This window comes from Mchenga conophoros, linkage group LG6 (assembly GCF_057382185.1).
Source record: "Mchenga conophoros isolate Kocher_MC1m ecotype Shallow Benthic linkage group LG6, M_conophoros_male_GT1.1, whole genome shotgun sequence".
In the NCBI taxonomy this organism is placed as follows: Eukaryota; Metazoa; Chordata; class Actinopteri; order Cichliformes; family Cichlidae; genus Mchenga; species Mchenga conophoros.
The window spans coordinates 20459008-20602356 of NC_140531.1; the positions used below are offsets into that span (position 1 = coordinate 20459008).

General features: G+C 41.1%; 8 protein-coding genes across 12 annotated transcripts in view; 4 read left to right on the forward strand and 4 right to left on the reverse strand.

The window, feature by feature from the left end:
• The first annotated feature begins 19872 nt into the window (after nt 1-19872).
• Nucleotides 19873-23875, forward strand: cdkn2a/b (cyclin-dependent kinase inhibitor 2A/B (p15, inhibits CDK4)). The gene is made up of 3 exons (XM_085276706.1): nt 19873-20121; nt 20217-20357; nt 21285-23875. Exons 2-3 carry the CDS (start codon nt 20223-20225, stop codon nt 21543-21545), a joined length of 396 nt encoding a protein of 131 aa, XP_085132832.1. The 5' UTR covers nt 19873-20121; nt 20217-20222; the 3' UTR covers nt 21546-23875.
• On the reverse strand, nt 23012-45458 carry mtap (methylthioadenosine phosphorylase). Its single transcript, XM_085276705.1, has 8 exons — nt 45342-45458; nt 42783-42869; nt 42570-42628; nt 42207-42374; nt 30774-30876; nt 28928-29167; nt 24575-24697; nt 23012-24053 (listed from the first exon to the last, which is right to left on the reverse strand). Exons 1-8 carry the CDS (start codon nt 45420-45422, stop codon nt 24015-24017), a joined length of 900 nt encoding a protein of 299 aa, XP_085132831.1. The 5' UTR covers nt 45423-45458; the 3' UTR covers nt 23012-24014.
• Nucleotides 45459-47552: 2094 nt separating this feature from the next.
• On the reverse strand, nt 47553-53617 carry toporsa (topoisomerase I binding, arginine/serine-rich a). Its single transcript, XM_085276704.1, has 2 exons — nt 52762-53617; nt 47553-50747 (listed from the first exon to the last, which is right to left on the reverse strand). Exon 2 carries the CDS (start codon nt 50742-50744, stop codon nt 48345-48347), a length of 2400 nt encoding a protein of 799 aa, XP_085132830.1. The 5' UTR covers nt 50745-50747; nt 52762-53617; the 3' UTR covers nt 47553-48344.
• Nucleotides 53618-53756: 139 nt separating this feature from the next.
• ndufb6 (NADH:ubiquinone oxidoreductase subunit B) lies at nt 53757-56821 on the reverse strand. The gene is made up of 4 exons (XM_085276707.1): nt 56550-56821; nt 54816-54908; nt 54050-54094; nt 53757-53900 (listed from the first exon to the last, which is right to left on the reverse strand). The coding sequence occupies exons 1-4, from the start codon at nt 56727-56729 to the stop codon at nt 53835-53837; spliced, it is 384 nt and encodes a 127-aa protein (XP_085132833.1). The 5' UTR covers nt 56730-56821; the 3' UTR covers nt 53757-53834.
• A 1284-nt stretch (nt 56822-58105) lies between these two features.
• On the forward strand, nt 58106-72782 carry LOC146572491 (PRELI domain-containing protein 1, mitochondrial-like). Of its 3 annotated transcripts, XM_085276710.1 has the most exons (7): nt 58240-58486; nt 59763-59969; nt 60669-60894; nt 61718-61831; nt 62688-62766; nt 63553-63578; nt 71241-72782. In XM_085276710.1, the coding sequence occupies exons 2-7, from the start codon at nt 59878-59880 to the stop codon at nt 71274-71276; spliced, it is 573 nt and encodes a 190-aa protein (XP_085132836.1). In that variant the 5' UTR covers nt 58240-58486; nt 59763-59877; the 3' UTR covers nt 71277-72782. The 3 variants fall into 3 exon arrangements, with proteins under 3 accessions (XP_085132835.1, XP_085132836.1, XP_085132834.1); XM_085276709.1 differs by lacking the exons at nt 58240-58486; nt 63553-63578 and adding an exon at nt 58106-58182; XM_085276708.1 differs by lacking the exon at nt 63553-63578 and having other exon boundaries at nt 58249-58486.
• Nucleotides 72783-73039: 257 nt separating this feature from the next.
• mxd4 (MAX dimerization protein 4) lies at nt 73040-97518 on the reverse strand. Its single transcript, XM_085276711.1, has 6 exons — nt 97281-97518; nt 96531-96630; nt 93168-93197; nt 80201-80315; nt 77933-78095; nt 73040-77515 (listed from the first exon to the last, which is right to left on the reverse strand). Exons 1-6 carry the CDS (start codon nt 97342-97344, stop codon nt 77355-77357), a joined length of 633 nt encoding a protein of 210 aa, XP_085132837.1. The 5' UTR covers nt 97345-97518; the 3' UTR covers nt 73040-77354.
• Nucleotides 97519-114807: 17289 nt separating this feature from the next.
• LOC146572493 (uncharacterized) lies at nt 114808-134905 on the forward strand. 2 transcript variants are annotated; one of them, XM_085276713.1, is made up of 8 exons: nt 114808-114914; nt 115114-115197; nt 115336-115535; nt 123483-123527; nt 123847-123885; nt 124565-124679; nt 126562-126723; nt 128966-134905. In XM_085276713.1, the coding sequence occupies exons 3-8, from the start codon at nt 115425-115427 to the stop codon at nt 130081-130083; spliced, it is 1590 nt and encodes a 529-aa protein (XP_085132839.1). In that variant the 5' UTR covers nt 114808-114914; nt 115114-115197; nt 115336-115424; the 3' UTR covers nt 130084-134905. The 2 variants fall into 2 exon arrangements, with proteins under 2 accessions (XP_085132839.1, XP_085132838.1); XM_085276712.1 differs by lacking the exons at nt 114808-114914; nt 115114-115197 and having other exon boundaries at nt 115208-115535.
• A 2548-nt stretch (nt 134906-137453) lies between these two features.
• Nucleotides 137454-143349, forward strand: part of pdcd4a (programmed cell death 4a) — a 17431-nt gene continuing 11535 nt past the window's right edge. The window contains exons 1-2 of one of the 2 annotated variants that reach the window (XM_085276715.1): nt 137454-137932; nt 142895-143197. In XM_085276715.1, coding sequence (XP_085132841.1) covers nt 137896-137932; nt 142895-143197 — 340 coding nt within the window. In that variant the 5' untranslated portion in view covers nt 137454-137895. Of the gene's footprint in view, nt 137933-141694; nt 141858-142894; nt 143198-143349 lie in introns of those variants that run through there. The other variant, XM_085276716.1, reaches the window with a different exon arrangement.

The following is a 143349-nucleotide window of genomic DNA, read 5'->3' on the forward strand; positions in this document are numbered from 1 at the left end:
CCCAGAACTCCAGGCTAGATGGTCTCATTGTCATGCACCTGGTGGATAGAGGGTTTTGACACAGGATGGGAGCACAGTATCTCTATTTTCGGTAAGAGTACTTGGTTTTTAGATTTTACCTTTAAAAGGCTCATCTGAATCGCAATTAGCCTGACCCTCACCCAGAACCAGTTGGGAGCCTTGGGAGTTCCTACAAGAGCTAGCTACCCTGGGCAGTATAGTACCAGGGCTCACTGGAAGAAAACTGCTTGACCAAGATAATGTGGCGGGAACTCCTTCAAAGGTAAATATAATCTCAGCGGATTATGGTTTCAAGATGTTTCTACACATAATCTTCAGACTGGCCTGGATAATCAGCTCTTAGTGTGAAGTTGGCCTCTCTGCCATGTCAGATGATTTCAGGGAATTTTTCTGAGGTCAGCAAATCTGTTTGAGTTAGACAAATTTAACAAATGGGAATGTAGTCTGTATTTACTGGAGGATGCTAAAGACATGTTAACTTTTCTACATTAGCAGGCTGACAAGTTCAGACCCTGTGAGGGTGATGACACTAGAAAACATTTTGCTTACACTTTGTGTATGCCACTAGAGGTTGCTAAACTTTAAAATACCAGCATGTTGTTACTTGGAGAGGACAGTACAGATATCACATGGGTGAGTTAGCGGGGCGAGGTCCCTCTAATATTTGATTGAAAGTATTTAGGCATTTTGTAAATACAGCTCAAATCAGTAAAGTCGAACATCTAGAGCTGCGTAAATTCATAAAGTGGCGAGTGTTACGCTAAGCGTTACTTAATATTAAAGTTACGCTTTCTAATTCCTATTTTTCTTTCTCTTTGACTAAAAGCACGTTCCTCAGCCTGAGAGATTTTTTAAAAACAGCTTCAGAACCAAGGACATAAAAGGACACTCTACCAGTAGACTTAAGACAATCTTTTATTACCAGGCTTTACCTCAAGTTGTTTATTGTAAATGCAAATATAATCAAATACACAGCTGAGCTCCTTTAACACAAAAAAAAGAAGAGTTTATCACATCTGATATCAATGTGATTTTTTTCATGCTACACTTTTAAGCAATAAAAATGCAGGAATGTAACACAAACACGAACACAAATTAAAACGTATATATGCAAACTGACATTTAACTTTCTTTAAATTTGTCAGGTTTGATAAAGGTGCAGCCCATGCAGAGCAGACAGGTCTCAGGGCAAGAAAAGGACACATGACACCAGCTGGTTGACTCATTCAACAGACAGTTACCTGCTTTGTTCTCACCTGAACCCAAATGGAAATGACTCAGACTTTGCACTAGAGAGGGGCAGGGTAAAATCAGTTCAAATGCTGATTTACCTCAGTTGAATATTTCCATTCTTACAAACAGGTCTTTCTGAGCAATGTCTAGAAAAGTTTAGGGTTGCAGTGCAGGTACATCAACGCTGTGTTTTCAACTGTTCTACTCTGATTTTCAGGTGTAAATCACACCTGCTGCAGAAGTAGGATTTATATGCTGCTGACATTAAGTAATACACCAAACCCCAATCACCAGTTTAATATTTCTGAGTAAAATATTCTCTGAAAATGTCTGGTAGAATTGAAAAGAATCGAAATGAGCCTTTCTAAATCAATTAATGTAACAGAACTAGTACGTAACTGTCATTCAGCACTCTCTTAATGATTTTTTGATGGTCCATCATGAAGACGTACTAAGACGTTGCTAAGCTGAAATATGGTGCAAAGACACCCACTAGTCAACAAAATGCTCACATGAAAACATTTATTTCATGTTGCACGTGCTGCAAAACCTACACAAACAATCCACACCGCCACAGTCTGACGCTTCTTAGTAAGATGTTTATTTTCTTTCTTTTTTCTTTTTTTTTTCAGCTCTAACGTCATTCTCCCATTCCCCACCCCACCCCCAACCACAAATGATGCACTCCCCCGTCTCTCACTCTCTTATTGTGACATCAGTCAATGAGCTGGAAGAAGGAAGCGATGCAAAGAGGCTGCTGGAGCGCCATCTCGCTTCCATCCCCTACTCTACCTCTCTTTCATTTGTATCTGTGTGTGTGTGTGTGTGTGTGTTCTGGTGTGTGTGTGTGTGTGTGTGTGTCTGCTTGTTCACACGTGTGCGTGCACTCTTGTACACTCGCACAATAGTCTCTTAAGGCTTTTGGAGGATGCTGTATGAGAGCGTGAGGTGCTTTCCCGTGGCTGTCCTTCAATTCCCCACTTACCTCTCAGAAGAGCTCTCTGCTTCTGCACTGCCCATGTCACAGCCATTGTCCCTAATTAGGGATTCAGGACCCAAGCCCATTCAATTAATGTGCAGCAACAAAGCGCCACAGACTCACCCCACTCTTCACCCTTTCACCCCCTCCCCGTAGCCCTGAAAAGCCCTTTCTAACCTCCTCTGCAGTAGCGCCATTAGATGGACTGAGGTAAGAGGAATTAGTTAGGAAAGGAATTAGTGTTGAGAGCAAGGGAATTATTTTTAGTAAATTTTAGTTATCAAGCTGGAGCTAATTTGGCAAAAAGACCTTAGTTGCAAGATGCTGAAAATAAACAGCCCGACACACGTGTATTTAAACCTGAAGAGAACACTGAAGTCAATACTGCGACTTCATAATGCAGCCAGTTCTGAGTGAGACAACCCAAAGCAACCATGTTAAAAATGCTTAAAGACAAATGGTCTCAGGCTCATTCAGTTCAAGTGCATGGACTGATAGTGAAAATGCGGACAGGGTGATGAAAATGACAAACTATCTGCAACTACAGTTTCATCATCATTCACCTTCCAGCAAAGTACTTAACCCCCATCTGCTTTGACGGAGCAGCTCATTGACAGACTGTCGTCCTGTTTACGGGGCCGTCGCACTGTGGCTAGCTTTAAAATTTAAAATTACTAAACCGACAAAGGAGCACAAGAAAAGTTTTCCTGGAGCCTATTTAGGAAAGTATTATTGTTATATTGTTACTAGTGTTTGTAGCAGCAAGAGGTCCAAAAATGTAGTAAACTATTAATTTAACATTATCCCGCCCATCTTAGTGAAATAAGTCCATGTATCAGGTGAGTTTTTACCAAATCACTGTTTTTTTACACTCTAATAATCTTTCTATGGCTGAATACTAGCACTAGCTATTCTAGTGCCTCTGTGGGGCTGTACTTTGGCACAATGGTACTAAACATCAACTTTTATAATTAGCTCAAAGATTGATGAAAATGTTATTGGTTTTGCAAACATCTGCTCACAAAAAAGATTTGTGATTAAAACCCAACACACGTAATTAAAAATGTACAGACAGCCTGCCCAGTGTGTGTATGTACATTGTGTTACTGCTGGACTCTGGATGTTTGTTGTGGTTGGTCAGCTATGCCTTCACTTGCGCATCTTCACTGTTGTGCGTGTTTCCAAACTGAAAACACACAAAAAAAAAGACTGTTGTCATTTTTCCCTGGTACAGTGAATAAAAAGGCCACATACAGTAAGAAACAAGACAGCTTATGAAACTACTTGCTGTCGCTTTGAAAGAAAAACACTGTCCCGTTGTTTTTTGATGTATGATTTTAGCAGCAAATATGACATTACAAATTGTCATATTTTCCAATTTGTAATGCCCCAATTGGGTTTTGGACCACAGACAGGACTTAACAGTAGCTGAGCTCTTTGACTAGAGAGCAGTGTTGTTGTAATACATGCTGAATGTGCAATTTACCCCTACCATGGCTTTTGAACCATATGCTAACCAAACCAACCTTCATCCCTTTGTGGTGATGCCATTGCCCACATTTATATTTGTGCAGGCTATGTCGACGGGACATGTAGTTACATTCTTAGAGAGGTGCATGTCGGGTTACAGCGTAGACTACGGTGTAGGATTTCAGATGTGTTTTCAGTTAAAATGTGCCTACAGGGTAGATGTAGCACAGATCTAAATCCCCAGTGTGCCAGAGGACAAAGTATCCATGATTTCCCAAAAAACTTTGTCTCATCAGTTCACAGGAGCTGTCCAAACCTTTATCCCATGTTTGTTTTTGTAACGTATGGATGCATTGACAAATTGCATTAACAGACAGGGGTTCTGTTCCTGAGTCTTTGCAGGAATTTTCATTATTAGTGAAAGTGGTTTAAGAGGATGAGGTTCTTTCTTCTGGGAGGAGTTGCTGGTTTTTTATTGTTTGTTTGTTTTTATGCTACACTACACATAGAAAAAAGGCTAAAGGGGTATTGAGTGCATTAAAATGTGTTGCCAATGAGTTCTTACCAACCTTCAGTATGCAACTAATGGGGAGTGCAAGTGTGTTGTCTTTGGACAATTTTGCACCAAATCTTATGGTCATCCATCCATCAGTTTCTTCTAAACATAAAATTGTTAAGCACTTGATCGTATGAGAGGAAAAGCTGGGGCGATTACCATATTTATTAAACTCTCGCAATTCATCCAAGAGTACTCAGCGATCTCCCAAAAAGAAAGGAAATCCCCCACCAGGATAAAAAAGATGTAACGGGTATAACAGTACATGTAGTAAACCAAGGCCCTAAAAACTCTATGCTTGATCTAACCAAACATGTATACATCTGTGGCCACAGTGTCCCTGAGTCTGTGTGGACACCTCCAGCAGTGTGATACTGATCTTTCTTCTGTGTGAAATGATTCAATTACTTACACTCACCCAGACAGGAAATTAGGGATTTTATGTATGAAGTGTTTTGCAGGGGTAGAGGTGTGAAAAGGCTTCTTAATGAAGCGGATTTGCCTGGGTTCATAAAGAAGATATCTAAGGAATGGGAGAAATACTGCTTCCTGAACCATAGACCCTCAGGCAACATGTAAAAACACATACAAATAATTGCACCGAAAACAGGCAGACGAATATCTCAGGCATATAAACACGAATGCATTATGCTCTGGTTTGCAGTGGAGCTGAGCAGAAACCTAGAGAATGGCTTTGTGTTTGACACCATTTTTTCCAGGGTTTGCCAGATATTGGAAGTGTGTGGAGAGCAAGACGGAGGAACACTGGAAATCTGATTGTTAACACATACATCATCATCTGCACTCTGGGCCAACCCATTCTCATCCAAGCACATTAAACGCTGCCTTTATGTCAGCTGCAAATGGCATCGCAGCTCATCGTGCCCTTCTGGAGTCTCAAGTCTGCAGCCTATGTTTTTAGGTGCTATTGTGACCAAACGGTGGAGAAACAGGCAAGCTGGGATAAACAATGGTTAACCTCAGAGTTAGCCTTATGATCTATGGGTCACCTGATCTACCCAGCAAGCTAAACCAGCAGCCACTATGATGTAAATTTAAGAAAGAACCATAGGTCCGCTGTTATATGTATTCAGGCTGAACTTTGATGGGAAAAATGTATAATATTCCTTTGTTTGACAATTTTATCTCTCATGAAAAAAAATGTGAAAATTCCCAGCATTTTTAGATGACACAAATTTTAAATCGCTCCAGCTAAGCCACTGGGAGGGGTTTGTATGTAACAGCAGTAACGCTGAAAGAAAATAAAGAATATAAAGATCCATTAAAGTCAGAACGGCTGCTTCAAGGCTTTTCTGTAAGTTTCAACATCACATATGTATCTAAAACATATTTTGCCTGATCCACACCTAAGACGCACATCTTTTGACAGAGTTTTGTTAGCTTCTAAGCAACTCATTTTGAAACGAAATAATAATTCAAACCTTCGTTGTTAGGTTATTTTTAGTTCCACTGGCACAAACAACAATGTCTGTCCTCCTCTGGTGTAGATCTTCATCGACTATTCAGCAACAGATTGCAAAACGTAGCTATTCTTTAAGGGCTAATAAGTGCTTTTCAGATTTCTCGTCCATAACATTTGAACAGTTCCAGCAGAAAATGAAATTATTTTATACTGTATGTCTGTAGTGGGGACAAAAATGGTGTACATAAAGATTTTGCAGTCATAAACTAGGGGATTGACTCAAACATAAAAATCACAGAGGAAAGTTCAAAATCAATATATTTACAGTGCTGCGAAAAACTATTTCTTGCGTTTTTTCACATTTGTCACACCTACACGTTTCATGGCTTCTGGGTGTGAACCACAACCATGTTTGATTTTATTCTAAATGCAACCGGATTTAAGCCTTTGAAATCTTACGTTTTTGTCTTCTTAATCTACAGAATATCTTCCCAAAAGTCATCAGTGTTTTGTGGGGAATGTGAGACGAGCTTTTGTTCTTTTTGGTCAGCAGTGGTTTTCTCCTTGAACTCTCCCATGGATGCCTTTTTGCTAGGTCTCTTTCTTTGTGTTGAATCATGAACTGTAAACTTAAATGAGATAAGTGACACATGCAGTTCTTTAGATGTTTTTCTGGGGTCTTTTGTGACCTCCTGGATGAGTGATTGAGTAATTCTAGTACGTCGGCCAGTCCTGGGAAGGTTCCCCACTGCTCCAAGTTTTCTCCATTTGTGGATAATGACCCTTACTGTGGTTCATTGAAGTCTCAGAGCCTTAGAAGTGGTTTTGTAACCTTTTACAGACAGATAGATGTCATTGACTTTGTTTCTCAGCTGTTTCTTCGAATTGCAGCCTGATATATTGCTTTTGAGATATTTTAGTCTGCTTCTCTTTGTCAAACAGCTTCTATTTAAGTGATTTCTTGAATCAACAGGTCTGGCAGTAATCAGACCTGGGCGGGGTTAGTGAAAATGGTAAATCACAGTTAATTCATGATTTAACAAGGGGGAGCAGTTACTTTTTCACACCGGATATGGTCGATTAGGATAATGTTTTCCCTAAACAATTGAAATAATTTAAAAACTACATGTTATATTTACTCGGGTTACCATCTTTTAATAATTTGTTTGATGATCTGAAATATGTAAGCGACAAATATGGAAAAAACTAAGAAATCAGGAAGGGTGCAAATATTTTTTCACGGCACTGTACCTGCACGTGATAACTAATTTACAACATCGGGCTTGTGGGTGTAACTCACATTCATGCTTTGGAGGCACACTTCATGCATGAGATGTCGGTTAGTGCACTAAACACTGCAGGCCAGGAGCATTAAATACTTACTGACGAGTATTTAATATTTAAAGGCAAACAGAAACACAAAAGTTATGTAAAAAAAAAAAAAAAAGCTGAAAAATAATGTTAGATGCTTAGATTTGATACTAGGTTCAAATTGTCAAAAAAATGTTTACTTTGAATACCAGATCTGAAATGTCCATTGGTGTACTGCAAGGTATAAAATATGAGAAAAACAACCTTTAACAAAAAGCGGTCTGCCTAATTTTGACAGTGAAATGCTGCAAATGAAACATGGCTGAACAATCACTGCAGCTGCTCAGCTTTTTTTTTTGTATTTCCACCACAACTAGTGGAGGGTAATAGCTCTCGTCTAAGTGGAATATATTTATCCTTCACAAATGTCAAACCGTTGTTGCCACAGCATCGTTGCTACAACAGCAACGGCGTGTGGCAAGCGATTGCCACATGGGCATATCACACAAACACACAGCTGCACAGGCACACACACATACGCACACACGCACACGTATAACACACCTGTAAACATATACCGTGTGCTGGTATGTCAGCAACTGTCTCCTCCTCTCATCACATCCATAATACACATTTTCCTTCTGCTCCCTCCTCTTCCACACCCCACCCTCCCATCCATCCACACAGCCTCCCCTGATGTTGTGGCCTGCCCGTGACAGTAATTGAGGGAAGCTGGCTGGAACAGAGTGGGGAGGGTGGGGGGCGAAAGGGGAAGGATGGGAGGAGAGAGAGATGAAAAGAGGAAGGGAGGGGGAAACCATTCATCTGAGACCCATGGATGTGGAATGGCATATTACCGGTCTAATGTGTAATTAGATAGATAGGGAATAAGGTCAGTGTGCTCTGAGAGGGGGTAATAGTCATTGGCACAGTGCCATCTAGTGGTGCAATAATAAATGGGAAGCCTAATCCTCAGGTGGACAGTTGTGGAATAAATAGGGATCAAATTAGAAGTTAACGATGATTTATGGGATATTCTTCACCGCCTGCGAGTGGAATTTCTCATGTGATTGTTTGCCATTGGCACTTCCTGCGGTATAGCTGTCACATTTACCGCCAGACAACCGGGCATTTGTTCATTGTCATCGCGTGGTTTCTGAGCTGATATGGCCACCTGATTTTAATGATTTTCCTGCTGACTGCTTATAATTTACAACATTTCAATTAGGAAATTAGATACTTCCGTTTACCACAGACGGCAGGAGACACAGATAGATGCCACACACACATACATAGTGTCTCTTAAAGCTCGTTTTCACGTGTTTGCTGTATTGTGATCGTACCTCCTGAACAGAGATACCGGCCTTCACTCTTTGCATCCATATGACAGGTGGTTTGTCCAGACCTCTTGGAGCCAGGCAGATCACATGACAGGAAGCTGTTAAAGCTGTTGGGCCTGTGATAAACAGAATTACTCCCACCCTGCGGGCAGGCAAATAATCTCTCAGGGCATTTACTGTAAATCTACAGGTATGTGTTAATGTATAAACAAAGCTTGTGTTTTGCTAACGTCATGGTGTGTACCCATGGAAATTATTTATTGGTGCATATGAAGGAAGTACACGTTAGTGTGGACAGTGTTTGTTCACATTTCATCAGACACCACAGCTAAATAAAAAACATATTTTACATTTAATTGTCACAGACTGGCAACTTATCCAAGTCATCCAGTGACAGATGGAATAAGCTCAACAAGTGGTTAAGAAACTGGATGGATGACTATGAGCACATATTACAAATTTCAATCAATAGTCCATAAAGGCCCTAATTCTATTAAGCTATAATTCTGCAAAGCCTGTCTGACAGACTTTGTTCTGTGCACATTTGCACTTTCCAAATCCAGCTCTAGCACACATAAAGCCTGCCTAACTTGCACAAAAACAGCTTTTATCATTACTTTTAATGAGTTTAAGCAAGCTCCTGTACTGTGGTGCCTGCTTCATACAAGTGAGAGAGAGAATAGAGACATTGTCATTTCTCATTAAATGGTTTAGCTTCTCTTGTGATACACATTTTCAGCAGGGATAATGTGTAATGCGTGTGTGCATTGTTAGACTATTGATGGGCATTTTTCACTGTGTTTTCGACCTTTTCATAGAATATATGTACAACTGGAAAGAATAACAATATCTGAATAGAAAAAAAAAACAATTATTAGCCTCTCCCCAATCCACCACCCCTGAGTGTCTGCAGTTTTTTGTTCTTACCAACACTAAAAGAAGGAAAACAAGAGGTACCAAAACTGGACTGCTGGTTAGCCTGCTGTCTAAACACAACCAAATCAAAATGCTCAGGATATTCACTATAACATACAAAAGTGTGTGTGTGTGTGTGTGTGTGTGTGTGTGTGTGTGTGTGTGTGTGTGTGTGTGTGTGTGTGTGTGTGTCCACACCCTCCTCTATCGTTCTATTACATGGGCCAGTGACTGCGGCATCTCTCCAGTTTCACCCCTCTGCTCTCCCAGACGTCTCATATTGCCCGGAGGGATGGTGATGATGTGGGAGGCGGGGGAGGGAGAAAGGGTGGGTGACTACACACATTATCTGTCTGAGAAGAGCTCAAACCGCACTGCCGTAGCCTCTATCTCCTCTCTGCTGACTTCAACATCTAACATTTGGGCCCAGTAATCTCGCGTTGCTTTTGTTCACGCCGCAGCGTGAATTGTTCGTTTTGGTGGCCGATAAATCGATTATTCGCCGAGACAAGATGAGTGAGGAGGCACCTCTGAGCAACATGACAGATTTAGAAAATAGGCTTTCATAGCCACATGAGACTGGTTTCATTAGTACATTTTACTTTTCCTAGACACCACTTGCCATTTTATTAGGTACACACGTTTGATTCATTTTTATATACGTAGCGCCAAATCACCACAGCAGCAGTCTCATCAACACAATTATCTAAGCAGCCAATCATACTGAAGCAACTCGTTGCATTTAGACATGCAGACACGGTCAAGGCAACTTGATGAAGAACTTGGAAAGAAAAGCGATTTAAGTGACTCTCAATGTGATGTGGTTGTTGGTGCTAGACATGCCAGAAAACAGCACAATCATCTCTAGAGTTTACAGCAAATGGTCTGAAAACTGAAAAAAATCTCCAGCGAGCAGCAGTTTTCTTGTTGATGCCGGAGGTTAGAGGAGAATGGCCAGACTGCTTCAACCTGATAAGAGGCCAACAACTTCTCTCAGTACTTGGTACAACTGAGGTATGCAGAAGAGCATCTCTGAATGCAGATGAGCAGCAAAGAACCACACTGGCTTCCACTCCAAACTTCACTTCCTTGCATTATTGACTGAGGATGTGGTGGTGCAATGGTGTGCAGGACATTTTCTTGGCAGACTTCGGGTGCCATATAATCGCATGTGCATTGCTTAAACACCCAAGTATTGTTGCTGACCATATCCATCCAAGGGCGCCCATCTTCTGATGCCTGCTTCCAGCATGACAAAACACCACATCACAAAGTTCAAATTATCTCAAACTGGTTTTCCGAACACGGCACTGAGTTGACTGTACTCAGAGACAATAGTGAAGTGATTTATCTTCCAGAAAGATCAATTAGATAATCAGCAGCCTAGAAGCATGGCTGGTCCTCGAGGCAGACTGTGCACAGCAAAAACCAGTGCACTTTTCACCATCCAATGACCTTTTCAGAGCTCAACTGAGCACCTTCACTGTAAATGAGTGTCACTATTCTGCCCCCTAGTGACAAAATGTTTTAAAAAATCCTCAGTCAACTATAATAGTGAAAGGGTAATCTAAGGTTGGCTGATTGTAAAATAATGACCATAAAAGATAATTGGCATTTAAAATGCAATAACTGTTACTAAGGACACTACATACTCATCTAAATAGTTATCTCTTATCGTAAAGCAAAGGTCATGAAAAGTACGAGTGATTGCACCTTTGAATCCTAGGACTGGTTTATCATGTGACGCTACTTTTTTTTAGAGCGATAGGTTTCTCTTTCGGTTCATCTTACAAGTCACCCTTGCACAAAAAAGCAGGAGACTATTTTTTTTTAACTGTGTGTTTATTGAGTTTTAAACTTTACACTGACACCAAAATTAAACAAACAAACAAATAACCAAAACAACAACAGTGGATTGCATTCAGTTTCAGTGGTGAAGATCTTATCCAGTTCACACTTTATGAGGAACCAGAATTGTTGTATTTTGCGGCAGGACCATAGACAGTGCGTGAGGTTGCCCACCTCTATTTTACATTTAGGGCACAGCAGAGAAAGGTCTGAATTGTATTTATGGCGTTGAGAAGGTGATATGTGAGCTCTGTGTAGGATTTTAATTTGGATTGCCTTAACTTTATTACAGACGCTCAGAGATTTAGCATTCTCCCAAACTTTGTCCCATACCTCGTCACTGATCTCTATATTTAATTCCTTTTCCCAAGTCCTCTTCAAATTGGTTGTGTCAGTGACCCCAAATTCTGTTAACAGGCCATAACAAATTTTTATAGAAGTTGAAATATCTGCTTTTCACATTTAGAGACAGTTTGATTAGTGAGTATTGTTGTGAGTGGTCCCTCACTTGTAAATATCTAAAGAAGTCATGCCTATGAATGTTGTATTTATAGATTAGCTAAGCAGGAGACTATTAATACTCCCCACCATCACTGCTCATTTATTCAGCTGTTTAATTATGAGGTAAATCAATACCTACACTATTCATGTCTGGCATATTTATTTTAAATCGTGTTTATTCATGGTGTCTGTAAACCGAATATATTCACTTCCTCCGTGTCTGATATCATTTTTAGGTAATGGTTCAGCCTTAATCAAACCACGCTCTATCTCCACTGACTAAACGCCTCCGCAAACACACAGGAAGTGAGCACAGGGAACTAGATTTCTTGGAGAAAGCGTGGACAAAAATCTGAGACAGAGATATGTTTACTTCACACTCATTGCTTATGGACGAATGAAGAGTACAGTAGAAATCCTGATGGAGGGTTAAACAACTGGGTGGAGACAGCTGCCTAACACACCCTTGCCACAGAGCAAACACCTTTACTGGACCCCACCTTTTAACAAAGCTATTATCTCATTACGCTTTAATCTGGGAATGCAGAAATAAGCAAGGGTGTTCCTAGAGGGAGTTTGGGAAGTGCAAATAATAATTACCTGAAAACCACATAATTTCCACATAATTATTGTCACATATTTTCCTCCCCCAAACTTCCCTCTTCATAAAATTTCTCGCAGCTTTCCCTGAATCTTCGTGGATCTCCATTTTATATAAATATGACACATTTCCATAAAGCTGCCTCTGAGCCAAACATGCAGTCACTCAGGCCACCCACACAACTCTGAGAGCGGACATGACTATCTTTGGCAGGAACTCATTGAGGGGAAGGGTTGATGTAACGGTATACAAAAAACCTCAAGATGCTTTTACTTCTGTGGGACTGTGGTAGAAAATCCAAATTCTGAGTTTGGAAAAACCTCTGACAAAAATTAGGAAAACCTTTTTTTGTCTTTTTCTTCTTTTTTTAATTTTTACCATGTTGTATACTAGTTATAAGACTAACAAAACTTGCTGGGAACATTTGAGTAGATTTTTTTAAAAGGTCACATCAAGCCTGTATCCTTTTCTGTTTACATAATTACATTGCGCAGGAGTGTGTCCTAAAATTAACTTTAGAAAAGCCTGCAAAGATGCCACAACTAAGTGTGTGGCATTTTTCGGCATTATTGAAAAAAAACACACACAAAAAAAATTAAAGAGCTACAACCTTAGCCTCACAAAAACAACACTTTTATTATTATTATATTGATGAAACATTAGAAAGAGCTCGTCGACGTGCTTCCACCAGGTTATAAAGAGTTCATAAAGTCATTGGTTTCGTTTGTGTAAGCATATCTTCAGGTGCTGCCAGTAATCACTGTCATAATAAGGGGGAATGATGTCACCTTTCTTGTTAATCACTAACCAACAATGGAAGCAATGCTGCCTTTATTACTCCCTCAAGTCCAAATCTGGAGAAACACACATCTATGAGCAGACTATGCAGAACATTTCAATATCTCCAGTATCAGTGCACAATTGACTCCTTGTTAGAGTAGTCGACTGTTTAAACATTGTAAAAGAACCACATGTTAGCCTTCTGAGAGTCAATATGGCTTCTCACACTTACCATGTCTCTATCTATTTCAGCATTATTATTAGGGTGGCCCAGCGGCTCGGTGCAGTCGTACATATGTGGGCGGGTGGCTGCTCAGTATGTGTGTGACTGGCACAATGAGAAAATGTCAGTGGAAGGAAATCCTTCCCTCTCTTCACGCTCTACTCTCAATCTGGAGTCCCTGAAAACTGGCGACCTTACATGCCTCTAACAAACAGTCCACTGATACCGTGTGTGTGTGTGTGTGTGTGTGTGTGTGTGTGTGTGTGACGAAATAAGATCAAGGGTGGAGTGCTCTACCCACACTATTTGTTAAAACCATGAATTAATACCCACGTAAGACTTCAGGAGAATTTTGGATTAAAAAGATGCATTTAGAAGATTTTTAAACAAATTAACATCGGGAATAAATATATTGTGACACAGAAATGTAAGGCAACCAAGTCACTACGAGTGTATTATCTAGTATTTACAGAGAAGACGGATAACCTTTTCTTTGTGCTTGACATTTGGAGCCTAACAATACTCATCTTGAGTAGTATAGAGAGCATCTCAATAAACTCCTATAAGCAAGAATGTCTGCAACTGTGTAGCGAACATAAACTCCCCTTTAAACAGCAAGAAACCTCCAGCAGATCCAGGCTCAGGCAGGGTGCAGCTATGTGCTGGGACCGGTCTCAGAGGGGAAAGACAAAAGAGCTACGAAGGACACAAACAACATGAAGGTAATGGCGTGCAATAGTAGCATATAAGCTCATTAAAGAGTGAAAGAGTGGGTAGCATTAGCCCTTAGCAGCATAACTAAGGGATGGTTTAGGGTCACATGATCCACTTTTAACTATAAGCTTTATTAAAAGGGAAACTTTTGAGGGGACTAGCTCAGGAGAGTGAGATACCAAACTCCAAGTTGTGTGCGAATGTTGGATAGAAAGCACTTATAGGTGCTTTCTATATAAGAGTTTATGTGATTGGGTGAATGAGGCATGTCATATAAAGTGCTTTTACTGCTCATGCAGAGTAGAAAAGTGCTATATAAGAACAAGCCCATTTTCAGTCTAATCTGAAAAATAAAGAGGGCGTCGGTCCCTTCAGCCTGAACCGAGAGCTGCTTCCATTGGCTCTGCCTCCAGTTCTCGTTTCGAAAACTATGGGAAGCATTTCTGGATTTTACTGGGAGTCAATCGGTGTAAGCTAGAACAACAAACACTGTATTATTTATTGTCCACAGTAGATGGTGAGTGTATCAGTGTCATTTTTAACCAACATAAACTAACTTTTCAAGCTGATTTACAAAAAGCTATTAAAGCATCACTCTAAACTGCCAAGTGTCCAACAATATATAGTAGAGGATAATTGTGTTATTTAGACCTGAACAGTTCACACTATGTATCAGAAATACAAAATAGTACTCCACAGGCAGATAACCGTGAGTATTTTCCACTCTTTATATATTAATCCATAAAATATATACTGGAGGCCTTTAAGTTTAGTAAGCATTAATATAATTAACTGTGCTCAACTAAATATATATCTAAATATATAAATGTACTGTATAATACAATATATGTATGAATTAAAACAAATCCTTGCAGATACAGCCGACTGAAAAAAAAGATCTAAAAGGAGTTTAATGTCTAGAATAGTGTTATTAGCTCACTGATGATGAATGAAGATGGTGATTAGTCAGCAAAAAAGAATGAAAGACTAACCAAATACGTATCTAATGAATGGATGACTTATAGAGTTGTTAAAAAAGTAACCTAAATACACAACAAAGCCTCCCTCTGTCTGGTTATTACTCCTCAGCTCGTGCACAGACTTCAAAGCAAAAACACAGACATAACAAGGACTTTATCAGCAATACAGTTTACTGAATTATGTGTGCTTAACCTTAGTCTCGGTTTTTGATGTGTCTTTGATGTCATGTGCGGTCTGCAAATATTGGGAGAAAGGCTGGATCAGCCGGTATGTCCTCTCTAGGTACACAAGTCACCGAGAAGTCACCGATCCAATGAAAGCCTGACAACAGTTTACATAAGAAATTAATTTTCAGGGACGTGCGAGAAAGAATTAAGTTACCAGTAACATCGAGATGATGCAATAAAGGGTAATAATTAGAAAGCCTGGTGGGTGGGCAGGGCAGGGATTCATCACAGCATGGCGAAATACCACAGATTGTGCAGAACTGCTTAGCAGCTATCAATAGAAGTGTGGTTTTAGGAAGAAAACACAGCTCCACGGTGTGCTGATGCCACTGGGTGGAGGCAAAATGAAGGTGGAATATAACTTTGTAAACATGCCTATGTGTGTTTGAAGAGGTTGACATAAAAGCATACTTTTTAAGTTGAACTGCTGAACTTGCTTTTTTTGCTTTGAGGAAGAATATAAACAGACCTAGATAAACAAGACAGGCCTGCCTCTGCAAACTAACGACGAGCAGCATCAGAATATTTATATTAAATTAATTAGCAGGCAGCCGAGACTCAGGTCAAAACAGACAATAGAAAAAAAAGGGGGATTTCAAACGAAGAGTCAGCAGGAGGTGATTTCATTCGCCGGGAATCAGAGCGAAGGTATTCCCCTTCTCGAGGACTGTGGTTAGGACGGCGGCAGGCACAGAGCAAAGTGCGAATGGTGAGAGATAAAAAACAAAAACTGAAGATCCGAATCGTTAAAAGGTTTTGTTCACATTCAGAAGCCATCGAGAGCAAACATCAAACGGAGCACAAAATTCCTAAACCGAGGAATATAACTTGGAAGAGGCTCTGTGGGAAACACCATATAGTTCTATGTATAATTAGCAGATTACAATGATGCCCACATCACTATTGACTGGTTTTCCCCCAAACTAAGTTGCTAAATTTACCTCTGAAAAGGAGGCCTTTCTTCTCAGAGCATTTTTCTGACCAGAAGGACATTCCAACTGCAGTGATGTCACAAAGTTAATCCCTACAAAGAAAAACCGCTGAACAAGACGTGTTTTGATGAATCGGTTTGTTATTATTATAAAGCTAACTTTAAATGCCCTTTTTCTTCCTTTTTTTTAAATAGTGACCTGTTTATTTTTTCATACTTTAAACTGGTGCATAAGCTGTTCAGTCACTGTGCCCTTTTCTTAAACCAAACACAGACACATATACACGAGTGCGTGCATACAGGGGACTTCCAGGCCAACACACCTACACCCACACTCAACGGTATTTAAACTAAGCAGTGACACACTGCATCCGTATGTCCTTGCTTTTACACTACATTATGTGCACCATAATTATTACTGTTTTTTAAAAAGAGAGAAGAAAATGCCCTACATACCAAACAGCTGCACAGTCATCCTCGGCAAACTACTACTTTTGAAAAGGAGAAAAAAAACCTGCAGCCAAAAATTAAAAAAGAAGCTTTTATTCAAGTGTTTATGCAAGTTTTTTGTTTTTACTATTTAAACTAACATGGTAACTGCTAACATGTGCAAAGGTTACAGCTTGGAAAAATCCTTGCACATTATTGGAACCTAAGTTAACTCCTTACGCCACTATTGACCTTTCAGGTCTTGTGCAACAGGTCAGCCGGACGTGGTCAGTCGGTTACACTTCACAGGTTACTGTAATGTGTAAAGTACAGTTAAGAAAGATTTGCTGTCATTGGTTGGCTGTATTGCACTAACTAAAAATAATTTAAGTCCAATGTGAAGTCAGGCAGACTCAAAAAATGTCAAAACACCCCCAAATTAAAGTTTATGACTTCAGGGCTATTATAACGGAATGGTCAATAGTAACCACGACCATAAAAAAACATGAAACAATTGATTTGACTTTGTCCTTGAGCACAGTTTGGGTAAAGACCCATCAGTTGACTGCGTGTTTGTGTGAGCTTGATTGAATTCCGTCCAATCCTGAAGCGGAAGCCATTGTTGTAAAACGTGGAGGCACGTACAAAGGATGACCTCAGTTCAGCTGACTGAGCTAAAAATTGTCTTTAGGAATTTTTTCATCTATTAGCAGTCTAGTGTTGCCAAAGAAAGAAAGCAAAACACAACAGCCATGATATCAACAAATATAATAATACTAAAAAGAGGCCAGTGTACTACATAATGAAATCACTTCAATAACTTAATGTAAAAAAAAAAAGATTTAAAACAGACTCTTGTGGTCAAAAGGTAGGATACTTTCTTCTCCTGGTCTTGAGAGTGATCCCAGTCTTAGCTGAGAAATTCAAAATTTGGTATTCAATTTACATGCATTTTATTGCCCTGAGCTCTGCTTTGAAAGGCGTCTGGTTTCCTACATGACCACTTCAACTTTCTGTCTTAATTTGAGTGTGATAAATCAGCCTGAATGAAGCATTGCTCAACACACTTCATTCAAAGATTGAAACCAGGATTGAGCTGAAACAACTGTGACACACAATTTGGCAATTCAGTTGTTCTGCACACGACAAAGACGCCCACACCTCTTCTGAGCTCTGTTTTCAGGCAAAAGAAAAAATATAAACCCGGAAGGGAGACTCTTCAGTTGCGATTATGTGAGTATAAAGTGTACACAGCGACAAGGAAGTAAGACACTGGAGCTTAATGGGTTAAGCAGAGGTTTTTCACTGGAAAAGCGAAGTTTAAAACCCAAAGAAAGCTAAAATACTTTTCTTTACAGATGCCTGAATACTTACACACGTTAAATAAAGTGCCTTAAAGTAAGTCTGTCTTGTTGTTTTATTTCAATCTGAATGCAGCATCGCTCAAAACGATTCATCCAAAGAATGAAATCAGGAACTGCTTACTGCCCACATGTATGCTGACTAGCCATCATCCTAAAACTATTACTAATCATATTACTAACCATACGTCAAATCACAAGACTTGCTATGCGTGGCATGCTGCGAAAGCCAGTTTCAAAACTGTTTATTCCTAAGAAACTCAAAATAAGATGGTGAATGGCGTGACAACAGGCAGCAACACAGACCACACCTTCCTAGTTCAGGCTTCAAAAATCCTGGACATATGCTGTAGGTGTAGAAACTATATTTCAAGTTTAAACCCAGAATTATTTCAGCAAATAATGTGGTGTATTTTTTTTTTTTTTTTTTTTACAGAGAGGTGACGCTAACAATTAACATCATTTACAGAGGTTGTTTGTTTGTTTGTCTGTGTTTGCGTCTCCTCCATTATGGCCGTTCATATGCTGATCACAAGGTCAAGATTAAAAGTAAACCTGACCTTGAGGAGCATTGTCGTCTAAGGAAACACCTGCACATTGAGGTTCTCCCCTTTTAAGGAGAAATTTAAGATTATGCAGGTGAGGTGTGTGACACAGTACCCAGATCTGATTAGAGCAGGGGTGTCGAACTCCAGGCCTCGAGGGCCGGTGTCCTGCAGGTTTTAGATCTCACCCTGAACTGAATCAAATGATTCGTTTATTACCAAGCCTCTGGAGAACTTCAAGACATGTTGAGGAGGCAATTTAGCCATTTAAATCAGCTGTGTTGGATCAAGGACACATCTAAAACCTGCAGGACACCGGCCCTCGAGGCCTGGAGTTCGACACCTGTGGATTAGAGGTTATAAAAACATGGTTAGGTACAACGGACAGTGGCCAGGGGAAGATGGTGGCTGAGGAATGCATAATAAAGGATTATAGATTTTGTATTTCTAAAGGGTTAGAGGTTAGACGCCAGAAGGAAGTGGGGAGCAGTGAACAGCAGAGCAGCTTGGTTGAGTGAATGAACATGACGGGAAAGAGGTTATGAAAAAGATTTTGTCATCTGACAGGTAGAACAAGCCCAGATGTGGTAAAACTGGTTTAAAAATGAAGAAACACAGCATTGCAGTTTCACTATGACACCAGTTACCATTATGAAAAAAGCAAAGTTTAAACAATTACTTTTATCTGTTTTGGCTTAGATAATCAAATATATCAGACATAAGGAAACCATTAATTATACAGTTACTGCTGCTAGTCAATTACCATTGAGCTGTGGAACCTCAAGTCTCCTTTTCTCGGAGTATTGTCATCTATTTAATGTTATCTGAACACAGATTTCTACCCTAATGAAGATAATGTGATACTGAAAACTCTGGCACAGTGATAATATATAGATGGGTGAGACTGCTTAGTCATATTCTGTTTTTAATGCTCAAATGTGAACTGCACAAAGTAAGTCACAATATTGATTGGATATATTCACAGCCAGCTAGATTGATTTGCTTCTTAACATTACCATATTATAAATGGTCACCCTGAAAAAGCAGTAATTATGCAAAATGTCATTACTGCTTTATGTTGTAACTTTACATATAACTAGCAGCATAGTAGCAGTAATAAATTAACCTGCCCACTTTGTCACTAAATAGAAAATAGAAGTTTAAAAACTGCACTGGAGTAAAAACAGTAAAAAGTACAATATTTTTACACTGAAATGCTGTGAAAATATAAAGCAGCAGAACACTTACATTTAGCTAACTCGTAGACAAAATTATAAATAGGCCTTCCTCAAAGAGGATTCTACAGCACTACTTGATAAAAATGCAGCCTACCTAGTTACTTTAATCCGCTGCGTTTTTTAATTAAATCACGAAAAACTCCCAAACAATTCTGTTTAGTCGAGGTTTGTCACATTTGTCCGTAAAAGCTCATTTCCAGCATCCCCTCACAGTAAAAACCCGGTTAAGCACCGGGAGCAGGACGTGTTCTTTCAAACGAATTTTCTGAGGCGCATGCGCACAGTCGCACCACTGCAACGGCTCTGCAGTCACAGCTAGACGGTGACGTCACTCAATTCAAGCGATAGGCAAGCCCGGACACACACCGGTAGGCGATGAGCGGCGTTGCTGATTCGACCCAGGCAACCGGGGGATCCAAAAAAACTGTTGAGCCGGGGACGGTTGAAGACCACACCGTAGACCACACCAGCGAGGAGCCGGGACTATTCGACGGGTACCGTGTTGCGTTTAAGTGCCGTTTTTTGTTCCTCGTATAAGCATCACCGGGCTACCTGTCAGAGCAGCCTGACACGGAGCTTATCGCAGCAGGTTTTTATGGACGTGACAATGACTCTCCAGGATGAACTGACCACAGCCGCGGCGAAGGGAAACACGGCAGCGGTGGAGGCTCTTCTGGAGAGAGGGGCTCAAGTTAACGGGACGAACAGTTTTGGACGAACAGCTCTGCAGGTCAGTGCCGTCAGTAACAGCCCACTTTCTCCCACTTTCACGGGTCTCATCAGGCGGGGTAACTCAAAGTTTCCAAATGGCAAACGCAGGCATAAATCCTTATTATTTCTATTATTTTTTACAACTATTAGCTATTAGAGATTTATACATGTCAGTAATAATAATAATAATCATTAAGAAAGAAAGAAACGACGGGTCTGAAAGTGACGCGCTTTGTTGTGTTTATGGAAGTCGCGTATTTTTATTGAGGAAAAGCAACAATCCCGGATCCCTTTGGTTTATTGTAAAAGCTGCAACGGCATCAATAGTGAAATGAAACTATAATATTGTTTCTTGCCTTTGGATTGGCCTAAAAAACTAGGCTGCATTGCAATATATGTGGCACAAAAATACTTTAACAATATAAAGCATCATAATATATTTTTACGCATTCTTTATATATACACACACACACACACATATATATATATATATATATATATATATATATATATATATATATTTGAATTCATGGCCCACATGTTGCGCTGATCGGTAGTGAAATGCCTCTTCAGTTGTTGCACTACAACAACTACAATAATCCATCTTATCTACATTCTTTGGAGCTTTTTAAAAAACCTGTCACGTCAGTCACAGCAGGCCTGTTTTGGTTGGGTGTAGAAGACTCGGGTTCAAGTAAAATGAAAGTCAACACTAAAGTCAGCCGCATGATAATAAATACATGAATAAATAAACGCACAGGGTTAAGTGTCTGTGCAAATAGTGCAAAAATAATTAACTGGCGCTGTACTTGTGCTTAATGTGCGCCTATATTAGTGAGTGACGGTGGGCTTACATGAAATAGTTTTTGTGCTTCAGAGTAAAATAATCGGATTCAGTTAAATCGGTTAATATGATTCCCGGTCATGTTTTTTTGTGTGTGTGTAGGTAATGATGATGGGGAGCACGTCGGTGGCTCAGCTGTTACTCGAGCATGGAGCGAATTCCAACGTGGGGGACTCAAGCACCGGGGCAAGCCCGCTGCACGACGCTGCTCGGGCGGGCTTTCTGGACACTGTGCACCTTTTAGTGCAGCACCACGCAGACCCACAGGCCAGGGACAAGTTAAACCGTCTGCCTGTCGATTTAGCCAGACAGCACGGCCATAGAGATGTTGTTGATTTCCTGGAGAGTCTGCAAAATCCCTAACGCTGTGATGTCTTATTTTTATTTTTTTAACTCCTTGCAGCCGGTTCTGAAGGTGGACTTTGCAGAGCAGGGGCCTAAAAAGGCCTTCAGCCGAAATTACACACTTGAAGTTTTGCTGTAAAATGCAGTATTGCTCTTTATTTATTCACTTTCGGTGTGTATCATTATTTTATTTCTAACGAAATCAGGGTTGTCGATGGGTCTGTGTAAAAATGTAGGCCACATTTTCACACAACAACATCGCAACTTTTGTTAATTTAAGAATACGTTTTATGTTTTGTTTTATTTTTTGGGGGGGTTTTTCCAAGTGTTTATTTTCACTTTTTAAACATTTTTCCTTGTAAATATAATGTACAGTTTTACCCAATTATATTGTTTGCATATCAGATATTTAACTAAATAATACAAGAGATATTTTAGAAAGAAATTGGAAAGTTTGCGAAGTTTGTGAACTTTTTTTTTTTTTTTTTTTTTTTTTAAATCCAGGATGCACACTACTGAGGTCTAATCTCATTATTACCTAATACTGATATTCTGCACCTTGATGTAAACTGTAACACTGGTTTGAGGGCTGGACTGCTGTAGGATGCGTACTGGAGAATTAAAAACAAATGGAAAATACATGAAATACGTAACTCTGAACTCAGTAGTTTAATTATCCCAAAGGAGCTTTTGAATAAATTAAACTTTTCTTAAATTGGGGTAGGATTACCGTAGACAAGTTTGTAACTGCTCCGTCCCGCTTCCTTTTCCAGCGTGTAAATTGACGGGTACGGAGTTGGAGGCAACCCGCTGCGCCTGTTCTTTGTTCACCTGCTTTACTTGTGTTGCTTATTTTAATTGCTCTATTTCAAACATGAAAATAAAAATACAACCAAGCGGTTTTGAGCCGATACAGACTGCATACAGCGCATGGTAAGGATTATTATCATGCCAGTATTTGTGCAAATGTTTATTTATTCAGTGAAGAACTGACGTTTACTGAGCTTGCCTAACGGTGCTTTAGTAGCGTTTTGGGTCAGAATTACTTTTATAGTGGTACATTACTGACTCCTCATTAAAAAATAAAAATCTGAAAAGATATTAAAGAAAATAATAAATTGTATAAAGCTATGTTAAACATGAGGATGGCTTAAGTTCACCAATAACCAAAGGTGTATTCTACAACATACAGAAATCCACTCCATAGTTCTAGTGTTTGCTGCTTTTAAATTGTCATAAACTGTAACAATAGTAAACCCTTTCAAATAAGATTTAATTCATCCTGTGTCAGACAAAAGTATCTTTAAGATTAAATCAGTGATTTCCAGCACACTCCTGTTTCAAGAGCAGCAAAAAAACAAAAACAAAAACAAAAAAAAAAAACAACCCTAAATTGTTCCCCTTAGGATATGAACACATGCCGCAAACCAACTGAGAAAATATTCACTGCAAGTCCAAGTAACTCAATTAACCACAAACTCAACTTGGATTAGTCAAAGTCTAACTTTTATTGAGACAAATTATTCATACTACAGAAAAACAGGCTGCTGAAGAGGCTACTAAATATGCTGTGCAATGTACAGAGTAAGTTCAAGTTAAGAAAATCTAAACAAGAAAAATCTCAAATGACTACAATATGATGCAACATGACAAAATTCCCATTTCAATCCATGCTTTGGGGGGAGAGAAAAAAAAAAAACTGTCAGTATAGCAAATAATTTGGGTGTTTCCCCGCCACTACCACTGTTGGTACAGGTTTACTGCCGATTTGACAGCTTTTCACTGACTTTGTTACGGTATTTGCAGGTACAGAGCAGCATGCCATTCAAAATGAGATGTTTCTCTAGTCATTAAACAGTCATAAAGAGCAAATAAAAATGAAATGATTCCGTAAAGACCACAAGAGTGGCCAGATTGAAGTAACATGTAGACGTTCAGTCATTCTCATGCTGACAATAGATTCAAGCTCGAAGAGTAGAAGCTTAAATGCAACTAAGGCAGTAATATAGTCTTTGTGTGCTAAACTTGCAAAGCTTTAAAAATCATCTTCATATAACCAGAAACTAAGACACCAGTGGCTTACAACCAGCAAACACATACACAAATGTGTCCACAAAATACTGAATACTTAAAACCTTAGAATGTTTAGACCCAAATGTGGTAACTGTAACAAACATCCATTTCCTCAACTACAGCTAGAGTGGAAGGGCCCTCCCACCTAACACTGTGTGAGAGGAAAACATGCTCCAGACATAAATGAGTGATCTCTGAATCAGAGTCAAGAGTAAACACAAAACACTGAACATCCAACTAAATAAAGACCCCCCCCCAAAAAAAAAAAAAAAAAAGTGGATTATTTAATGTGAGGCACTTTGTTGTGATTCACTGATGATGATTGGACGGGCAGGGTTGAGTTTGCAGTCGGTGTTTGACTCCGTGTGGGTGGTTGTCTGGTCTCTTTATCCTTTCTAGTAGTTTCCTCTGCGTTTAGTGCTTCGGTATCATTACTGAAGACTGAGCCATCGACTGGAAGAAAGAAAATATGTTATTACCAAAGTGTGTCACTGACACAGAGTGAAGGAGCCTTTTCTATATTTAGGAAAAGTCGTTGTCAACATTGTCTTTAAGAAAGTACTCATTTTTCATCAAAAGTTAGCACTGTCATTAAAGAAAGTTTTGAAGAGAAAACTAAGGAAATTCAGGCAGTCTGTGCAAAAACACTGGGATACAGAGTGTTTTTCAAAATTTTAATTAATACATGTTTATCATGGTGCAAGTACTGCAAGAGATCCAACATAGCACAATGTGTCCTACTGTCTGAGTGAGCCCCCCCTTTTAGAAAATCATCTTGTTAATAGGCTCCCCCCCCAAAAAAAAAAAAAAAAAAAAAAAAAAAAAAAGCCATGCACCATCAGGTTTTGTTATTCTTTAGAAATGCTGAGAGAAATAAGTGAGATCAAAGTTCACGATAACCAGATAGAAAGCAAACAGACCCTCTTTCACAACTTGCAGAATGGAAATGAATCATCATAAAGCTGACGGCTTACTTTCAATGTATTTATTGTCTGAGCCCAGTCCATCTGACTAATCTGGGGTATTGCTGTTAACAGGATACTGCTAGCTTTGTTTGCATTCTCCTTCATCGTCTTCAGTACATTGTCAACACAGACCTAGGACGAGAAGAAGAAAAGAGAAAAAAAAATGTATAGCAGCCATTTAAGAGGAATCACTTGCAATGGTGCAAATTTCACTTCCTTTAAAATGTCACAGCCACGCATTTCGAAAATAACCATCTTGGTGTGTATTTTTATTTTGTCTACTTTGAGTGAAGTAAACACTCCTCTGTGAACAATTCTTGAAAGCAGAGCATGATGTAAAGACAGGCACCATCTTGTAAAATCAGAGCTATTATGAATAGATTATGTATACACTTTAAAAGAACGACGGTGTGAACTCACAGTCGCTAAGATGTAACACACATAATGTGGCCTCCTCTTTACTCAAGTCACAATTGCACAAAAACGCCAATAACCAGTTCAACATAATGGTGAATAAAATCCACTCAGCTGAAAAATGACACCACCCACTCCTCCCGTAAAAGGCCAGTGCGGTTAATGTAGATGTCCGCTTTCTCAAGAAAGATACACTTTCATATTCTACATGCAACAACACATAATTTCTTTTGCAGCTATGCATTACAGGTGTAATTTTTACCAATTTGAAAACAAAAACCGATGATCTTTAGTGTGAAAATACTTTCTGCATTACTAAGGTGGTGTGTGGCTATAATTTACAAGATTATTGTGAACAGTACTCAGTCCCCCAATGTGGAACCACTTTAGTGCATTTCCACAAATGACTGGAAGTGATGCTAAAAAGCCGGCATCAGTAGGGCAACACAAAATTGCTGAGCTAAGAACCACCAAAACCAGAGTCGTGTGTGTGAGAAATTCACAAATGTCTGGCAAATGGAACACATGCTTGTCTTCCCTGTAATGTTATCCTTTAAAAATAAATTGATAAAACCTTCAATCTGGCACCAAGGCACAACTGACTGCACCTTCACTGTGCTGGTGGAAAAAAGGTATGTGAATATGATCTTAATAGCACTGGTTTAGTAAAACCATATTTAAAAAAAAAAAAAAAAAAAAAAAAGAATTAAAACATTCATGTACGAGTGCAGCAGAAACAAAGCTACTGGACAACACTGAGAGCAGTTGATTGTGAAAGTACCGGCTTAACCAAATCAGTCACGTCAGGACCTGTGAGTGAGTCACAGCAGTAGGTGGAAAAACAATATTTTGCTCTTTGCACCTGTACTGGGATTGCTGCGTACATTTTACAACCATCACCTGTGCTCTGAAATTTAGTGACTCATTACATGGTTCAGTTTCGAGCCTACTGAACCATGTATACGACACTAGCAATCACTTTACTCACGTGGCTAATGCAATACAATGGAGGAACTAAAAATCAAAACGGTGAAATAAGCAGTTATACCGCACAAACGTGGAGTTCTCATTCCCATATTCTTGTATAAATGCAGTGAAGTATTAGTTCATAATCCATTCTGAAATTCATTCAGCCACAACTACAGTGTACATTACAGTAAGTTGCACAACATTACTTCCATCCTGTGTACCTCCTGTAACCTTCATTAACCCTTCCCTTGAGTGCTTGTTTTTATGTCACACTCAATGATTAGGTTCATGTTTTTGTGGTATTTGTCAGGATGAAGACAGTGTAGCTGATGACTCAGTGTGACTCAACCTCCTCTGGCAGGGCTTCCACCGGAGACTGGCAAACAAGCCGACTGGTTGGAGAGGGACAAGGAGGGGGGGGGGGGGGGGGGGGGGGGGGGGGGGGGGAGGCCAGGAGGTAGTATCAAGCTGCGAGGGAGTGAGGGGGGGCGGAAGGATGTGGCGAGCATTCTCTAACAGGAGGGGGAAGAGGTCAGCTGCAGGAACTCGGAAGTGGAGTTGTGAGTTGGGCTGGATCAGTTCTACATAAGCCGGCGCTCGCCCACACGCAGTAGATCAACTGCATAATCCAGAGCGCCTGACAGAGGCCAGGTCACTCGGAAGCCATAAGAAGCCACAGATACTTTTATCTACTTATGGAGCACAGATGTTAAAAACCTCTAACCCATCATTTATAGTGAGAGTGAACGATCTGGTTTAGAAACTCGTTGTGATACAGTAAACTTTAAAACTACAGCCACTACTTAAAATACACTGCTCAAAAAAATGAAAGCAAATTTATTAGATTTCAGTGTGGGGGAAAAAAATAATACTGGACATCTATACTGATACGGACTGGGTAGTGTGTGAGGAATGAAAGGATGCCACATAATTTGGAAATGATCAATTTGAAAAGTATCAACCTACAGAGAGCTGAATTCAAAGGCATCCTGAAGATCAAAAGCAGCGGACTAGTCCATTTTGCTGACATTTCATTACTGTAATTCACACTGGTACTCAGTTTGGCCCCCACATGCTTGCCCAGCGATGTTGGACCATGCTCCTAATGGGACAATGGATGGTGTCTTGGGGGATCTCCCAGATCACTTGGCTCATGAACAGCCTGAAATGAAACACAACTGATGCCTAATGACAGCTAGGGTGACGCTCTCTAGCTAATCAGAGGCATTCACACCAGTATCCTGCTGGAGGTCACTTTGGAGCTCTGGCAGTTCTTGTCCTGTTCTTCCCTGCACAAATGAGCAGATACTGGTCCTTCTGATGGATTTGACTTTCTACAGCCCTGTTCAGCTCTCCTTGAGCAAACCTTCTGGCAATAGCACGCATCAATGTGCCATCCTGGAGTTGGCCCACCTGTGCAACCTCTTTAGGATCCAGATATCCAGGCCTCATGCTAGCCAAATGCAAAACTAGTGCAAAAACAATCAGAAAAGATGAGGTTAAAAAAAAAAAATCAAAAAAATCAAAAAAAATCAGTGGCCTTCACCTGTAAAACCATTCCCCTTTTAAGAGTTGTCTCACTGTTGTCCCTCTAGTGCACCTGTTAATTTCATTAATGCCAAAGCAGCTGAGACTGATAAACAGTGCCCTCTGCTACTTAACTGGCCATATCTTTTTTTTTTTTTTTTTTTTTAACTTTAATTGAATCGAATGACTAAAATTAAATGGCTTAAAACTAACCCATTAACTCTAATTACAAAAAGGCAAGACTAATTTTGTTCCCAGAGCTGAACACTGCAGACGTGACAACATGTTTCTGTACGAAACGAGTGTTTATTGCTTTGGCATCATAAACATATCAGACTTTGTTATCTCAGAGGTAATCTGGGAGGACTGGATATAATTGCACTGAAATTATTTTAGTGCGCTATTTGACGCAAGAAGTGGACGTGCGTTTAAATTGTGTTGCACAAAAGCAACTGAGGGAACTCGTGACCTGGCCAAGGCTGACCTCGCACAGCTTGCCAAGATGGCCTTTGAATGAGCTTCTGAAGAGCACCATGGAGTTAAAAGGTTGTCATTGATTCTACCTGGTCGGCCAGCCAGCAGGAAAGTTCCCAGAGCTGATGTTGTGGTATAAGGCAGTTTTCTATTTGTTGGTAAATTTTGTTTTCCATTGTAAAGAAACAAAACCATGTCTGCAATGCGTAAAAAGATGTTATGATAAGCAATACTTAGCTTGCTAGTGTCGTCTTTGTTTTGTTTTTTAAATGTATCCAACACAAGTCATCAGGGCATGTGCTGGATCAGGCTGAACAGGGTGACTGTCGTTTAGGAGGGTTTGAAAGGTAAACTCCAAAACAGTCTGCTGCGCTTGTTGACATTTAGTCACAGTATTATGAATCTACATACTTTGAGGTGCGATTTGTGTCTTTAAGCTTTGGCATAGGAGAATGATATGCATATTCCTTAATCTCCCAAAAATAAGTGTATTGTTAAGAAATTAATGTTAAAAAGTGATTTATTTTTTCAAAGCCAAAAAACAGAGAACTTCACCTGCAAACTCTGCTGATCACAGCTTAGCAAAGATAAAGTAAGGGAGCCAGTTTGAGGATCGCAGAACAAACATGATGATTAGGCTGCAAATAAATGATATAAATGCAACCTAATGCCATTAGCTTTATGCTACCCTTTTCTTAAAGTTGTGCAATTATCTTCAGGCCTAATATCAAAAAGCTTACACTTAAAATCAGTCATATTCATTCAGCTCTTAAATAATGCTCTTTAATTTCGTCGTGTAAAATTAAAATGTTTAGGTTGGCGTTTGTTGTGCAGTGGGCCAGGGAAGAGGCACGATGCACCGTTAACTGACCCACTTTAACAGGGCATCATCCACTGCCACTGACTCACAAGACAAATAAAAGCTTGAAACATCAAAGTAATAAAAACGACAGTTAGGACCTCTGGCCCGCCACTCACTGCTTCCTCGTGCTCCTTCCAACAGTCATAGTCTGTTGCCATGGCAATGCTGGCATAGCACAAGCCAGCCTCCTTGGCGAGGACCGCCTCTGGCACGGTGGTCATATTGATGACGTCAGCACCCCACTGGCGGAACATCAGGCTCTCTGCCCGCGAAGAAAACCGAGGCCCCTCGATAGTCAGCATGGTCCCTCGCACATGACATTTGACCCCCAGACTCCGCGCCACCTCCACCAAAACCTGCAGGGAATATCACCATCATTCTGGAATAAATCACTAACCCCCAAGGTGGGGTGGCAACTGCTTATCTGTATGCCGTTTCAGTCTACTGCAGATAAGCAGACATTCATTCTAAACACAGACGCTACCCCCATGAAAACACTGTCTCTGAAGGTCCATTATTTTTCTTGACCAGGAGAAGTTTTTCATGTCAATATTGGAAACTTAAAGACAATTATGGTTTTATTCAACCTGGTGCATTCTGTGGCCCGAAAACAAAACAACAAACAGTAGGTAACCAGCAATCAGACAGTAAAGCCTTTCCATCAGCACACAGCAGCAGATATCCCACGTTAGTCGAGGTTCCCATTTCTGGAAATGATGCGGGGTTAATATTTGTTAGAATGGTACGTTGGTTCAGTCGAGGGTGCTGCCACAGCAGAGCCCGCAGAGGACAGGACACACAACTCACCACCAAATTACCTGTATTACTTTCCCATCCAACTGGACATCGCTTAGACTTGGTGCTAGAGAGCTGGCAGGTTAAAGACCATTTAATGTCCAGTTTGACTGCATCGGATATTTGTGCTCTCATATGCACCTCAGTCATGTAACGTCTAGAAAAGCATCCCAAAAAACCTCCTTTACGTTGTCAGACAAAAAGACCCACAGTGATGTGCACTTTATGCTATCAATACTTACACTGAATAAAAATAATCACTTTAGGAGAATTTAGTATACAGTGGTCCCTCGTTTATCGCGAGAGTTGCGTTCTAAAAATAACCTGCGATAGGTGAAATCCGCAAAGTAGTCAACTTTATTTTTTTTACAATTATTATAGATTTTAAGGCCGTAAAACCCCTCACTACACACTTTATACACTTTTCTCAGACAGGCATGAACACTCACATTTTCTCTTGTTTAAACACTCAAAGTTCAAACCTTCGTAGAAAAATAAGTCCAGCATTATAGAATGAAACCAAAGATCAGACACTATTCTCAGGTCCAGAACATTGGAATAGAGCAGCCGCCAGAGAATTCAACATTAATGAATCAATGGTACGGAAGTAGAGGAAGCAATAACAATGAGATGAGTAAAGTTTGACTTATCTGACTGTTTTGTTTCGCTTAATGCGCCCTATAGTCCGGTGTACCTTATGGTCCGGAAAATATGGTAACTTCTACCTTCCTTTAGCATGTCCAGAAGTCCAACTTTGTGCGATGATTAGCATCTTCCTCTGCCTTTTGGGTGTTATCACGGGTGCTTTTGATGGTGCAAAACGTTTTGTCGACATTGTTGTGTTTGTTGGGGAGAAAACACACAGTGCAGCACTTCAGTCACACACTGCTAGCGATCGAAGATTTATGTAAATTTGACAAGCTGAACGCATTCTGTACTGTACAGGAGACACGGCATGAAGGAGATTGACTGACAATGGTCTACAGCTGATCAGGACTCAGAACACAATGCACTATTTAAAAAGAAAAAAAAAAAAAATCTGCGAAACAGCGAGGCTCTCAAAAGGTGAACCGTGTTATAGCAAGGGACCACTGTACTGAGCAAAATTGCATGTCAGTTACAAAATAACAAGTTTGACGTAGGACGTGTTTAGATTTATAGACTTACCTCTCTAGTTTTGTTGCAGAAAGGCTCAGCCATGGGGATATGACAGACACCTGGGGGACTGGTGGGCTGACCATCGTAGAGTGTTTGAGACCTCTTGGTTGTCCTACCAAACAAACAAAACAAAACAGAAAAAAAAAAAAAAAAGAAAAAAAAAAAAAGCAGATTTGTTTCAATGACAAAAATATAAAAACACTTAAAGATGTAAGATTAATAACTTTGTTTCTTTTTAATGAGTTTATCTGACCTAAAGTTGAGAAAAAGTGTGAAAAGATATGAGGAATAACTGCAGAAATACTGGGAATGGCCATCAAAATCATTCTAGACAACATGTCGACATGAATGAGGTACAGAAATCATTCATTTCATAATCAGGACTATTTGGCTCAGAAATCTGCAAATTTTTGTGGCATGACCAGTTTCACAGCAGTCAGGACTATAAACATCAACAGAATGGAAGAAGGTCTCAAGCTTCGCTATAACAACCGACCTAAAGTTTTCCCTTCTGCTGAGTCAGTGCTGTTGCAAGAGGCAAAGTGCCAGCCTGTGTCCCCATGGTTCTTCATGGCAATAGGTCAGGATTGCACAAAAGGCTGATTCACTTATCCAAGTGACCTGAAAACATCAGGATTTCTGTGCTCCATGTAGCCTCTTAGCTTCTTTTGTATAAAGGGAATTCTGTGTGGATGCAGTTTGGACAAAGCCATGTTCTTCAATGTAGAAGAAATTTACTTCATATTACTGATTTACCAAAGTAGCCACTGTTTGCCTTCATGGCCACTTTGCACTTGTCTTGTACAGCTTGCCAGAAGTGACTTTGTGCACATTCACATGATTTCCTTTTTAACTGTATTCAAAAGCATTAGCTGCATCATGCTGAGGTTCTGCTGGTATATACCAAACAGACCCATCTGACTACTTTAGTAATCCAAAAGGTGAAAGATTACGTAAGTGAAAGAATTGTGATGATACATTGATGGTGGCTTCAAGCAGTGGTCCTGCATTATACAGCAATACACTTGCAATGAAAGATACTGACCAAATAACCAATCAAAAAGGTATGCAGCATGAAATGACGCGCTCGTCAATGGGACACCAGCACTTGTTTTTAAAATAAAGAGGGGAATTCCAGCCATGCATCAAATCTGATGATTCACGTATCAGCACACACTCCACATTGCTTTGCCTCAGTGTGCTTTGCACCTTAAGAGAAATCTCATACTTGGAAAAAAAAAAACAAAAAAACAAATCATGAAATGGAAGACCGAGTTGCCTCGGCTGCAGATCATTGGTTTTGTTTTCAACATGCATGACTAGAGCTAATGTCAGTGCTTCCCAAGATTTAAGTAGACGCATCAATTGTTCAGAGAAGGCTGTGTGACGGTTTTAACTGTTACACGGAATAATAAGGAAAGACATGTTTGGGACAAGGAACACAATGAATAGTGGAGACCTGTATGTTGGTCAAATAAGCCATAATGTTGTTTCAAAACAACACCTTAACAAAATGCAGTTAAGGTGAAATGTTGACATCTGCAAGAGTAGTTTTAGTTGAAGTGGGTGTGATTGTTCTTTGGGCCGTGCTGGTGACATTGCTGGCTTAGAACTTTGTTTTATATCTTCTCTTTGAACAAGATAGAAATTTAGGAGTAACATGGCGATCGTGGCTCAAGAGTTGGGAGTTCGCCTTGTAATCGGAAGGTTGCCGGTTCGAGCCCCGGCTTGGACAGTCTCGGTCGTTGTGTCCTTGGGCAAGACACTTCACCCGTTGCCTTCTGGTGGTGGTCAGAGGGCCCGGTGGCGCCAGTGTCCAGCAGCCTCGCCTCTGTCAGTGCGCCCCAGGGCAGCTGTGGCTACAATGTAGCTTGCCATCACCAGTGTGTGAATGACTGGATATGTAAAGCGCTTTGGGGTCCTTAGGGACTAGTAAAGCGCTATATAAATACAGGCCATTTACAAACCCAGCAGTGAGACCTTAAGAGATCCAGCCTACGGCTCTTCAATCCAGCCTAGGCTTACAATGTTTTTTCCTGGGGACCCTGGAAAAAACATTGTAAGCCTAGGCTGGATTGTAAATGTAAAATAATAAAATAAATATTCTTCTGTAGCAATAACAAAGTATAACATAAATTATTCTGTAGTAATTACACAAGAATATCCAGTAATGTCCCTGCCTACAATTAAACACATTCACTTACTGAAAATCGGGGGCACCTGCTGCGGCAGCCTTTTACCACAAACTTAGTCACTGCTCGGTGACATTCGTCTATCCTGGCCTGAAAGGAGACGCTACCGGTAGACTGCAGCGAGAACTGCCAGCATCTGAGCCAGACTCTGTCTCTCTCATCATGGTCACCTAAATGCACAGTAATGGCAGGTTTTGTAATAAGGCAGATCGCGCTAACATAATATGCACCGTTAGTTGATTATTTACCTGCCGCATTAACGGGAGAGGACGTGCAAACGTTACCGCTGCTGCTGGGTTGAGATTCACGAGTCCGGAGCGGAATTAAAAACACGACATTCATTTAAGGTCATCGCGTGTTTTGTGAGCAAATGCTTTTGCATATTCGTAGCGTTTCCTCCCTTAAATGAAATATCTACTTTGCAAGTTGCCCTCAACTGGAATCGATAAGGGAATCGTTTGCAAAAATGGCAAACAATTCCAAGGAATTGAAACAGTGGGTACCGGTTCTCAACAAGAACCGGGTTTCGATACCCATCCCTAGTCATTATATACTATATTTTGCAGACAGAGTTACAGGACTGTCTCCCAGACCACAGACTCATAATACAAGCCAGAGCTTTAGAATATAAATTTAAAAAAAAAAAAAATCAAGTTGTGTTTTCGAAATTGGAGTTAGTTATTTGTACTTCCAATAGTGTTAACATACTGCACAGGTGAATGACTAGAATTTTTTACATTTTCATTGTAAGGGGGCTAAAGCAGTTAATTAAAAGAAGTCTAACATAAATGTAAATGCTGTAATTTGATTATTTTAATAAACCATGTAACTTGGATGGATTAGATGCCGGCGCGACCACAGTGCACACGTCTGATGTCGCTCAGAGTGGTCCAAGGGACCGCTCAGGGAGTTTGTGTGTTCGCTCAGACACGTGAAAAATTAGAGGGAACATTGCTCCGAACCCATCAAGAGGAACCAGTTGAGACGGTTCAGGAATCTGACTAGGATGTTGCCTGGACGCCTCCTAGATGAGGCATTTAAGGCATTTCCAACTGGAAGGAGGTTCCAGTTGGAAATGCCTGGAACAACTGAAGAGATTCCATTTGTTTATTAGCTCAGAAATGTCCGATGGATAGAGATGGATGAGGTGGCCAGACGGAGACAGGTCTGGACATTATTGCTTAGACTGACCCTGCAACCCAAACTCATAAGTGGCCAAAGAAGAACAAAAAATAAATAAAGCAGTAAAGAGTAATTTTAATTTCTTCAGTCATGGCACCGATCTTGTGGCCCATTATTAGGTAATGGTGCTAATGTCGGCCATAATGCAACGGAATTGTTCATGTGGCTGGGAAAACCTGCAGTTAGTTGAAACCAAAAAAAAAAAAAAAAAAAAAAAAGTTGTTTGGATCAGTGATGAAACACTTATTGTGCTGAAAACACTGAATCTACATGAACTACATAAACTTTTTTCCTGGATTATTGAGCGCGCATAAATCAATATAAGACGAGCTGCATCCAAAAGCAAAAGCATTTGTTGTAAAGGCTAAACTTAGAACCTGACAGTCCGTAGATGCATTTTAAAAGTACAATTTAGCACAGTGTTAGCCATGATTAGAATCTGACAAAGTAAGCTCTTATAGTGACCATGTGGTTTGCACACAACAAATAAGCAGAGGTGATGGCATGAAGTAAAGCCTTCAGCAGCACAGCATGCTGTCACATGCTGTGGGACAAGTCTGTGCATGTCCCAACAAGCAACTTCCTCATTTCCGATAAACAGATCTTGTTTGTTCTTGATACTAGTAGTTTATCGACTTCAACAAAACAGGCAAACCCACATGCAAACTCACTCATGTTGAAATTCATAATAGAACACACTGACATAAATTAGGGAAGGCAGACTACAACTTACCTCAATTCAGCTAGATGCATGCCAACTCATGAGCCATAAGGAATCCTTTTTACACCTCTCAATGCACATATTGTGCCATTTAATAAAATCTCTGCTGTCAGCTAACTGAGAGAACAACACTCCCACAAGGTTGTGCTCTTGGTACGCTACAGCAGAAGTATGTGTGTATGCCTTGAGGTCAGAAACAGCTGACAAGCTATTTTTTCCCCCCTCCATGAAACAGAAAGAAATTATCAAGGTTTACCAGCAAGTGTGTTTAAGCAAGAACTCAGTCGCGTGCTACAGTTTTAACCACAGCCATACAATACCAGCGATCACTTGCAAGCCATAACCCTTTTATCTACGTCCCCCCGGTTTGTTTTGTCATATATCATCGTATCTCAATGCTTGTTCTCCCTCTGCTCTTTCCCTTCACCTGAAAAATAAATAAAATACTGTAGAACATGGCTGCCCCTTCCTCCCCACCGTCACCAAGTGCTTCCTAACCAGAGGCTGTTTTCTCTCTCAAGTAGGATTTTTTCCATACAATACAAAATAATGAGCATTAAAGATGAAGCTGCAAATTCTTGTGGATTTTGAGGGATAAAACAATACTAGACTCAGTTTTTTTTTTGTTTTAGAAAGTGGTTTGACACTAAATATCAAAGTGCATATATGAGTGTATTTATTTGCATGTTTACATCTATAAAATCCTCAAAATACTGGATCTTTATTAGTTTATTACTTGGAGATGATTTCTTTTAGTCAAGTATTTTCAGTGCACGGACAGAGACACTTAAAAAGAGTCATCCTTATGTCAACAAGGTTACTCTGAGTCACACTTTGACTCTGTTGACAAGAAGGAAACTGACAGGTTATAAACCAATTCAACCTGTTCCCATGAATATTTACTGCACATACCAGTCTGTCTTTAAAAAGCCAACGATCAGTGTTCAGTCACTTGTCCTGTTACTACCGGTAATTGTTGCACGGATACTAAACGTTCCTTTCAGTCTGTCTATAGATAGAGAGATCTCTCTATGATATATGATTCCATCTAAATTCTAGTGCCATCATCACATCAATCATTTCATACCTGTAGCTCCACCAGATGAAAATGGAGACTGCTTTTTATTTGCTCACTGCCAATTTTATGAATCATGCAACTAGAGCACAATGAGGTTCTCTTCCTCCACCTCCCACACGCTTTGTTAACTAAGGATGAATTAACTGAAGAACTATCACAAAAACCCATTTATATATTCTCCATCTCATTGACAAAGTTGGAAGCAGATGGAAATCAGCTTATTTTTGTTCTAAACTTGAGTTACAGTTAACATTGAGTCTATGTGGGACTGACTCACTTTTGGAGCAAAGGCCCATTCACACGGCAGGATGTGGCATCTGCTGTGCTAACCGCTAGCTGGAGCAAATTGCCCAAAATTTGTGTTGTACTTGCTGTTGCACTCCGCCAATTTTTTTGCACCCACTCCACATGTACTAGATGCGCTTCCCGGTCATTTTAAACCCTGCATCTCTCATTTATGAAGAAGAAAGCTTTGGCACTATCCCTACCGAGTCACTCTACAACACTGCTTTCCTCCTGACACACACACACACACACACACACACACACACACACACTAAAGTTTGTATCTCTGATATGCACAGAATGTTTTCGTTCATTGTGGGTCTGAACTTAGAGCAGGTGTGGGCTTAATGCCTAATCACCTAATCCAGCCCTAACTATATTCTTTATCAAAAAGAAAAAAAAAAGAAGAAAAAAAACACAAAGGTTTTAGGGCTAATCTTAAAAGGTAGAGAGGAAGTTTATGTCCTGAATCCAAACTAGGAGCTGGTTCCCCAGAAGAGAGGCCAGAAGGAGGATAAGACAGAAGTTGTAGTGTTTGATAGTCACACCCTGCTGGAACAACTAACTGATGCGTTAGGTCCCCTTGGTAGCCATCTCTCGCCCACTGTTAGAAACCTTTGTGTTTTCCTGGACAGCTCTTTCAAACCCGAGAAACAGATCTCCTCTGTCGTTGGGAAAAAAAAAAAAAAACAAAAAAAAAAAACACAACAACAAAAAAAACAACCCTGTTTCTACCAGCTGCGTCAGATATTTAAGACAAAGCCATACCTCCCTTCGTAGGAAAAAAAGTTTATTCACGCTCTTATCACTTTCAAGTTAGACTACTGTAATTCCCTCTACTCGGGCCTCCCATCTTCCTCTTCCGCGATCGTGGCTCAAGAGTTGGGAGTTCGCCTTGTAATCGGAAGGTTGCCGGTTCGAGCCCCGGCTTGGACAGTCTTGGTCGTTGTGTCCTTGGGCAAGACACTTCACCCGTTGCCTACTGGTGGTGGTCAGAGGGCCCGGTGGCGCCAGTGTCCGGCAGCCTCGCCTCTGTCAGTGCGCCCCAGGGTGGCTGTGGCTACAATGTAGCTTGCCATCACCAGTGTGTGAATGTGTGCGTGAATGGGTGGATGACTGGATATGTAAAGCGCTTTGGGGTCCTTAGGGACTAGTAAAGCGCTATATAAAAATACAGGCCATACAGGCCATATATTCACCGGCTCCAGTTTAAAACGCAGCTGCGCCTCTCCTAACTGGTACTAGAAATTATGCCCACATCACACCAGTTTTAGCCAACATACATTGGCTCCCTGTAGAATATTGTATCAATTTCAAAATTCTCTTGCTTACCTTTAAAATTTTAAACAATTTGGCTTCCAGTTATCTATGCGAATGCCTCCATTTGTATATCCCTAATAAGGCACTTGGATCTTCCAATTAAATGCTCCTGACGCAACCGAGGTCTCGTCTTAAGTCCAGATGTGACCGGGCCTTTGCTGTCATAGCTCCCAGACTCTGGAATAACCTCCCTCCTTATATTCGTTCCTCTGAGTCCATCCAGTCTTTTAGATTGCGTCTTAAAACTTATTTTAGCCTGGCTTTTGATTCAAACTAGTATGTTATTTCGTGGCTAGTTATGTTTTTGGTTTTTTTTTTTTTTTAATCCGTGTCGTTTCCTGCCCTCCTTTTAACTGTTTCTTTTTATTCTGTCTTATGCTATTGCTCTGACCGACTGTGAAGCACTTTGGTCAACTTTGTTGTATTATTATGTGCTATAGAAATTAATTTTGATTTGGTTTTGATTTTAAGCTCTGCCTCCCATTCTACTTTTAGAAACTCTTGGAACCACAAGTAAACCTGCAGTCTGAGAGCAAAGCGCTCTGCTGGGGTAAAACAGTACTACCTGATTATTCAAGAGCTTGTTTGTTTGGAATAGGACTTCAAATGTGTTTGTTTATTTTGTTATTTAAAAAGGGACAGTGCAGTTTAACATACATCAGTTTTGTACTTGAACTAACGCCCATAGGTTTATAGCTATTGCTAATTTTCAACAATTGTCCCTTGTTGGGCTTACAATCAAAATAGGTACATTTAGCAATAAAACATACATTTTCATAAAACCAAATTACATCATAAATACAATTACAATTAATAGACAATAATTTAAAATAAAATTAAAATCATTAGTTAAAATGACTACATCTCTGATTTCCCTTTAACCAAACTTTAACCTTCAATGTAAAGGATCTGATGTCTGTAATCAATTTGATTTCGGTTGGAAGTGTGTTCCACAGATGGCAAGCCTTTATGGAAAAAAGCTGACTGACCGAATGTCGATCTGCAATATAATATCTTGCAGTTGCCGTTCACCTTGCTCCTAGTAATACAATTACCATCTTGTCTCTGGATGCATCTATTGAGACACTCTGGGGCCATCGTATTTATACATTTAAAAACTAATTTAAGAAAACAAATGATTAAAACTCTTAAAACTAAGTAGATTATATTTCTTTAAAATCTGACAGTGATGCCACCGAACAGATTTTTTTTATCCATTATTTTTAAAGACTGGTTATATAAGGATACCACAGACTGAATTGTAGATGGTGCTGCTTGGGTCCAAACTGTCATACAATATGACAAATGAGAGAATGTCATGGAATGCATAAATAACTGAGCTGCTAAGTGGGTATAGTGCCGAATTAACTTAAAACAATTCAGATTAGCCTTGACCGTCTTAGAAATCTTCTTTACATGCTTGTCAAATTTAAGATGTGAATCTAAAATTATTCCTAAAAACTTAAAATCTTTGACTTCCTTTATTTCTTCGTTCCCCAACTTGATTTTAAAATCATTAGATGAACTTCGTTTCCTAATAGAACAAACAGTTTTTTGTTTTTAATTCAATACAAGATGATTTTGTTCCAGCCATTTTTGGACATCATTTAGATGTACCATTAAGGTGTCTGCTGCCTCGCCAGGTGACTTAGCTGGTACGTGTATAACTGCATCAAGTTGGCAGTTAGCTTTTGGACAACTGGCAGGCAAATCATTTATAAACAAACTAAATAGCAATGGGCCAAGAACACATCCTTGGGGAATACCCATTCTGTTTTCCAACATGGACGACTTATCTTTATCAACCCTCACACACTGCTCTCTTTTGTGAAGATAGGACTCAAACCAATCAACTGCTTGCTTTGAAAAGAAGTATGTCATGGCTGACAGTGTCAAAAGCCTTTTTTAGGTCAAGGAACACTGCACCCACAACATTACCATTATCCTACTATTATTTGATTCTGGATTTAACAGGATGCCAATAAAGAAAAGCAATATGGGAGAAATATGGTCTCCCTTTCTAGTCCCTGTCAATACTTATTCTGTGGCATTCTTGATCAACTGAAGGCTTTACAGAGAGTTTTTAGGACAACATGATAATCCTGAGTAATAATAGTAATAGGGCCGAGTACAATTACCTGAGTTTTACCTGGATTTAGATTTAGGAAATTAGAGGTCATCCAGGGCTTCACATCTCTTTAAATGGTGGGTGTCACCTGGCTTCATGAACAGATAAAGCTGGGTTGTCATATGCATAAATGAGACTGGTGCCTGAAATATCTGATACTATAAGAATGCACATTTGTGCTTATCATGAACACCGGTGAACTCAAACAGGAAATGTCTTTAATGACAGTTATTAGTTTTGTTTAGGCAGTGATGGGGACAGTCAAACAGTCCATTTGAGAGGCTCCCCAGGTGCTTGTCACTGTGGTCTGCAGCACTACGAGGACAGCTTCCTGTGGTAGACTTTAATGCTTTCTATTGGAAAATTGGAACATTGTGCCGTAGGTGGCCACAGCTTAGTGTGGAGACTACAGACCAAGCCAAAACAGCAAACTTCATTAATATGTCATTAGTCATGGTTAAACAAATATGAACTCTTTATTTATTTTAATGTAATCAACTGTCTATAGGTCAGAAGTTTTAAAATTTTGTCAAAAATCACTCTTTTGATAGTAAAACAACCCTCAGCATGGATCTGCAAAACATGTGTACCTTAGAAGCCTGTATACTCATAAGTATAGGTTATTAATAAATAATTAAAATCTTTCCAACATGCTTGCTGTAGTTGCATTTTCATTACAGTGATCCAATGTTTTTGTAGCATCAATGTAATTACAGAACTATTTTTTCTATTTTTTCTTAGTTTTTATAAATTATAAAACGGTGTTGTGAGGCAGAAGAAAAATATTTTTAGGGTTAGGCCAATTACCACCATGATGCCTATTTATGTGTGCAAATAAATCAAATTTGAAATAGTCTACTTTAATAAAAAAAATAAAAAAAAACAAAGTGGTCCAATTGCTTTTAAAAAAAAGTGTAAATAAATACATAAGATTTTGAAAAAGACCAGTTTTAAAAGGCATCAGCACGAGCACTTGTAAATTCATTAGTTTCCTCAGTGACCTATTTTTGAATTTGGAAGCCATAGCAAGCATGAGTCAATTACAGCAGTGATACATAGAAATAAAAATATTTAAATATAACAATTGTTCATTTCCATCTCCATCAAGTTTTTGCCAAAGCAACAGGCAAAAACCTCAATAGTTGCTACAGAGCCACAGGCTTGAGAACCCTGAATGGGATACTGTGGATGTGGTTGAAATATAGCATGTTATGCACTTAATTTTGTTTAAAAAAAAAAAAAAAAAAAAAAAAACCACTTATCTCTCCCTCCTAACTGCAAGCTCTAAATTGAAGAAAAACAAATTCAAACACCACTCTCACCATGCTCTAATGCATTGGTGTCAAACTCTGGCCCGCAGGCCAAATTTGGCCCGCAGCCTCATTACATTTGGCCCACGAAGCCATACCAAATTACTATTAGAGCTGGCCTACTGGTATTATACAGCTAATATATATATTGTTTAGTATTAAGCTTTGCTGTTCCATATTCAGTTTTTCAGCTAAACTTGTTTGAGTCTATAAGAAAAGATTCATTCTTATATCTGGAGGAAGATTTTTTTTTTTTCAATAAATATTAACGTTAGCCCGCGACCTTGTTCCATTTTGAATTTTGGCCCACTGTGTATTTGAGTTTGACACCCCTGCTCTAATGTGAACGTTATAATGAAGACGATTGTAAGACTTGTGGCAGACTAGACTAACATTTAACTAGGCTTATCCAGTAACCTGGCCAATGTGTTAATGTGAATACAATGTAAACATGGTATTCCGCAACAGAATTCTGCAAGCATGAAGTTAATTTCATAATTAGAAAACCCAATCACAGGGATTACCAGTAGCAGTAATCCCTGCAATATGTGGGAGGATGCACAACAGACTCACAGGATAACCACTAATAATGACTTCTGACAGAGTCAGTCTAGATATAGGAACAAAAATAAACATTTAGCAAAAACTGGTCTGTCTATATACTCAAAAGACAAATCTGTTCTGCTAGTTTAGTTCAATCAGTACACAGAAACTATGAATGCGCTGTCACACCATATTAATCTTTTAGACTTCCTTGAGTTATCGCATTCACAAGATTTTCAGAAACTTCACATCTGACCTGGAGCTTGAGGTCACGAGGATTCAAACTCATCTGAGAGTTTTAGTAGATACACCTAGCCATGCAAGAATGCAAGTGTTGGGTTAAGAGTTTAATCTACATGTTTGATTGAAAGTCCTGAGTGTGGTGCAGAGCTCCTTTTTCATATTTGAATAGTAGAGGTCTTTGTTTATCTAAGAAAATAAAAAAATATCAAAACAATTTTCCCTATTCTTTTTTTGCCATCCCTGTACTGAACTGTTGATCAGCTCCACACTCTATACAGGAAGTGTTCATAGGAATTATCACCAGGTTTTTACTCCACCTACAAAAACGGGACACCGCCTACACTTAATGCTCTACTTTTCCTGAAAGATAACCTAGTTTCATGATGTGTCAGAAAACGTATGTCTGAATCTTAACCTACTAATGGACTCGCAGAACTAACCTGTCAATGAACTGATCTATGATGACAATATCTCCTGGCTGGATCTCCTCCCGGAGGGAGCCACAGGCAGTGGTAACCAGCAGATGTGTACAGCCTTCTTCTCTCAGGGCCCAAATGTTGGCTCGATAGTTGACATTGGATGGCATTATGGTGTGTTGTCTCCCGTGCCTATGAATAGCACAATTCAACATTTAATACGTGTAATTTAAAAAAAAAAAAAAATCTATCCACACACACATGAAATAACTAGTATGTGCAAATAATACAGTTGTCCACTAGATGGAGAAAAAGGAGAGGAAATTTTCACAATTGGGAAAAAAAAAAAAAAAAAAAAAAAAAAAAAAAAAAAAAAGAACACATTACCTTGCTAGGAGGACACAGTCCACATTTTTTATTTTCCCCAATATCAGGGCATCTGATGGCTGTTTAAAGGAGGACCAGGATAATTTATATATACACACAAACTTCATTGTCAAGGCAGTACAATATTTCACAAGTAAGACAGGGCATAACCCAAATAGAGTCTAATATTTATACTACTTCACCTGGAGCATGACTTCAAAAGATACAACTAACCTTCCCATATGCTGTTTCAACATAGCGCTCAGTTCTTCCCTCCAAGATATCTGGATCATCAAGACCTGAACCCCCGATTATTCCAATCTGAAAGATATGAGAACAGTTCATAACTTCAGTCTATAGAATGAATCTCTTGAAACACGTTTCTTAAAAGACGTTTCAAAATAAAAAAAACAAAACAAAACCTCAAAGCAGCTAATTACATATTTACTATCATACATGTGAAGAATGGAAGTACAGAAGATATATTGGACAAAGGATGTTGAAAGGAAGACCACAGAATTGATGCAGAAAAAAAAAAAAAAAAAAAAAAAAAAAGGAAAAAGAACAAAAAAACGAAAGAAAGGAGCCGCCAACAATAGTGCCAAATTTGCCATTTATTAAATGATTTAATTTATACTTAACCTTTCACTATATTTTAATAGGAGAAAAACTCCATCCAACAGCTTATTTCGTGGCTCATTTATAATTTTTGTCTAGAAAATGTTTAAATGTAAATAAGTGAAATATTTTAAGAATGTCACTAACTACTAGGGGTGCAACAATACTCGTATCGATATTGAACCGTTCGATACAGTGCTTTCGGTTCGTATAGTGTAGTGAACTGTACTTTTGAGTTAAAATATATATTTATAATTTTAATAAATGACAAATCAAAAAGGCATTAACCTTTTTTGTATCGAAAAAAATATCGAACCGTGACACCAAAGTATTGAACCGAACCGTGTATCGTTGCACCCCTACTAACTACATAGTCCAAAACAATCATAGGGTTGACACAACATCCCTCTATCAGTTTCAACCAAGAACTGAATATACTTCACAACTGCTTAGCACACACCAGTACACTGTCATAGCTAGTGCAGCAACTCCTGCAGCATAAATACTATTGTTGCATATTTGGTGGCTGCTCTCTGGTCATAAAGGGATAGACATGGTCATTAACATTCCATAGTTTTAAGTCATTGTGGCAGTAAGGACAGACCTGACCACATATTCGCTCTTAAATACACGTTTATTCCGGTTGTCGTTTTCCTTAAAACACGCCCGCAGCTTTCCAGCTGCGTCCTACACACAACAACAACCAACTCTTCAGGTCCCGGCGCGTTTAATAGGGAGGCGTGATGAGCTGATTGAGCTCAGGTGTGTCTATCTGCCCCACAGCTGCGCCATGAACCAAGTATGTGACTCACTACCCTACAGGGCAAAACATACCTTGTCGTGACAACCAATAGCGGACAGTTAGATGTACCGCAAGACAAGGAGGGGGGAACACCTGTTTCTGCTTGGATCATCTATCCATGGATGAAAAACAAAGATATGAAGAGAAACTCCATATTGTGCCTCAGCAGCTCTAGTTAAATCGTTGAAAGTGGCAATGCCTCTCCCAAAGCTCCAGTTCAGTGACATCTACTTGCAACTTGTAGAGAATTGATCACCTTACACTGCTGCCAGGATCTGTGGTTTCAAAGTATGAACAGCTACAGGCATGTTGATGGGTGTGTCCCAGTACCTCCGATTTCACTTGAAAACTACGGATACTCATGTAGATTGAGGTGTTTAAACGATGCTCAGTTAAGTACTAAGCGGGCCAAAGTGTGCCAAGAAAATATCCATCACATTACACCACCAGCAGCACCTGAATCCATGCTTTTGTTGTTTACACCACATTCTATCCTATCATCTGAATGCTGGAGCAAAAATCAATACGCAGACCAGGCAACGGTTCTCCAGTTCTCTATGGTTCATTTTGGTGAGCTTGTTCCCATCACCTCGAAGTAGATTGGTCTTTTTCCTCTGACCTGTAGCATTAACAAGGCACCTTTTCCCAGAGAAATGCTGCTCACTGGATAATTTCTCTTTCTCAGACAACTCTCTGTAAACTGTGGAGGAAAATCCCAGTAGACCAGCCTGTGTGGCACCAACACAATGTCACGTTCAAAGTCACTGAAATCCCCCCCCCCAATCTTCCATATTCTGGTGCTCAGCAGGTCATCTTGAACATCCATCTGCATGGACTTGCTTCCATTTGATTGCTAATTACACATTTGTGTTAATGAGCAGTTGAAAAGCTGCTTGCACAAACACAGCAATCAATTTCATTCCCCACTTCATCTTTCTGATAAGAAGTGTAGTTATGCAACGTTTTAACATGCTTCTTGTACTGAGCTTTTATGACCTGCACAGTTTTACACATTTTTTGATACCCTGCTGACAGCTGTAACAGTACAGCAGCCGCGTGCACTTACTCTGGCCACGTGCCATACCAGCTGTACCTGACATAATCACTCTTTAGCTTCTTTTAACAGTACAACACCTTAACAGAAATCAGTACGTTAGCACCTGAATTTTAGCTTGTATTATTAAGGCAGGGAGCGTACTTTACAGACTTGTAAAGCTTTGCTAACACTGTGCTAACGGTTAAGGGCTTCTCCTGGCATACCTAACGGCGCCCCAGCAGCCTTTAAGTTACATTTTTCATGGATGTTTCTCCTCTGTCAAAGACAAACACACAGCATTCAATCACTAAAACGATATTAAAGTAAATGTTAATACCTTAATAGGTACAGCGGATGCCATAACGACAGTTTTCTTGCTGTTAACAGTAGAGCTAGACAAATTCCGGCTTTTATACATCCGAAAGGAAGCGGGACATCAAATTCCTCTTCCTGTTTGTTTGTTTTTTTTTTCCAAAATAAAAGCAAAGCAACGTTTGATTATTTTTATGTATAAAACATCCCTGTTATAGTAATGTTTGTTCTGGTCATGATGTTTATATATTTAAATGCACAATTAAAAAGAAAACAAGTAATGAAGTAATCGTATGATTGTATTCAGCAAAACAATTTACATCTATATATGACCACGTCAAACGTCCAGTGCAACATTAAAGAAACAAGTCAGGTATATAATGAAAAGTTGGTATGCAAGATTTTGTTCACTGAGTATACAACCATTTAGTAAAATATTATTTCCTCGCTTAACTTTCATTTTGGTTTCATATTTACATATCTTATGGTTTACCAACAGTTGCCGTCCTGTGAAAAACTAAGCACACCCTTACTGTTTCCATACGAATTAAGAGAGTAAGTAGCAGCCAGGTATTGCTAATCAAACGCAGTTGATTAACAAGTAGGCACTCGTCAGCAAATATGAGCGCCTCTGTTTTTGGTAGTTTGCTGGTCTGGACCATTCAGGCGTATGTTAAAAAAGTCCCAGTATTCATAGGAGTGAACGTCAAAGGCTACACCCAAGCTCAGAACATGCAGTGCTCGGAGAGATTATTTTAACTTCCTAAGACCTTCCATGGCATGCATTTTTAATTTCTCTTTGATATTTGGGCATACTGAGACCTGGTGAATGTAAAAACAAAGAATTACCTGATTTTTTTTTTCTAAGAAAAATGAGAGCCATATATGAGGATATTCGTTTAAATTTTCGATAGAACAGTAGCAGTATAATGTCCTTGTAAGTGAATATCAGGGCCTTGTAGAGCAAAATTGAGTATTTTGGTCTAAATAACCCAAAATGTGATGTCCACATATGTGGACGCCAGGTCCTATGAGGTTAAAAAATCATCTACTTTTCTACAGGGACTACACTACACACTTAACTGCCATGTTAAAAGTTAAAGTTCATCAAGAGTAAAATTGGAAAAGGGATGAACAAGTATGGTTTGTTTGGAAGGGTTACCAGGAAAAAGCTTATTCTCTCTAAACCAAACATTTTAGCATAGTTTAGGTTTGCAACTTTAAAAAACACAACTTCTGAAACAACGTTTTTTGGACAGATGAGACCAAAGGGGAGATGTCTGACCATAATAATGTACAGTGACCTGTGTCGTGAAATCAAACATGGCATATGAGCACAAACACCTCATACCAAGTGTCAGTGGGGTGATGTAGGGGGTAATGATTTGGGCTTGTTCTGCAGCCACAGGACCTGGGCGCCTTGTAGTCATTGAGTTGACCATGAACTCCTCTGTTTACCAAAGTATTCTCAAGTCAAATGTGACCCCATCTGTCCAACATTTAAAGCCTGGATGAAATTTTGTTGTGAAGCAAGCCAGTGAGAACAGCAGCAAATCTACAACAGAATGGCTGAAAAAGAAAAGAATCAAGGTGTGCAAATTCCAGACCTCAACCTGACTGAAACGCTGTGGCAGACCACTAAGACACCAGTGTATAAATGAATGCATGCAAACCTCAAGGAACAAAGTGTGGGCCAAAATGATGAAGTCACACAGAAACATTACTCATTAGGTATGCTTAATATTTCCCATGACGGGAGAGTCCTGTGAAATTTTCCTTTTCACACAACTAAAAATACAAATAAACATGAATAACAAGCACCTGACAGAAATGCATAAAATAGTGTCCTGGATAAACTGTGATTTTAGAATGGTATTTATCCAACATTAGACGGTATAGTCACTATGTAAAGTAAGCTTGACTGCATAAACTAAAGTGTCATCAACAAATATATTCAATATTAACTAAATGAGATGTTATCACAAAATCAAATGGTTTTATGAAGTGTTACAGTGTTACTACATATGGCAATATAGTGATGCCATAGCATCTGATAAAGAAACACAAGAAACTTCAGGGGAACAATGATGTAACCTGTGTGCCAGCTCTCATTGTTGAACTCCTGATTGTGTGGGAGGAGTTTGCAGACAAACAGAGATCTCATCTATTACATAGTAGGACAATTCAGTTCACCAGAATATTGTAGTCCACTCCATTTGAAGCTTGAGATGTAATATGGGGATTTTGTGTTTGAATACTTTATTTCTGTTTTGCATTATTATTTTACAACCCTTTAAAATAACACATACCTTAAGTACCTTCATAAAGGTTTTAATTGTTATCATTTTCTGTGGTTTACTGCATGTTTTCAGATTCATTACAAACATTTCACCACCAATTTTTTTTTTCTATAAATTGAATGTACTTTTACGTACATTCTCCATTCACATCTTGGATCTGCCCTGTTTTATACTGTTTGCTTGAGTTTGAAGCTGTAACGTAATACAGTAAAAAAAGGGGGGAAATACTGTGACTGGTAATTATGCTCTTTTTCTCTGACACACAATGAATCTTTACAATTTATTTAGAAATAAAATTCAATACAAATGAAGTTATTTTGAAATCAAAACATTATATTCTTTTGTCTCCAGATTATAGCCGACTGATGGCAGCACAAATTGTAATCAGCATTAACCCTGAGAGACCCTCAGCACATAATACAGAGTAAGAACTGAGTCTTAAAAAACAAAAAACCAACAACAACAAAAAGACGACACTTCCAATATTATTCCATTTGTCTTACACATAGTAGCACATAACAGATATAAAAGCATTGTTTTAAATCAGGCCATGGAGGTCTAAAAAGGTCATCTTTCTCATTGTGCATACATCATACCATCAGTTTGTCAGTGTCCAATGTAATATCACTATAGCAAACATGTGATATGTGCTTTCACCCTACTGAACACTGTTGTGATTTTTAAAAAAAAATGGTGGCAGCAGCTGAGGGTAAAAATCTGATATAGGATTACAACAGTGTATCTGCAGGGGTAGTGTCTACTGTGTCATCTGTCCTATCGTCTGCGGGCTTATCATTATTAGCATTAGTGGCCTGAGTGATACTGTCATTAGCAAATGAATCGCTGTCACTATCAATGGTAATGATAGTGGGTGAACGCTTCTCTGTGCGTTCGCTGCTCTTGTGCCTTTTGCTTTTCTTCTTGTGTTTCTTCTTTTTCTTATGGTGACGCCTGCCCCGCTCATGTGCCTTTTCCTCATTGAGGAGCTCCACACTGAGACTCCTGCTGGTCTTTCTAGACTTCTCTTTGGATTTTTTACGGTGCTTCTCTTTGCTTTTTTTCTTGTGTTTTCTTAATGCAGAGGAGTCACCATCTGCATGGGAGTTAAACGCTGTGGTACTGGAGGGGTCCTCTAAATGTCTTTTTTTGTACTTCCTCTTCCCACCAGGCTTGTCATAATGAGATTTCCTTCTGGCAGAAGCGGAGCGGCTGCTGGAATAAGTCCTGGATCGAGAGCGCCTCCTGTACCGTCTCCGTAAATCCTTGTCGCGGCTACTGGAGCGAGAGCGGAAACCTGAGCATCTGCGGCTGCTGTAATAGTACGAGTGCCTTTGTGTGTAATGGAGCCCGCTATCGTTTCTCTCTTGGCTGTAATGGCTATATGACTGGTAGGTGTAATCACTGTCCCTTTTATATCTGTCACACCTGGAGTAGTCTCTGCCATTTGAATAAGAATAACTTTTTTCAGTGGAATAAGTGCTCACACTGCTGTGGGAGATCACCGGGCTTCTGCTAGAGTGCCTCCGCTCTTTACTTCTTGACCTCCTCCTCCTATAGTGTCTGTCCTTTGATTTGTGCCTCTCCTTAGATCTCTCTTTGCTGTCAAATCTTCTACCCTGACCTTTTCTGTCTGACTTCTTATACGTCTTGCTTGATCTTTCTTTTGAACTTGAGTGGTGACGATCATCTGTGTCTACATTTTCTGATAGTCCAGCCCCACTACGATCACTGCTATGTAGAGTTGCAGGACTGCTACTGGTGAATCGAATGTGTTGAGGCTGAAGAGGCACTTCTTGAGTATCGTCAGCAGACCACTCAGAGTCAGAGGAAAGCTGAACCACCTGAGGAGTCCGATCTGCTGTTGGTTTAACAAAACCCACAATGACACAGTCATCACTGTCAGAGGATACACAGTCTTCATTATTGCGTTTGCCCTGAGTCAGGTCTGTTTGGTTATGAGGACTCATTTGCTGTGGTGACGCAAACTCTTGCGTCTCTTCTTCCAAACTACTGTCAGAGTCTGAGTCCAAGACTGACAGATGCTCTGTCCTGCCCTGCTCTGCTGTCGTAGAATACGACGGCCCAGGTGTCTCATCATCCCACAACGAGAGGCTCAAAGCAGATGTGGAGTCATCTGGGTTGTTCAACCCTGTAGAGTTGTCTTCATCCTCTGAGATAGCGATTATTGATGAGTTGGAGCTGCTGTCTTCATTTGAGGAAGGCGCCGGACAGTCGTAGACAGCGTGCTGATCATATGCCTCCATGTTGAAGGGGGACTTTGCGAAGCTGATGAACTCGTGCATAAAATGCTCTGCGTGACTGTGGAGGTAGTGCCTGAGCTCTTCCTGAATAGCTCCGTCTTCCATGTTATATCGTGTAATGTGTGACATGATGATATGTTGAACCATGTTGCCCAAAGAGCCATGGGTTCCATATAGCACATTCAGCTCTCTTTTCAACCAGGGGATCAGTCTGTGAAGGCAGGCTGGATTTCTTCTGTAAAACTCCGCTGAGGTGTCTCGGGAGCGGCCACCATCCTGAACATTTCGAACCCTCACCCCCCGTCGGTACAGCTCCCGTCTAAAGTTGATAATTTCTTGCTCTCGGACACTGGCCACCGCCCTGCCTTCCCTTGCAGCTCTCCTCTGGGTTGCCAGCCTCATCATCATGCGCCGCATGTAACGGTCTGGCCGCTGTTGGGAAGAATTTGTTGGGCCTTCAGATATTATACCAATGTCAGGAGCCAGAGACATCCTTCCTCTCAACTGTCGATGGGCTGCGGTGAGAGTTGTGCGGTATCTAAACCGCACTCCCTGAAAATAACCAAAAGAGCCATTGTCCACTGGCTGCAGGTCATAAGTCTTGAAGTCTTGCTCTGATTTTATACTGTGATAAATTGAATTAAACTGCTGTTTACACAGCGGACACTCTGCTTTGTTCTTGGACCACTCGAGAATGCAGCGGAAGCAGAACCTGTGCAAGCAGCGGTCAAGGCGGGAAATGTTGCTGAATGTGTCCAAGCAGATGGGGCACTTGGAGTCGGGTGACACCTCTGCAGATTTTGTTTCGGAGGACCTTTTTCTGCCATTTTTTTGGCTCAGTTGCAGGGCGAGCTTGACTGCTGACATGATCTGACATGATAACAAAAACACGTTGAAAATGAAAAATAGTTAAATACATTTACCCAAAAAAGGCATTCATGGAGCTCTAAACTTTACTAGTTTGACTTTATAATAAACACTGTTAGAGGACAAGAATGTAACTTTTATGCACTTGATTACACTGTGACTTATACAGATGTTATTGAGTGGCTCACTTTACATTATACATTGATAACATTTTCTGACACTGTGCGACTTCACTTGGTTTCTGTCAGGTTCAACATTGAAAACATTAAAGTTACAAATATATCTTCACACATATTGTAAACACCTTTTTTCAGCAGCCACAGGTGTTAGCAATGCCACTAATGAAGCTTCTGTTCTAGTCAGGCCAAAGCCTTAATCGATGTGATCAGTAACATCTGTGTTTACCTGCGGTGTTGGGGTAAAAATGGCTGCACTGAAAAAAGTTTTTTCAACATACAATTGTTAGCCACTTACGATGTCCCTAATCTTCACTTTTTCACAATATTGTCATTCATTTACATGTTTTAGAGATACCGGTAAAAGAGGTGGGGTGTTGTACTGGTCAGCATTATTTGTTTTCTCCTGTTCTATACGGTGTGGGACGGAGAGATTTCGCAGGTCTTTCCTCCCCACTGCTGTCAGACTCCATAATAAAGACTTTAACTGATCAAGCACACACATCCATACATATGCAATAATACTAAGTGCAATAATCCTTTCTGTCATCGTTGTATTTATCCTCACATTGGCTAAAACGAACATTACAAAACACCACATGCATGTCTTCATTAAATGTAGTACAGAAACACTTAACTGCGGCCTCAATAACAAACTAATTGTGTTTTACATCTGTAATTCAGCTGTAAGTCATCATAGACCAGAACCCCCTACAAAGCAGGTGCTGAAGATTATCCATGTAACTTCAGGGCTAAATCTGGGTTTTCTGTACTATGAAAGCAGTTCACTTCTTTACCAGGGGAACATTGCTATAGTAACTTATACTGCAGACCTAACCAGTTCCAGAGCAAGATCAGAGATCACCTCCTCCTGACCAATCAATTCTCCAGAAAATAGTGTCATTATTTCTGGAGGACTATTCCAATTCAAACTCTGGTGCATGAAAAGTGGTGGGTCTACAATGTTAAAAGCATGTAAAGCATTTGTCTTTCCCTGATGACCATCACTAATAAATAATATAAATATCTCGCTATGGCGAGATACTCCTGTGGGGTCGTGAGGGGAAGAGTACACGATAAGGTTACTGTTTGTCTATTAATGAATTTGACTTAAGATAAGAACACCACCCACACAACTTTTTCTGCTTTATGTTCTGTAATATTCATTTTGTTGCCTATCATACAACATATACACACATGACGATGGCACATCTGTGGCAGGCTCATGTCTGAGCACTGATATACTGGTAGGGCTACATGTTATTATATTATACTAAAACGTTGGTTAAAAAAAACACTACAAACAACAGGAATGGGTGCTTGCTTGAGGATAACATGGCGAGCGATATTGTTAACAGTAATATTATTACAATTAGCCATTCGGAACAACTATTTATGAGCTACATGAGCGATAAAATACATATTACACAGCCCCTAAATGTCTTTCTTGGCCATCGATAATCTCGACAGACATGTCACAGAATAAAATCTATACACCGGAATGCCCCCAATAACCGTTTTCCCACTTTGTTTCTGTTTATCATTTTGTTAGCATAGCAACTACAACACTTGTGTTTCCTTTTGGAGAAGTTGAATAATATCTAGACACGGTAACTTAAAAATCGTCTTTAAGAGCTGTTACATATATAGTAACAAGCCCCTGGGGTATATGAAATGTTACATAAACACCAACGTGACTTAGCAAAACATAGTGTGCTCAAACAGTAGTTTGAGCACACATTGACCAGGTTAGCTCAAGTTAGCAGGCTAGCTACGGACGTTACAAAGCTTGGAACTCCGTGGCTACTCGGGACGTTCGAGAAAAGTTAAGTAATAATTACCTCTGAATCCTTCAGACAGCCACGAATGCGGTGACACCTGATTACTTCTCCCCTTATTGTGGAAACACATTAATTTCTATATGGCCATCAGTCCTGAAGCGGCTGTTGACAGAACTATGAACCCCCTTTTCTTCCATAACAGACCGTGAATTCAATGAGGAACTTCCGCTAACTTCCTTCACAATAAAAGTTCAATTTTCAGGCTTCGGGGGGGATGGGGAAATTAGCGCCCTTCACAATAATATCAAGCGCTATCGTCATATTTACAATTATATTCTTAGTGCCCTTTGCCTGTCAGCAAACCTATGCAAAAACATTTCGGAGAAGGATGACTTTCTTTAAAACTCATGCCATAAGTGCAGTAGATACACTTATGGATTAGATGCACTTATGGCGTGAATTTAGAAATCCTAGGTATCTTATTCTTCTTGAGTTATTGCATTCACATGATTTTCAGAAAACTTCACATGTGATCTTTAAGTTGAGGTCGAGGTTTTAAGTAAATACGCTTTTGGTATAAATTTGAAAATCCCAGGTGACATCTTTGTCACATTATCATGGTCACAAGGTTTTTTTTAAAGGCATCTTTCAAGTGTTCATCTGCACATGGCCATGTTTGCAAAAATGAACTCTGATCGACTGACTGCACAATTAAAAAAAAAACAAAAAAAAAACAAAAAAAAAACAATTCTACTAAAACCGTCCAAAGACATGCAACTTGTGGGAATAGGTTGATTGGATAATCCAAATTGCCACTAGGTGTGAATGTGCAAGTGAATATGAGTGCGAATGGTTGTCTGTCCCTGTGTGTTGACCCTGCAACAGACTGGCGTCCTTTCCAGTGTGTACCCCGCCTCTCGCCCTATGACAGCTGGGATAGGCTCCAGCGCCCCCCTGCGACCCTGAAAAGGATAAGCGGAAGCCAATGGATGGATGGATGGAATTCTACTAAAACACTATCACTAATTTATTCTGTTAAGTCAAGCTCACACTCATAACTTTTGAGTATTTTAATCACATATACAGAATTTTTTACAAGAGAAACTCAAGGAAAAAGCTGAACTATTTCCTCTTCAATGATGGCCGTGGGTCTCTGGGAGATCTGGAACAACTTCACCCGTCTCCAGGATCGTGTCACCCTAAGCACAAAAAAAGTATTAGTTATGGTAAAACAAGGTAACATTCAGTTACATTTATACAAATATATGAAGAATAAATGGGGTATTATGTGAGAAACAAAAAAAAGTTAACTGTTGGAAGTAATAAATAATAAATGGGTCACACTTACTGGGAACAGCTTGGGTTTCAACTCCACAATGCCATACGGCCTTTGCTGTAGGGAACAATGACACGGAATTTTAATATGCTACCCATTCTGATCGAATCAGTCACATGATCTCCATCTACAAACGAAATTCAAGGTGCAGGGTTCTCTAGTTTGGCCAAGAATAAGTTAATACTGCATGTCTGTAACTTAAAACTCTTTCTTTTAGTTGCCTTGTGAAGTTATTCTCTAAGCTAAGTTGTACACAAGTACAGGATGTCATTTTAGAGTTGTTTTTTTTCGTGGGCGATCGTGGCTCAAGAGTTGGGAGTTCGCCTTGTAATCGGAAGGTTGCCGGTTCATGCCCCGGCTCCAACAGTCTCGGTCGTTGTGTCCTTGGGCAAGACACTTCACCCGCTGCCTACTGGTGGTGGTCAGAGGGCCCGGTGGCGCCAGTGTCTGGCAGCCTCGCCTCTGTCAGTGCGCCCCAGGGTGGCTGTGGCTACAATGTAGCTTGCCATCACCAGTGTGTGAATGTGTGTGTGAATGGGTGGATGACTGGATATGTAAAGTGCTTTGGGGTCCTTAGGGACTAGTAAAGCGCTATATAAATACAGGCCATTTACCATTTCTTCTTTCAAGTTACCTGGGTTGCATACTATCAAACAAATTAAATACAATTTTAAAAAAAAATAGCTATCTTCTTGAACTTCATATTATGGCTCTATCATCCATCTCCTGTATTTAAAGGCTTAGATATAAATAAAAATGATCAAATGTGGAAACTTACAGCAACATGGTATTTCACGTAGTAGTGAACAATCCAAGCGGGTATCAGCAGCCGTGTTAATGTGAAAACTCCACCTCTGTACGCTTTGTAGGTCTGCAAGGACAAACAAATATCAGTAAAGAGAAGAACATACAGAATCATAATGTTTACAGGGACTGAGTTTGTTCTTTTGCTAAAGACGTGGAATATGTGATATACGGTTTAGATAAAGGGCCTAAAGATTTTCAGTGTTCTACAGATTATGAAGACCGCAGCTCCACCCCCAACATCTTATCTCCAATATATCCACTAAGCCACACTCTGCACACGCCCAAACCATCTGAACCTCTCCAAACTGATTAACCTGAGTTGTTTCTATAATTTAATCTGATCTTATCTTGCCCATTCACCTTCACCATCTTTACTTCTAGCATCTTCACCATTACACCCGCTTTCCTCTCATTCACACACACATTTATTCTGTCTTGCTTGACTTTCTTTTCTTTTCTGTGTAAAGTTCTCTGCAGTGACTACCCTTGTATCAACATTTTCTAAAAGCTAGGGATGCACAGATTTGGATGGCCAGCTCTGTTCTAGGATGCCCTCTGGACCCAGTGGAGGTGGTGAGTGACAGGAGAACGGCGGCTAAGCTGTCATCCCTGATGGACAACATCTCCCACCCCATGCAGCAGACTGTGACAGCACTGAGCAGCTCCTTCAGTGGGGGATTGCGGCACCCACGGTGTGGGACGGAGAGATTTCGCAGGTCTTTCCTCCCCACTGCTGTCAGACTCCATAATAAAGACTTTAACTGATCAAGCACACACATCCATACATATGCAATAATACTAAGTGCAATAATCCTTTCTGTCATCGTTGTATTTTTACTCAGTTGTATATAGTATTTGTATTTGTATTCTATTTTTATCTTATTGTATATTTAATTTATTTTATTCTACTGTATATAGTATTTTATTTTATTCTATTCTGTACAGTTGTGTACTGTATTTATTCTTATTGTATTCTAATTTTTGCTTCATAACTTTTGCACTGTCCACTTCCTGCTGTGACAAAACAAATTTCCCACGTGTGGGACTAATAAAGGTTATCTTATCTTATCTTATTTATTCTCCTTTATTCTGCTATGTCTTATGGCCTTCGTCAGGGTCATAACAATGCATAATACACAACATATTTAATAGCATAGGTATGGATTAGTCACTTTTAAAATGTTGTCTGTAAACTTATTGGTGAGTCAATCAAACCATAATTTTTCTCCAGCATTAAACTATAGTGCATATTTTAAACTAAGTAGGTATTGTTGAAGCAACAGATTTTACTGACACCATGCTTAAAAATTACAATTTGAGCATTAATTTTTTATGTTTGTTTGTTTGTTGTTGCTATTCTGTGGCAAGGAAACAAAGAATCCATTACAAAAAATACATTTTAGAGTATTTTCTGCTTAGTTGAGGCAGTTTAGTTCTTGTATCTACTAAAGATAATCCAAGGAAAACCTTAGATCGTGTCACTGACATAGAACAACATCACAATATAAGCTGTAGTGGATGCGGTCTGTGTGTGTGTGGCATGAAGCCTGCAAAGTAAACGCGGCCAACCACGTTAGCAGTAAACAGCTACCCTGGCCCTTGTCCTTAATGAAACGCTACTAGTAGCAGATAAACCGCTCGGTTTGATTCCAGCTGTAAATGTCATTATTAGCGGTCGTCGGATCAGCTGTGTACGAGAACTCACGTAAACCCTCCACAGGCTCTTGGGCTCCAGAAAACCAGCCCAGAACTTGGCGACAGGGCCAGGCGGTTTAGCTTGTACCACGGGTTCCCTCGGACTGAGCTCCTGGTCCTTCAGCCACTGCCTCCGGAGCTTCGTTATCTGCTCGAAACGGAGCTTTTGGTCTGGTGTGTACCCAGACATCTCTTATTTACTAATATTCAACCTCGAAAGATCTACAATGACACCATGGAGGACACTTCCCTCTGCAGGAAAGTGCACCGACGAAGAAGAAGAGTCGGAAATGGGACACATATCGTTCTGTGGTGTATTATAGCGCGCCACCTGCTGCATGAACTGGTTACTGGAGGACCAATGACAGTAGTGAAACAAAATGTTGCACTCAGCTCTAAGCGGAACAAAAGCGGGCTCACACAATAGCAATATACCGAAATCAGGAATAGATGATAAATTCACAGTATAAATAAAAAACTAATTTTAAATGTGTGTGGTGGATACTACAAAGACACAGGTGTTTTCTCATGTTTGTTACCTTTGGGTTGGGCCAGCAGAGTCACAGTCTCCAGGAAGAAGTGCCTCAGTCTGGTGGTTCTGCTCTGCAGCCACTTTCCCAAAGGGAGGGAGACAAACGGTGTGTGTGCTGGGTGAGTAGTGTCTTTTAAGCTTCAGGAGGCTCTTTCCAGCATCTGCTTATGTACATGTCTGTAGTTGTTGGGAGGCTGCTGCCAGGAGCCCTTTGAGGATCGTTCTTATCTCCATGATCATCTCCTTTGTTTTCCTGACACTGATGCAGAGACTGTAATCCCTGCACCAGCTCTTCTGTCACATTACATCCTCCTTGCAAATATCTGTGAATAGTTTGATCCAGAAATTGGTTTTGTGGGTGACAAAAGCCTCAAAGTGACCAGAATAGAATGAAAACCTGAATTAATGAGATTTTCATCAATAATTTAAATGTCTGGTACTGTCATGTCTGTGGTTCATCCTGCCCACTAGATGGCAAAATAAAACACAAGACTGACGTGAAGCCTCAGCGGGCCTTTTAAAGGGACAGTGTCTTGATTAGGCTACTCCACAGTTCATGTGAGCATTAAAAAAAACAATGATTTCTAAAAGTCTGGTTTGCAAACTGGGATGTGAGTTTGAGCAGAGAGAGCTCAACAACACCACAGCCACGTGAAAAAGAAAGTTATCACAGGACTCTCTGCAGCCCTGTAAATAAAAAACCCAAGTGCACTCTTACTGCTTCCATAGGAATTAAGAGAGTAAAGTAGCAGCCAGGTGCTCCTGATGCAATGCATTCACTGATCATCAGCAAGTGTAACATCTCCATGAAAGCAGAAGCTTTGGCAATTTGTTGGTCTGGGACAAATTCAAGGAGTGTGAAATGATATAATGGGCAACCGTACATATCCTACTGCAGGGTGGTCTCATAGTGACGTTTAGTGAACAACTGTAAAAACTGTTCACTGGCTTCATCTTCTCACTGTTTTTCTAGAATTAAATAAGTGTCTTTACTACATTGTAACGGATGCAGCTAATGTTTATTTTAGCTGACTGTTTAAATTAGAACACCAGCAGGCAAGAATAGGCACGATGGGAATCTAAGTATTTCATGAGTACTTTTATGAAAACTGTAGGTTCCTCGTTAAATATATATATATTTTAAAGGTTCAAAATTCGGGACTAGCCATCAGGTCTTTGTATCACACAGCAGTCTCCAATGCGTGAAAAGAGAAATGTTTGTGAGAGCTTTTACTTTAAAACGACAACCGGAAGTGGCTTTACAGTAAAACGGTCCGACCTACGACTCGGAGCTGGCTGACCGGGTTCATATGACACTATGAATATAACTAGCTAACATCAGTTAGTTTGTTGGCTTTAGGCTCAACAAACAACTAATATTTATTAGCCTAGCATTAAAGTAGCAGCAACTACAGGTAAGCTTGCTTATACTATTTCCGGAATGTTTCACATTTCGGTTAGTGGCCATATAACGGAACGGGAGGCTACCGAAACTTGAAGTGCGGTATTATTGCTGTAAACCTCCTGTCAAACTCTGAACTCAGTTAACATTAAGCTGTGAAATAACCGGTCTTTTACTTAAGCTCAGTATAACATTTAGAGTAAATCACTTGAATTATGTGGTTAATTAAGTGGTTTCTGGAAGCTAACTTGATAGCTCTTAGCTGTCCAGCAAACCAACGGTAACGATAACCAGCCAACCATATGTCAAGGTGACGTGCGTATATTACGTAAGGACTTACGTCATGTTGAGCTATGAAAATGTGAAAAGTCAATAAAAGATAACAAATGGTGGTTTCAAAAATGTTTTATTGGTGCTGTAATTGGGAAAAAAATGGATATTTGGGGGACCCATTGAAGTCTATACAACAAAATCGAAAAACATAAAGTCACCGGCCACTTTATTAGATACACCTGTTCACATTGTTTTAGCTAATCGACTGATCACATCGCAGCAGCTCGGTGCATTTAGGCCGGCAGGTATGCTCCAGATGACCTGCTGGAGTTTAAGGTGATTTCAATGTGGCGTTGTTGTTGGTACCAGGCGGACTGCTCTAAGCATTCAGAAACTGCTGATCTACTGGGATTTTCCTGCACAGCCATCTCTAGGGTTTATAAAGAATAAGCCCAAAAAAAGAGAGAAAATATCCAGTGAGCTGGTTGCAGGTCTGAATGATTGTCAGAGAACATTCAACTGATGGGAAGGCAATAGCAGCTCAAATGAACACTGGTTACAATCATGATATGCGAAAGAGCCAACACTACATCAAGCTCTGAAGCAGCAGAACAAGCTGTTACTCCTATCATCTGAGAACAGGAAACTGAGGCCACAATTCACACATGCTTCCTGAAATTGGACAATAGAAGCTTGTAAAAATGCTGCCTGGTCTGATTAGTCTCTATTTCTGAGACATTAAGATGGTAGGATCAGAGGTTTTGTGTAAATGACATGAAAGCGTGGATCCATCCTGCTTTTTATTAATGGTGCAGACTGTTGAAGTTGTAATAGTGTTTGAGATACTTTCTTGGCACACTTTGGGCCCCTTATTACCAACTGACCATCGTTTACATGCCACAGCCTATCTGACTATTGGTGCTGACCATGTCCATCCCACCCAGCAGTAAAATACTCTTTATTCAGCATTTTTATCCGCGTAACCTTTTTACTCATTGTTCCCTTCACTTTTGCAGGATCACCACAGACTGTGGATGGAGTCAGCACCAAACTTTTCACTGATTTGTATAATCACAGCGAGGGACCTCAGGGTTTGGGATTCACACCGTCCTGCACACCATCAAAAAAAAAATGGTCAAGTATTTCTGTAGCAGCACCGACATCAGGAGTACATGGGACCATGTTGTCTCTGCTTTCTGGCAGAGGTACCCAAACCCATTCAGGTACTCCAGCATTCTCATAATCAGTATTTTATCAAAGGTGCTCATTAGAAAACACTAGCAGCATGCCTTCAGATGTCAGTCCTCCTTCAGCCGTCACATGGAGAGCCATAAAATTTGCTACTAAAAATTAAGGTGCCAAAAAAACGAGTCCTTTTTGACTTTGGGATTACCATTGCTGGCTTTTACTTTTAGTGAACATTTGAATGCTGTGTGATATCTTTTAAATGCTTTCTATTTCCCCTGATCTCCTCACTAGTTGGAAAGTAGGAATTACATTAACTTTGCTGAACTGTGGTTTAGAAAATGTAAATAATTATGTAGTGCAATGTTTTAGTGTATTGTTTAATCATTCTTCAAAACTAGGCAGTCGTGCAGGTGATGCCTGTATATTGTTTCAATTTTGGAGGCTCGCAAGCAAAAATACGCTTGTCAGTCTTGAGTGAGATTGAGAACTGAGACAGTGTATCAGAGAAGCAAAACTAAGTTTGGCTGATCGAGGTGGGCAGGTGGTTTATGTGCTTCTTGTTTTTTTTTTATGCCTGACTTAGACGACATCAGAATATTTTACTTGCATATATTTTTCTTCTTTCTTTTGGTGTATATTATGATGGTGCACTCTTTGAACGTACACTAGAAACAGATGAGAAGCCTCACAGTAACCCTGTAGGTGATGTGGCTGTGTGTTTTTGTGTCACCCAGCACCCATGTTCTCACGGAGGACGTCGTGTACCGGGAGGTAACAGCAGACCACCGGCTCCTCTCCAGACGGCTTCTAATGAAGACCAATCGATTGCCTCGCTGGGCGGAGCGGCTCTTCCCCGCCGGCATGTCTCGCTCTGTGTACATCATCGAGGACTCCATCGTGGACCCAGTGAACAAGAGCCTGACCACCTACACCTGGAACCTCAACCACACAACTCTCATGGTGAGGCTTTGTGTTGTTGTTGTTTTTTTCCTGCCGTCTACTTGTTGAGCTGTTTCAGAGAGATTCTAATCAACACGCAGCCAGTTTCCTGTGTTATGCCTTTTTCCTGATGGGTTTTAATCATCATTGCCTTTGTGATCTTGTGTGGTGGAGAGAAATTAAAATTTTCACTTGACTCTGCTTGTTTTTCTGCTGAAGTTGCTGTGAAAGTAGGTATGTGTTGTTTGTGTTTTGTTTTTTTACATGTGAAACTGTGTAGGACTTCTGTCAAAGCTGTCATCTTGCTGCCATGATATAAGGAAAGTAATGTGGTCTGACATCACATCACTGTTGTGGTTACAGGTGTTGTAGAGTACTGTGGGTTGCCAGAGTCTGGCACAGACAATAACAGGAATAAAGAAATCAGTTCACACAAGGACAGAGGTCCTTATTTCGCACACGCATTTATACACACAACTAAATGTTATATTTTTATGATCTTTTCTTAAAACTTTAATGAAAACTGCACTACGTTACAACATACTTGATGATGCTTGTGTTTTTAATTTGCTGCAGTCTGAAACATGATGGCTTCATGGGAAAATATGGAAAACATTTTGAGACATGGTAGTTCTGTGCAGGTGTTGAGACAAAAACAGTTCTTCAAATCCTTCAAAGGCTTTTGCAGAAAGAAAGATCGTCTTTAGTGAAGTTACGTCTCCAGAAATCTTGTTGCCAAGACCACGAGTTACTTAAAATCCTGAAATGATGACTTCCATAGTAAATCTGTTGAGTTGCATCTTAGTTTATTATAACCTGCTGTCACTTTTCTTTCCCAACCAAGTCTGTTGAGGAGCGTTGTGTTTTCCAAGGCTCAGTGGAGCATCCAGCGACCACACAGCTGAAACGTGAGGCGTGGATATCCTCGAGCATTTATGGCTTCTCCAAACCCATTCAGGTACAGACAGACCCCAGCCAAAACCACTGTATATAAATGTGCCTGAGACCTGCATTCACTCTCATTGCCAGCAGAGGGCAACTCATGTAGCTGCAAGCAGACCTCTGTGAGGAAACAATCAGACTTCTTATTTGATTTAGGAGCTCAAAGTAAGCACTATCCTCCTACATTTTTGGACTTGGTTGCTAAATTCAAATCATGATGTTCCTTTTTAAAAGAAGTTATGATCCCGTGTTTAGTAAACTAAACAGAATAAAGATTTATTGTGCCGTTTTCTTAGTTTCTTAGTAAGATCAACTGTTTGCGCTAACCATCTATAAATGTCTAACGTGCTAAATCTGCAAATTCAAAAAAAATAATCCACAAACCACACAGCGATGTCATGGTTGCTTCTCCCAACTTTTATATACAGTCTGTACTCTGGCTTTCCTTTGTGTGATAGACACAAGACGGTAAATGAATTCTTTTCTTTCAGTAAGAGCCCATCTGCCCTTTAGGTAAGTTAGATGTCAGTCAGCACAGGAATGATATGAGTACTCTTAGAAGCATTTATTCGTCTGCTTTCATCTACTCTACGGCGGTTCAGATAGAATAGATGCAATTCTTTTCATTCTAGAGGCCGATGTCCTGAATTTTCAGATCTTTACTTTAGCGCTCATGCTAAAATAAAGTAGTGGGAGAAGTGAAATTACAGCAAAAAAACAAAACAAAAAATAAGTCTACTAAATTGGAATCATTAAATATGGAAGATGCCAGGCTTGTTTGGATATCCCCAGAGACTTGCAGTGACAAGACGGTGTTGTTTCCCAGACAATCTCCCCTGTGTAAAGCCATTTCCTGTTCTGTCTTCTCACAGGAGTTTGGTTTGGCTCGCTTCAAGAGCAACCAGGTGAAGGCCATGAAGGGGCTGGAATACGCGCTGTCCAACCTGCAGGGTATGTACACTTCATGTGTGTTCCAGCTGAAACAGGGCAGAGAGCAGGAGGAAAAGCAGAGGAAAACAAAACAGCTTATTTTTAACTGTTGCCATTTCTGGAAGGGGGGAAAACTTAAACAGGAAATGGAGCTTTCTTTTCGCCCCAGAAACACAGGACTGCTGTCATAACAACCTGAAGGGGCTCACCCCTGCCACTCTGGACTCAACACTAAACTTCCCAGCATCCTGAAAATACATAATTGACAAATAGCCTGAAGAAATCTTACTCCTCCACGTGCCATGTGATAAAAGGCGGGGGGATGTGAAACCATGACAGCTACAGTCACAAATGGCACAATTTCCTAATTTAGGTTTGGACAGAAATAATTTAGGTAGTCAGTGTTGCATAAAGAGAGTTTAACAGAGTAAATCATAATGAGGGATGTATGAAGAGATGTATTAAAGAAACAACAACACTTAGAGATGAACCATCTGCAGATGAGTCACTTTTTCTAGTGTTGATTTATCAGTTTCTCATATTGGGTAGGGTTTAGTTTAAAATAATAGGACACCAGCTAAACCTGAAAATGTTCACATTTGAGGGATTTTTTTTAAAAGTACTGTAAGTCTGCGCACTACGAATAACCTCAAATAATTTGTACATTAAGTGTGGAAAGTCAAATTTAACCCCAAAGAATAAGATAATATTTACATTGTTCCAAACTGTGTGTTGTGCTGATGCAGCGTACGTGTGTCTTGATTGTGTGATTCCGTCCTGTTGCCACTTTTGTTGATGCCACTACAGGAATCGGCATCAGGCTGAGCGTCATGGTAAGTGTGCTAGGACTGAGGCATCCATCTGCCATCCCAGGCGTTGCCCGGGGGTTGTCACATGTTGCTGCACAGAGTAGACAGCGTAGCTGAGGCAGTAACTTTTTACCCTGTCTGAGCAACAGTGATCTAAATAGTAGTTTAGAGTATAGAAGTAGATGTGTTGTTTAGTTGATTCTGATGTGATTCTTATTTTAAAACGAATTAAATACGGTTGTGATGTTTTGAGTCATCATCAACCACTGAAGGAATTTCATCAAATTTGGCAAACCTTCATGTAGAGAAGATCACACTCACTGGACTCTTTGTTAGGCAGGCCTGTTCAGATGCTTGTTAATGCAAATATCTAATCAGCCAATCACGTGGAAGCAGCTGGGTGCCATTTAGGTATTTAGACCAAGATAGGCTACGTTCACACTGCAGGTCTTAATGCTCAATTCCGATTTTTTGATCAAATCCGATTTTTTTGTCTGCTCGTTCACACTACAAATAAAATGCGACAGCAAACGCGCTCTAGTGTGAACGCTCAAAGCGGCCCGCATGCGCAAAAGAAGATGCCACACACAACGCGCTCTGTTTAGACCCAGAGCAACAGTATTGTTTGACTGATGGCCCTTAATATAAAGACTTCGGACTTCACGTTTCCCAATTTTTGCTTTAAGTTATTTTGTTATTTACATAATAATGTAAATAACCTAATAATGATCCTTATTGCTGTTTAAGAGAGGAGCGGTGCTTCAAAGGATAGCTGCAGATTTCTGTCAGAATCTGCAGATTATACAGTACAAATAAAATGTTTACGTTGTCTTCCCAACAGTTTCACTAACATCTACACTGGATGGCCAGGAAGCGTTCGCGATGTCTTCTCGGGCGCTTCTCTGGCGCTGATAATTGGCTTCAGTCTTGTGTCGGTGACGTAAAAGGCGGATTTAATGCGACTTGACCGTTCAAACAGCAGTCGCTTTCTAATACATCGGATATGTATCGGATTCAGTACCACATACGAAAGTGACCCAGATCGGATTTGAAAATATCGGATTTGCGCCGTTCACACTGTCATAGCATGATCGGATATGGGTCGCATAGGGTCAAAAAAATCGGATTTGATGCGCTTTCGCCTGCAGTGTGAACGTAGCCATAACCTGCTTAAATTCAAGCTGTGCATCATTATGAGGAGGAATTTAAGTGACTTTACATGTGCCGTGGTTGAGGGTGCCAGATGGGCCGGTCTGGGTATTTCAGTAACTGCTGATCTGCTGAGATTTTCGCAACCATTTCTACGTTTACAGAGAATGAAAAGGAGAAAATGTCCAGTGAGCTGCAGTTTTGCCTTGTTGGAGCCATAGGATCTGATAGGAAGGCGACAGTAACTCAAATTGTCACTCATTAGAATAGAATAGAATAGAATAGAATAGAATAGAATAGCCTTTATTGTCATTGTACAGGGTTAGGGGTTATGTACAACGAAATTGGAGTGCCACTCCCTTGGTGCAAGTTTCAATAATAAATATAAATGTAAAATATAAAAAGTACAAAAAAACAATCGTAAGTACTCAAACAATAGTATGTACAATATATACAGGATAGCAGCATTAATATAATGACAGTATGAATAGCAGCATAATATAATGACAGTGACGGTATGGAATAGGTTCAATTGTTTTTGTGCTTATTTACTACGGTGGTAGCTCTGGGAAAGAAGCTATCCCTGAATCTGTTTGTCCTGGTTTTATGTGACCTGTACCGTCGGCCTGACGGTAATAGTTCAAACAGTTGGTTGCTGGGGTGAGAGTGGTCCTTGATGATATTGCCAGCTCTGCTGAGGTACCGAGAGTTTGCAGTGACCTCCAGGCTGGGCAGAGAGCAGCCAGTGATCTTCTGGGCTGTGTTGATGACCCTCTGCAGTACTTTCCTGTCCGCAGCTGAGCACCCTGCATACCATGTTGTTATGCCATTACAACCAGAGAAGGCACAAGACCATCTTTGAATGTACAACCTTGAAGCAGATAGATTACAGCAGCAGAAGACCACAGCAGGTGCAATCTGTCAGCTAAGAACAGGAAACTCAGGCTACAATTTACACAAGCTCACCAAAATTGGACAATAGAATTTGATGTAAACAACACAATGTATCCTTTGGGTCACTTCATACCAACTGTATAAGCTTACACTTCTTCTACATGTTTGGAAGAGAAGTGTAAGCTTGGGGCAGAGGGAAGGTTTTTCAGCCTTATCTTCCCATATGGAAAAGAAATAGTAAAAACTTATATGATTTACTCATGAAAGTGGCCACTTTCTCATTACTTTCATATATTTTTTTTAGTAAGTATCCAAAACATACAAGTTTCATACAAGACAGATACAAACTTTATAAGATTTATATATATCTTTTCCATATGGGTTAAGCAAGAATCAATGTGAGCAGAGCGTTTATGAGAGCATTTTTAAGCACTGTTGCTCAGTCTTTGTTTGTACACGCACACCTTCAAAATAACGGCCCAGAGGCATTACCGAAATGGCTACAGAGTGGCAAAACTCACTTTTAGAAGGATTTCAGCATATGTTGTATTCTGGTGGTAAACACAATGATGAATTCGATTTTCTTAGTCAAAAAGGTTTGTCCTTACCTCGTTCATTTGTTAGGGAAATTGTCAGTGTAAAGGAGAAATCTATGGTTATGTGTTAGTTTGCTATTTAAGAGCACATACAGAGAGATGGACTGATGAGGGTGTGTTCAGAGGTCGTCAGGTCCTGAGATGTCTAAATGTAAACAGCCGTATTTGTTTCATAACATAATGAATGAAAATCACCTGAAATGCCACAGCACAGAAACAGACCGGAAGGTTATTTCCCACCCGTGTTTGTAGTCTGCAAGGACTCTTTAACGTTCAGGCAGTGTGGGTAAACCCAGACGACGGGAATGCTGAAATATTTCTGACATTTTGATCGCACACAGGGGTGGATTTTTTTTTTTTTATTAACATGGTTTCAGCAATGCTGGCAGCTAGATAAATAAGTTAAAAATTTATTAATTAATTAAAAAAAAATGAACTAATGAAATGAAAATAAATAACTTTTAAAAAATACAAAATAGTCAAAGGCGCTTGCAAAGAAAAGCGTCTGGACTTCTTTAAGTTGCTTGAAGACGTTTCACCTCTCATCCGAGAAGCTTCTTCAGTTCTAGGGTCAAATGGTGGAGAGTCCCAGAAATAAACCTAGTGGGAGTATCCCCCCACAGAGGGACAAAAGGACCCCCTGATGATCCTCTAATCGCCTGAGCCAAGGTGGGAAACTGGGCGTGGGTCCCAATCAGCCAGAGTTTCGGGTGTGTTCATTGTGAAACCTGGCCCCACCTTATCATGCGAATTCCTGAAGTCAGATGGCCCAGGATGTGAGTGGGCATTAAGGCGTCTGGGAAGGGATCTCAAAACTGGATTATAGATGGCAGAGAGTTGGTGTCGTAAACCACCGCCTCTGTTCAAAGATGGTCGCTCACAGTGGACATAGATGGCTTCTTTCACTCCTCTTTCAAACCATCTGTCCTCTCTGTCCAAAATGTGAACATTGGCATCCTCGAAAGAGTGTCCTTTATCCTTAAGATGCAGATGGACTGCTGAGTCTTGTCCTGTGGAGGTGACTCCTCTGTGTTGTGCCATGCGCTTGTGAAGTGGCTGTTTGGTCTCTCCAATGTAGAGGTCTGAGCATTCCTCGCTGCACTGTCCAGCATACACCACATTGTTAAGTTTGTGTTTTGGCGTTTTGTCTTTCGGGTGAACCAGTTTCTGTCTGAGCGTGTTGCTGGGTCTGAAATACACCGGGATGTCATGCTTGGAGAAAACTCTCCTGAGTTTCTCTGATACACCGGCTACATAGGGGATGACAATGTTGTTGCGTCTGTCCTTCTTATCCTCCCTCGCTGGTGTCTGGTCTTCTTTTCTGTGCCTCTTTGCTGACTTTAAGAACGCCCATTTAGGATAGCCGCACGTTTTGAGTGCTTCCTTTACATGTGTGTGTTCCTTCTTTTTTCCTTCAGGCTTAGAGGGAACATGTTCTGCCCGGTGGTGTAGGGTCCTAATTACTCCAAGTTTGTGTTCCAAAGGGTGATGGGAGTCAAACAGGAGGTACTGGTCCGTGTGTGTGGGCTTCCGGTAAACTTCGATGTTGAGTTTGCCGTTCTCTTCAATGTGCACAGCGCAGTCCAGGAAAGGCAGACAGTTGTCCTTTGTGTCTTCCCTGGTGAACTTGATGTTTTTATCCACAGCGTTGATGTGCGCAGTGAAGGATTCCACTTCTTGTGTCTTGATTTTGACCCAGGTGTCGTCCACATATCTGTACCAGTGGCTGGGTACTCTTCCTTTGAAAGAGCCAAGAGCCTTCCTTTCCACTTCCTCCATGTAAAGGTTGGCTACAATAGGTGACACGGGGGAGCCCATGGCACAGCCATGTTTTTGTCTGTAAAAGCCTTCGTTGTATTTGAAATATGTAGTGGTGAGGCAGAGGTCTAACAGTGTGCAGATCTGATCGGGTGTGAAGTTGGTCCTGTCCTCCAAGGAGCTGTCTTCTTGTAGTCGTTTTCTGACAGTCTCCACGGCCTCCGTGGTGGGTATGCAAGTGAAGAGAGAGACTACATCAAAGGACACCATGGTTTCATCTGGATCCAGGGTAAGTTTCTGGACCTTGTCGGTGAAGTCGGTGGAGTTCTTGATGTGGTGTGGGGTGTTCCCCACGAGAGGAGCAAGGATGGTAGCAAGGTGTTTAGCAATGTTATAAGTGGCTGAGTTTATGCTACTGACTATGGGTCTGAGTGGGACAGCTTCCTTGTGGATCTTAGGAAGTCCATAGATGCAGGGTATGGCATCCCCTGGGTAAAGGCGGTGATATGTAAGGCGGTCAATAATTTTGTCCTTTTCAAAGTCTTGAAGGCAAGCTATAACTTTCTTTTTGTAGCTGCTTGTGGGGTCTCGCTTTAGGGCTTCGTAGGTATTGTTGTCACTGAGGAGAGTAGTGATCTTTGTATGGTAATCTGTAGTGTTTAGGACCACGGTGCATCTTCCCTTATCAGCTGGTAAAACAGTGATGTTGTGGTCTTTGCTCAGGGAAGCGACGGCCTTCTTTTCCTGTATTGTGAGGTTGGATGGAGGGACTTTGGCACTGGAGAGCGTGGCTGAGACTTTCATCCTGATTTGCTCTGCTTCTGTCTGTGATAATTTATTAATCCGTATGGCAGATTCTGTGGCTGTGATGAGGTCCACTATGGGCAACTGTTGTGGAGAAATGGCAAAATTGAGTCCTTTGGCTAATACTTTCTTTTCAGGTTCAGTGAGAATCCTGTCTGAAAAGTTCTTAACCCATTTCTCCTGACTGGCATCAGGTGTGTTTTCTTCTCTGGGTTGTGTAGGTTCAGGATGAACTTTGACTCCCATCACCCTTTGGAACACAAACTTGGAGTAATTAGGACCCTACACCACCGGGCAGAACATGTTCCCTCTAAGCCTGAAGGAAAAAAGAAGGAACACACACACATGTAAAGGAAGCACTCAAAACGTGCGGCTATCCTAAATGGGCGTTCTTAAAGTCAGCAAAGAGGCACAGAAAAGAAGACCAGACACCAGCGAGGGAGGATAAGAAGGACAGACGCAACAATATTGTCATCCCCTATGTAGCCGGTGTATCAGAGAAACTCAGGAGAGTTTTCTCCAAGCATGACATCCCAGTGTATTTCAGACCCAGCAACACGCTCAGACAGAAACTGGTTCACCCGAAAGACAAAACGCCAAAACACAAACTTAACAATGTGGTGTATGCTGTACAGTGCAGCGAGGAATGCTCAGACCTCTACATTGGAGAGACCAAACAGCCACTTCACAAGCGCATGGCACAACACAGAGGAGTCACCTCCACAGGACAAGACTCAGCAGTCCATCTGCATCTTAAGGATAAAGGACACTCTTTCGAGGATGCCAATGTTCACATTTTGGACAGAGAGGACAGATGGTTTGAAAGAGGAGTGAAAGAAGCCATCTATGTCCACTGTGAGCGACCATCTTTGAACAGAGGCGGGGGTTTACGACACCAACTCTCTGCCATCTATAATCCAGTTTTGAGATCCCTTCCCAGACGCCTTAACGCCCACTCACATCCTGGGCCATCTGACCTCAGGAATTCGCATGATAAGGTGGGGCCAGGTTTCACAATGAACACACCCGAAACTCTGGCTGATTGGGACCCACGCCCAGTTTCCCTCCTTGGCTCAGGCGATTAGAGGATCATCAGGGGGTCCTTTTGTCCCTCTGTGGGGGGTCACTCCCACTAGGTTTATTTCTGGGACTCTCCACCATTTGACCTTAGAACTGAAGAAGCTTCTCGGATGAGAGGTGAAACGTCTTCAAGCAACTTAAAGAAGTCCAGACGCTTTTCTTTGCAAGCGCCTTTGACTACGATGACCTGGATGACTGAGAACCTTCACAGACAAAATACAAAATAATACTTTTTTTTTTTTTTTCCGCCTGTCCCATTTGGCTCTTTAGCCATCAGAATTGTTGTCTGAAGGATTTACTTTACCTATTGGATCATCATGGCCTTGCCATATTGGTCCATTTGATTGACCTTTATTATAATTATGCATTTATTTGATTTGATCCAAGATACAATCTTGGGATACAAAACATGTTTTCTTAGACAGTTGGCATGCGAGTATCTGAAAGTACCACACGTCTCCAGAAGTTCATATCTTTGCTGATATGAATTTCACTATAGTTTGCTGATTGGATTTTTTTTCTTTTTAATATTGCTTACTACATTTAAATCCAATAAGCAATTTTTGCTTTGTTTAAAAAATGCTGCCTTGAAAAAACGTGAGAGACTTTTGTTTTTGACCGTAAGGAGTCCCTCCCCGCTGTTATTGTCAGCGTTCAGACACACAAAGAGCCCTTTCCCTTTGACAGCGCTAACGCACACTCGCACTTCATATCTACGTCTCGGTTTAAAAAAATAAAAGTGCAGAATTGAAGGAAATGTATCTCCTTATCATCTCGTGTTTGAGTGGGGGGGGATCACTGTGTCTTTTTGTGACTCAGGTTGTTGTTCTCACACGAGGTTGTGGGGTTCATAGTCAGGGCAGACACAAATAGACTGTGCAGCCCCTGGCGCTAAATCCAGTATGAGGCTGTTCCTGACAGCATACAGATGAGGAGAGTGCAGACTTATTCAGTGAAGCCTTTTTAGAAAGGTCCTTGTTGATATGTATTTATTTTTTGTATGTGTCACCTTACCTTTCCTTACCTTTAATGACTGTTAGAGGAAAGTCACAATTGTGATCATTAGGTCTGACTTAGTAACAGCGCTGAACTGAGTGAGCACTGTCTGGTAAAAGTTAACAAGTGCACGGAGAGGAGCTCACTTTATCTTCACTGTAGTAAAAGTATTCTCTTTGATTTTTGAAGGCGTGTGTTTCTGTGTGCTTGTTTTCTGTGGGTGGCTCCGAAAACAACAACAAGAACAAAAAAAGGCAGCACACTTCTCAAGCTACTAAATCATGAAAGTCACGAGAAAATCGGCCACAGAAGTGTCAGTGAGCATCCTGATCTCAGCAAGGATCTCGCAGTGTTGCTGATGCCTGTCGTCCTCGTTCTCTCCCGCCTCACCCTCGCTCTCTTCCCACAGGAGAGGCGCCCCAGCGGCTGCTCAGGGACACAGTGAAGGACGCGTCAGAAAAGGCCAAAGAAGCAGCCAAGACGCTGGCTTCAGCTGCTGCCGTCCCACAGAAACCCCGGCAGTTTATCTGAAAGCACTGTGTGTTTGTGTGTCTGTGTGTGTGTGTGTGTGGACTCGGCATGATTGCCTTTGATCATCTCGATCATCTTGAAGTTTTGCTGTATGCTCGCTGTTTACGATTTCTCTTAATAAGAAACAGTCTGACTCCTCTGTCGGGTTACCTCTGCTGACAAATCTGCTGTCAAAGACGATTATAAACATCGTTATTATCAGCACATATGCTTTCTTCTCATTGGCTCTTTCAAGTTTATTATATTTATTAACATATCATTTATTATTGAGCTCCAGCTAAAAGCTCAAATTAGACCAAATCACGATCACGTGACTTTGTAATTTTAATTTAACTTCATCGGTTAGTTATCAGAGCTGTAGTTGAATGCTTAACTGTACTTAAATGCTTTACGGTTCATTTTTTCAGGTTTGACACTGCAATAAACTGCAGAGAATATCTGTTACAGGTGTCAGCACACAGCGTCTGCTGTAATATCGTTCTTATGTTTGGAAAGCATATATGTTTCTGCCAGCAGGTCTGTACTGATGCATGGATAATCACAAGAAAAAAATTAAGCTAATTTAAAGCTTTAGTAAAATCTTCTTTACTGTTGAAGTTTATTTTATTGTAAACCAGGGGTGTCAAACTCTGTGTTGTGGCAGCATAGAGAGTAATTTTATCTTAAGTTGGTCGGACCAGTGAAACTACAGTACTGCCTAATAAAGTCTTAAAAACACACTGCCAATTGTTTGCCCTTTAGATTCAGTGTAAAGAAGTTTAACTACGCGCTTAAACGATGATGTGTTATGAACATGAAGTGCAATTTTAAATATATCTGTTGTTCTGCATTATGAAAAACAAGGACGGCTGTTTGGCTTTCACGTTAAGGAATAATAGCATAAATTAACAGAAAAAGGGTCTTTTTGTTCTGTAATATAACAGAATTTTTTTTTCTGGATGAAATGAAATGAATAAATAAGAGATCTTTACTGTTAATTTTATAGAATAATTTTATTATTTTTGTTTAGGTGTATTATGCTATGCTGTGCGTGATGTTTTTGTCAGTAATAATAAAATAATAAAACTGACAAATGCAGTGAAATGTCAAAAATGTAAGTTTTTCTTCTAAACCCATCTGCTGGGCCGGATTGGACACTTTTGGTGGGCCGGTTCTGGCCCTCGGGCTGTATGTTTGACACCCCTGTTGTAAACTGTTTTCAACAACTGCATTCCCTTCAGGATGGAATCGACTGGATTTGTTTTTTCGCTCCAACATTTTATTTATCATTAAAAATTATTCATGTGATGTATTTTTAAGAAGTCTTTAGGGTTTTGTGCTGTAAGATGTCCATAAATCTCTGGACTTTCAGTTTAATAGCTAGACATGTTTTGAAGCTCGTCAGTGTTAAGCTGAGATTTAATAAAAGTTTGACGAGTTATTTGTCGAATTAATTGCGCCTGTTTGTTGACGCCGTCACCCAATGTCTCTTCGCTGTCACGCTGACAAAAGATGAACTCTGAACTTTAAACATCCCCCCAATATTCCAGTTTCACAGCTGCGTAAACCAAACAGGAAACCCCGAAACTTTTCAACGTCTTTACCTACATTTTCTTTCAGCTTTGTTCAGCTGTAGGTCGTCAGTTTTTAATCTGCTACCTTCCCCCGAAAAGCACTGATGACACCAGCACACACGGCTTTCTGTATAAAACATTTTAATTATATTACAATGAGAGAATACACAATACCTTAAAGTGTTTGCTAAAGCATAGCCAGCACCAGGTACTCGTGTACGCACGCTCACACGCACAAAAAAAAAATGGAACTTATACATCTTCTGAATTACACATCTGCTTAAAAGCAACATATTCACAGGTCTCTGGCACAGAACTCCCCCCTCAGCCCAAACAAACCCCCTCATCATCTCCCCCTCAACTAAATCCAAGCCAGTTCAGCCTCTAGCTTCTATGTGGGTACAAAGAAAAAAAGGAACCATAACGTTGTAGGACAAAACAATTAAGGAGAAAATACAAAATAAAAGGCTGAAGTGCAGAAAGCAGGAAGCTGACCTAAAGCCTACAGGTAGTTAAAGCTATCGTATTAATCATTAAAAAGATTCAAAAGTGACTCTTTATTTGGCAGGAATAAGATTTCATGGAAGTCATTCTGTGGGTTTGTAGAAGCACCTTTAAAGCAGCAGCAGGCTAAGGGACAGAAAGACGTGTTTCTCACTTCATCTGTGTGCACGTGAGCTGCAGACGCCCCCCATACTCCGTCATGCCCACCACCCTCTTTCTTCTCCGCCTGCTGACACCCACCCAAAAAACAAACTTTTGTGCTCTTAGAAATCTCTGTGCAACAGCAGCATGAAAGCAATAACATCAAATCTTTTCTTGTGTACTTGTTATGACTTTGTTTTGTTTTTTAAAATAAAATCCCACTTTGATGTTGATGAACATTCCCACCCCAGCACAACCCCACTCTCCTCTGTGTCTCTGTGTCTTGCCGTTAACCGTTTGCTTCTTCTGTCACGAGAAGGGAAGTGGAACAAGATGGGGAACTTCGTTGTTTTTTTTTTTTAAAGTTAGGGCAACTGATTCAACAGTGTTCATTAAGTGGTACAATCTCTTTAAAGAACCCTCCCACCCCCCAAGGCACATCATTAAAAGATTTTCCCATAAACACGATCCATCCAACATTCAAGCAAAATGTCTGCATGTCCAATCAGCTGCTCATACACTACACTGAGTGAAAATATATGTATGTGTTTTTAAAATCTCTAATCTCATATCTATCCCCCCCCCCCACCGCCTCATCGTCCCGCTCCCTCCCTCTTTTTGTCTTCTGCTTCTTTTTATGTCAATTATCGCTGTGGGAGGTTCTGTGCGAGAGAATATGCCATTTAGTAATGGTTTACTCAGTTGTTCATTTGACTGACAAACTGAAAAAAGGACATTTTTTGCTACAAACAGTCATGTACAAAGTCTTTGACATGAATGTAAACTCGATGATTAAAAAAACCCCAAAACAAACAGCTGTTTTTTCCTCATCTATAGTTACTCTTTTCCCCTCCTGCAGAATATGGAGAGAGTGCAGATAGGAGGTAAAAATTAAAAAATATATATAAGAGTTGGTCACCAAAAAAAAAACAAAAACAAAAAACAATGCACCACAGAGTCAAGAGCAAAAACCACCTGCTTGTCTTTAAAAACCCTGCGCCCCGCCCGCCCCACCCTCCCTCAGAAAGCACAAGATGGTAATATTGCTGTGTCTCAAGAGGTCCCCTGATCGATGGGTAACACTTTGTTTGGGACGCACCACCGGGAGCTCGGAGGATAACACCGTTAAGCTGCCATTGATTGGATTATTCTGTTTTTTTATCGCTCCTCTCCCAGTGGCTCCCACCGAACAAACAAGTCAACATACAACAATAATAAAATGACAAAAAAATCAAAATAAAGATAAACACGCTTCAAGCCCAGAAGTTTTTAACCCCTTCGGTGACCATTCGGGGCGACTGGAAGCTGCCATGGGAGTTCACCAGTGTGTGTGTGTGTGTGTGTGTTTTTTTTATCTCCATGACAGAGGCGGCGCTGGCAGACGGGCGGGCAGCGAGAGGGCGGAGGAGTGCCTGGACAGGGTGTAGTACAACAGCGGCTTCAGTAGGAACTGAGATAAAGGGGGAGGTGGGGGGGATAATTTTTACTCATTTATGAGGTCTTCTCTCTTCACGCGGCCCTCACGCATGGAAGTGTCTCACGTTGAAATTAAAAAAAGGCCCCGCCAGAGGAGGAGGAGGGAGGGATGCAAGCGAGAGGGGGAGAGGACAGGGGGGAGCGTGACCTGAGTAAGGGCCAAAGAGGAGGAGGATGAGGGAGGTCGAAGGCTCACCAAGGCACAGAATGACAGCAGGAGAGTCACCCAAAGGGAGAGGGGCCAGTCTATCAGCTCCCCTGCTCCCACTCTCCCTTCATCAAGCCTGGCCTCCTGTCTGTCTGGCTGTCACTCATATTTTTATATATATTTATATATATTTTTTTTTTTTATATATAGATAAGATAGATATACTCACTCTTTTTTGTCTTTTCATTACAAGAGAACATTTAGGAAAATATAATACAAAATTTAATACAAGAAATATAGACTACACTAGCTAAACTCACTTTCAGTGACGAGTAGATTCTGTATGCAAGTATTTTTCTTTTTCATTCGAGTCTTTTGTAGTTCTTTTCTTTTTTTTTTGGGTGGGGTCAGATCCGTCTCAATGGCCTGCCCCTTTTTGTGTCTGTGTGTTTTTTTTTCTTTTTCTTTTTAAAGTGCCAAGCTCTAAAGGACTGCCAGAGACCGGGGCTAAGGATTATTAAACGGTCAGAGAGCGACAGAAGCGCCTCGTTCGTCAACAGTGACTAATGTGCATAAGTTACAGACGGGTTAGAGAACAAGGTTCACCTACATCGGTGTTCAGCCGTGCCCAAAGCTTCGCAAATAAGCCACAGATCAGCCGAGGGGATAAGGAAAGTGATTAGTTTGCTAGGTTAGATAAAAACGAGTGCCTCTAAAATGAACAAATCACTACAAGCTTGCCCTCCCTCCCCTCCCGGGTGTTTACAGCTTTGACTTGTTAATCGATTTAAACAAATATTTAAAATACCACCGACTTCTGACCGAGAAGGCGACAAGAGCTGCAGAGAAATGCGAGATCTAGGTAGATGGTGACGCGCTCACAGAGAAGCATCCGTTAGTGAAGGAGATGCAGGTCTGTTAATGGTGAGCGACAAATCCCCATCTAGAAATAAAAAAAGAAAAATAGAAAAAAAAAAGTCTCCCATAGAACCTCATGGTCTGCCAGAATCGATTAAACACTCAGAGGAAGCACCTGCCTCATGTATTTATTGCTACATCAATTAGCTACTGAGAAGGAAACAAGATTTGAGTCAAATGTAAGGAGTAGAGTTTTAGTTTTGAGGAAACTCCTTTTTTTTTCTCATTGTTTGACATAGTAGTCCATCCACACCATAGGGTGGTATAGTGTAGTGGTCAGTAGTGTGGAGTAGTGGTTAGGCAACCCAACCAGAGGGGAGACACGAGGGTTTCTACAGTATCTGTACATCTATTTACATTCTTCCTGCTCTGCTGCAGCTCTCGAACCTTCTCAGGTGGTCTGTGGACACATTTTCAGCATGTGTGCAGAGTTGAGTCAGTAAGAAGTTTGGACATTTAAGGGCAAGCTTAATTCACCGTTTTGTGGAGAGTTCGATGTGGTGGATAAACTTCTCGCAAGTGCACAGTGACTGTGAAGGTATCAGAGTCGTGCTTTGTTTGTTCGATGCGCACGAAAAGTGAAGCAAAATGCTTCCCATACTGGGTACGCTCGGGCGGTGGCAGCGGTTTGAGAACATCCTGCCACCGCCTCCAAATGAGAAACTCTAAAGGTTTCGTCATTTTTCACCAATCAGATGTTTCAAGGAAAGGACAGGACACCTCCTGCACAATCCTGTTGTGTAAAAGGGAAGAATCTGTATGATGAAAATGACTACCGAGGTTCCCAATGTTGCATATACTGCAGAACAAACCAAACTGCTTCATCTGTTATATCACAAACTGTGTGTGGTATTACTGCCACCTGATAATAACTCTCTCCTTTTACTTTTCTCGAACCAATTAACAGGTCAAAGCTGCGCACCTGACCACAGAACCCAGATTAAAAACTACAAGCTCTGCTCTGCGCTGTTTGGGTGGTAAAAAGGGCAGGTGTGTAAGGAGGGGGCGGGGTCAGGCAGGATACAGTATGGTGAGGTAGGATCAGTGGTCAGAGAAGGGAGGAAAAGTCAGCAAGTCTTAAGTGTGGACAGAATAGGCTCGGGGGTACTGCCATCGTGGTCTTGTGTAGGTGGTGTAGGTAGTGGGCGGCGTAGGTGAACACAAAAGGGGGAGAGTGGGAGGGAGGGGGATGAGGTGAGGGAAGCGTGGATGGGTGAGGAAGCTGGTCGACAGATGGATGTCCGCCATGGGTCTAACAGTGGTGTGGCTGCAGTCTGTGGGAATGTGTGCCCGTGTAGCTGTTGTCACTGGAGCTGCTCTGGAGGCTGTACTGGTCCTCCTCCTCGCCGTCGCTGATGCTGTCCACGCTGTCTGCCTCAACAGGCGTGAACTCCATGCCCTCGATGTCCACCTCTGTACACAAGAAGGAAAAAAATACACAATGTTTTGGGGGGTTTTAGTGTTGCTAGAAACTGATCAAGAGAGAAGAAACTTTATTTCCACACAACCAGTACGTGGGCATATTTATTAGGAAGCCTGCTGTGCCTGGAGATTAAACCCAGATTTAGGCAGCCATTACCTCCGCACAAACAGCCAGATCTTTGTGCCCCAGCAGATAATCCCTTACAATGACAAACAACTGCATGTGTGTTACCTCGTTCAGGAATATCAAACATACCTCAACAGTTCAAACTAAGCACTACAGAGACATCTGAGGCACAAAGAACCGGCTCATGGAGAGCGTTTACAGTGTACTCTAATAATACGGCGCGCAATCCATGTCTAAGTGCAATCCAGAAAGGTGTGATTGGCTCTTTAAGGACAGCCTACCTTGCTCTGAGTCGGTGGAGATGGTGGAGCCCATGCTATCGGTGCGAATGCGCTCCACAGATCCGGACACGGAGAGCTGCTCCAGGCGGCGTTTGAGGTAGCGGTGCTCTCTCTGAAGCTGCTCCTTCACATTTAAAGCCTTCCTGTCCTGCTCTTCCAGCTTCTGCACACAAAGCACACACAAAAATGCCGAAAAATTAACGACCATGCTCACCGGATTGGACCACCTCCCCGTTTTTGCTCTGCCTTTAAAGTATGCAACTGAAGTGAAGACCTCTAGTATACATATTTTCTTCCTTAGCATACTTAAGACTGGTTTAAAGGTGTCTGTTCTGCAGACATGGATTTTTTTCATCTGCAACCTCAGTCCATGCCTGTGCAGGGTTCTAGTAATTGCCTTCTCTTTACTGCACACCACATAATACACATGGTTAAACCCACAATCCAGACCAAAAAAGCTTCCTCTGCAGTAAAAGACAACACTTCTTCCTAGTGTGACGACCACAGTATTTTCCTATTGTATCACTGCTGCAGGGTGAAGTATTACTTTAGCTGAAACATGAATATTAGTTCTTGTTTTTGATCTCATCAAGTTAACAAAAAAAATGAAACCAGATTTATCTTCTATCTGCTTTAAATCAGATCTCTGTCAAAGTTACAACACGACCTTGAATTTCAACATTTTATTGGGGAAGTAGCCAAATGACTGTGTGAGGTTCACGGGTTTGAAACTAAAAATAAACTTGAACTCAAAGTCAAATTTTGACTCAGAGTGGGGTTCGATTTTTTTTTTGTGCCCTTATTTGTATATGAAGGTTTTCAGTGGTGAATCAAAGCGAACTCGCGTAAGAAGAAACGGTCGCAATGCCGAGAATTAGCGCAGGTCGTCTGAGCAGAGAGGACATGCTTAGTAAACAGGAAATGAAGGGTTAAAACTCGCTACGTCTGGATTTTCCACCAACCACACTGTTGCTGCTTGTAAACAGCAAGATCAGTGCGGCGTGTCCTAAAGTCTACTTATGGTTGGTCTTCTACAGCACGGGTAGAAGCACTGCTGCTACTTTTTTTAAGCTCCGCTCACTAGTTGCTGCTGCAGAGCATTTTTTAGCACGTCACTTGGTGTCTGTGAAGTGAAACAGTTTAATGAACCATGGAGGAAAAGTTGGCAAAGCCAAATATTAAATACACAATCTAAACATCAGCCACAAAGTCTCCCACATATTTTACTTTGAAGGCTCTGTGTTAAGATTTTTTTTTTCTTCTTCTTTTTTGTTTGATTTTTATTTTCATTGAGCACCGATCCATCCTGATTGAACAATTAGAAAACAACGACACACTTAAAGTGCAGAAAAAAATTACTTAGAGGAAACAGGAGAAGTAGAGCATGAAGCTGGTACAGAGAAGATTTTTAGATTACTCTGTTTGCTTAGTCTAGAGGTTCTCATGCTTCTTCTGGTATGACCCCATTTCCAAAAGCAAAAAAAAAAAAGAAAAAGTTAAGTCCTCTCACTTGGATCTAATTTTTAATTTAATTTTTCTTCTCTTGGGTGTTCACACCCATGCACAGTGGCTCGGTGCCCCTCCAGGGGGGTCCTCCCCACAGAGGAGCGTCAATAGTTTATTCAGAAAATAAAATATAAGGAAAAAATTCACTCATCATACTGCGAAAGAGTATTAGGGCCGCATTGTGTTATTTTAAGAGTACCCTCTACAAAATGCCTTGTGAGTTAATGAAATTACACTCGAATCAGTTTTAGTAACAAGGAAATGATTTCTCTTTTGGCACTTAAACACAGTGTGGTGACAAATATAAGAATGTTGAACAGATGGTGCAGAAAGCTGCTTCTGGTCAGAAAGAAAAAGCCTCAAAAAATTTCAAAGAGCTGGTCGGATTCATGCAAAATGAAATAGCTGACAATGGACAGATGAGAGGATGCCGATGGTTACACCCTCGTGCGGTATGGAGGGGATATGCTGTGTCACAACACACAATAAGACAGCTGATGTTTGATGTTGTTTCACTAACTCATGTACACAAGGCGTTTTACAGAGCAGCCCTGGCAGTTTGTTTGACTTGAAACGACAACTTCAATCTCCACTTTTTGACTATAATCTTAAAAAGAACGACATATTTTTCTTAAAGTGGCCCTAACACTCCATCAGATAAATGCTTGGTGAAAACATTAAAATGTATGCGTCGCTTAAATCCAACATGCGATGTGCCACGTGAACACTTGAATGATTCATAAGGTTTGTGCATTTTAGTACCTTGATGTGCATCTTGGCCCTTTTTAGCAAGCTCAGAGTGGTGTGTCTCGTGCTGTCTGGACCCAAAGGCACCAGCTTCTTCAACTGCTCCAAGTAGAGCCGTAGTTTGGCACGTCTGCAAGCACACAAGCAAACACAGAAGTGAGTCAGCACACATCCACCGGCAGAAAGTGAGAAAGAACCTCCACAAAACCTCATGCACACACAAAAATCGGTGTGTGCATGAGAAGCACACACCGATTTTTCTTTTTTCCTTTTTACATGTCCTGCTCTCGCGAGCGAATGTTGCGCGATCGTGGCCTGACGCTCTTTTGCACGCTTGGTTTCACTTTGACTCTGGGCTTGACCGTGAGACATTTTCAAAGGGTTGAGGGGTTCAGAGGATCTGTGGTTAGTCATGTTCAAAGCTCCTCATCCACAACAAAGCGCAGGCTGTGCTGTACTTGTGCAAAATTGACACAGATAGTCTTACATTTACTGTCACTGCTGTGCGTAATGATCTGAGACGAGCTACGTCAAACAGTGATTAGTGAACTAATCAAGAGTTCACGAGCAACTGCAAATATTATAATAAAAATAGTGAGATATACTGTGTTAATGATTAGATTGTTAGAAATCCAGCCACGGTTTATCCATCTTCTTCTTGTAAGCTAACATGTGACACACACACACACACACTTTTGGGATTTTCATGTATGCACTTTTCATTTATGAGGTGATTATTCATTCCCCAAACCTGCTCACAATTTTCTGAACACATGTGCACACACTCACTAGCGTATGGGCAGAGTGCCAGTGTGCTACACGCTGACCTAAATATCACTGTGCATAGTATAGTAGTCCCCATACTTTCCAGCACAGCTGTCTGACCGACATTTTCCAAACCTCGTGTGCGCAAAATGGCAAACCCACCGTACGCTAAAACTGAGAAAACGTGCAAAAGAAGAGACAAAAATTAGTCACCAATCAAAATGGCAGCTGTGATAAGGTCGCAGAGCGAAACTGTGAACCCTGCATCCCTGCCAAAGCCCTGCAGGCCAACAACCCTGCCCTGGATCCTCGAGTAAACAGCGTCATTTGGATGTTTATATGAGAGACAGTGAAGACAGAGTTACATTTTTTATGGATACTGTATGTTATTTAAGAGAAGATCCTATCAGCAAGATCCCCTCTCTGACTTTGCTCCATTCAGACTTGTTCAAAAAGGCCTTTGAATCCTCCATTAGTCAAGCTAGTCCATGAACTGTTTCATTCTTCTGAGCTAGCCTTCCCTCCACCACCACCACTACTGCCTTTCTCCTGTTCCTTTGAGGAACTCTGACTATATGGTAAACAAACTCCAACAACACAAGGTCTCCACCAGCCATTGCCGCAGCTTAGATAAACCTAATCAGAGAAATGAGGCTCTCTTTGAGTCCACAGTTAGTGTGCAATCATACACAATCTTTACACACTCTGTGTTTTTTTCTCCCCAGCTCTTTTTCAGGAAGGGCGTCACCTTCATTTTTATGCAAAATGAGACCATCTCAGTAGCCACGTCTGTTTCACTTAGACCTCGACCAGAGACATCTTGTGGGCAATAAATCTGACCAGTCTCACTTCATGCACAGTATCGATTTTGATGGATTTGATTGCACAATTATTAAGAAAATAATCTTAAAAACAGAAAGATATGGCTTTAATAAACAACGTGTCATCTCTCTACAGGTGCACGTAGGTGTGTGAAAGGGTCATGTGAAAGTGCTCTCAGTCTTTTATTACCTCCTCTCCCAGGAGGCAAGTCCGCCTAACCCCCCATCCGCTGAACCCCTTCAACTCTCTGCTCCACCCTGCCAACACTAACACACCCTCATCCCACTGGAAAACAAGTGTCTTCTGAGGACAGGGGTGGGGGCCACCTCCAGCTTACCCCATTCAAGCCACATGAAGCGCTTGGTCTGCAGCCAGGGGAAGCAGGCAGGGAGGAGCAGGAGTTCTGCAGCGGGGTCCGAGTATGTGGATGACTTTCTCTCTGGTTTGAAAAAAGGACCCTTTCAGTGCAGTGTGCTCAGCTGCACTAGGCAGCGCTCCATACGCATCATCCAAAGGGTAACTTGAGCCAATGGGCAACCATCTTGCACTTCACCCTGCCCCCACTGCTCTCTCATAGCGAAAAACAAAAAACAAAAACAAGGCGTTTCCCTGAATACTCTGCCCAACTACCCACCTCAAGAAAACTCTTTTTCCGTGTTTTTTCACCAGTGTTATTCACCTCAGGCCCTTCATGTATCCTGGCCTCATATTTTACCTGCCACGCAGAAGAGAGAAGTGTGCCCTGGTGCCCTTTGACCACATAAGAAACAAATGAGCAAAGAGTTAAACGCACAAACTCGCCACCAAAGGGAGAAGACCACACCCATGTTTTCTGCAGCTGCAAAAAAGATAAAAAAATAAAGTGAAATGCTGCCGGGACCAAAATGAAAATATTATTTTGCTAGGGTTGGCTGATTCGCCAAATATGTGGGCTAACAGCTTCTTGGAAAGGGTCTTACATGTAACATTTTTTCGCTTTGTTATGCCGGATTAGTTGCCTTCCCCCAGGATGGGGGACAGAATCGGCTCGGGAAAGACTCAAATATAGCCCACTGGACAGGTTTAGAAAACCTCAAGGAGGCCACTCCCCTTTTGCCATCCAAGTGTCAGAACACTTTTAATATATACCCAACTTTAATAGCTAAAAATGAGTAAGAAGAATTTGCAGGCCAGAGACAAAATATTTGTTTCCAGAAGCTCTCTGGCTTACAAAGGTTGTGCTTTCAAAATTTGAGTCGATCTTGGTTCAGTCCACACCTGCTATCAAGCAATAATGGGTCAGTCTTTAAGAAGCTTTGGTTTTTATTTTTTCTGCATTCATATGCAATGACTGGTGGAGACCGGTGTCTGTCGGCTGCACCTAAAAAGTTCGTCGTTGCCCCCCTGTGAAGAATTCTTCTCAAATGTGATCTCTGCGGTTAAAGAAAAAAACGTATCTTAGCAGATCTTCAGTTCATGAAACTGGTGAACAAAAACCCACTTGTTCACTATTTCAGATGAGAAGATTGATACTGCTCTGATATCTGAATACTAACTATGAAGGTGAAACCAGCATATGGTTAGCCTAGCATTACACAAAGGTTAAAATGAGGGGAAACACCTAGCTTTTCCCACACCATCCCCACTAGTTAACCTTACAGTAACAAAAGTGTGCACTCTGCCCCGGCCGAGAAGAATCAGGCGCTTAGCTGCATATAATTAAGAGAATTAAACCTGGCACGTGTGTCCCTGAAAGCTCCCTCGCATTAGCAGCAGCAGCAGGGGTTCTCCCGCCACGAGAAATTTTTCTTCAGGAGCACACAGCTGATTCGGAGCGGGGTTTAGGACCCCCTCTCACACAGGTTTGTTATTACTTAAAAAAGCCCCGGTCACGCAGTGTTTATCAGATTGCCTAAAACCGCTGTGCAAAGCATTGCACGAGGTGAACGCATATGCTATGTTAATGATGGGAAGCAGACTGCCCCCATCACCGGGCCACATGGTTGTGAATCACTGCAAATTTTCCAATTTGTCTGGTATGAAAATAGGATAGCCTTTGATTTGGGGTTGAGGCAGATTTTGTTTGAAAGGATTGGAGCTTCGTTATACAACAATATCAATATTTGCAAGAGGTCTCCTTTTGTTTGTTTGTTTATAAAAGTTTGCAAATAAAAACTGCTAAAAATGCTAAATCAGACTGCCCCATACTCCTGCCTGCAGTTGAGGATTTAATAGTGAATCTGGTTGATCAACTTGTTTTCTGCCCAGAAATCACCACCTGACTGTTCTCATGTGCTGCCACCACGGGATGATTGTGTCTGATCTCTGGCCTTCCCTCCCCCTCCATCTTTTTTCTCCATCAGCAGCTCAGAGCCAAAACAAAGCACAGACTACGCCGGGGAGGTGAAAAAAAAAAAAGGAACTTTTGCTCAGAAAGCTGCACACTGCTGAAACTGGAACAAGCCAAACCGCTGACTTGCGCTCCAAGGTTGTCGGGTACAGATCAGGCCATTCTCACAGACCTCCTCACACTCTGGGCCTTGGAAGGAAAACAATATATCTTGTTTTCCAGCTCAAGTGCATCTGTGGCAGGCTGGGTGTGCACGTTAGGGGTATTGATGTATTGTGCACCAGAGGAAAAAGGTTGCAGTGACCATTTGTGCAGTGTTTTCGCACACACACACTTTCCTGGTGGACACAGTGTCCCTCAGGAGGCTCCATCGGCACACAAAGGGCCTGAGAAGGCGAGCTAGTGCAAACAACAGACCTTCACCCCTCGCTCACTGTACTGTTTAATGAGCTCACTGCAGCCCAGCACATTCCTCCACCCATATGCACAGGGCTGAGTGGATTGTCTGGCACAGGGCCAGGCCTACTAAACAGAGGTCAAAGGTCATCAGAAGCCATGATACAATGCTAGCTCTCAGTGCTAGAGCTGCCCCAGTACCCAGAAGCAGAAAATGCAACAACTATGCCTGTTTGTTTATTTTCCTTTTGAGCTGAGCCCACAAGACATCAAGATGAAGAAGAGTTTCTGATCAGCTCAGCTTTAAGCAGGCACAGAACTGCAGTCATTCAATCTCAAGACGCATATGAGAGGATACAAAAACTGTGTTCTTGAGGAATTGTTATTCTTATAGTTTTATTCGTTATTCTTACAGCAAAGCTTAAAAAACAAGGCTAAGACCATGTATTTTACCATAGCTGTACATGCACATGCTTGTGGACTTCCTACTGATATTTTGTACTTGTCCACTTCAGGTTTTACCTCCAAATAACCTGCAGTAGTTAGTTTGGGTTATCATGTGATTACATTTGTTTTTAAATAAGTTTCTTTAACCTGAAGGTTTGCTTTAAACCCATGTGACTCTCTGACTGCTTGTTTGATTATATGACATAACCGCAGACTGCATATAAAAGATGGACACAGGCACCGTGATGTCATACATTCAAGTCACATTTTAAAGCCACTTTTAACCTTTTGGTTGTTTGTGTTTTTTCCCCCAGATCCAGAAGTGCTAAGTATCACACAGACTCTGAAACCCAGTAGTAAGTACAATTAACCACAGCAGAGCTTGTTATTAGTCAGAAAACAGCACCATAAACACGGTCGAGAGCGAATTTGCAGCCAAGCATGAACAGCCTAGTCACCATAAACTTGACATTGAAAACGACCACGCCCCCTTTTATTGCATAAAAAATGTACTACCTGTACAGTTACCATCCATGCAGCCATAGAAACCAAAACTATTTTTTGTTGTTAGCTATAAACATGGCAATTTCTGCTACAGGTTTATATCAGGCTGAATATATCTTCAGGAGTGAGAGAGCAGGGAAGTTGAGACCCTGCCCAGTGGCCTGCCGACAGAAACACAAGACACACCCAGCCTTTATTAGTCTCACTGTCACCCTGCAGGTCAGCCCCGTAAGCGTTCCCATTTAACAGCGATCTCACGGAAAACAAGACGGCAGAAAAATAAGACACGCTCATGTGAAACTGACAGAGTGGTTCACCACGCTGCCCACGCCAGTGAGAAGAAAGGCACGCACCGAGGCGCAGGGAGACACAAGAAGTCTTTATCTCGCTCATATGAAATGTCAGTCGTCTGGGACGAGTTATGTTTGTTTTCTGTCATCGGGGACGCCACACCCACACGCCCACTGTGTGCAGTGACAACTCTGTAAGGTGAGACAGACGGATACAAGTCCCCCATAAACACATTCTCCTGACGGCAGGAACATGGAGCTCGCTCTCACATGACTCTGCTCTCACACGCGAGGAGCAAACAGAAACCTGAAAACACACACACGATTGCAGCAAAGCAGGCAGAGGGAGGTTACTTCACTTATCGGTGAATTACTCTAAAGGAAAAGCTCAGCATGCTTTTCTGGTGATTAAACAACAGGAAAGAGTAGAAGCAGTGTGTTGCTCACTCACTGTAGTACAATTTCCACAAAACAAACTGGAATTTCCACGGGGCATGCTTGGGAATGCCAAGTAATTAGATTCATTTGATTGTTTTCGTGTACTCAAACAATCCCCCCTGTGCGAGCGAGGATCATTACAAAATCCCTTTCTCAGCACAGCCAGCTTACTGCGGTGTTAACAGAGAAACAGATGTCAAACAGATTTTAAAGGGGAGAGCGTGCGAGCGAAACAGAGATGGCGGAGGCTTAAAAATAGAGGAAGGTTTTTTCTCTGCACATCCCATTTCAATGCCAACGTCAGATGACAGACCTGGACATTAATTGCCTTTCCCTGCGTGCCATGAAAAGTACATCTCGCAAATCTTGGGACAGACTAGCAGAGACAAGTTCAGCAAGCACCATAAACACGTTCCCCTGACATGGGGCGCTCTGGTTTTATAATGGTCCTTGTCAATGATTAACATGCAGGAATCTAGTGGCATGAGAGAGGATTCCTGGCTCCATGTTGACTGTAAAAGTTGGAGTTGTTTACATCTGAAGGAGGGTTTTAGAGCAGTGGGGTGGGGTCCTGCATGAAGGTCTGGGCCTGCCTACGAAAAAATCCAGAGGGGTCAGGAAAAGAGGAAAGAAGAGATTTCCACTACCTTCCACTTTTACGTTGTTTCTCCAAGTAGCTGATTTAGAGCTCGCTTACCAAAAGGTTTAAAACTACTGCTGGACAAAAGTGCAAAACCAGAATGCCTGCAGCTGTAATCTTGCCTATCAGTGCATAATCATACAAACATTCACTTGGGGCTCACTTGTGCCAAAAAAGCAGACAGCGCTGAATGCGAAGCATTCTAGTAATACTCGGCCTGCTAGTTCTGTGACCCCACCTGCCATCCATCTTCAAACTTTCCCCATAAGCCGCTTCTCTTATTTAACTCTGCATTCCAGTGTATGTGTGTATGCTCCGCTGACCTGAATTTCAGGGTGCCTGGCTGACACACATAACAGCCACGTCCTACACTGCCTCAAGTTCCTCCCTTCAGCAACACTCAAGAATGTCTTTGTCTCCTCCTTCTCCACCTCCTCCTCAGCCATGGCCGAACCATGAATGGTTCAGTCATCGCACTTCTGTGTCTAGTTGCGTCTTTCTTTAATTGCTCTCTTTTTCCTATCCTGGAAACCCCAAAGCTATTCACACACCTTGTTAAAGTGCATCCTACACTGCTGTTTTTTTATGAGCACCGACTGTTTTGTGCCAACGAGCCGAGTTTACTGCGGAGAACACAGTAACACCTGAGCTGGAACGAGAACATTCTTTTGTAAATGTAGGTCTGCGGTGGCCTGAAATATTTGCATTACGTGTAAAGATACCCCCCGCGCCTCACCCACCCGCCAGAGCAGATCGTCCACGGGCTTTACAAAAAACCGGGTTTGATGAACTTCTTAAAGCTGGGTGACCTCAGGGTGGAGAAAATTCCACATGGGAGCACTGCTGCTGACGTCCAGCTGTGGCCTGTTTGTTACCCTTTAGTCACACACAGCTCAGCTACAAACCCAGACTGTCCCATGCCTGGATAAGTAAACACACACACACACGTTTGGACAAACCTTTTCTTTTACACGCCAACATGGCCACATGTATTAGGACAAAGCATCAGCTAACCCAAACTTTACTCTCTTTACCTATGTTCTTCCAGGTAACGACGCAAACTAATAAGGACTACGTTTGTTACATTTTGATTGTAAGTTGACAGATATATAAGATTTTTTTTAAGTTGAGTCATCCAACAGGATTTAGTGCCATAAGACAAAAATCCACTATGGAATTTTTAATCCAAGACAGAACTAGACCTCCTACGCCTTGTTTAGGCTCTAAAAAGTCAAATGTTGCCACTGACTTATTTTTAGCGTACACACATACGTCTGAGGAGTAGTCCCCAGCAGTTGTGTATTCCTTTACCTCTAAGCTGACTGTTGAAGCTGGGAGTGGCGTAACTCCCAAGTTGATTGCGTTTCAGCATTCGTAGTAGCGGTCGGAAAAGCGAGGAAAAACTGGATTTGTTTTTGCTCATACATAAAGTAGAGCCATTCATGCATCTCAAGCGACATAATGCAATCCCTGTTTTTTTAAAAACACTGCTGTAGCACGTTGGTGGACAGAGCCCCGTCACTGCTCAGTGCATGCTTTTTTGAGCGTGTCGCAAACACTTAACAGTGCGTTTGTGACACTTGCAGACAGTTTACATTTTTACTACTGTTTACATGCTCTGTCGACATCTTGGATTGTGATGTCATTGGTGGGGCTTTTCTGACTTTCCCAGTTGACAATTCCAACTTGGAAGTCGTGATTTCTGATTTCCCACTTCAAATGGAGCGCACCATTAGATCAGAGAGAGAACTGCAGGATGAGGCCTGTCAAAGTTCAAACTAAGCCTCTTCTCCCCCTCCAGTCTTTGCTTGTCTAGATTTTATTTTTATTCCCACTGCATCTTTAACTCAACCCAGATTGTTCTGTTTCGTCTGCAGACAGTTTTTTTGTGTGTGTGTTTTTTTACACTTTTCAGTTTTATGTCACTTTAAAAATGTCACCTTGAATTTTTTACACAATTTTAAAATCAAAACCATCAACTACAATAATGGAAAAATAATTTCCGGCCTTTAAACTATTCCAGATAATAAAAGAAAAACTTAGTTATCCATATAGTCGACTATATGTAGTTGACTCTTTCAGCACTGGCTGATTCAATCTCATGACAAATAACAACATCCTTGCTCTACAGGTTCTGTAATTAGACTGCGTACAAGACATCATTAACTACAATGATTCCTCCATGATGCCAACAAAAAGGGGAATTTAACTGGCATTGTGACAGCAGGGAACTAAAGTGCACATGCAGTCACATGTGAGGACGTCACACCAAAACCAAAACTGGAAGGAAAAAATGAAAACTTTCCAAACTTTAATTACGTAGCAGCCCCTGAGAGGCAAACATGACATTTAACTTCAAAATAAAAAATAAGCAAAACAAGCAGGATATACAGCAGCCCTTAAAAGCAGCGTTGCACATTTACAGGATAAACATAGGTATAAAATCGAAGACACGACAAGGATTTATACCTCAAAACAGGAGAAATGGGAACAGATGAGTTTTGTCACTAAGAAAAAAAGAGTGAGAAGGAAGAGAGCCCTGCCCCTCCTTCTCTTCCTCGCTGCCTCAAGTTTCTGCTGACTCAGGGGCTTTTAGTAGGGCCGAAAAGGAGAGCGAGAATAAGGAGAAGGAAGAGGGAAAAAAAGACAGATAACAGAAAAGACAGATGTGGACTCTGGAAAGTGGGGGTGGGGCAAAGAAAAGATGTCAAGGAGGTGAAGTAACAGGGCCGTGGATGGGCATCCCTCCCACCAGCACGCTGCCGTAACTCAAAGAGGTGCTGCCCGGCCGGCATAGACACACATAAGTGTGCTTCACTCGAGGAAAAAAGGACCTGCTCACTGCCAAAAAAAAGTGATTCATTCACAGCTGGGAGTAGAAGAAACATGGAGAGTAAATTTAATTAGAGAGAAGACTAGACCATGACAAATGGAGGGCTTGCTCCCGTGTCCATGAAGTGCATGTAAATTTAAAGCCGAGTTCAATGGGTGCTCCACAGTTGCTGCACATTGTCTGCAGTGTGATACAGAGCATAGTGTAAGAGGATACTGTTTGTCGAAATCAGCCTGCAAACTCGTGAGCTTCGCTACGATCTCGAAAAACTGAAACCAAGAGCACCTGAGAGCCAAAATGGGTGGGGATAAAAATAGAACTCTAAATATTTCTCTTTTCTTTTTCGATCGAGGCAGGCATGGCAAACATACCAGACAGCTTAGATTATGCAGACTGGACTTGGGCTTCCTGTAAACAGGTGATATGTGGGAAAGTAAAACATCTAGTTTCGTAATTTCTTGGCGTTGCTTGAAAAGGAAACTTGAGCTGTCATAAGCGTGATCAAAAGCGGTTAAAGTCAGAAATGGGAAGGAAGCAATGCTCGTGGAGAACAAACACACTGCACTTAAGTTTCACATAGACTCTGAGCTGATGCTCTGCAGGTCTGACGAGGGAAGGAAAAAAAAAACAAAAAGCAGCACAGTCATTCAAGAGATGGTCTATAGAGAGCTGTCACAGCTAAAAATCAGGCTGCAGCAGATAAGTGTCAGGACAGCCGACTCTGTGGGACTCCACATCCACGAAGCAGCTGACTGACTCTGATAATGGGACACAAATATATGCAGGGTGTCTCCGGAGCAGCTGCCAGAGACACCTAGCATGCACGAGGTCAGCGAACGGTACCCAGAGAGCCAAAAAGTTCCAACTTAATCAGCTTCATATAACAGCAGCAATGAATAGTTGATTAATCATTTAGCTGATTATTCAGCAAATGTACCGATTAGCCACACCGTTTCAGTCTTGGCTGCATGTGGAAAGTTTGGTATCTTTGTTGACAAACAGTTCTAAAAAATAATTTTAAAGTAATCAATAAATAAATAAAAAACAATAAAAAAGTAATAACCAAACAAAAAAAATCTTAAAAGATGAAAACCACCTTCCAAACTTGTTTGACATCAGGTCTTTCCCAATTTCAATCAACATTTTCCAGTTTTATCTCCTTTATTTTAACATCTGTTGTTAATGAAACAAAATAATTTCATATTTTTTTGTCAACTGCTCAAAGTTAAAAACTGCATACTAAAGTGTTCCCTTATTTAATAAAATCTGGTTAGAGGACATTCTCATGCAACAAAACGTGATTTTGGTACTATTACATGCGATGCCTTTCGGCCTCTAAGGAGACGTTCATCCGCCACCTTATCTACCTCGTGAATGTATAGTACAAGGATTGCTCTGTGCAGCAGCGGGGGAAACAAAAACAACACACGAAGAAACAAAGACAGTGAGTCAGGGCTCAAACAGCAGCCACCTCCCTGGAGTCACGTCCAAGGGCGTGTGGGAGGTACAGATTTCTGAGGCGATACTGCAGATCAAACAGGGCTGATGCTTTAAGCAGATACCCCTGAACTGGTCATACATTCATTAAACTGGTTGAACAGGACACCTAAAGACTTTTGGTTTTCTTATGAATCAGAAGTTAAAAATTCTTTTGTTGAGCATGTCTGTTAAAGCTCTTCTCTTTATATCTTTAAGCTACAAATCAAATGTGAGAAGCTCGTCAGAAAGGTTCATTGCAAGTTTCATATACTAGGTAATCTGACTCTGAGGCCAGCAGCTGAATATTCAAGGCTTCATATATCTAGGATAAGGCGTCTTAGTCCATCTGTCGGTGTGGAAGAGGAAGTCTTAAAAATTCAAAAATAAATTTGCGCATGAACAATGTAAAATGCTAAATCTTCATTGGATGATAGCTACTGGTTATCAGATATAGACTTTCCGTGTGACTGCAACAAAAGCCTGATCACGATTGATAACGTGGTCAAGTGGCATGCCAGATTCTTGATAGTCATACGCAAATGTCCGTTTACAAGTTTGAGGAAAACATTCTTCAAGTTGCTCATTTTGTGCCGCCATTAGCTTTAAAAAGAAAATCAAAAGGTACTTGAGCAAAAATTGCCTCATTTTAGAAGCTCAGAAGTCTCTTTTTTTGTCAGTTATAAAAAACTATTAGTAGTTTCAATGTTGCGTATTAGTCACACGACGGTCGCTAGTACAACAGACATGGCTGTGCCAAAAGGCAGAGTCTGAGCCTTGTTAACACCTGTATAGTGGCTGACCATGTAATTTGTGGCCACGCTTTCAGACAGGGGTTTGACTCAGGGTGGACCACGTGGCAAAACCTTGTGACCATGCAGCCCTGTCATTTCAAATAAGAGGGTGGAGATGTTTCCACACAAACGGGCATGGTGAATGCAAAAACAGGAAAAAACACAAGGCATGAAATTATACAGAATAACTCCTCGCTTGTCACAGGTGATGATGCAATGTGACGGCGTGTTTGAACGCAACTTTATTCTTCAAAGGGCTTCTTCTTCTTTTCCTTCCATCATGGAATCAGTGACATGTCTGTCATGAAAACTCCACTTTTTCAGAAACTCGTGGCTGCGGTGATGACAAAGGAAGTGAGTAAACCCTTTACTGGCACCCACTTTTGTCAGTTTGACTGGACGTCACAGGCGCTTGGTAACCAGCCACACCCATCGTCGGACATGAGGTAACTCCTGTGTCTCAACACCTGCAGTGTAATCAGCCGGGGCCTTCCTGTGCCTCGCAGGTCAGGGAGGAATATGTCCGGGCTTGTTCCCTCTGCCACGCACATCCATTACTCACTCCCGGCCATGTGACTGGCCTTCATCGTGGGTGACAGCATGTGTCATGCTCGCTCACACACGCAAACACACACACCCTTTTCAGCCACTGCTCACATGCTGATAGTCACATCAGCTGTTTTCTTATTCCTGTCTGCAAGGCAATTTTTAAAGAATCTACTCTGAAGCAGCAAGGCCTTTTTGATATCAAAGAGACGTTTGCTTCCTGACAAGAAACTCTAAAGCTGTGAAGTAAAAAAACACAAACCCCACACACACAAGCAAACCATGAGCTGCGATTCTGTGCCTCCAGGAAGGAGAAAAAGCCCAATTTCAGTGCTGAATGATAGGTGAAGTCCAGATTTACTGCTTTTCTTTTCAAAGTGTCAGTCTGGGCAGGATTATAACCCAAGATTCTTCCTTACAAGGACACGAGTTTCATCCGTGAAACGGAGACAGCGTGAAGGTGCTCTTTGAAATCAGGTTATTATCTGTTTTTCAGGCACAAGAATTAACAGATTAAATCTTTGGCTCTTTGAAGACGACCTCTGATCTGATCTGTCGTACTAGTGTTTCTGATTTGGAGAAAATACCTGAAAGCCCCCATAAAGCTCTTCAATTACTACCTATGTCAGGAACTAAAAGACACACGCACTCAACACACAATCAAACACGGGCAAGGTCGAGGGGGGTCAGATGTCATCTTACCTGTGTTTCTCCAGCTCATTGTGCGATGATCTGAAATGACAAAGATGACTGTCAGGGCAGGAATACTACACTACTACTACTAAAATACTACAAAAAAATCATCTGACATGACATCAGATTCTGTATAATAGTGAGAGGCTTAGTTAGTACACGTTTTGATCAGAGAGCAAGGCAGATGAAAGCAATTTGGGCAAATATGTTAAGTAACAGATCTGAGAAACAATCAGAAAAATGTGTGTCAAGAGATCAAAGAGAAGCCTAGATTCATCTCTATGTTCTTGCTCTTCTGCCTTCCGGTGGCTGTAGGCCTTAAGCATTTGAATGCTGCTGTACTATAAGAAATAAATGCAGTATTTTAATGCTTAAAACAGGACAAATTTGTTGTCTATGGATACCAGTCAGGTGGATCAAGGGCACAGACATGCAAAGACTGGGAAATGTATGATAAACGACTTCTAAAATCTTTTCCCATTTCTGTGGGACATCTGTCAGAGAGCACGCACACGAGGGCAAAAATGGCCCTGAGAGAGAGAGCTGTATCTGTGACACAGCCTGCCTGCCCCCCTCTACACATATACAAACAGCATCCACGCACCACTGCCCCCGCCGCGGCTGCTCAGCGTGGACACGGGATGAAAACACTCTCAGACGTCTGGAGGCCCGGACGCCACAGAATTCATCAGTGTGTGGGCTATTCCGAGGAGAACCCCTATTATGACACGCAGCCAGAAGCGGCGAGGGCACTGCGGTCCATCTGAAACAGGCCCTCTGTTCATGAGACCGTCATGGATACCACGGCAATAAAAACAAAAACAGCAACAACAAAAGGGACAGACTGACAACAAGCCTTTTCACATTTTCCACTGTTTGAGGCGCCCTTGTGCTCGCGAAGCACTGGTTCCCACAGCTGTGTGCCACAACGCCGTCCTGCGCACCAAAACGGGTTACAGCTGACCGTGCGACTGCTATAATGTGGCGTCTGCACAAAATCATCCCGAAAGACAACACAGGATGTTGGGCGGCTGATCTTAGAAGCCGACAAAGAGCCATCGTGGAGGAAGTTGTGCTCTTCAAACCTGCACAAATCAGGGAAATGTCCCAGTCAAAGCACAGGGCACGACCAGGAAATCATTCCGAGGAAGAGAATGTTCACAGACCTGTAACTACAGCAGGTTAGCCCACACCTTTACATGTTATGTAAAACCACAGGATGGCATGAGGAGGACTTTTACATGTCATAAAATCATCCTCTAACAATCAGAGGCATTTAAAATAAGCCTTTTATCACTTTTTTATGAGCTACGAATGGCCAAAAGGCAAGCTGGGAGGACTCAAAAAGTTTTCCTACATTCAAATCAAGGAATTAGAGGAGGAAAACGAAGTCAGCTGACCTAAATTTTCACATATGGTGTGACAGAGCGATGAAGCAGGGTAATAACAGCCTTTAAGTAAACGCTTTAACACACATTATCCGTGTTAGGTTGCAGATGTAACATTAAACATTACTGCTTTGTTCTGATTTTATAACTAGGAGCCTGCATCAGCTCCTGTCTACACTTAAAGAAAAAAAAAAGAAGCTGAGGGCGAGTGTAAAAAGGGAAACGGCGTAACGGGGGTGGGGGATGTGCCCCAAGCTCTGTCACGAGAAAAAAGTATGGAAACGCAGGCCTGGCTGCATGAAGCCCAGCGAGTGGTCTGGTGTTTGTCATATATGCTTGCGTAGATGCCCGCCTTATTCAGGCGCCGCACCCACCTGCCACATCCACACCACACCCCTTCACTCGATCACACGGGTGTACACAAAATATAATGCACGTTAACTTGTGGATTAGAGGAATGTGGAAGGTGCTGCTTTCACATTTCTGCCAAACGAGTGCAAGTATCACTTTCATATCAGAACACCCACACGTTGTAAACAGGAGTGGAAGTTAACAGAGACAATGGGAATGGAGCCACACTAAAAGTCTGATACCCATGTCAGAAATGCGTGCAAAAACACTTTTGTTATTTTGTTTATTTAATGCTGTTTTATTCATTTCTGTGCCAGTTAAATCAAAATATTATTAAGTATCATCTGCAATTATTTGAAGCCTTTTCGCTCTTCATCTTAAGGGGTTTATCTACAGAGCTATCTTTTCAGCAGTCACCTGACACAAAACTGGCGTGACACGGAGGACAAAAAACAGCAACTGGCGTCAGCAATCGCCACCTTATTTGCTGATTCCGATGCTCTGTGTCACCCTTCGTAATGACACTACTTTCTAGCGTACATCTACGTGCACTGTCGTAACCATCAGACTCACTGCCGAGCCATTTCCACACTTTGCTTCCCTAAACTATTATTAGCCAATGCTTTTTTCCCTTCTTTTTTTATCTTTCACTTTATTAAATCAGATCGTAATGTGTTAATCTTCTAAGGAACGGAACTAGATTGACACAATCATTTCAACAATAGCCTGTTTACTGTAAATGAGACCGAAGGGCAACCAAATTTGCATGTAGCCTAGAAAGCAAGTTTCTCCATGCCTGGTGGGGATGGGGAAAAAAAGCTGAACACTAAATGGATCCAGCCTCTGAAATGTGAGGATTTCCTGCTTTTCTTTGTCACATGGCCTACTTTTAGTTGAAAGTTTGGATGGTTTTATTTTTGCTTTTAGAAAGCAAACATAAGCCTGCACGGGTGTTTTAACTTCATAGGTCACACATTACACAGCCACACATTAATTGCCATGATTGTTTTTAAATGACCTTTAATCTGCCAATGGCACTGGTCTGAGAAGAAGAAGCAGACAAACCGAAACTGAAAGCTATGCCGTGCACTTATGTAATATATTTCGCTTTAACTTCTTACACAGCTGCACAATAAAGGGGTTAAACTCGGTGGGAGCAACTCAATCCTCCAGACAACACCAGTAATGAACTCTGGGTGTGCTGGGCTGAGGTTCCCTTTCCTTTCCAAATATCAATTTACTTCCATCAGAAGCACGAAAGCTTAAACGCAACAACCACATAAAAAAAAGACAAACACATACACACATTTGTTTAAAAGCTTCACACAGTTCCAGAGGTTGGATGCAACTGTGTGAGACAAGGTGCAGAAACGAAAGGTTACGGGCGTATGCGGTGTTTTCTCTCCTCTCAGAGATAGGTGTGAGTGAAACAGAACAGTGAGAGCAGCAGGCTTGACAGTGTACGCGTGGCACTGTTTACTGGAGAGCCCAAAACAGAGAGCCCAGCCCAGGCAGCAGACAGGAGAGTGAGACAGCGTGTGTGTGTGAGAGAGAGAGAGTGAGTGTGTGTTTTTATAAGCTGGCATGAAGTCAGAAATAAAGCTGGGGGGAAGGGAGAAAGGATTATATTTACCTATTATTCTGAGTTTTTTTGGAAATTGGCGAGGCTTTCGTTTTCTTTCGGGAAAACTCGGCGCTGTACGGTAAAACCGAGGCATACCCGTGCTCTGCTTCTGTAAACACAGAAAGCAAAATGAGTGTTACATTTAAGCTTGGTCTGCAAGGACGGCAAAGCAAATAAACAAAAACAATTACAATCATCCTAATAATAATAGATGACAGTGAGTCATTTTGGAGAAATAGTTGAGACGTGAAATATCAACCGGGGACTCAATTAAAGAGGAACAACACGTAATAAATCATTAATAAGATCGATTAAAGTGCAGTCTTTTTTCTTTCTTTTTTAGCACCGAGGTCTATATTATGATATAGCCACCGCTGCATAACGATTTCTGTCCTATATTTTCAATGTCAGGCTTGTTTACTCATTTTCTTACATCCAAATCCAAAGGAAAAACACTCGATTGCAACAACACACATTCGGAAATGATACTAACATATTTTATAAAAAATGACACACTATAAATTAAACATTTACACCTATCACTGTCTAGCATACAGACTCCCAGAGTGCAGCTTGCACCCATCGCCTGGTCTATGTCCCATTGTCTGTAAAGTGACATCATACCTGCACTATGGCAGTGCACGTCAAAACGTAACAAATTATTTTTAAAAAATGAAGTTAGTTGCCGTCCCAATCCCCATTTACGACATAATTACTGGCTTAGAAATGCTGACAACTTGTCTGTTTAGCTTGAAATACCTCTGTCTCTTCTTTCCAAGTACTCTGCAGCTTCCAGCAGAATTAACAAGGAATTAAGCTCCATCTTGTTGTTGTCTCGTTATTTAAAAAAATAGAAACTACTTAGTCATAAAGTCATAAAATGAATGGAATGAAAACGTTAAAAAATGTTTCAGAGCGGTATGTATGCGCAGCTACGTTCACTTCTGAGTCTTTGGTGACTCCAAACTACATATCAACAGCAGCTAACTAAAACTCACTGAAATGACTGATGGAAGCGCTGGCCAATAGGAAAACCGTATAGGCAAACGTTTGGCATTCGTCTCAACCAATAATTCGGCGGAAACTATAAGATCCGACTCTATTGGCTGAGCGCAGTTAAAGCGAGCAGGGACATGCCCTAGCAACAAGCCTGAGCTGTCCGCCTTCTCAGTACATGATAGGGTTGAGGCGGGAAAATAGCCCTCTGATTGGCTGGAAGGAAGTCTTGGGCGTGTGCTACGGTTGAACTTGGGATGTTGTTTTGGTTGCCAAATTTAATGACTTCTCAAAAAGTATGCTTTTGGTCTTGGACTTTAGCGTAAACTGCCCCCTCCGGTCTGTTAGTCAACAAGGTCTATTTTTTTGTCTTCCGTTAAATATACGTCAGCAATTTCACGTATGCGTGTGTGACATGAGAAAATTTTTCAGTATTCGTGTTCATTTCCTGCCCAAGTCATTGTGAAAGTCTTTTATGAGTCTGCAGAAAGTATGCAGGCTTTACTGGTGCAAAAGATATGAGATGAACTACTTTTCTTGTCTGGTATTTTGAGGAAAATAAAGATAGTTCCTTTGAAATTCTCTCAACTCGTTTTTACAAAGCAGTTTTAAAAAAGCAAAGCATCCACCTTGAGGTTTAAAAAAAGTCTCTGGTTTTGTCCAGTCCAAGTCCTAATAAACCCAAGTCCTCAAAATAAAATAACATAAAATAAAACTCACCTAATTTAGTGCCGTTAAAATACCCCCCCCCCCCTTTTTTTTTTTTTCTAAAACTTTAAGGTCATGATTCATCACTCAGCATATTTCAAATCGTGTGACTCCAATTTTTCTAGTTTTATCTCTGATAGCAGCTTTTTCTGTCTGCAACACCTTTAATTTCATCTGCAAAAGTGCATCAGAAGCGAAGCCCAGTGTTTATTAATTTTCAGCTGTGTAGGCTTGCAGCTGAACTTTGGGTGTTGCAATTGCTGGAGCAATAAGGGGGATGCCTGCAGATGCTTCGCATGGCTGGCAGTTTATGTTTCTAGCAGTCAGATATTAGATTGTTGGGAGTGCTTTCTGAAGAAATACCATTGAGGGGGAAGTGACTTTCAGTGTGGATGATGAGGAAAAGGTACTTGTTGTACTTTATTGATACTATGTGTTTCACAGGGTCTTTGTGGTGCTTAAACTGCAGGCAGTATATCATGAATTGCAAGATTTAATACAATACACATTAAGTCTGTGACAGTCAGCAAGTTTACAAGTGCGATGTGCAAAGAAAAAAAAAAGAGTACAGCTAAAATGTGTGAAGCTGTGTACGGGTGCCACAAGCAGCCAAACCAACTCAAATTGAAATATATGTAATATCTACCATCTTTATAAAAACACACAGAAAACAGGCTAAATCTTGAATATCATCTTTATAAGCATTATATTAACCGTACTGTCACTGCTATCAGCTGGAGAATTTTCAGTCCACTTAAAACTGTGCACGTTGTTCAGGATGCGGGTGATTTTAGATCGTTTGACATTTTGAAAAAAAAAATTGGTTTCAGAATTTGGCTCAGTCATCTCAAGCCATGCAGAAACCACAGTCAGGTGCGAATCAAGTTGTATATGAATTGATGGACATCCAAAGCTTTTATTTCCTGTGTTTTGCATGACTTAATATTGAGTGTCAGCTTGAACTCTTGTTTTCGCTTAATAATGCTCCAAAATAAACAAATGCATTGAGAAATGTAATAGACAGGATTGCACGAATGCTTTCCATGCTTTGTTTTTCCTTTTAATACACATTTATGAGGCATGCCTACTTGTCAGTAAACAGATTTCTCCTCCCATGCACACAGATCAGAAAAAAGGAATTATTTGCTTTTTTTTTATCTGCGTTTCCTTTGAATTTAGACAATACCAAGGAGGACTGAGAATATGTGTGCTCGAAGAGCACAGTAAACAGAGACGAAATTAGCCTTGCGGCATTTGGGTACAGTCATAGTGAGAATATAACCCATCACACATAGAATGCAAGTGTTTCACATCTGCTCAGTTGCTGCATTTTCTCCGGCCAGGCCTGATGCTGCGTTTGGACTACATCTCATGACTATTCCTTGGGTAATTACAGAGACGTTAGGCAACTTGAACGCTTCTTATCATGGGCCCACATGTACATTTGATGCACTGTGCCACTGAAACCTGCATAATCTTGCAGCTGGTTTCTGATCGCAGAAGGCCACAGGCTTATGGAGACACAGTGGGTGTGTTTGCCTCCTCTGGGTTTTGTTGTATGAGCATTTGTTTGACCTCAGAGGGAGGTCAGCACTATAAAACAAATGCCTACAAGTAAACTGACCTTGATCCTGCAAAGATCCTTTATGCAAGCATGCATTCATCATCTTGTGCATGTTATCACTTCTGTTTCCTCTCTTAGTCGAGTGCTCTTAAGTAGAAAGATGTGGCTTTTGGGCTGCTGTAATTATTCAGTGGCATAGTTTGACAACCCATTCGGTTCCAGTGGAAAATTCAGCCAAAACATGTTTCACAAAGAAGTTAGCATGGTTGGCAGAATATAAAATGTGTGCTTAGAATTTTAAATTATTTTAGTTTAAAAATAATACCGGAAACACTTGTCATGTAGACATCTGCAGAGTATTTTTACAGACATAAACTAGACATTAAAAAGAAATGCAGCGTGGCCAAATCAGACACCAGGCTCACACATTTTATACACCTGAACCTAAATTTCAAAAGTGGTGACTGGTCAACCTCTCAAGCGTTCATTACAGTGCAGAAGTCCAACAATCCCTTTGCATCATATGAGAGGAAATAGCCTTTGTCCCTCCTGCTGCATACGCCTATTTATAGACTTATCATCTGCATGCTCTATGATCACAGCGGCCCAGGCCTTGCATTGCTCATTGCTTCAGGCCTGTCATACAAATGACAATTCTCTCCACTTGCTCTTTCTTTCCAACCCCCTCATCCATCATTCCATCATAGTCAAATGCCTCAACGCTATAGCCCCATCTGGCCTCAGACCAATGGCATTTGTGCTGCAAATTAATAGCACTGAACTGTGAATAAGAGCATTATGACTATTTGTGAAATTTAGGTCATAAAGTCAACTGAGGAAGAGACTTTATTTTTGGCCTTTTTAATAGTGGTTGCTTTAAACTAATGTTGGGGGGGGGGGGGGGGGTTAATTACTGAATGTTGTCAATGTAAGAATATGATCAGAAACTGTATATGCCAGTATTTTGTTTTGTTTTTTTAATCAAACTATGAGCTTCTTCATTTTGGGCTTTGAAGTTGTTTCTCTTCTCCTTGTTTGCTGGAGTATTATTTTTACTAGTACAGAACTGATTGGCTTGGTTGTGCTGTTATGAAACTGATATACTTAATTTTCTCAGCGTGAATAAGATGAACAAATAAACATATGAAAACTGGGGAAAATAGGGGTGCTAAAAATTGCCCATTTTAGCCTGTTGCTAGGCCTGCACAATTAAACTTTAGTGGATATAAATGAGATGCTACTCTCATGAACTGAAAACTGACATAATGCTTTTATAAGGTGTCACAGGTGCATAAATGCTAAAAACAGGTATTTGCAAGTCACTAAGTTTTTTCTAGGTTACATTGTCACAACATAATGTCTGATATAGATAAGAACCCTCAGAAGCCTGAGGATATATCTGTGTGCCTAGTTTGGTAGCTCAGCTCACAATCATCTAGGAGGAGTTCATGGGCAAAGAAACAAACACAGGCATTTTGTGTACTATAGTAAGATAATTATGCGACACCAAGACCCAAATCTGCAGAAACCTTCCACATACAGTTATCAAAAACCAAAAGCGAAGGCTTAACTGTGATGACAAGAAATCAAAGAAGGTGAAGATTCAGTGAAATGAAAATGCAAGGTTTCATTTTTAATCAACATTTTCCATTTTTAGTCACCAGTGACAAACAAAATATCGAAAACACTTTTTTTAAGCAACCAGCATCAAAGTGATAATCCCCTAATCACAGCGATGTTCACAGGAAACAGCCTAAAACGCCTCCATTAAGTGACTGAATTTGGGGTTACTGCTTTTTTTTTCTTTTACATGACACTTCTAAGCTAGTCTCACAACACTTACAGTTGTGCCCATGAGTCATAAAGATGTTTTCAATAATTAATAATCTGAAGCAGCGGAGGCAGCAAACAGCAAAGACGTGGCAAGAAATGACAAGACATGTCAATTTTATTTACTTGGTTATCATTTGATCTTTAATTATAAATATGTTCCAGGACGGTGTTATTTCAGTAAATACATATATGTCTAATTTAATGCCCAAAAAGTTTTAGCTCAAATGAGGTGGGGGGTTGGTAATAAAACACCTCTATCTTAGCTTTACCAGCCTTGCAGCCAGGCTGCAGTGTACTCATGGGGCTTCAGTGCGATTGTAAATCAGGAACGCTAATGAGCGACAAGGGGAGAGGGATTTGCAGGCTTAGGGAGTTGTTTATCTTGTTGACACTGATTGTTTACGGGGTACCTTCCTTCCGTCTCATCCCCCCACCCATCTTCCCCAACATCCTCTGGGCCAACGTTCCTCAGTGTGGTCTGCGTTCTGCCATTTTTGCACCACGAAGTAAAACTCAAGCCGTAAAGACGATTTCAAGAGTGCACAGAGTTAAAGCTGATATCTAAAAATTCAGTGTTCGTGCTCATGCATGTAGGTGATTTCTTTTTTCACTATGAGCAAGCTCTGATTGGTCTCGAGCAACACCTCATATTCACATGACTGAAAAAGTACTAACGCCTCATGTGACTTCACACTTGCTATTGAAAATTAACCACTCGGTATTAGCGTGATGCAGCGCACCACAGGTTTTGTGTAGTAGACGCTGACACAAACAGTCTTAGTCATTGAAATTACATGTTCCTTCGTCTATCCCGATGCATTTTCCTGTGTGTCATAGGTGTTGATGCAGTAAAGAAATGCCAATGAATTAACTGTCTGGAAATGTTCCTGAGGGCGAGGTGGGGTGTGTCCACAACAGGCAATAAGTCTGTCCAACTACTGTACTGCAAGCCACACATCAGATTGCATCATGTAATATTATTTACTTATTTATTGTAAATGGCCTGTATTTGTATAGCGCTTCACTAGTCCCTAAGGACCCCAAAGCGGTTTACACATCCAGTCATCCACACACGTGATGGCAAGCTACATTGTAGCCACAGCCACCCTGGGGTGCACTGACAGAGGCGAGGCTGCTGGACACTGGCGCCACCGGACCCTCTGACCACCACCAGTAGGCAGCGGGTGAAGTGTCTTGCCCAAGGACACAACGACCAAGACTGTCCAAACCAGGGCTCGAACCGGCAACCTTCCGATTACAAGGCGAACTCCCAACTCTTGAGCCACGATCACCACCACAATATTGTATTTATCAGTGTTTAATTAGAACTGTTAAAAAGTGCTAAAAAAAAAGGTGAAAATAAGTTTTCTATTTTAACATTTTACTGTAAAGGCAAACAAATGCTTATGAGAAGGTGCGCTGAGAAATGTTGCATCACATTGTTTTGCTTTTAAAAGGAAGGACGCTGTCATGGTGAAGCTTGCAGTTTGTCGCACAACAAAACCTCTGAGCTCGAGTCTCATCTCGGCCCCGACTAAAAGCCTTTGATGTTGGCAGGCTTCAAACCATCAGATGTCTTTCTTTCAGTCAGACTCTCTCAGATGTGTCGGGCAGTCCCAGACACAAAATGCCACTACTCGTCACTCCCTTTATTTCTGTTCAAAGTGGTGTGTTGGTTTTGCCTTTTGTCTCTCAGCCCTCTCTCCAGGTCGAGACAAGGTCACGTGACTCAGCTCCTATCACCGTGAAGTTGTTTGACGTCCTCCCAGGTCATATTCTGTGTGTGGGTGCAATCTACATGCTCTATACTATTAATCGGCCACACCGCTCTTCTGTAAATGGGATCTACTGTGTATCCATTCTTTTTGTTATCTAACTGAATTTCTTTAAGAATCAGAATCAGAATCAGAATACTTTATTGATCCCTGGGGGAAATTATTTTTTGTTACAGTGCTCCATTTTAAACCAACATTAAGACAAGACAGACAATACACTAACTAAGAATAGTCCAATATATACATATACATACATACATACATACATAAGTCACTCATAAATAAATAGTTGGAAAAGAAACATGTGTAGTTGTAGCAGCAAACAGTGTGTTAAGTGGATGCGTTGTACAGGGAGATGGCCACAGGCAGGAATGATTTCCTGTGTCGTTCAGTGGTGCTTTTCGGTAATCTCAGTCTCTCACTGAACGTGCTCCTGTGACTGACCAGCATGTCATGGAGTGGGAGTGGGTGGAAGGGACATTTCCCTTCCACAATCATGCAACATTTGTGGTGAGTGATCTCTTCTTACCAAGCGTTTCTGATGACTTGAGAAGGTCATCATTTTTTTCTGTTTTGTAAGGTCAGTATTCACTTTGGCAGCACTGCAGTCCGAGCGCACAGTGAATGTGCTAGGTGTCACGTCTCTTTGAACAACGTCTGTGCTAATCTCAGCATGAGACTGATATGATGTACACATGCTCACAGATTGGATACCTTCAGGGCCTATATGGCTTAAAAACATGTTCTTAACAGATGATGAAACAGCTTTGGAACTTCTGAAGTGATTTGTGCCTTGGTCCTTTAAAAAAAAAAAGGGGGTGGATTTTATTATTTTGGAGGTGACTGCTCTTTAGGTCCTCTGTTAGTGATTTTGTTGAATGCACTGGGTTTATTTGTGCACACTGAGGCTACAAAAAATAATTTTTTTCCTCCCATGTCCCTTCATACAGCATGCCCAGCTTTCTCCATCTGTGCAGCTCCTCCCACAGAGCTGACGGCTGTCCACACAACGAGAGGCTGAAAGGTGACAAACTGTTCGGCTATCCTTTGCTGTTCCAAATCTTGTGGTCCAACCCCTTTTCTTGTGGAACTAGCGGTGGACTCTGGACAATATTCTGTGTCTGGCTCTTCTCATTTGGACTCCCTCCCAGTTCCTGGGTTCCTCTGCCTACCTTGCATGTGGTAGAGCGACTGTCACATCCTCCTTCCCCTCCTGGGCACTGTGCTGTCCTGACAGCACCATGTTGCTGTGGCATATGTCCTCCATGCGTCCTCCACGATCTCATGCAGTGTTAAAACCTGAGTGCGTGGCACTGCTGCATTCATAATATGCCATGTAGGATGTAAATCATTATAGATTTTCTGCTTGATTCACTTTTATTAAATATTTATGTTCATGCTGGAGTGGTTTAGTAGTGGGGGGGGGGGTGTCCCACCAGGCGGAAACACAGACAACAGCACGACCCATACAGCTACAGAAAGTCAAGGAAGCCTGGAGGGGGGCAGGCCTAAATAAAACAACCATATCGGTGACCATGGCAACTGGCGAACTTAAGCTAATTCATACACTCAAACAGCGGGCTCCAACAGCAAACATCCTCCCTATAAATATGCAAACCAGGCCGATCTTCTCCTGTGGGTGGGCAGCATAGACATATGGTGACAGACCACCCACCAGTGGATGTGATTTTCTCCTCATGATGGCTGAATATCAGCAAATGAAAGCACTCTGTTTCTGAAACAAAAAGAAAAACCGAGGCTCATGTCTCACAGTTCAGAAGCGAGTTTGACATTCTGCCGAGGTTCCCTGTCAGGATGTCTGGATTTGCAGATCCCTACTGTGCCATTGCGTCTAACCTCTGGACTTGTTGTGACTTGTGACTGTGCACTTCCGTGTATTCACTGGAAGTGAGACACCCAGCCCCTGTAGGCTTGAAAGGCTGCTTTGAAGTTTGTAGTTTTTGATTGTAGAAAACATCAACATCAATCAGCCTGAGAGTGAAATACTTGAGTACTTAGACCTTCTTAACTATTAAGGTTAGTTTTTTCCTGCATGTGTAGCAGCTAACCTATGAAAGCGTCACCATCAATCAGGAAAAGCTTGCTTTGTCAGAAATGTAAAAAAAATGAATAAACCCACCAACAACTGTAACTGTAACTCTCAAATGGACAGTGCATCTCATTTATTTTAGCTGAACAGAGGCCAGAAGTAAATCCACACACGCATTTGTAGTTTAATGGGAAGCACCTATTTATGTTTTCAAATTTTATGCTAATTCCACATTCATGCAGAGCTGGAAAAGGTAAAAATAAATTTCCCAACTGGGAAAACACCCTTGCAAGTCAGGGCAACCATTCAGAAACTATGGAAATTTCAGACTTTTAGGCACCTGACTTGCAAAGTAATATTTTACTGGAAACACCTGCCGACGTGTTCTTTAAAAAGAGACTCATATTCATGTTGTTTCCACAATCCAACTCAAGGTCAGATGAACACACAGTGGTCTACAGAACAATTTCCTAATGCGGAAATTAGGACCATCCCAGGAGCATGTGACAACAGCGTCGGGGCTCTACATCTCGCTCACTTGCACGAGAGTTTCCAAATAGTAAGCAGAAACATCTTTAACCACTTCTGCACTGTAATTTACTTTTTACTATTCCTGCTAAATGATGCCATGACCCAGAACAAATATCACATAGTGCACAAATGGGGGACACCATATATTTTGGTCGAAGGATCAGTTTCTCAGCTGGGCTCTGCCAATCTTTAAAAAATGCACACGTGCCGTGCGAGTAATGAGTTGTGTGTGTGTCAGTGTGCGTCCGTACTTTTGTTACTGACATGCCCTTCTTAAGCTTTTCATTAGCTAGCTCACAAGTGTTCAAAAGGGCATGGCAGGGACAATTGTCAGAGACAGCACGCCGCTGTGATGACTACATCACTCGAGGTCATACATACCGTACAACTTGAGCTTCTGTGACTGATTGCATCTGAGCCTTTGTATATGCTCTTTGTTTGCTTGCACGCACATTTGCTTTGTTGAGTTTGCTACATGTAAATGTATGTGTTTGGGTGTCTGCATGCATTTATTTTTTTCCCCATTTGACATGTTGGGCACGCAGCTGCAAGGTACAGGGTTTGGCTCATATCCGGTGCTCAGACAGCACTAGAAGGAGGGTTGTTTCATAGTTTGGATGTGCAAGGAGTGATGTCGTTTTTCCCTGCGCTCCTCCCACACAACAACACTAGTGTATTTAGGGGTTTTAAACATGAATTTCTAACAGGCAAAAGGTAATTATTGTATATATAGACAGGCACTGGTAATAAGGGCTGTTCTGGTGGGGCATCCAGGGCTGATCTAGACATGCCAGTACTGGTGTCATTTACAGACACCCCCCCACCCTCATTCCCAGTTATTTCATGCTACACATTAGTTACAGCATAAGGAGGGAAACACATTCTGCAGTTGAGCAATGGTTTCATTCAAACACAATAGACAGAACCACAGACATGCCAGACTATTTTAAGGGCTCAGAGGAAAGAGAAAAAAAAGGGGGGGGGGGGGGGGATCAAGGAACTACCATTTATGAACAAAAGAGCGACAAATTAAACATGCTTATTGTTTCTGCATGCATATAGGACAGCACTACCTGACTAGATTTGTTTACATGTCATTGTAGATGAGCTGACCAAAGCCAAAGTGGCTGATTCATCCCCCCCATCTCTAGGGGGGTGAAAGTAGAATGAAGTTTAGGAGTTTCAGAGCAGAGGGTGTTCAAAGACAGCAAAGCTTTTCTCTGCACCGTTTCTCTGCAATGGCCTCAGTGGAGAAAATGGCCCACAAACACACAGCTGTTTCTAATCGGTAACTCAGCACCGATGGCTGACCTACATTCTGGTGCTTGCACATCTTTGAACCCGTGGCCCTGCCAGACTCAGCCATGGGGGGAAGGTAGAGGGAGAAAAACAAGAGGGAGGAGACACTGGAGTTAAGAGGGGTAAAAGAAACAGGAGTGAGAGAGAGGCAGAATTCAGCTATAGGTTTAACAGGTTGCATGGCATGTCAGACACCAGACTTGTGTAAGCACTTTCAAATCTTTTCATTGCTGCTCCAAGTATATGTGCACATCTTTGGACACATGCTCATATATGCTCATAGAAACTGACGGAGTTTCTCTGAATCGCAGAAAAAGAGAGAGAGAGAGAGTCAGTGGAATTGGGTTTGTTGTATGGGAGAAAAAAAAGAGAGGAAAGAAGGGAAGAGGGGGGGGGGGGGGCGTTGTGCAGCAAAAAGGCTGCAAAAACAAAAACCGTTAACTTTAACATTTACACACACTCTGCTTTGGAGAGAGGAAGGAACTGGAAGTGGGTCACGGTGTCTCAGGACTCCAGAAGAGAGGAAAAAAGAAAAATAGAGAGCAGGGGAGAAGAGAAAACTGAGAGACAGAGAGAGTCAGTGGAGGCCAGCTAAGAATCCAAAGGACTCAAATGTGCAGCAACAAATCCACACAAGGAGCAGAAAGAGGGCAAAACCAGATAAAACATGACTCAAGCAATGTGGTAAGAAAAAACAACACAAAAGCTAAAAATAAAAAGGTGTTTGCAAAAGTATTTCTCACAAGCATTTCTTTCACATTGTGGCACTCAAAGCAGGTGTGGCATAAAAAAAATGAGTGCAAGTGGAAAAGAGGCTTCATGTTACAGTATCACACAGTTCTTTTTTATGCATACCATATTGACAGTTTCTCACCAGAAAACAGTTTGTTCTTGTCCCCAGAAACTGCAGCGATGCAGGCTGCAGATGCTTGTGTGCTGCAGCAGCGTGGTGCCTATCAAAGTGTGGCTGCAGTAGTTGGACTGTAATTAGTCAGCCCTCCACTGTCAGCAAAAAAAAAAAAGAAGAAAAAAAAAGCATTCACATGGGGAAAGCAGACACATTGCAGACATGCACTAGGAACTGGCTTTTCTACTTGTGTGAAGTTTCCTCTGCTAACTGGGTTACAGGAGTCAGTAGGGTGTCCGAGTTTGGTTCACTTGTTGTGCTCCTGTTATGCTCGTATGGTCCTCTGGGTTCCTCTTGTTTTGGAGCCAGGCTGAAACAAAAGCCTTGTGTCAGCAGCAGAAGCGGCACTAAACACTGAAAGTCACCACGGTCCTGCAGAGGGAGGGGTGGCGGAGGAACTGCATTAATATGGGGGAACCTTGTTTGTTGTTTATTCTTGTTTTTTTTTAAAAACTCAACTATTTCATTTTGTGGTTTTCCCCCTTATTATCTGACCCCAATGTTTTACTTCCCCTCAAATCGGATTTTGCAGAATAATCTATATACATCTATTTCTAGTCCTGTCCCAGGCCAAAGATGACCTTTCTGTGAATGTGATCCTCGTTTCACTTTGATCTGTTTTTCTCTTGCTCGACTGAACAGACAAGTGTTCTTTACATCACCGATGTGCACACAATTACAAGTAAACTCAAATTTAAAACAAGTGTTAATGCCAAATGAAGTATAAACTGAAACCCATATTACTGCTCACATTACTGTCGTATTAACATGATCAAAACCTCCATGGCTGAGGTACAGAAGCAAAACGCCATGAGCTTATTTCATGATGTAGGTGGCTCAGTAGGTTATCTTTTTAAGCCTGCAGCAAACAAAAATAATTCAGTGGATTATGATACGCTGCTCTGCTATGCAGCTGCACACTTCAGACTGCAGAGGTAACCCGATCAAGTCTTCTCATATGATGTTTTGGTTGTCTCACTCAACACTACGACAATCATGTTTGATAGCATGCCCCTTGTATGTGTATGTGTCAAGGTGTCTACTACCCTCATTAAGTTAACTATGGTTGAATTACCAGGACTTGTCATGGAGCTCTGTCTGGCCTGTGGTTCCACTGTGTATGTGTGTGTGCATGCATGCATGTGTGTATGTGCATGCGCTCAAGGAGGTGTCTGTCAGTTCAATCTACTGTCAACGAGAGGAACAGAGTACGAGTATGAGTGCTAAACAGCCTGTCAGTCACATGCCCCCCCCCCCGTGTTTGTTCCAGCATTAGAGAGAGATGAATCATGTTTTCCCTCAGACTGCCTACAATTAAACAATAATTTCATCAGAAGATACAAAGAAAGTGGCGTGGAGAAAAATCTAATGTTTCAGGGAAGCATTTGCCCCAAACAGCTCCTCAATTCACAGCACCAAGGTGTGGCCTTTTCAAGAAACAGTCATTTCAACTCTCAAATCTCAAAGAAATACAATACTGCAAACCGAATGTCAATGACAATGAGAGTGTAAAAGCCCTCAATCCCATTGTGTGTGTGCGTGTGTGAATATTGACCAGTATTGAGTTTTTGTATGTTGGTGAAGGGTTGTGCTGCTGCAGAACATAATGACAAATGTTTGCTCCCGGATTAGAGTTGTGATCCTTTACAAACATCAGAGGAACACTTTTCTGTGTGTGTCTCTGTGTAGTTGTTTGACAGCTGAAGTATATTAGCACAGGCACAGCTGATTTACAGTGGCTCTAATAACACACTGCCATCATACTTCAAACAAAGAGCCCAAAGACGCTGATCCAGTGACTCTTGTGTTTCTTAACCAGGGACAGCTGGAGGAGGATCTTTCAAAGGCCTCATGCTAAATGTCATGTATCACCACCAACCGACTGATGAGACAAGAAATTAGAAATTGCCCAAGGGCTGCTTGTAGAAACAGCAAATAAATTTTAAAGTGCCTTAATGTATTGAGTCTTGCAATTGATATAAAATGAATTAAGCATTGAGAAATTCTTCAATCTTAAAATCAGAGCAGGCAACAAAACAAAACTGTCAAATCTGGATACAGACCAAATCCATACAGAAACTACATCATTAAAACCACCTGCCTATTGTTGTCTTGGTCCTCCTCATGCTGCCATCCATGCAATGGTCTCTGGCACTATGACGTCAGCCTTCCATCTTTTGGGTGCTGTGGCTTTGTGTTACATGGACTTTAGTTCACTTACAAAAACCCTTACGATTTGTTCCAAAAGAGTGTTTTACATAAACAAATTCATTGATTAACATGTCTAGGAGGGCTTTGGAAATAGACAGCCATACACTATGATCACTATAATAAGAATATAGTTGAGTGTCCTACGTGCAGCTCAGTGTTTTGGTGATTAACAAGAAGGTCCTGGGGTGAATCCACTGGCCAGCTGAGGCCTTTCTGTGTGGAGTTTGCATGCTCACCTCATGTGTCTCTAAGTTCTCTCCTGGTACTCTGGCTTTCTCCCACAGTCCAAAGGAATGCATGTTTGGTTAATTTTGTTTTTCTAAATTGGCCGTGGGTGTAACTATGAGCATGTAGGTTCTTCTTAGACAAATTTTAAGGGGCATGAACACATAGCCATCGTTTGTGCACAGGACTGAGCTTTGACCTTTGCAAGTGACCTCTCCACCGAGCCGAATGAAGATTTAAATTGAGCGCAGTGGGTTGACAGTTCTGTCTGCTATCAGGCAAACACTGGATTAGTTATTTTCTCCAATATATTCACTTAAAAGTTTATTACATTTTTTAAACTCTGACTGGTCCTTTAAAATATACCATACCAGACAATAGATCAAATAAAAAATATCTCAAAGTCAATAAATCCCCTTCAGATCAGCTGATTTGAAATATATCAATCTAGGACTATGCCGCACAATATTCATGGCGCATTTAAAAATCACCAAAAAAAAGAGGCTGCTGACTCAAACAGAGACAATCAATTTGATGTTACAGTGCTGAATTTTATCAATGATTTTAATCTGCAGAGCTCTCATTAGACGTCTGAGTGAATTAAGAACCTGTGGTTTTTGCATGCTTTAAAATAGCAGGTCAAACTCAGGGAAACAACAGGGCCTTTAGAAACCAGTAAAGCATCGCAAGGACACCTGTGGGTTAGTAGCTTTCTCAAAAGTCAAGCATATGCATACGATTAAAGGAGATTGCATGAAGAAAAAAAGGCAAACAAAGTTAAAATTTGTCATGCAGTGCTCCTTCACTACTTGGAAATATGGCTGATACTAATGCTAAGCGTATGGAATTTCGCTCTCCCCTTCAGGGGCCCATCAGGGACCCACTGTGCACTGTGCTGTCATTTACAGTGGCATTTTTAAATGTCACATGACCACGAGACACAGGATGCGAATTGACAGTGTGGTGTGTGCAGACAGATGCATGCTGTTTTTGCAGTGCTAGACCACTTTGCATTTCCTGGCATTAGCAAATTATTAAGCTTTGGTGACGTCTTCCTTTGGGCTTTCTGTTGGAGATTTATAGAGAAAGGGGAAGTTACACCACTTGTGCCTTTTCCCGGTCTGTTGTCTGCCGTGACACCGGTGCTGAGCCCTACGAGCACCTAGCGTTTGATAGGTTTAAAAATGACAGCACGCATAGCTACAGGAAACGGTCTTCACAGTAATATAATCGTTTTATTGATAACTGTGTCAAAGTCTGCAATATGAACTCAAGTTTAGTCTCCATCTGCGCTTAATCACAGAGATAAGCTGTCCTTTTATTGTATTATTATCCTATTTGCTTTACACGTCTGTGGAACTACAATTGATTCAGATATAAGATGGGTGAAAATCTATATTTATTTTTTTATATTTCATATCTGAATCGTTTAAAAAGGAATGCTGCTTTCATAGAAATTAAGAGTCAAATGCACTTGGTTAACTTACAATCAGCAAGTGTGACTACCTTTGTAATAGCAAAGGTTTTGACAGTCTGCTGGTCTGGACCATTCAGGTGCCAAAATATTCTCAGGAGTGGACGTCCAAGCAAAGGTTTGATCGTGCTATGCTCAGAGAAACTCCAGAAAACCCCCGATGTGATATCTCAGACTCTTAACATTTACCATGCTAGCTGAGGCCTGTAAAGTTCATGACAGCACAATTAGAAAAAGACTGAACAGTTTCTAGAAGAAAGCCATTTCTCTCTACAAAAGAACATGGCAGCATGTCTTAGGTTTGCAAAGTTGCATCTTCTAGAAATCTTGATCAGTGTCCTTTGGACATAATGCACAGCTCCATGTTTGGTGAAAAAGCAAACAAAGCATATGAGCACAAACATATCATGTCATCTATTAAGCATGGCGGTGGAAGGGTGATGATTTGGGCTTCCTGGAAAACAGAAAACAAGTAACTCTTAAATTATGCCTGTAGAAAAATGATTTGCTGGATCTGGATGCCAGCCTTATTCTGACATATATGCATGTATGTTGCTTTGTGCAGTACCTACTTCCCCTCTCAGAATTTAAAGAGAAAACACTCTGACGTGAGACTGCGAGGAAGAAGAGGAAGACATGTGCTGCATGGTCACGTCTCAGACAAGTGAAATTTAGCGTGAAATTTATGTAACCTGGAAATTTCACGAGCTACAGAGAAGTTACAAAGCAATTAGCCAGAGTAATTATTACATAGAACACCAACCTCACTGTGGAAATACACAAAATATGAAATTAGTTTCATTTTGAGTTTCCTCTAAATCATATTGCACAGTTTGACTCACAAATCAGTCGAGGGATGTAAAAGTTTACAATGAAGTGTGCGAATTCTAAACAGAAACTGGACCGTTTCTTGTATGCAAAAGCATATTGTTTTTTATGCGTGTGTGTATGTGTGCGTGTGGGCATTCATGTGCATAAAATGGAGTGGAGGAAGTGTATTTTTGTCACAAACAAGTTGACCAATCGTCTTCTCTTTAGTGCTCTGTAAATTACAGTAAACCTGGGTCCAGTGCCACAGTTGAGCTGGTATGAGGCGACAGTATAAAAAGAAGGAAGGAAAGAAATTATTTGTCTTGGCTCGTGTGTGTGGAGCTGCAAACATTTTCAAACTTTGCATACTCACCAAAACTGAGAAATGTTAAAGTTCATTTGTGACACCATCTCAACACGTGTGCCTTTACAAATAAAGTAGATAACACACCCTTATAATGAGTGCAACCTATAATCCATGCTAATTAACTGGGTTTACCTTAGAAAGATGAATCAAAACCAGTGTGTAAGCTCTAAAATGTGCATTACACAGTGAGGGATTTCAACCACAGGTGTGAAACGTGGAGAAAACTATAGGTGTGGCAACAAAAGCAGCTTAGAGAGTCTTTTTTTAACCTTTTGTTTCAAGGGTTTTAAACACACCTACTGAAGAGAACATAAGGAGAGGCTGTGCGTCACAATGAATAAGAGACAAAAAAAGACTAAATGACTTCCTTAACTACAAATGTATACATCTGTAACTACCCTCGTTTTGCTCACTTTGAGCTTAAGTGTTGTTTTCCACAACAGGTCATTGAACCCTGAAGGGGGGGAAAAAAGCCTCCAAAAGCAAAAGCATGTTGTCTGCTGCCCTCTTGTGGTGGACTGCTGGCTATGTTTCTACCCACGTTGGGTCTGGCAGCACAGTTGATGAAAGGATTTGGAATTTGGGTTTTAGGACAGAATACGCATTAAGTCATACAAACCAATAGAAAAACAAAACAAAAATGCTGACAAATGCGATAAAAAAATTAGATGATTTCTATTTAACAATTTTGGTCACTTTTCCTCACAACCACTGACACCAAAAACGGGTGGATGCAACAACAAATTAATTGAAACACTGCCTAAGCAGTGAAAATAGTAACAACTTGGACAAAGTTACCATGTAACAAACCAAAGGCGTAACGTCTGACTGATGGAGGAGCCAAAGTGTAGTTAAGCTAACGTGAACACGCCTAATCCCCTGACCTCTGACTTTGGTTGTCAGTGAAGACATTACAATAACAAAAAGGCATAAATTCCATATCTGAAATTCATTTTCAAAAGACAGCATATAACAAATTCAGTATTGATCCTTTCAGCGCTTCAAAGAAAGTAAAGTTCAAAAATATTTGATTCAATTGTTGAACTTTACTGGAAAAATTGCAATTTTTTCCAATTGTTCTGGCCTTTTGTATTCAGCTAATTTCAAGCTTTCCATGTTCATTCTTCTTCTTCTATCTATTGCTTGTACAGTTTCCATGCTGCTCCACTTCAAGGCTAAAGCTGTACACAGATATCTGCTTCGGGGCCTAGAACTGACTTGTTACGCCCCTGTAACAAACACAGCATAAACGAACAACAACATAAAGCACAACAATTTTTAAATTTACTTACTTTACGTGGTTGCCTGCGCGCGCGCATACCTGAAAAAACAACAACATTAAAATTAATAAATAAATCGATCTATCAATCAATGTCACCGTCCTTCAGCAGCGGTCGTTTCCGCTCGTGCTGCACGCCAGCAGCCTCCTCGTGGCAACAGGGGGCATTCTGATTGGCTGGGACTTAACAAGCAATTTAGCCTTAGGAGGCCGTCACAGCTTTTTGCGGCTAATAATTACAGTATCGAAGCAGTTCCGTTGTAAATAAGCGTTCCGAAATGTTGCGATGCATGCAGTTTATTTGGAAGTTATATTATTAAATAATGTCAAATAGAACTGAAAACTTAACTCGCATCTGATACAGGTAGGTGTGCTGCAAAAGTTTTACAAAAGTTGAGCTCTTAAGAACATTATTTTCATAATTTCACTACTAATTTGTTAATATTTATATAAACTAAGTAGATTCAGACATTTATTTTGCCTGAGCAAAAAAACATACCCGGGCAAAGCTCTTATATTTTTGCCACTATTTATTTCGTTGTGGTTATATTTGTGTTTAATAGAGCAACACCGTGTGGACCGTGAAAGCAGCCTCTCTGAGGCTGTTGCTGGGAGCTCCGGCCAATCAAAGCATACAGCGCTCCCGTGTAAGTACTGTGGTGGCTGGGGGAAAAAAAGCATGACATCATGCTCGGCTCCGTCCGTCTCTACGAGTGAAACATCTTCCTTCTACTACAGCAAACAACAGGAGCCGACTGAGCCGTCTGTGTTGTGAATTTGCGCAGGTCCAGCCGTAAAATACACCGAGAGAGCGGCCCCAGTACACCGGAGCGTGCAGCGGAGGCGGGGAGGGGCATCAGCCCGTTTGGGGGGAATGGCGGATGGGGATGCTGTCTTGTCTGTGGAATGGGACAGTGGTGATGAGGGTTTAGCCATGGATCCAGAGAAAACGCTGACTTTCTGCCACGGGCTGCAGACTATGGAGGTAATGCACTGCACAGCTTTACATTTGATGCGCACGCAGCTGTCAGCAGCTGTTCTGCAGAGCAACATGCTTCCCTCGGCCTGTGGGGTTGTTGACAAACAGCAGTGACCTCGGCATATTATTATTATTTTTATTTCGTCACCTTTTGGTCATTACATCTGTGACATACACGAGACAGCACGTGTATTTGTGCACCACTGCAGTCAGTCAGCTTAGGTCTCTGTTTTATTTTATATTTAATTATTTTTAACATTGGGAAGGCTGTCTGTAAGTCTGTGGCCAATGCAAAATATCTGTAAGTTTGACTTGTAGACGTGGTCGTGTACAACGAATATCTTAGACATAACAGGATTGGTGTGCAAATCCTTTAAGAAAAAGCAAAGATTCTTGGTTTATATTAATTTAAACTTAGACACTAAATTAATGAATTTTTGGTTATGATTTGCCGTATTTCAGTTTTAGATTGTAGTTTTCAAGACTTGTGGACAAGTAAAAATTCCTTGTTTAGCAATGTGGCTTAAAAACCTGCAAATGGACAAACAAGAGCTTTTTAATGCAAGACACCTTGTGAATCTTGGCTGTTAAGAAGAAGAACATTATTCTACTGAACTGGGGAAGTGGTTTCTTCAATGACTGTGTTGTTCTCTGCTTTGAGTGTGTTGTCTGAAAGTATTCAGTGAATACAACTCCAGTTCTAAATGAATTGGGAGACTGTGTAAAATGCAGATCTTATAATCCTATATTTTATTTGCAGTCGAACATATAAAACACATCAGATGTTTAAACTGAGACATTTTACTTTATCATGAAAAAATTTAGCTGAATTGAATTTAAGAATTTAAGACAGCAGCACATTTCAAAGCGGAAATGTGGGTAGCAAAAAGCTGGAAAAGTATGTGGTGCTAAAAAAGAAAGCTGGAAGAAAATTTTCCAAATAATTTGGTTAAATGGAAACAGATCAGTAACATCATAGGGTATAAAAAGAGCATCTTAGGGAGGCAGGGAGAGGTTCACCAGTAATGCAGAAAGCTGTCTACAAGTTGCAGAACTATTTCAGAATAATGTTCTTCAATGTAAAATTGGAAAGACTTTGAATATCTCATCATATACAATCCATAATATCATCAAGACTGTGAAAATCTGGAGAAATCTCTGTGTGCATTGAACAAGGCCAAAAAGCTCACGATCTTCCAGCCCTCAAGTGGATCTGCATTTAAAAACAGGAATGATTCTGTCATGGAAATCACAGCAGGGGCTCGTGAACACTTCCAGAAATCATGGTGAACACAATTCACCATGCCATGCACAAAGGCACGTTAAAACTCTATCAAGCAAAAACAAAGCCAGACGGGAACATTATCCAGAAAGTCCATCTTTCTCTGGACCAAAGCTCTTTGACTGTGGTGTATTTAAAAAAAAGCTTTTCTGTGGTCAGAGAAATTAACGTTTTAGACTTGTTTTTGGAAAACAAGGACACCACGTCTTCCGTACTAAAGATGAAAAGGAGCATCCAGCTTGTTATCAGTGCTCAGTTCAAAGGTCAGCATCGCTGATGGCATGCACCTGTCGACGTGGCAGTTTTCACATCTGGAAAGACTCGCTCAGTGCTGAAAGAGTTTAGCATTAATGGTGGAGCAACATGTGCTCCCATCCAGAAGATGCCTTTTTCAGAGAAGGCCTTCCATATTTCAACAAGACAACGCTAAACTGCATCTATGACATAGCATGGCTTCCAAATCAAAGAGTTCAGATGCTGAACTGGCCTGCCTGCAGTACAATTTTATGAGATTTGCAATCATTGATTCTATTTTTATTTAAGTTTTACTCAACATCCCAACTTTTTTTTTTTTTACAATTAAGCTTTTACATAGCTTGATCTTACTTTAATAAAAAGACTCACAAGAGCTGCTTTTATTTATTTATAGTCAATTACTCATCGTAATATGCAAACTGTTGATGTTGTTAAGATTTTAAAAATCCATCCGTTGCAGTGACCCTTAGGGAAACGAGGGAAAGTACCGTACCTGCTATGCCGTTGAGTGTGTGAGTGTCTTGAGTTGAGTGTCTTGCAACTCCATGGAAACATAAAAGTGTGTCTTTGACCTCTGGCTGGATATGATTTTAAATGTCATTGTTGCTTCTCCCACACATTGCGGTTCCATGATATGGATAAGTTTCCCCCTCTCTACCAGCCGCTGAGTTTCTCACAGGCAGGTCGTAACGTTGTTTTGTTTGCTAGTCTTCTGATTAATTGTTGATTGCTGTTGTTACTCTGTGTGGTTTATTTCACAGGCAGATTAATTGGGTGTCTCTGTTCGGTTGATAAATAGGGCTCCATTTAGGTTGTTTGTATTTGTGATGGTTGACATTGTGAGTAATTATTTACTGTAGCATTGCAGTGACTCTCAAACTGCTGAGGCATGGATAACTAAGGGAAATGAAAGTGAATGAATATGACTTTTTGAGGGTAAAATAAAGAAGCTTTGCTGATGCTGTTGCATTGACTTTTTAACTAAAATTCAGCTTGGTCATGAGAAAATATAAAGTGTGGAGCATTTTAAGGCTCTGAAGTGGAATGTGCTAGAGAAAGGTCTGAATACTAGAGTGTTTTACACAATGGTTATTTTGGGCTTCCAGTTGCTGATAATTATTTCCTTAGGCAGGGTCACAAGAGGTCAGTCTGAGGAGGGGTCTCTCAGAGGTCATTTACCAGAGACACTCAGTGGTGCCTACTGAGCATACATGCAGGAGTGTAGCGACTCAGCGTCTGTCTGCAGACAAATAATCGTTTTTCTGTATTTGTGAATAATAGGTCTCACTGTGACTCTGTGGACTCCAAAAGCTTTATAACTGGCTTTGTACCCTTTCCAGGCTCTGTTTAAGTGATTTCTTGATTCAACAGGTCCACCATTAATCAGGCCAGAGTGTGGCAAGTAAAACTGAACTCATATGGTCAATGTGGTTCATTCATGATTTAACAAGGGGGGCAATTACTTTTTCACATAGTGCCAGGTAGGTTTGGACAAATCATGATTTAAAAACATCTGAAACATGTAAGTGTAATAAATATGGAGGGAAAAAAGAAATCAGGAAAGGTGCAAATACTTTTCACAGCACTTTACCTGCACTATTTCAGAGAGGGAAAAACTGTGCAGTACACATGAATGAGTTGTGTTTGTATAAATGTGTCCTGTTGTCGTATTGGACGGTGGTTTCACATGTTGACCTGTTTTGTTGCACTCTGTCCTCCTTGGTTGGCCTTGTTGCAGTAAATATTTGTGTATAACACTTGAGCCTCCTCAGTGTTCTTCCTGCTCGAGGAACTTGGTCTGTTTACATTTTAAACATTGGGGAACTGGTTGACTTTGCTAAGAAAAGCTTTGAAAGTAAAATGATGCCATTTGCACATAATTTTTGTTTTTTTTTTTGTTTATTTGTTTGTTTTTTACTATTCTTTTGGGGGGTTTTGTAAGCAAAGTTATGGAGACTTGTCAGGACCCTTGGGTGGAAATCATTTGTGGTTAGTCTGCGGTATCTGAGGAAGCCTGAATGACTTCTCATCACACTTGTATGCATATCCTGTGCCGTGTGGTGGGCTTACCTCTCAGGAAGCACATAGGAACTCAACCTGATGGTATTTATGACAGAACATTTCCTGTCTTGACTCTTTATGTTTTCCATCAGTATAGGCCAAGTCCCCAGAGGTTGTTACATTTGACACTGGTATTTGCAACGGTAGGTAACATAACCCAATATTTATCAGTTCACAGAAGAATCTCTACTGTATTTGTCCAGAATTCATTTTAAAATCTTTTTTTTTAAAAAACAAAATCCTGTTAGGCCTTATTATATCTTTAAACGCCATAGTGTCATAATATCCTAAGAGAGTACTTTGTTCTCAAGCTGTAGGCTTACTTTTGATTCCTTGAGTTTCTAAAAGCAGAATGGGAGGCAGAGCCTTCAGCTCCCAGTTTGTTGAGGGTCATCTCATTACCACATCCAATCTTCTAGTTAACCTCCAAAGGCGTAAGCCTAAATTATAAAAGAGAGCTGAAAGAGAAGGGACAAACAACATATCCAACTACTGCATGTCAGAAACTATTATCTGCTGCCTCTTTGTTTATTGCCTTGTTTATCATTTGTGGTTCCCCTATACTTCCCTTCATTTTCCTTAGTACTTCCTCTTATATCCATGTGGTAGATGGCTGCCCCTCATTGAGGCTGCTTCTGCTGGAGATTTCATCCTGTTAAAACAGCAGTTCTTCTTTCCCACTGTCACCAAATGCTTGCTTACAATGGATTGTGTGAGGATTAGGGTTCTCTTACTAACAATATAGGGGCTTTAATTTATAATATACAGCACCCTGAGACAACTGTTACTGTAAACTGGTGCTGGATAGCTAAAACTGAAATCAAAAATGGAATTGATATTGATATTTGGAGGGAAAGATTTTGCCTGGTTGGTACATCAAGATTAGAATCCAGGAATTGTTTTTATGGAAATTTTAACATTTTGTATCTATCTAATAGACTTTGATTTGTTCATGGAAATGGGGAGTCATCTTCACACACTAAGGTTAATTATGGAGTTCCACTTGGTTCTGTGCAAGGTCCAATTCTGTTTACATTATGCATGCTTCCTTTAGGCAGTATCATTCGAGGGCATAGCATATACTTTCACTGTTATGCAAATGACATCCAGCTTTATCTATCCATGAAGCTAGATGACAAATGCCAAATACTGTATCAAAGACAATGAGGCCCTAATTTCCTGCTTCTAAAGTCAGTCATTGTACTTGGTACTAGAAATCTTAGAAACATGGTGTCTAACCAGATGCTTACTCTGGATGGCCTCCAGGAACACTAAGGACTCTTGGGGTTTATTCATTTATTTTTTCACCAGGATATGCCTTTCAAAACGCATCTTAAACAAATATGTAGGACTGCTTTCTTGCATTTCCACAACATCTCTAAAATGAGAAACATCCTGTCTCAGAGTGACACTGAAACACTAGATTAGAGCTGGGCGATATAAGATTTTTTCATATCACGATATGTTTTTTTCATTTCAGGCGATAACGATATCTATCACGATATAAGCCAAATAACTATATTTGTAAGATTTAAATGTGACGTTGCTCACAAGTAAAATGTGAAATAATCAGCAGCTTGTTTTGATTTAAATATTTATTTCCCATAATAAGTTCAACAGGGTAGATGTACTTAAGGAACATGAGACTTTTTCAGATAAATAAAGGCAAATATTGCAAACTACACAAAAGGCAGCCACTAAAGCGTTTAAGTTTCAAAATAGAACAAACAAAACAGACTAAATTGTCAATTCCACTTAGAAACAAAATATTAATTCTAAAAATAAATCTTAGTTTGTTTTACAGAAGAACAGACAAAATTGACTAACTTTTGTCAATATCAAATAAACTGAGAACTAAAAGGAAATTCTCAATCTCTCCTTGTTGTATAGCTTAGCTTTTCAAACAGTTTTAACAGTTACTTTAGTCTGACAAAAGCCGAATGACGAATTAGCGCTTCCAGTCAGAGATTGAGCATGCACCGCTTTATTGTATTTCCAGACTTGCTTTCGGCACATTTACAGTGCACGCTACTCTGTTTTTTTGTCAGACTTGAAATAGTCGAAATACCTTCACACTACGGAACTTCTATGGCCCTTCTGTTCGACAATCTCTCCGACATTGGAACCATCATCTGTTTTCTCTTCGGTAACCTTCGGTCACGCTCTCGGTTGATTTTTCTCTAGTCGGCACACTCATTTCCTCCATTACCCGGGCGGCACGGCGGCTGGCTGCTTCAAACAAATACACATGTGCGGCTTGGCACTTGTGCTGTACGTAACAAGTCACGTGACGTGACGCTGCGGCTGTGATTGGTTCGGCTCTGCGCTACTTAATTTGGATTGGCTGTTGTTCTTTTTTTTTCTTTTTTTTCTTTTTTTTTAAAGAGGACAAGAGAGACGAGGCCTGTCGCAATAGTTTAACTTTTCCTCGATAGAAAAGTTAATTTCGCAATACATATCGTTATCGTTCTATCGCCCAGCTCTACACTAGATCATGCATTTAATACTTCTAGGCTGGACTATTGTAATGCATTGTTATTATCAGGTTGCCCTTAACTCACTGAAAAGCCTTCATCCATCCATTCCCTTCCGCTTATCCTTTTCAGGGTCGCGGGAGCCTATCCCAGCTGTCATAGGGTGAGACGTGGGGTTCACCCTGGACAGGTTGCCAGTCTGTGGCAGGGCTAACACACAGAGACAGACAACCATTCACGCTGGGCAATTTGGATTAATCAATTAACCGATCCCCACAAACTGCATGTCTTTGGACTGTGGGAGGAAGCCAGAGAACCTGGAGGGAACCCACGCAAACATGGGGAGAGCATGCAAGCTCCACACAGAAAGACCCCGGCCTCATGGTGGAGTTGAACTCAGGACCTTCTTGCTGTGCGGCAACAGTGCTAACCACCGTGCCACCCTGAAAAGCCTTTGGTTTATCCAAAATACTACAGCAAATCTACTGACAGAGACTAGAAAAAGGAAGCATATTAGTTTCTCTTTAGTGGCTCCCTCTTGACTGCAGGCTTACTTGTAGTTCCTAGCATATTTAAAAGTATAATGGGAGGCAGAGCCTTCAGCCTTCAGGCTTCTCTTCTGTGGAACTAGCTCCCAGTTTGGATTCAGGAGACGGACACCCTCTTTAATTTTAAAATTAGGCTTAAAACTTCCCAGTTTGATAAAGTATATAGTTAGGGCTGGATCGGGTGACCCTGAATCCTCCTTTAGTTATGCTGCAACAAGCCAAGGCTGCTGGAGGGCTTCCCATAAGATTCCTATCTGAACTGTTTCTTTTCCACCTATCTTTTTTCACCTACTCACACTCACACTGTTTATACAGCACTCTACATTTACTTTGGATTAATCATTAGTTATTAATAATCTCTGGCTCTTTTCCACAGTGTGTCTTTTCTCCTGTATCCCTCCCGTCACCCCCAGGAAGAAACGTTGTTTCAGGTTTCTTCCTGAAACAACGTTTTTCCCGCTGTTGTGATTTGGTGTAATATAAATAAAATTGAATTGAAAAGCAGTTTTCTATAAAAGCATCTCAAGGAAAGCGGTTGTAATCATATACACATATTTCTATCTACAACCGCACCAGTTTCTGATGAGAAAAATGTGAGTTATGTATCCTTTCCTGTGTCTGCTATAATGCCAGGTACTTATTTGGAGCCTGTCTGCCCTTGTCAGGTTGATACTCTTCCACTAATGTCACATAATGTTTTGTGATGCAATGTTAATTGCCCTGTGGATGCATCAGGTGTTACAAGTGGATACTATACAGTACTGCAGAGTTGTGTGCCACATATTATACTAAATAACAGTAAACACAAGTGTCTCTTGGCTAAATACGCTTCACTGTCAGAGGAGCATGTGGAGTTGGATTATTCATGAACGTTTAGGTCACTGACATGAATAGAGAGCAGAGGTGATTCTCTTACTCAGAATAGTTGCACAGATATGTGCGCATTGTACACACACAAAGTATGCAGACTGTGATCAGCACTGTTTCAATCAAAATATGAGTGAAGCTGAGCTTTGAGAATAGACGTGGGGTACTTTTCTGATGTTTTATGACTCTAACAGTTAACTAACAGATTAATGAGTAATGAAAATAATTGGTAGTTACAGGCATGTATTTGAAACGGGGAGCGCACAGGGAACGGTTGTATGAGCGACCTTCCCTTCTTTCTTCTTGAAAAGTCAGTAGTAGCCACCGGCTTAATACTGGAAAATGGGTCTTTAGTGGCCAACTTTATATGCTTGAATTACTGTAATAACAACACATCATATCTTTTGTTTTCCCTTTACTTTTTTAAGCTCCATTTTAACTGTTTTCTCTCTCTGCCTTTTACTAGATGACTATGTCCCTGCAAGGGCTGGATGTAACCGAAGAAGCTACGGTAGGGAGTTCAACCTTTAACCACAACTAAATATTGTCCACACGGGTAAAAAGGCCTCAGAGCCTTTTCCTCAGTGGTTGCTATAGTAATGCATAATTATTTGTTAGCACTTGGATCTTGTGTGGTAACTATGCACATGACAGATTTAGCAACCTCTCCTCAGTGCTTTATTAGTATGGTTTATGGCTTTGCTCAAGTGTCTGAGCTCATTGAGGTTGTTATAATGTAAAAGCTTTGAAATTTGCTGGCTTTTTATGATGTGCACATTTTTAATGTTTGGGTTTTCACTTGCTTTAGTTTCTTCCCTTTCTCACTATAGGTGCCTGTGAAACAGATCGAAATGAGCACAATCAATAAGGTGGGAGGCTTTTTAAAACATTTTTTAAAATACTTTTTTACCCGCAGCTGCCATTAAATATGCACTCATATAAAAAGTAAGATTACAGATGCAATAACTGTTTATTTCATTGTTAACAGAAAAGTATCAGAGATTTAATATGAAATATAAAATAATACTTTTCACCTGATGATGCTTTTGATAACTATTTTTTATTTCTAGGGTTTCAGGTACACATAAAAGTGTGTGTGTATCAGTAGTTTAAAGTTTGGTTAGACTTACTGTGTGCTTCATTAACAAACAACAGAAAGACACAACTAATAAATGGTTAACTTCATGATCCATCTGTGAACACCAAAACCAAAATAGACGTAAAAAGAGAGAAAGAGAGAGAGGGGACATCATCTACAAATTAAGCAAATGTTGCTTTGTAATTGGAGTGGGGGAAGAAATTGATAGAGCATAGGAATACCAGATGTGTTATCTATACAGGCAAGCTAAATAGATTTACTGTAATTTTACTATTTTGTCAGTGAGGCTGCTTTTTTTTTTTTTTTTTTTTTTTCTGATCAGAGTTTCCACAGTGGATTTTGGATTTTGGACATCTTGGCGGTGCAACGATTAGCACTGGGCTCCAGTTTAGACCTTCCTACAATATTTCCACTGTGGTTACATTGCGATGTGGTGTTTTATCTATTAGATGGCGAGGCATCCAAAGTACTGTCCTGGAGTGAACAACAGTCCAGGTTACCTGTGTGAAACGGGACATTGCTGCGGGGAGACGGGCTGCTGCACCTACTACTATGAACTCTGGTGTGAGTCAACTGACCGCTTCTTCTCTGCTGTGCTACTGAGGAAAGGGTTCTGATTTAATGGCTGTTTATCGTTCATTACTCAGACCTGCTGGGAAACATTCAAGGTGTCCTATTATGCTTACCTGCAGCTCTAAAGTCCTGGTCTCATAATCTACTAATGTTGTTGCCTCCGCCAAGGAGGTGATGTTTTTTATAGCCTTTGGTAGCTGTCATTCTTCCTGTCTGTAAACGTGGTACATTAAAAAGCTTCGAATGAATTCTGATAAAACATCGTAGGCGTGTAGAGTGGGGTCATGTTAACAATCCATTAAAATTTGGCTTACATTCAATTCAGTTTTATTTATGTAACACCAAATCACAACAACATGACCCTATTATTATAATCATAATAATAATAATAATAATAATCATAATCATAATCATCATAATCATAATAAACACTCGGACAACCCCAGATGACCAAGCACTTGGTGACAGTTCAAAGGAAAAACTCCCTTTTAACAGGAAGAACCAGAAGAAATCTCTGGTTTCTTTTAATAGACCCATTAAAGCACTACTTTCGATGTCAACTTAATGATTTAATGGTCGAAAACTGACAAAAAACATTCTAACCTAGAAACTATGATGCTTACAAATTAGATGTGTACTGCAAAAACATAGGAAGTACCACATTGTCACATTTGACCTCTACTTTAACCTCCTAGGACCTGGCGTCCACATATGTGGTCATCACATTTTGGGTTGTCTAGACCAAAATACAAAATTTTGCTCTACAAGGGCCTGATTTCCACTTACGAGGACATTATACTACCTCTGTTCTATCTAAATTTAAAGCAAATATCCTCATATGTGGATCTCATTTCTCTCAGAAACAAAAATCAGGTAAAAAAAAAAAAATCTGGTAATTCTTTGTTTTTACATTAATCAGGTCCCAATCAGCCCAAATGGCAAAGAGAATTTAAAAATGCATGCCATGAAAGAGTTCGGGTCTTAGGAGGTTAAATTCAGTAGATTGATCTGAAGGCTAAAGTGTTTTTATTGACAGCATATGGACATATAGGGAACGATATATGGAGATTTTAAATATTATGTTACTTTGGACCGCTGACCTCTCCTTTAAATTCAAACAAAGGTCAAATTTCAAAAATTTAAATTTTGTTAATATTGGCAACCTGTAGGAGATGATACTGTTATGTTCGGATTCAAAATCTCACATTACAGTTTGCATCCAGATTTTATGTCATATTTGACCTCTGACCTCACTTTGATGTTACACATCTTCCTTTCTTGGTGGAGGTTTGCGCTCTTGGAGTGTTTCTAGTTCTTACATGGTTCAGTTTAAAATAATCCTTAATGTTTACGTTCAGTAAGGAAGATCTGTAATCTATCATCTGTCGTCTTGGGGGTTCGGCTGCTTTCTGGTCTTTACATTGCTACCACTTTCCCAACCCTCAGTCTTCATCTTCGCAACCACCCTGGGTGTTCCTGTCCTAAATCCTATCGCTGCTGGGATTCCCCGCTGCCGTGATAGGTCGTCAGAGTCTAGTCACATTCCTCCATAAATCGTGTTCAGTTCTTCCTTATCTCTCCTTATTGAAATGTGCCTTGGTGCGGTGCTTTTATGTGTCCTTCCCCCGTCTTTAAGACAGCTGTTTTAGGATTGGCTCGCTTGCACAAACAGAAAATTTGAATAGTGTGTGCGCTGGGCTGTTGGTTACCTGATGCGCCTGAAAGCTCAATGAGTCCTTTGATAAAAAAGCAAAACTTGTGTGAAAGCCGAGTAAATCTGAGATGAAATTCAGCTAACAGACCTGAAGGTTACGTTTCCTTTGTTTGTTTGTTTTCTTTATCTCGATGGCCACTCATTTCCTGTTTTCTACAGGGTTCTGGCTCTTGTGGACGGTGCTCATCCTCTTCAGCTGTTTCTGTGCTTACCGCCACCGCCGGGCCAAGCTGAGAATTCAACAGCAGCAGAGGCAAAGAGAAATCAATCTGATCGCTTACAACGGCGCTTGCAACTACCCTTCATCAATGCTGGACCTCAGTATGTTTGCTTCATTTTAAATCGCACATGCTGTAGCTTTTGAATACTAAATTAATCAGTTCCACAGACTTTGCATGCGTTATGATTTCCTTGCACCACTTTTTCTGAGGAAATAGAAATATGCCTACATTTAGATACTTCAAAATAAGTCTGTTAACAGGCATCATATGGAAGTAATAAAGCAGTAAATGTAAGCGTGTTTTGTTAAATGAACTGTTTTGTGGAGTTTTTAATTGAGGAAAGAGGCTCATGCTTGTAATGTAACAGCGAGTAAAAATCTTCATATAGAAGCTTTTGGTGTGCACATCAGTCTGTTTGCAACTCACCAGTGTGTGATGCAGCGCAAAAGCCAGCCAAAGGCACAGACAGAACTCAGAGCAAAGATGCATTTGAGGACATGTTTGTTATCTAAATTCTATTATCGGCAAACATCTCTCAAGTCTACCGCAGATTTACTCCATTAGTGATGCTTTCCGTCTTTTGCCTGTGGTGAAAAACTGTGTGGACTGTGATCGATTGACAGCTTCTTGTAAACCTAGTGAAACCTATTTGCATTGTTATTAAACCGTGATCACGCAAAGAATGGACACAGTTAAAAATTACGTTAATCTAGAAGTTTTGACATTTTAGGAAACAAAGTTAAAGGTTATCATTTTGGATGGTCTTTCACATGCTGCGTCATATACGTCCAACTATTCCAGAAGTGGTAAACAAACACCAGATGTAGCACAAGGTTTCATACTTAACTAAAATGTTTTTGCACAGCTAGTTTTAGTTAACTACAATAAAAATAAAAACTAGACTTTTGGAAGGAAAAGAATTAACCAATTTTGTGAACTAAAACAAAATAAAAATGGAGAGCAAACATCCTGAGTTTTAGTATCTGTTAAAAGATGTTATTGCAGCTTGCCTGAGGAGGCTTTGATGGACATGTATTAGAAAATACAAAACTTTGATAACTGATGTAGCAACAGAAATGAAACACAGGAGCTAGAAAACTTTCAAGGGAAACATGAGGTACAGCAGACAATAAGGAAGACTGAACTATTTATAAACTGTGAGTTAATTAGGGAAGTGAAAGACGGCTGGAGAACAAGCACTGCTGAAAGTAATAGGAAAAAAGTTGTTTCTTGAGTCTTGATGTGACTAACTATGGAAGGAAAATAGAAATACAGTGGTGCTATAACACGGTTCACCTTTCGCGGCCTTGCTGTTTCACAGATTTTTTTGTGTGCAATTTTGCATGCTTTTTTTATTTTATTTATTTTTTTACAGTTTTCACAATAAAGCTCAAGATCCTGTTGAGACTTTTCAAAATAAACTGAATCACGTGAAAGAGCAGATTATTTACGGATGACAAGTAAAAAAGAGCCATCAGGTGCTAAAAAATAAACCTTAGACTCAAAAGTTAGAACAGGCTTTTCCCTGCAGCACGTCGTGTAATAAATACTCACAAAGAAAACAGCGGCCGTTACAACTTGCGTCTAAAAATGTATCGTTTCATGCATCGGTTAAAACACTCGACTCCAGCTACATGACGCGCAGCTGGAAACACTTCCGGCAAGTCGAGATTCACAGAATTTACAGAAAATGTTACATTTTTGTGATTTATATCGTTATCGGGACGATAAAATTCTTATATCGGGATATGAGATTTTAGTCATATCGCACAACCCTATAGTGAGGGGTTTTACAGCCTTAAAACATCTATAATGTAAAAAATAAAGTTAGCTACTTCGTGGATTTCACCTATCGTGGGTTCTTTTTAGAACGTAACTCCCGCAATAAACGAGGGACCACTGTGACCCAAAGGAAAACGACTTACAACAGAGATAAGAACCTAAAACACAAAAACTAAAAGACTTCAGGAGAACAAGAATAAAGTAAAGCCAGAGATCACTCTATAGAATAGTAAAGAATTCAAACCCAAAACTTGAAAAATATAGACATCACATGCTAGAATAGCAGAAACACCTTCAGACAGAAATTGGGAAGGAAAAATTCACAGATTCTAAAAATAACACAAAACCAAAGGAGCGTGACGCCAGCAGGTTCACACTCATACCCATCTCACCGTGAAGCTCCCTCTCCGCCCTGGCATGTGGGAGGAGTAAGCTTTGACTACAAATGAGCTTGCCACACCACACCAATGAGGCATAACCCCATGAGAAAGCTAACTGACATGTAACACTAGTCTGCGTACCCGGAGCTGAAGCCTAAAAGTGTGTTTCTTTCGTCACAGGTTTTCTGGCTTCCTTCAAGTTGCCCTCTTACGAGGAGGTTGTTGCGCAGCCCAGCACCCCTCCCCCTCCTTACAGCTCCATCTTTGCACTGCAGGGAGGTGCCACAGTAGGTCCTAGCTCCTCTTACCCCCATCATCACCACCACCGTCACCCCTGCCCTCCCTACTTGGGCCCCGGCCCCAGCGGTCTGACCTCCTCACAGAGCTCTGATAACTACACCAGCTGCTCCTGTGAGTCTTGCTCCCTCACCTCCCCATCCAGCACCTCCTTCTCTGTCCAGGTGACGGATGAGACGTATGACAGCAGCCACATGTCCACGCCCAGTGAAGCAGGAGGAGATTTGGCCGTGGTGCCAAGGGTCGGGGTCCCCTTCACGCTGATGCCATCGCCACCCTCGCAGGTTCCACCTGATGTTATACCTGCGGTCACTCCAGATGTCATTCCGGTGCAGAGATGTTCCTCTAACGGTAGTGAAGGAGTCTCGCCTCCATCTCATCCACTTGCTCTCACTTTGCACTCCCGTCCTTCACACTCCTCTCGCCTTCCGCTCTCTCCCCTCTCGCTGCTATCTTCAATTCCCGCTGGTCAAGTCCACCCTCTCGTTCCATCGGACCCACTCGAAGCCATGGCTCTTCAGAGAGCGAAAGAAGAGACGTCACCTCATGATCCAAAAACCAGGCCCCTGCACTCAGCTCCTAAGCAGGCTCTCCTCTTATCAAACGTGGCTGTCTCTGTGCACTGCGGTGGCAAGGAGGAGCAAAAAAGGGAAAAAGAAGAAGAAGAGGAGGACGATGACGAAGACGAGGATGAGGAGGACCATTTCCGGCATCGACGGCTGACGGGTGACTCGGGTATTGAGGTGTGCCGCTGCCATGTGAAAAGAGGGCAACAAGAGGATGAGGAACCAAAGAAGGGGCGCTTCGATAAGGGAGGGAAAGATGTCGTGAAGGAAGGGGAGAAGGTGCTGCAGGACGGCGTGGACTGTTCCCAGCAAAAGAAGGTCGCCGCACAGTCGTCCAGCACGGACGACTGCGCGGAGCAGCGCGGCCATGTCTCTTCGCCTTCTAGCGTCATCATTAACAGAAACGAGGCTATCATCACTGTGGAGTCCCTGTAAGTAAACAGCCATGGAAGGAAGGAAAAGTGGGATAGCATGTGTAACCGGATGAGTGACGAATTAAAGGAAAAAAAGAAAGCGATCGGTCTTAGGGAAGATTTGAGCTATCAGAACAGATTCACTGCATCTTAGTGTTGGTTCTACAAATCTCTGTAAATCTACTGAAGGGATGGCACACTATTTTTTTGTCCTTTTTTCTTTAAAAAAAAGGGGCATTTGGATGATGGTTGTAGAAAGTCTCCAAAATCTTCCATTAGTGTATAACTGAGCTGAGATCAGGTGACTGCACAGGCATTAGCAAAATTATTGACATGATTTTCATACTCATCCAACCACCCAGTGACCTCTGATGGACCGCCCTGTGGACGGGGACAACCCTGGAAGACTACTACGTTAATAAGACGAGTGAACTATACCAACAGCTTCTGGGTTTTCCTTTAATTTGTCATCCGCCTGTCGATGAAGACTTAAGAAGTGAAAAATGTGATCACTGAAGAAAAGTCTTGGAGAGCTTACAGAAATGTCTGCAAGCCATCAGATCGGATGAGTAACATTTTTAGGAGGGGGTCTCTGTATTTTATTTTGGGATTCCCAGACCTCAAAGTTCTTGTGATTTATAAGAGATGATTTGGGTTTGTTGTGGAGTACGAGGTGTTCTTTTCTTAAAATGCAAATGGCTCAAAATCCTAAAAATAATTCCACTTTCTGCATCCTTTTCTTGCTAGAGCCACTATGATAAAATGTTTGTCAGTGTTTCTCTGTACGAAGCATCGAAGCAGCATTTTTAGCTCTGAAATGGAGCTCGTATCACCGGCTGCCAGCCTGTGGATATAAAATATTCTGACTTTTGTCAAATCCACACATTTTAACATAAAATATTGGTCATCTTTTTAGGCATTTAAACATTGAAAGACCTTTTCTTTTTTTTATTGGAGCCCACTTCCCTTATCATAGATAGATTGATTCAGTGGGTCAGTGTTTTATACCTTGTGTCTTATGTTGCCTCCTTCTTAAAGATTTTTTTAAAAAGGGGGGCGGGTACAAACTTTAATTAAATGTGCAGGTGGCAAAGCTTTACTATGATATTGTAGTTATACATTATAGTTTCAGACTGTTACATCAGTATACTGTATACTTAGCCAGCTGTTTGTCTTTGGGTTCAGTGCAGTTTTAACGTGCTCCTGCCTTTTGCAAGGCAATATCACTCTGAATCCTCGTGTTGAGTTTTTTACTAGGCGCACACTTTAAGCCTAAACTGATAATGAATGTAAAAGGTTATGCATTGCAACAAAAAAACGCACTCAAAGCTGTTTTTTGAGGATTTTTTTATAGCATGATGCTCGACTGAAAGCTTTTTTTTGTTTGTTTGTTTGTTTGTTTTTAACAAAAAGAAAAAAAATAACAGAGTTATGCCAGCGTGGCAATCCAGTCTGTAGGCGTGTGCTTCGAGAAGTCACTTTGGAAAGACGTGCCCATCGTGATGACTGTTTGTGTCGAGTGATGCTTGTTAAATATCAAAGGTGTAAATGTACGATGGAAGCATCTGAAGTCACAGAACAGAATCTCCTTTATTTTAAATACTGCTGTGGCAAAACGGGATTTCGCAGAGTCAGACTGTTTTTCTCTAAATGCCTCCTGGTTGATGACTAGTTGACATCCAGAGCAAGGCCAAGGATTACATTAGCCTGCCATGCTCACCTGGCGGGGGATAGCACATACGTTCTCTCTCGTAGTTATCTGTCAGTACAACAATGTGCTCAAAAATAAACGGAGAGCGTCTCACAACACAATTTGTACATGTTTGTCTTGCCGTAGTTGTTATTATGAGACAAGGGTCTCAGTAGTTCGCTGACTGGAGGCCACTTTTTTCGTGTCCCTAGTTGTTTAATGCCTAAGGGCAAAGCTTTTAACTCTTAGTAGTGTGGAGAGAAATCTAATTTAGCACAGTTCACTCCTAAAAAAGAACAAGTCACATTTGCTCTTCAGATGTGAGTTTGCATGGAAGTTTGAGTGGCAGTTTGCTTTCTGATGATCTCTTGATGATCATCTTCAAAGCACCTCTGCAGTGACTCGCTGATGGCCTGACAGAGATGGTTCATCCTCTGGACATACTGGCAAAAAAGCCTTTTTGGAGCCTTGCGTTTCTTCTCATTTTCATTAGTTTTAGGTAATGTGTGTCGTTGATCAGTGGTGCCTAGTTGAAAAAGTATTTTTCTGTTAGGAATCCGTAGTTTCCCAGCTAATCTGAGCGTGTGCGTGCGTGTGTGTGTGGATTAGGAATAGCTGTAAATCGAATGGCGAAAATATTTTCTAAGAGTACTTAGCAGTCTCTTTTTAAAATGCTCATATTACATGTGAGACTTGCAAAAATAGTATTTAGCAATAGTATTCACACTTTTTTTTCCTTATTCTGGTTTATGCTGGCTGACAGGAAATGAGATGAACTGAAATGACATTTACCTCTTTATGACTCATATGCTAGCTGTGCTGGGCAAAGGCCCTCGATTGTACAAACACAGCAGTTTTTAAAAAAAATGCCTTTGGCGTAAGTGCAAGCTTATATTATCGGGTTGTATTTTAAAGCCCCAGTGTGTGTCTTGCATGTTACTGACCTTAAACTTTAGTGTTTTGTATTGATTTTTTTTTAAGCTCATCTGACTGAAGGTTCAGTGCGCTTACGCCATAGCGAGGCATCCGTCGTCCGTTTGTCCCACCGCAATTCACAAGAATCCATACTCCTCCCAGAGTACTGGTCAGATTTTAATGAAACACAGTGATCACCTGATGTGTCTTCACCCACACTGTGCTCAAGGTCAAGGCTGTACAAGTCATTTTTACAAGAATCGCTTCTCCTCCTGGAGTATTGGTCTGTCTTTAGTGAAGCAAGGCTAGATAATCCTGGATACGACTGTTTGTGAGCCTCCTTGACTTCTCCCTCGACTTTAATTATCATTCATTTGTGCAAAAGAGCCGCACAGCTTTCTTTCTGTACTTCACACATTACAACAACCTTTGAACTGTGATGGATCATGAAGCAAATGAGCTGTAATGTCACTGACGCTTTGGTTAGTGAGTGCTTAGTTTTTTTTACATTTTATTGTAGATTTTAATTAGGATAATTGTCTTAAGGGGCATCATTCTGTTTTAAATTTTACACTTAGAAAAGAGGCCAAAAAATACCATTTTTATATGGCGTCCTCTTGATATTAGTTTAGAAAGTATCCATCCACTTTCTTCCGCTTATCCAGTTCAGGGTCATGGAGGCTTAGCTGGAGCCTTTGCCAGCTGCCATAGAGCAGAGGTGGGGTACACTCTGGACACGTTGCCAGTCTCATATTCATATGAATGGGCAATTTACAATGCTTGGAGTCTGAGAGTAAGCCAGAAAGAACAGGGAAAACATGCAGACTCCCAGAAACACTTCATGGATTTGAACCCAAGACCTTCTTGCTGTGAGGCAACAGGTTCAACCACTGCACTACCGGCATAGAAGCTATTAACAAAAACACAAAGTTAGCGTGTGGATCTATCGGATACTAGCTGAGGTGGTTCAGGCATCCGATTAGAATGCCTCCTGGGTGAGATTTCCTGGGCATGCCCCCGTGGAAAGAGGCCCCGGGGTAGGCCCAGGCCACGCCGGAGACACTACGTCCCTCAGCACTGCCTGGGAATGCCTCGGTGCTTTCCCCGAATGAGCTGAAGGAGGTGGCTGGGGAGAGGGAGGTTTGGGATTCCCTTTTGATCCAGCCCCAGATGAGCTGGTGGAAAGCGGATGGATGGATGGATGTTTAATTTCTATGACTGAACCTGAACAAGATGGTGAAACATAGGAGTCACACACTGGGGTTTATTGTATCCCGACTCCTGCTTTCATTTGACGTCAGTGTAAATAGAAGCGGTTTGATTTGTCTCGCCTTGTCAGAAGCCAATTTGTGTGGAGAAATATGCCCCAGATTTTACCTTTGTTACCACTCTTTGGCCAAGGCCTGATATAAGACTGTTACCTCGCTCGAGTTTTGACTGTAAAGGACTGTTCTCTCCTTCTGAAGATAGTATCTACTATATATTTGTACTGATTTTATTTTGTAATGCCAAAAGTTAAAGAATTGAATAAAAATACAAAAAAAAAAACAAACCTCACATTGGTACAGCCGTTGAACCATTTTGCCAGAAAACAAAAAACAAAACATCCAATCCTTTTGATTCAGGATAACTCAAGACTGTCTCCTTCTACTCCTGCAGCTACGAGACAGCAGCATATATAGCAGTATGTATATGTGACTGTACATGGAATAGTTCCGATTAATATTACTACAACATGTGGTGTACTTTGAAGGTATCTTTGTGCAATTCTACCTGCGGCTCTTCAGCGTGTCGTACGTATGTGTGAGAGAGTAACCGTGCCGTTTTCTTGTTAAAAATCACTGTCGCTTATTGTGAGGATAATGTTGAGTATAATGTTAACATAATAACTGTCGATTTAAAAAAAAAAAAGCCAAAACTTTTTCGTGTCATCATGGATATCAAGTTGATTTTGTATCTTGGTGTAAAGCAGATTCAGAGGTTTCCGATGCATACTGAGTGAGATGTTCTCACGTTTGTTGTGTCTGTTTGGTTGCACACCATCATGTTTTTTTGCTTTGTTTGTTTGGGGGGGTTTTTTTGTTTTGTTTTTTGTTTTTTAGAAGGTGGGGTTGTATTTAGATTTCTTCCATCTCACTGATCATCACTGAGATTCTGCGATATTGGACGCAGACGTCTGCTTAACTCTATTGAACAGAAAACTGTGGATTTTGTGTCAAAATAAATGTGCTACCAAATACATGTGTGTACTTCTGCTTCACATTATACGCGCCTGTAGTTCTCACATATTCTGCTGTGAAATACACCCGATCTGCCGCCTGACTAATCTCCTACTCGTGAGTATCTGTCGCCGTGAATGACTCAGAATAAATCCGGCAGTCAGCTCTGACTCTGAGAGGTTTTTGACTTTTCCGAAGTTTGATATCTGTGTCCTTGCCTTGCTGGCAATGCAACAGTGATGATCACAGCACAAAGTATAAGAGGCTGAGAAGTGATCCTCTATACTCTAATCAGCCACTTTATTAGGTACACCTTGCTAGTACTGAGTTAGACCTATTTCAAACTTCACATTTGCTTTAATTCTTTATGGCAAAGGTTTAATGAGGTTTGGTGTATTATGCATTCAAAAATGAGTGGTTGTTTTAGTTACCTTTTTCTTTCCTACCTGCTCAAAGCCGGCCACTCTCGGCCACTCTCCTCTAACAACTGTAATCAGCAAGAACTGCCTCTTACTGGACATTTTCTCTTTTTCAGACCATTCTCTGTAAACCCTAGATATGGTTGTGAAAATCCCAGCAGATTAGCAGTTTCTGATATACTCAGCTGTCTGACACCAACAATAATACCACATTAAAATACACTTAAATCACATTTCTTCCTCATTCTAATGCTCAGTTTGAATTCCACCAGGTCAACTTGACCATATTATTTCAACCTTTTTTCTTTAAGGAAGAAAGAGAGCCTATTCGACCTGTCATAGGATCAAAGGCAGGATATACCCTGAACGGGTCGTCAGTCTGTCACAGGGCTAAAACATCTCTATGTTTGTGCTCACATTCACACCTCTGGACAGTTTAGAATCTCTAGTTAACCTAATCTTAACCTAATCTTTCTTCCTCCCGCAGTCCAAGTACCTGGAGAGAATCCAATTAGAAAGGCCCCTATTAATAAGCAAGCAGCTGTACCCAATGAAGTGGCCAATGCGTGTATTTTCTCACTTATACAAGTTTTGAGCTTACGTGTTACCTTTGAAAAGGGACACGTCTCCAGTGCTGAGCTTCACTTCACTGCCCTGACTCAAAACAACAATAATACTCTTATTTCACAAACTCACACACACTCAGAGTAACCGAATCGCTCAAATCTGCTGTCACAATCTATAGTCATACATTCCTAAGTTAATATGCATTTAATAAAATGCCTACAGCATCAAGTGAAGAAAACATGGATAAACCGGTTCATCGATGGCATGATGGTATCAGTGTGTACCACCCACATTCAACGACACGTGGAGGTGGACCCACTATCACCGTGGGGGGAAAGAAAATGAAGAAAATGTGCACCGTGATCCAACATTTGGCTAAGCCAGTGAGTAAACAGGCAGGCCATTACAGTGAAAGAATAGTGTGACAGTGACAAATACTACGGGCCCATGTGATCAAACATACTTTAACGCCACCTAGCGGTGAGATTTCAGATGACATAAAAAGGTGTTTAAATGTGGATTATCACGTTTTATCTATTTATAGCAAGTTGATCAATGTACAGTAAGGAGTCACAGAGCAACTTGCATGTAATCAGATACAGACCAGGGCTGCATAAAGCCTCAAAATCAACAAATATAAATAAAAGTATTAATTGTAACACTAGTAAAATTCACAAGGATTGTAACAGTAGAAGCAAAAGAAGCTAGAACAAGGCTGATCCAAATATCTGCACCACTAACATCTGTTCTCCAATCATTCAGTGGCCCCTGCAGTAATGTGACTGAAGAGTCTGCATTTCAAAGAAAACTACTTTAGGTACTCATATCAGGGACAAACAGGCACTGTGCGATGGACGGTTTCTTTAAAATCTTTATTGGTCTTAAATAATTAAATATATGTGTAACAACAAAAAGATGAGTAAGCCTATATATAAAAGGATATAGCGCATCAAAAGGCAAGTAAACACACACAAACTACCCCATAGCCCTACTTTAAAAGTATAATAATTAAAACAAAACCGATCATTCATGCATAAAAAAAACCCTGACGTAACCTCTCTAACCATTCTGATGAAACTCTGCTGGGCGGTAATCCTGTTGAATAGAAGTGGGCGGAACAATACAAATATGTTAGTATCGATACCAACACTGGAATTTCAGAGCTACCAGCGTAGTAGGATTGTTACTTTGTTTCTATCCTCTGAGTTCAGCATGTGGTCCACTGATTTGTGTTAAACAAATTATTTTTTGGAAATCAAAAATACACAAAAAAAGAAAGGCAGAAAGGTGAGTTCTTGCTGTCTTAACAAATTATTGTGGAAAGTAAAAGTCGTAGTGATTTAGTTGTCATTAAAATGTGTGAATTTTCAGAGTGACACTGCTCTCACGCTGCCTTTACGGGTTAAAAATATCGGTATCAGCAGTTCTGACCCTGTATTTACTTGGTATCGGATCGATATCAAAAAACAGCACTGTTTGGGTATTTTCCGTTGGAGACGTGCAGACGTTTGCTGCTCTGTGATTGGTCGCTAGGGATTAGCACCCACCCCCTGCGCTGACCACTCCCCGTCCGCGTTTTCGACACGTGACTCCTCTCGCGTCGCTCTGCAAAGTTAAAAACAGACTTTGTTTATCTTCCAGGCTGTTTGATGAAATGCTCTTCAACTAGTTCACCCGCTTCCTTCCCCCCACAGCGTGATTGTTTTTTTTTTAACTTTACACCCCAGCTGTGCACGCGGACAAGAGGACTGAACTCCTCCATCTCGCGCCTTCACTCATTTTTACTCATCTTTTTTTTACTCCTCTCTAAGCTAAGCACGAAAAAGACACTCCAGCGTCTCTCTTGCCCGTAAAACTCGCAGTAAACGAGGCTGCTGTGCAGAGGTTTGACCTGCAGGACTGTTATTTATTTATTTTTATTATTTTATTTTAGTGGGGGCCCTCTTGCAGCTAACGGCAGCTCGACGGGAGGAGGAGTGCACCGCCAGGGGTTTTTAATCGAGCATTTGAAGAGAGAGAGCGCCATGGCGACCGACATGGACACCGCTCCTCAGGCCGACGGTGAGTGGGTCCAACCTCGATGCGAAGCCTTGGAGAAGCAACCACACAGATAGGGCCTCCTCGCTCGATCCATTGTCCCTCCTCGCATGGGACTGTCTGCAACGCCAGCCATGCTCCCACTACCATGTGCTCCGTTTAAAAAACCAGACACGCACACACAGGGAGGCGGTGGTGGGTGCAAAAGATTACAAATAAATCTGTGCACTGTAGCGCAGATTTGCGTTTTCGACTCGCACCAAACCCCATTTGTATTTTTACTGTTTTTTTCTCTTTTGTAAGCTTGCTGTTGGTCTGCTTTTACATTTAACCCTTTCGCGCTTTTGATTGGACGAGATCGTGCTTACTTCCGCTTTTGCGAGTCGTCGTTGAGACTTTTTCTTATAGTCCATCTTCGATGCCAAGGAAGCGCGCACACACAAAAACGAACAAAGAAGGGAGTTTGTGTTTAAGCTGACAGACACGATTCCTCCGTCTGTGCGTGCGCGTGGCACCATGTCACCCTGCGTGTTTTAAAAGCTGTGCAGGTGGCATTAAACCTCAATATCCTGCACCAAGTCATATGTTGAGATCCTGGTTTGCGGAAGATATCACCGTGTTTGATCATAGATAGAAACGAAACCGAGGTTGCTTGTTTGTTTTTTGCGTTCTTGGGTTATATGAGCGATGGTTTTGATGATCATTGCGCTCTATTTGTTGTTGTTGTTGTTGTTATTGTTGTTTTATGGTAACATGACCCACATGGTTTCGACGGTGATGTGGAAATGTACAGCCCACTCCAGAATACGAGCCAACAGCGAAACCTTACATAAGCTCTGCGTTGCAGTGCATTTAAGTGTTACATAAGAAATGCATTATTAGCGCCAAGGTTGTATGGATCACACTTACCATAATCTTCCATTGGTTTGTTTGCCTGAAAACGCCCTGCAGCTGCCTGTCCCAAGGTTGTCTGTGCAGACTGTATGTGTGTGTGTGTGTGTGTGTGTGTGTATATGTATATACATATATGTATGTATATGTGACACCCCACATGGTGCATTATTGGTATGTCATAGTAGTGAGAGCATGTGTGCACGGATGGGTATTTCTGCATTAACTTCCTTGAAGGTCAAGCCTCATTGATGAGGTTGCGACAGACACCGTCAAAGAGTCTATTGTCTGGCTTGGAAAACAAGAAGAACGGCTCCTCGTTAGGTCGTGGATCAGTCTGAGCTCACACAGCAGTGGGTGTAAAGTCGTATTAATCCGCCCAGATGATCAGACCTTTAGGCCGTTTCTGTCAGTTCTGCAACAAGGTGCTGCTGTTAGGTGTTAATTAAGGTGTAATAAGATGAGTTATTAGTGGCTGAAGTGATGGCTTTGCACTGCCAGAACATCCCATCTACTGGGTTTAAATGGGAACTTCTGCAACAGAACAAGCCTCTCCTCACTTTCAAAACTGTGTCAAGTGCAAAAGTATTCGACCCTGGAAATAGTTTTGGAGCTTCTTGCAGCTTTTATTCTTATTACACCAACACAATCGACTAATGGCAGCGCAGCGTTTGCATTTATCCTCCTCTTTATGGTCATTTGGCACGGATTTAAAAGGGCTTCTATAAAAAAACTTGGTCTAAAAATTAGACACTGCCCCTGTGAGCAGGATGTTTCCCCACAGTGTGGGAGCAGGTCTGTGATCTCTTCAGAGAGAGAGCATGTGTATATATGTGCATTAAGGGCATCGTGGCCATAAACATCACGTTGGACCTCTTTGTGGCTGCTCTTCTTTTGTTACCTCTTCACATTTGTGAAAAACATGTTTGCACACACCATCAGGCCCTTTAGTTCGTAAGCTGAGCAAACCGCCCGTGCTTGACAACACACGAGTGATTGGCTGATGATAACAAAACGAGCCATCAGCCTCTCGACTGTTTATCAGAGTAGCTCTAATCTTTTGTGAGCACTTTATCATTGTCGTTGTTGTTCTGCAACCAGCAAACGTTTCCAACATAAAAAAAAACAAGGACCGAGCACTTTCTTTTTTTTTTTTTTTTTTCTGTCTTTTTTTTGTTGTTGCACGTGTGGCCTGCTTGTGAGCCCGCTGCAGTTGTATATTTAAGCACAAATCACCATCCAAGTTTAGGCTAAGTGCCTGGCACATGTTTTTAAGGAAAAATTCTGTCGGAGTTTCTTTTCATTAAACTGAAATGACAGTTAAACCTCAAAGACATCCACACCCTACCCCCTCTTTTATCATGGTGCAGATGCTTATTTGGCCCCAAAGGACATCCCACTCACATTTGCTTGAGTTAATGTAGAAAGATGTCTATATATTTACAGCTACTCTTGATTTTAACCCTCTGAAACTGAGATTAGTAGTTTGTGCCGTACATATTTACCTTTTGTGAAGCCCTTGTATGTGCAGACTACACCTGAGTGTGAGTATTTGTTAGAGGGTAGGGTGTGTCAGCTGAAGCTTTCTTTGAGAGTGAACATGTTAAATATATCCGTCATCTACACATCAATGGCTTTGACTACGTCATAAGACGTGCAGACTTTGTGCTTTGACTAAAAAGAACTTGCTGTACTTGCATACATCTAACTTTATACTTGGGCAGCACATGTACTATATTTACAGCTTTGATAAACTAGGTGGGTCCCTTTGGAGTAATGTGAAAACTCTGCTCCACTGACCTTCTTCTCATTCATGCACGCCTCGGTCGTGCAGATACTTAAAGCTGAACTGGGCCGATCATGTTCTCTGCCAGCGACTAGCTCCCATATGTCATGCAGGGCAGAGGTCCTGCGCTGGCCTGCGTCTGCCTATATCTGTATGTGTGTTAAGTGGGTGGGAGGGGGAGGTTTCCATTGGGTGCTCTATATTAGGTGTGCAGTGTTAGTGTTAAAGGCTAGAGTGCGATTTGTTGTTGCAGTTTTACAGGACTGCGACGGTGACACTCAGGCCTGTTTTAAGAAGACAGCCATGTGGTCTTTGTAGAGTCTAAAAGTTAGCAGGCTTGGTTGGATTTGCTTACATTTTCTTATGCAACTCTTGTCTTTGCAAACTGCTTTTTTTTTTTTTTTTTTTTTTCCTCTGTGCCTTCTCATTTTTCTGCTCCTTTCCAGTTGGTCAGTTGTGTGTTTGGCACTTTGCCATTGGGTAGTTCCTAATTTACTGCCCGGACAGGCCCTTGTGGCCTGTGCTGAGGAGGGAGGAGGAGGAACCAAAGGAGGAGGAGGTGACACGTGGTCGGTTGTTTACAGGTTTTGGAAGGCCAGGGTGTGGTGCTACTTTTACTTCAACGGGTTAAATCAGGATGGTTCCTCCTTCCTTTTCTTTGTTATTAACTTTACTGTGAACTCTGCAGATGTGTTGTTTTGTTGTAATGTCATTTAAAAAGAAAAAAGAAAAGCAGGAAACCACAAGTTACAGTTGGTTCTCCTTTTTTTTGGATACTTATCTGTTGCTGGGACGCCCTGTGTGTGTTTTCAGCTTGTCCTTATAACCTGTATGGCTATAACTCCACAAACTTCCTTTTGGAGCCATGCATTAGGGTGCTGAGTATGAATTTCACCCTCAGGCATTCCTCCTGCTGCTTTCCCTCACTCCTACAGTGCTGTCATGTGATCATTCATGGACCCAGCCATGCCATATGTAGTCAAGTCCACTCTAGCTGCGCCCCACAGACCGCGAGAACATAGAGGAGTTAAAAAAAACAAAAAGAAAAACTGGCGTCAGCATTTCTACAGCATGTGCTCTCCTTTGCTCGCTCCCTCCTCCCTCCATGCCTGCATCACAGCTCCAGTCACACTTGTTGGTTTGTTGTTTGTTTCACCACGCTTGCAAGAAGCTAACTTTCGGTTAATTTATGTTCCCTTTTTTTTCTCCATACACCCATAGAAGCGTATTAAAATACCGACTCAATCCACCTTATGTCTTCTGAAAATGCTGGTGAGTGTCAAAAAGCTATGCATGCGAGTGAGTTTGCACTGCAGACTTCCTGAATAATGTTTTGCCTGTTATGTGACCTTTGGTTTGCTGTGCAAAACACTGCCCTGACACACACAGGTGGACAGAAAGCCAGTGTATTAGCTGAAGGGTGCACTTGATTGTTTGCAAATGCAAGAAAAATTAAGACTGGAAGTTGGCCCGTAAACCTTCGGTATGAACTATTTTGCTATAGTCGTGCAGCTGTTCTTATGCAGAAAAAGTCACAAAGCGAGACTTCTTGCACAACACCGATAGGTTAAATGTTGCCATGTCGTCTTGCCAGAGTGAGTCTTGGCTTTGTAAACATCCACGGGAAATACAGTCACCATTAACTGTTCAGGCTTGCAGCTAAACTTGGCTTTAGTAACAGAGCTGTACCTTTTTAAACTCACTTTTTAAATTGTATTTATTTTTTTGTGTTTTACTCAGACAGGAGCAGTTTTTATGAAAGTTGCTTACCTCAGAAATCAGTCCGCTGCTGTAGGTGATTTGAGTCGTCTGTGTTATTGTTCAGAAAACTAGTGCTGGATTATTTTTAGACTCGTGTGTTGTTACTAAATAGTAGTTTAATGTTTACCTTTTACTGTGGCTTCCGTTCTTGTCAGTGTGTCCTTTGTTTTTCTTTTTTTGCAGTCGTCACAAAGGGCAAAACTGGGAACACTTGAGAGTGTTGATGTTTTTTAAAGTCGCTCAAATAATATTTAAAGTTTTCCACTGTGAAAAACTATTTTTAAAGGCGACGTTGGTAGATGATCCATCTACCAATCAGAAAACTCCCTTTGAACAGGAAGAAACCTCCAGCAGAACCAGCCTCAGGGAAGGGCAGCCATCTGCAGCGACCGGTTGGGGTTAGGGGATGGAGACAGGACAAAGACGTGCTATAAAAAACTTTATATTTATTGTCTGTATACTTGTGGCCATTCTGTGTACTTTTATAAGGTTGTTTGTCACAGTGTAGACCAGTTCATTAACGAACAAATCCACTCCTCTCACTGCAGGGAGGTTTGCTCCTGGTGGCACCGTGGCGGAGGCTAACCATCCGTACAGCGACGACGACGACTCGCTAAATGAGGCCGAGGTGAACGGCAACTGGACGCCCCAGGAAAAGGCGCTCCACGAGGCTCGTCTGAAAGCTAAAGCCAAGCGTCGCCTGCGCAAATCCTCGTCTCGCAACTCCACCAGCGAGTCTTTCTCGGAGTCGGGAGAAGTGGCGGGTGGTGACCCGCACAGCCCGAAAGGCAAAGTCAACACCAATGACCGGAAATCCAGGACGGGCAAAGGCAGAGGCCTGCCAAAAAAAGGTATAATTTGCAGTCCGCTGCAATTTTCAGCCCTTTTTTCCATTAGTTTCTACTTGGATCGGCTCAACGCGACTCAAGGGGCTGTTATAGCAACACAACAGAACGTCCAGTGACATCATTTGTTTGCAACACGAACGCTACAACAAAGGCGG

Bases quoted from the DNA above. Each gene is read 5' to 3' on its own strand.
- cdkn2a/b (XM_085276706.1), top strand. From the start codon at position 20,223: ATGGACGTGACAATGACTCTCCAGGATGAACTGACCACAGCCGCGGCG. The intron at 20,358-21,284 runs GTCAGTGCCGTC...GTGTGTGTGTAG, and splicing joins TTGGACGAACAGCTCTGCAG to GTAATGATGATGGGGAGCAC.
- mtap (XM_085276705.1), bottom strand. From the start codon at position 45,422: ATGTATAAAAGCCGGAATTTGTCTAGCTCTACTGTTAACAGCAAGAAA. The intron at 42,375-42,569 runs GTAATGTGTTCT...TGCTATTCATAG, and splicing joins GACTGTGTCCTCCTAGCAAG to GCACGGGAGACAACACACCA. The intron at 30,877-42,206 runs GTTAGTTCTGCG...TTTGTTTGGTAG, and splicing joins ATAGATCAGTTCATTGACAG to GACAACCAAGAGGTCTCAAA.
- toporsa (XM_085276704.1), bottom strand. From the start codon at position 50,744: ATGTCAGCAGTCAAGCTCGCCCTGCAACTGAGCCAAAAAAATGGCAGA.
- ndufb6 (XM_085276707.1), bottom strand. From the start codon at position 56,729: ATGTCTGGGTACACACCAGACCAAAAGCTCCGTTTCGAGCAGATAACG. The intron at 54,909-56,549 runs GTGAGTTCTCGT...TTGTCCTTGCAG, and splicing joins AGAGCCTGTGGAGGGTTTAC to ACCTACAAAGCGTACAGAGG. The intron at 53,901-54,049 runs GTAAGTGTGACC...TTTTGTGCTTAG, and splicing joins TGAAACCCAAGCTGTTCCCA to GGTGACACGATCCTGGAGAC.
- LOC146572491 (XM_085276709.1), top strand. From the start codon at position 59,878: ATGGTCAAGTATTTCTGTAGCAGCACCGACATCAGGAGTACATGGGAC. The intron at 59,970-60,668 runs GTACTCCAGCAT...TGTGTCACCCAG, and splicing joins AGGTACCCAAACCCATTCAG to CACCCATGTTCTCACGGAGG. The intron at 60,895-61,717 runs GTGAGGCTTTGT...TTCCCAACCAAG, and splicing joins TCAACCACACAACTCTCATG to TCTGTTGAGGAGCGTTGTGT.
- mxd4 (XM_085276711.1), bottom strand. From the start codon at position 97,344: ATGGAGCTTAATTCCTTGTTAATTCTGCTGGAAGCTGCAGAGTACTTG. The intron at 96,631-97,280 runs GTATTTCAAGCT...CTGTGTTTACAG, and splicing joins CTTGGAAAGAAGAGACAGAG to AAGCAGAGCACGGGTATGCC. The intron at 78,096-80,200 runs GTACTAAAATGC...CTTTGTGTGCAG, and splicing joins GGGCCAAGATGCACATCAAG to AAGCTGGAAGAGCAGGACAG.
- LOC146572493 (XM_085276713.1), top strand. From the start codon at position 115,425: ATGGCGGATGGGGATGCTGTCTTGTCTGTGGAATGGGACAGTGGTGAT. The intron at 123,528-123,846 runs GTAGGGAGTTCA...TTCTCACTATAG, and splicing joins ATGTAACCGAAGAAGCTACG to GTGCCTGTGAAACAGATCGA. The intron at 124,680-126,561 runs GTGAGTCAACTG...TGTTTTCTACAG, and splicing joins CTACTACTATGAACTCTGGT to GGTTCTGGCTCTTGTGGACG.